The sequence below is a fragment of the Fusarium subglutinans genome, assembly GCF_013396075.1.
Source record: "Fusarium subglutinans strain NRRL 66333 chromosome Unknown NRRL66333_c0000146, whole genome shotgun sequence".
NCBI lineage: Eukaryota > Fungi > Ascomycota > Sordariomycetes > Hypocreales > Nectriaceae > Fusarium > Fusarium subglutinans.
In genome coordinates this window covers 1-127,201 of record NW_023502209.1, presented here as the reverse complement: position 1 = coordinate 127,201, position 127,201 = coordinate 1, and the positions used below count along the sequence as shown (strand labels likewise).

The 127,201-nt window shown below is 49.3% G+C and overlaps 32 protein-coding genes across 32 annotated transcripts; 16 read left to right on the top strand and 16 right to left on the bottom strand.

The window, feature by feature from the left end:
• Window positions 1-1,710: 1,710 nt before the first annotated feature.
• FSUBG_9440 (OPY2-like protein) lies at window positions 1,711-3,064 on the top strand (the record flags this gene model as incomplete). The annotated part of the gene is made up of 2 exons (XM_036687954.1): window positions 1,711-1,765; window positions 1,827-3,064. The coding sequence occupies 2 exons, from the start codon at window positions 1,711-1,713 to the stop codon at window positions 3,062-3,064; spliced, it is 1,293 nt and encodes a 430-aa protein (XP_036535098.1).
• Window positions 3,065-7,514: 4,450 nt separating this feature from the next.
• FSUBG_9439 (RAS-2) lies at window positions 7,515-8,287 on the bottom strand (the record flags this gene model as incomplete). The annotated part of the gene is made up of 2 exons (XM_036687952.1): window positions 7,515-8,117; window positions 8,183-8,287. 2 exons carry the CDS (start codon window positions 8,285-8,287, stop codon window positions 7,515-7,517), a joined length of 708 nt encoding a protein of 235 aa, XP_036535097.1.
• Window positions 8,288-14,632: 6,345 nt separating this feature from the next.
• Window positions 14,633-15,436, bottom strand: FSUBG_9438 (haloacid dehalogenase type II; the record flags this gene model as incomplete). Its single annotated transcript, XM_036687951.1, has 1 exon — window positions 14,633-15,436. One exon carries the CDS (start codon window positions 15,434-15,436, stop codon window positions 14,633-14,635), a length of 804 nt encoding a protein of 267 aa, XP_036535096.1.
• Window positions 15,437-22,681: 7,245 nt separating this feature from the next.
• FSUBG_9437 (Anucleate primary sterigmata A) lies at window positions 22,682-26,876 on the top strand (the record flags this gene model as incomplete). Its single annotated transcript, XM_036687950.1, has 2 exons — window positions 22,682-25,793; window positions 25,843-26,876. 2 exons carry the CDS (start codon window positions 22,682-22,684, stop codon window positions 26,874-26,876), a joined length of 4,146 nt encoding a protein of 1,381 aa, XP_036535095.1.
• Window positions 26,877-27,666: 790 nt separating this feature from the next.
• FSUBG_9436 (OTU domain protein) lies at window positions 27,667-28,572 on the top strand (the record flags this gene model as incomplete). Its single annotated transcript, XM_036687949.1, has 1 exon — window positions 27,667-28,572. One exon carries the CDS (start codon window positions 27,667-27,669, stop codon window positions 28,570-28,572), a length of 906 nt encoding a protein of 301 aa, XP_036535094.1.
• A 119-nt stretch (window positions 28,573-28,691) lies between these two features.
• FSUBG_9435 (thiol methyltransferase) lies at window positions 28,692-29,620 on the bottom strand (the record flags this gene model as incomplete). Its single annotated transcript, XM_036687948.1, has 2 exons — window positions 28,692-29,039; window positions 29,123-29,620. 2 exons carry the CDS (start codon window positions 29,618-29,620, stop codon window positions 28,692-28,694), a joined length of 846 nt encoding a protein of 281 aa, XP_036535093.1.
• A 1,011-nt stretch (window positions 29,621-30,631) lies between these two features.
• On the bottom strand, window positions 30,632-32,389 carry FSUBG_9434 (uncharacterized protein; the record flags this gene model as incomplete). The annotated part of the gene is made up of 1 exon (XM_036687947.1): window positions 30,632-32,389. The coding sequence occupies one exon, from the start codon at window positions 32,387-32,389 to the stop codon at window positions 30,632-30,634; it is 1,758 nt and encodes a 585-aa protein (XP_036535092.1).
• A 2,236-nt stretch (window positions 32,390-34,625) lies between these two features.
• On the bottom strand, window positions 34,626-34,826 carry FSUBG_9433 (thiol methyltransferase; the record flags this gene model as incomplete). The annotated part of the gene is made up of 1 exon (XM_036687946.1): window positions 34,626-34,826. One exon carries the CDS (start codon window positions 34,824-34,826, stop codon window positions 34,626-34,628), a length of 201 nt encoding a protein of 66 aa, XP_036535091.1.
• Window positions 34,827-37,822: 2,996 nt separating this feature from the next.
• On the top strand, window positions 37,823-38,806 carry FSUBG_9432 (mitochondrial outer membrane (Sam35); the record flags this gene model as incomplete). The annotated part of the gene is made up of 3 exons (XM_036687945.1): window positions 37,823-38,047; window positions 38,113-38,349; window positions 38,399-38,806. 3 exons carry the CDS (start codon window positions 37,823-37,825, stop codon window positions 38,804-38,806), a joined length of 870 nt encoding a protein of 289 aa, XP_036535090.1.
• A 539-nt stretch (window positions 38,807-39,345) lies between these two features.
• On the bottom strand, window positions 39,346-41,747 carry FSUBG_9431 (RANBPM-like protein; the record flags this gene model as incomplete). The annotated part of the gene is made up of 5 exons (XM_036687944.1): window positions 39,346-39,497; window positions 39,551-40,039; window positions 40,090-40,336; window positions 40,391-40,518; window positions 40,772-41,747. 5 exons carry the CDS (start codon window positions 41,745-41,747, stop codon window positions 39,346-39,348), a joined length of 1,992 nt encoding a protein of 663 aa, XP_036535089.1.
• Window positions 41,748-43,948: 2,201 nt separating this feature from the next.
• Window positions 43,949-44,829, bottom strand: FSUBG_9430 (MUC1 extracellular alpha-1 4-glucan glucosidase; the record flags this gene model as incomplete). The annotated part of the gene is made up of 2 exons (XM_036687943.1): window positions 43,949-44,348; window positions 44,405-44,829. The coding sequence occupies 2 exons, from the start codon at window positions 44,827-44,829 to the stop codon at window positions 43,949-43,951; spliced, it is 825 nt and encodes a 274-aa protein (XP_036535088.1).
• Window positions 44,830-47,088: 2,259 nt separating this feature from the next.
• Window positions 47,089-48,984, top strand: FSUBG_9429 (uncharacterized protein; the record flags this gene model as incomplete). The annotated part of the gene is made up of 2 exons (XM_036687941.1): window positions 47,089-48,688; window positions 48,743-48,984. 2 exons carry the CDS (start codon window positions 47,089-47,091, stop codon window positions 48,982-48,984), a joined length of 1,842 nt encoding a protein of 613 aa, XP_036535087.1.
• A 1,725-nt stretch (window positions 48,985-50,709) lies between these two features.
• FSUBG_9428 (uncharacterized protein) lies at window positions 50,710-51,989 on the top strand (the record flags this gene model as incomplete). Its single annotated transcript, XM_036687940.1, has 2 exons — window positions 50,710-50,878; window positions 50,935-51,989. The coding sequence occupies 2 exons, from the start codon at window positions 50,710-50,712 to the stop codon at window positions 51,987-51,989; spliced, it is 1,224 nt and encodes a 407-aa protein (XP_036535086.1).
• Window positions 51,990-52,265: 276 nt separating this feature from the next.
• On the bottom strand, window positions 52,266-53,210 carry FSUBG_9427 (cell division control 14; the record flags this gene model as incomplete). Its single annotated transcript, XM_036687939.1, has 2 exons — window positions 52,266-52,730; window positions 52,785-53,210. 2 exons carry the CDS (start codon window positions 53,208-53,210, stop codon window positions 52,266-52,268), a joined length of 891 nt encoding a protein of 296 aa, XP_036535085.1.
• A 1,109-nt stretch (window positions 53,211-54,319) lies between these two features.
• On the bottom strand, window positions 54,320-55,105 carry FSUBG_9426 (haloacid dehalogenase type II; the record flags this gene model as incomplete). Its single annotated transcript, XM_036687938.1, has 1 exon — window positions 54,320-55,105. One exon carries the CDS (start codon window positions 55,103-55,105, stop codon window positions 54,320-54,322), a length of 786 nt encoding a protein of 261 aa, XP_036535084.1.
• Window positions 55,106-55,891: 786 nt separating this feature from the next.
• Window positions 55,892-57,665, bottom strand: FSUBG_9425 (major facilitator superfamily transporter; the record flags this gene model as incomplete). Its single annotated transcript, XM_036687937.1, has 2 exons — window positions 55,892-56,336; window positions 56,446-57,665. 2 exons carry the CDS (start codon window positions 57,663-57,665, stop codon window positions 55,892-55,894), a joined length of 1,665 nt encoding a protein of 554 aa, XP_036535083.1.
• A 2,435-nt stretch (window positions 57,666-60,100) lies between these two features.
• Window positions 60,101-61,357, top strand: FSUBG_9424 (geranylgeranyl pyrophosphate synthase; the record flags this gene model as incomplete). Its single annotated transcript, XM_036687936.1, has 1 exon — window positions 60,101-61,357. The coding sequence occupies one exon, from the start codon at window positions 60,101-60,103 to the stop codon at window positions 61,355-61,357; it is 1,257 nt and encodes a 418-aa protein (XP_036535082.1).
• Window positions 61,358-61,760: 403 nt separating this feature from the next.
• Window positions 61,761-63,277, bottom strand: FSUBG_9423 (amino acid transporter; the record flags this gene model as incomplete). Its single annotated transcript, XM_036687935.1, has 2 exons — window positions 61,761-63,027; window positions 63,087-63,277. The coding sequence occupies 2 exons, from the start codon at window positions 63,275-63,277 to the stop codon at window positions 61,761-61,763; spliced, it is 1,458 nt and encodes a 485-aa protein (XP_036535081.1).
• Window positions 63,278-66,240: 2,963 nt separating this feature from the next.
• FSUBG_9422 (CMGC DYRK DYRK2 kinase) lies at window positions 66,241-70,347 on the top strand (the record flags this gene model as incomplete). Its single annotated transcript, XM_036687934.1, has 2 exons — window positions 66,241-69,213; window positions 69,265-70,347. 2 exons carry the CDS (start codon window positions 66,241-66,243, stop codon window positions 70,345-70,347), a joined length of 4,056 nt encoding a protein of 1,351 aa, XP_036535080.1.
• Window positions 70,348-79,847: 9,500 nt separating this feature from the next.
• FSUBG_9421 (major facilitator superfamily transporter) lies at window positions 79,848-80,402 on the top strand (the record flags this gene model as incomplete). The annotated part of the gene is made up of 1 exon (XM_036687933.1): window positions 79,848-80,402. One exon carries the CDS (start codon window positions 79,848-79,850, stop codon window positions 80,400-80,402), a length of 555 nt encoding a protein of 184 aa, XP_036535079.1.
• A 75-nt stretch (window positions 80,403-80,477) lies between these two features.
• FSUBG_9420 (polyamine transport) lies at window positions 80,478-83,852 on the top strand (the record flags this gene model as incomplete). The annotated part of the gene is made up of 2 exons (XM_036687932.1): window positions 80,478-81,680; window positions 82,020-83,852. 2 exons carry the CDS (start codon window positions 80,478-80,480, stop codon window positions 83,850-83,852), a joined length of 3,036 nt encoding a protein of 1,011 aa, XP_036535078.1.
• A 263-nt stretch (window positions 83,853-84,115) lies between these two features.
• On the bottom strand, window positions 84,116-87,209 carry FSUBG_9419 (DEF1-coordinates repair and RNA pol II proteolysis in response to DNA damage; the record flags this gene model as incomplete). The annotated part of the gene is made up of 2 exons (XM_036687930.1): window positions 84,116-86,862; window positions 86,918-87,209. 2 exons carry the CDS (start codon window positions 87,207-87,209, stop codon window positions 84,116-84,118), a joined length of 3,039 nt encoding a protein of 1,012 aa, XP_036535077.1.
• A 1,761-nt stretch (window positions 87,210-88,970) lies between these two features.
• On the bottom strand, window positions 88,971-89,824 carry FSUBG_9418 (vacuolar-sorting SNF7; the record flags this gene model as incomplete). The annotated part of the gene is made up of 4 exons (XM_036687929.1): window positions 88,971-89,053; window positions 89,107-89,315; window positions 89,385-89,589; window positions 89,650-89,824. 4 exons carry the CDS (start codon window positions 89,822-89,824, stop codon window positions 88,971-88,973), a joined length of 672 nt encoding a protein of 223 aa, XP_036535076.1.
• Window positions 89,825-91,070: 1,246 nt separating this feature from the next.
• FSUBG_9417 (mannan polymerase II complex ANP1 subunit) lies at window positions 91,071-92,493 on the bottom strand (the record flags this gene model as incomplete). The annotated part of the gene is made up of 5 exons (XM_036687928.1): window positions 91,071-91,219; window positions 91,274-91,489; window positions 91,541-91,588; window positions 91,639-92,267; window positions 92,321-92,493. 5 exons carry the CDS (start codon window positions 92,491-92,493, stop codon window positions 91,071-91,073), a joined length of 1,215 nt encoding a protein of 404 aa, XP_036535075.1.
• Window positions 92,494-93,955: 1,462 nt separating this feature from the next.
• Window positions 93,956-95,041, top strand: FSUBG_9416 (DNA-3-methyladenine glycosylase II; the record flags this gene model as incomplete). The annotated part of the gene is made up of 1 exon (XM_036687927.1): window positions 93,956-95,041. One exon carries the CDS (start codon window positions 93,956-93,958, stop codon window positions 95,039-95,041), a length of 1,086 nt encoding a protein of 361 aa, XP_036535074.1.
• A 4,144-nt stretch (window positions 95,042-99,185) lies between these two features.
• Window positions 99,186-100,492, top strand: FSUBG_9415 (sporulation-specific SPS2; the record flags this gene model as incomplete). Its single annotated transcript, XM_036687926.1, has 3 exons — window positions 99,186-99,243; window positions 99,300-100,140; window positions 100,195-100,492. 3 exons carry the CDS (start codon window positions 99,186-99,188, stop codon window positions 100,490-100,492), a joined length of 1,197 nt encoding a protein of 398 aa, XP_036535073.1.
• A 730-nt stretch (window positions 100,493-101,222) lies between these two features.
• FSUBG_9414 (DNA-damage repair) lies at window positions 101,223-102,822 on the bottom strand (the record flags this gene model as incomplete). Its single annotated transcript, XM_036687925.1, has 4 exons — window positions 101,223-101,318; window positions 101,372-101,455; window positions 101,509-102,179; window positions 102,228-102,822. 4 exons carry the CDS (start codon window positions 102,820-102,822, stop codon window positions 101,223-101,225), a joined length of 1,446 nt encoding a protein of 481 aa, XP_036535072.1.
• A 979-nt stretch (window positions 102,823-103,801) lies between these two features.
• Window positions 103,802-105,408, top strand: FSUBG_9413 (ATP-dependent RNA helicase DBP5; the record flags this gene model as incomplete). Its single annotated transcript, XM_036687924.1, has 4 exons — window positions 103,802-104,034; window positions 104,089-104,574; window positions 104,626-104,863; window positions 104,911-105,408. The coding sequence occupies 4 exons, from the start codon at window positions 103,802-103,804 to the stop codon at window positions 105,406-105,408; spliced, it is 1,455 nt and encodes a 484-aa protein (XP_036535071.1).
• A 2,607-nt stretch (window positions 105,409-108,015) lies between these two features.
• FSUBG_9412 (uncharacterized protein) lies at window positions 108,016-120,600 on the top strand (the record flags this gene model as incomplete). The annotated part of the gene is made up of 2 exons (XM_036687923.1): window positions 108,016-108,166; window positions 108,230-120,600. The coding sequence occupies 2 exons, from the start codon at window positions 108,016-108,018 to the stop codon at window positions 120,598-120,600; spliced, it is 12,522 nt and encodes a 4,173-aa protein (XP_036535070.1).
• A 658-nt stretch (window positions 120,601-121,258) lies between these two features.
• Window positions 121,259-123,166, top strand: FSUBG_9411 (uncharacterized protein; the record flags this gene model as incomplete). Its single annotated transcript, XM_036687922.1, has 1 exon — window positions 121,259-123,166. One exon carries the CDS (start codon window positions 121,259-121,261, stop codon window positions 123,164-123,166), a length of 1,908 nt encoding a protein of 635 aa, XP_036535069.1.
• An 853-nt stretch (window positions 123,167-124,019) lies between these two features.
• FSUBG_9410 (60S ribosomal protein L22) lies at window positions 124,020-124,679 on the top strand (the record flags this gene model as incomplete). The annotated part of the gene is made up of 4 exons (XM_036687921.1): window positions 124,020-124,034; window positions 124,119-124,175; window positions 124,293-124,489; window positions 124,553-124,679. 4 exons carry the CDS (start codon window positions 124,020-124,022, stop codon window positions 124,677-124,679), a joined length of 396 nt encoding a protein of 131 aa, XP_036535068.1.
• A 282-nt stretch (window positions 124,680-124,961) lies between these two features.
• FSUBG_9409 (carrier YMC1 mitochondrial) lies at window positions 124,962-126,038 on the bottom strand (the record flags this gene model as incomplete). Its single annotated transcript, XM_036687919.1, has 2 exons — window positions 124,962-125,830; window positions 125,882-126,038. The coding sequence occupies 2 exons, from the start codon at window positions 126,036-126,038 to the stop codon at window positions 124,962-124,964; spliced, it is 1,026 nt and encodes a 341-aa protein (XP_036535067.1).
• Window positions 126,039-127,201: the final 1,163 nt, after the last annotated feature.

Sequence of the window (127,201 nt, the reverse complement as noted above, 5' to 3'; positions counted from 1 at the left end):
TATATATTTTAAAGAAAAATATAGCTATTTTAAAGACTTTAATAGAATACCCTGGCCCCTGATATGGGGCTGTTATGTGCTAATAAAAATACAGGGGCTGAACTGTAAGTGACTGTTACTAAAAAAGAAACGAAAGTTTTACGGCGAGATTGCAATGTTGAATTATGATTTGCCAATTGTGATATTTGATGTAGGCCGCCAATATGAAGCCCCAGACATTACAACCAAAGAATAACGGTATGGCCCAGCTGATAACATTTGTTAATTACAAAGCCGAAGCTAAAAGTCGCGGGCACATCGAATTCGGCGTAAATGCATATATGAGCGCTATTTCTTAATAATCCAGCCTAGAGTAAAACTCGAAGATGGAGGGGCGATGGCGAGGCAAGCTTTTTCACTTGCATCGGGAGTTTGTTGTTTCGGATCTAGGGACGCGCGTCTGGTGTAGACAATGCGTTTTCTGCAGAGTCTGGTATGCAAACTCGTGCCACTGTTGAGACTCTGTATCATGGTTGGCCAGAATTACACTCACTGAGCATGGATTCGGAGAAGCAGGCTGTAACTCTATGGAGTTTGGTAGGGTATAGGATTTAACGTATGTATAACGGTCGGGCTTATGGTTGCCTGTCCTGATAAGGTCGTCACGTTGCAGTTAGAGTCTTGGACCCGAAGTAGCCTCATCTCCTGAAAGCAGAGTCAAGAGCCTCATGAGGAGTGCATTATAAACTTTGGGGTGATTCTGCACGATGCCGTTCGTTCGTTCGTGTTCACCTGAAGCCGGCGGCTGGTTGATGGTTTGCGGCACCTGAATTAATAGCTCAACGGGCAGCATTGGATCTAGGCCCAAATCGACTGGTTAAGACAGTGTATGGCCAGGATCCTCAGGGGCTTCTAGCACTGCTTAGTGGATATCATGCAGGGATACTGCAAGCTTTTCCATAAGCCAGTCTTCACCTACGGAGCCACAATATTAGGGGCTGATATACAGTGCGATTAATTTAACTGTTTCGCCATCGCTGAAAGAGGCAGAGCCAAGCATCAGCACCCCTGTTGTACCATCTCCTCGTGCTCCAATCGATGTCTCGCACCCACCAACAAAGCAAGTGCGTGTGAGTGCGCGTGTGCGCCTCTACTTTGACTTGACCTCCTCCCACCTCCCGCCGCTTCCCGCCTGTGCAGTTGATTTCGCTCCTTCATCGTTCTTTGCAACCCCAGACGATCGCATCATTTTCTCATCGACGGCCAACACCTCCACGCATCGATTTGAACCTAATCATATCCCGAGAGAGAAGAAGCCCGGCTTTTCTTTCTCGTATTTTATTGTTCGAATCAATCGCTCGGTCGATTATGTCTACTTGCGCCTCCTAACCAGCCTTCCTTTTCATCCGAGCTAGCCTCTGAACCCACACTCGTTTCTCACTCATCTCACTTCGACTACCACCGACTCGATCTTGGATATACCTCGACTTGTTCTTCTCGTTCTTATATACAGGAAATCGACTACAGAAAAACAAAACACAATCTCTCCTCCTATATCTCTCCAAGCCCTGTCGCAGGTCACTATTCGAGTCAGCATATTGCCACACATTGTTGATAACCCACAACAACTTTGTGCCTGACTGATCACCTGAAGCGATCGGCATATCTGAATAGCCAAGCATCATATATCATCGCATTAGCTCCAACAGCCTTCCATACCCAAACGTCACCATGATGGAGAGGTCAGGATACCTCGTTGCCAGGAACCTGGATGAGCTAAACCATGGTAAGTCAAACAGGGAGTTGCCGGCATGTTCAGTTTCACAGCCTCTAACAATCGTCCATAGCATTCCAACTTGTCCCTCGAAGCAAGGACTGTGTGAAATGTGACGATGATGCACAACTTGAATGTCCAAAGTGCGCAGATAACGAAGTCTGCCAGTTCACCGTTCCCCTCGACTGTACCATGTGTGCTACATCCTTCTGCGAGAAGGACTCGGACAGCTCCAGCAACAGCGGTGGTGGTGGCCCAAATGTTGGCGCTATCGTTGGTGGTGTTCTCGGTGGAATCGTGGTCATTGCTATTGCTACCTATATAGTATGGAGATTCTGTATCAAGCCGAAGCGTTCGCAGATCCCCACGTCTATATACATCGAAGACACAGACGCCATTCAGAACGAGAAGGATGCTGCCTCAAGAGGAACTCGCCCGCACTCTACACACACCGTTCACTCAATTGCATCAACAGTCCTTACGCGAGCATCAAACATCATCCAGATCGCATACATTCCTGGCGTCACAAACCGAGCGACCCCGACATCACCAAACGTTCTTGTCCCTCCAGTCCCACCGATCCCTATGCACCATGCCGAGGCCAATCGGGGCTTAGGACACGACGACCAGCATTTCTTTGTTCCTGGCGATCTCCGAGACTCTACCTACTCGGGGCTGTCAGGTTACTCGGACCGAACATCATACGCTCGTACCTCTTACGCACCTCGATCTAGTGTGGCTTCTACGATTTATGGAAAACAGGCTCAGGTCCTTACACCTGCCCAGACTGGAATGAGAGCTAAGCCCACCGTTGTCAGTGTAAAGTCCGTCGGTAACAATAGCGGCGACATGGTGGCACCTCCAGTTCCCACAATTGACTTCGAGAAGTTTGGTGGCGGCAGGCCCAAGAGTGGTGCAAGTGCCTTCAGCGTCGGCTCAACGTTCCTCAACAGTGCCAACACTGCTACGCAGGCTCGTGCACAGGTGGTCAAAGTTGGAACATTGAAGAAGGTCGACGTGGGAAGCAAGACAGAATCAGACACATCGTCATCAACCATGGCACCATCACCACCAACAACACCAAGTGGCCGCGTCACTCGAGATTCGAGCATTACCGTTATTGACGAGTCGCCGTCTGTAGACCAAGGTCCTTTCTCGGACCCCCCAGAGCGATCTAGTCCACAAAAAGCAAACAAAGCCCCTAGCCTTGGTGCCGTCATGGAAGATTCAGTAGGTGAGGATGAGAAGCCTCTGACTCTTACGCGGCGAGACAGCAGTCCTTTTGGGGACAAGCACGCGACAAAAGAGTAGCAGCTTCGTCACTCTACTTTGATACAGTGCAATTTCCTCTCGAATATGTCACGAATCTAGCCGAATGTTGGACAAGGGACATGGACTAGAGTTTATCTTTTATCTTTTATTCTTTATGTTATATTCACTTCATGTCAACTTTTATTGGACAGACAAACACAGAATTGTCACGGGATATGGCACCCTTTTTTATGTTATATTCAGGATAGCGGAGAGGGACTTGGTAACAGCTATGGCGTCTTGGAAAGAGGGCCGTGGCAACGGCTTCAGGGATGCCTGTAGGCCTGGGAAGTCTCTATGTGAATATTGAATAGAGATGATTCTATATATGTTTGTATATCCATGATGAGTGCCATCCCCGCTGAGCCCTCATCTCGTTGCGGCACCCGGAATACCCCCTGTAGTACCGTGTCATGGGAGACATGGAGGGTGCAAATATTCATCCCGTCGCCAGTCTCTATACACTGCAAATGATTGGAGAGACAGGATCATCGATGCCTGCGCAGGAATCAAGACACAATGGGGACATGTAGGGACTGGTTATCATTGTCGCATAGTGCCCTATGCTCGGTAGCTTTGGCACCTCGCTTAGTGATAATGAATTTCATAGTCTACAATCCGAGGAGAACCAGACCTGGGATGAGAGGGATTGCAGGTCACTTGTCAAATCTTTTCTTTCCCAGCACCTTAGGACTTCCCGGTGTTGTCAGTACTAGACTATTATTTGTTACATAGCTTAAGTACGGATTTCGTCACACCAGGCATAGTTGAAAGCCGGCCTCTCAGCCACTTCCCCTCACAATCTGGAAGATCGTCGTGCCTAGACTGTCGATCTCGCGAGGTTATCACCATGACTCGGCCGATAGACAGCGCTGCCTATTGGCCACTGAATTGATCATCTTTATTGCAACCATTACATCGCAACCCGCTGACGAGAAAACGCCAACTCGATTGACACCTTGGTCCATATCAGTTTTTGCAGGCTTCTCAAGGATTATACGAAGGGAAGATTGATCGCTTGGTGAAACGTGCTAGAGTGAAAAGGAGAGTTTCATAACGGAATGGGTCTTTGGCGTAGTTCTTCTAAGCCCTTTCCGATATGTTTATTGGGGGAAGAGTTTCGAAACATTTGGCTCAACTGACTACAATCTTTACCATTATTGTGTCGCGATTCGTGAAACAATGCCCTTGTACATGAATAAATGCCCATCATATCTGGGCAGCCCTCCAATCCATAAACTGACATCTTCAAGGCGAACACATCATGTCCTTATCGTAACGTAATTGTACCCTATGGGTTAGAGTGAAATAAGTGTTGCGAACGCGGGTTTATCCGTAACTCTGGATACCTAGTTCAAAGGGTTGAACATGTTGATCCTTTGGTCGAGACTGGTTAGCAGAGTTGGCCAAGATGATCGGCGTCCACTGTCTCTTGACATGACTTGTGAAGTGGCCGAGTTGGCGTCAAGAGCTTGTCATGAATGTCAATGCTATTTGTAGGAAAGGTAAGGCTAGTATGGTTAAGTTGTCACTGCGTGTCAAGTCCAGTGTCGAAACATGAGTCTTGAACCACGCCGTCTCTTCTGTCTCCTGCAGGGCTTCTCCTTGGTCTTATTCTGAGTCTTCTCTCAACCCTAGCTTCGGAATTTCTCATCCCCTGTTCCCCGAATACGTTACGTTTGATGGGTTTCTTCACCCTCCACTTCACTTAGGTTGATTCTTTTGGATGGCTGACCTTCCCCTTCTGTGCATATCCCCAGCATCCATCCATTGACTTGAGCTGCCCGTCACAGCTGAGTCTTTTTCACAAGCAACCCAATCAACTACCTCGGGCATGTAATAGAGACAAGTACATATGTACAGTCGTAATATGCCGGGTATAACTGCCACTTGCTCCCTTTCGTTTAGGGTCATCTTAAACGCCCGCTGCTAGTGTGCTTCAGCCTCCGGTCATGGCGCCGGTCTATATTCCGGTCCTCGTCTGCCTGTACGCCGTCTCTGCCAGACCCCGACACGGGACGGCTTGTAGATGCCCACTGGCTTCGGAGAGCAGTCTATCCGACGTGTCTAGAGTTTATATACATGCATGCATACACACATACACACACACACACGCATGCGCAGGCAGTTACGTGATTTGCAAAAAAGAACGCAATATAGCTTCTCCTATCCTAATGTAGCGCCATAAGCTTCCCTGGGTTAGACCAGACACGATGCTACTGTGGCTCACTTCCAAGGAGGAGTCCTAGTCATGGATCTTAATCCGAAGCCCCTGCGTAATTCTTCGAGAAAAGAGAGGTCGGTAGTATCGGCATAGGCTTAACCGCATGGAAACTTTGTTCGGCACTTGTCCTGTCACTGTGAAAGCCTAGAGCTCTGCCATCGGACTTCCTGTGGGTGAATGACTAGCTGCTCATATTAGCAACAAAGGGACCATTTTTAACAATCCCAGCCCTAAATTCGATATCAAGTTGATGTCATGGGCCTTGGGTTTACTTTAGATACCTTATTATTTAGGTCCGTATCGACTACGACATTTGAATCTTCCATAACAAGATGCGAAGCGCCACTGCGATAACATCCGCAATGGGAATAATTAACAAACATAGGTACATACATACGTACGCGGCACGCAGTCCATCTTTCAAATGACCTGTTTGTTCTACAGTGCATCAAGTAGTCAGTACCTATGTACCTACCTATGTAACCGAGCTGTTGATCACTAGCTGCATATAAACAAGGCCCTTCTTTCTTTTCCCATCACCCTTTACTCTTTGGCGTCGTTGAGAAGTATCATGGTTCATGCAATTACGTGGGGTGAATGATTTGATAACTATCACATAACCTGCGGGAAGCGTGGGAGTGGTGCATACAATCTGATTAATCAATGACCATCCATCCATCCATCCATCCATCCTCCAGCCAAGGCCAGTAACAAACAAGTGATGAGCTACCTACTACCTACTAACGGTACGGGTAAGGTACATAGCTGCTCGCAATCAGAAGTATTCCACCACGTCTCCATCGCTGATGGGGGAACCTTTGTGGTTGAACATCTACTTGAAGCGTAGTGCGAGCTCGTCCACTTTCAATTGCAACAACACCCCATTCATATCACCCACCCACGTTTGCACACTAACTAACGAACTAGCAAACCCCACCAATTTCGCTATCAGATCGATCTTTACTTTCCTTTCCTTTACTGGATTTCTGTCCTCATTCAGGTCGTCGTGCCATGCCGCGTGTGCTGCAAGGATCTCTGAAGCAGAGTCAGAATAACAACAGTGACTTAAGTAACTTAGCCTTTGGTACAATGGCAATGGATGGGAGAGCATCTCCCACCAGCTCTGTGCTTCCTAAACATCAAGGCTTGCATTTAAAGTCCACTGGCAGGGAACATGGTTCCGAGTCCTGCTCGATAGATGCCAAGGTACGCCGATGCTAACGGGGCTAACACCGTTTCATGCCCTTGGTGAGTGAGCCAACATGACACCAGGCACCAACAAAGGGAGGGGAAATCGGCCGTCGCATGTTGGGTCCCTTCTTTTCCCTTAGAAGAAACATCTGGTACCTTTCTGAAGACTTCCTAGTCCGGACCAGGTTATCAGAAGGGAATGGGATACTACGAATCTCATCTGTTCGTGATGGTAACACAACTGCCATTTCTAGTCTCTGCGTACACAAATGTAGATTACCTACTCACTTGACACGACTCACGATTTCGTGAGATTAGACACTACTTCGGAATGACATGAGAATCCATCCAAAACCAAGCTGAACGTAAACAAACCGTGAGCCGGGATAGATCGAACCAGGATTGATGGACATTCTTTTATCGTTGCTCTATTCTGTAGCGGGTTGACTGATAGGAATTTCCAACCCCCATACCAAGATATTATCTCCCAAAAGTTGACTATTAACCCGAAATCATATGTAAATGGAAACCCTCGATTAGGTAGTGGAGATGTTTCCGCACATATGTGAAAGCCAGCCGATAGGTTGCTGGTTGCAGAGGAATGCCATTCAAATTTTGGTCGTAAATTTGGAAAACAAATAGTAGTATAAATGTCAACAGATAACCTAGCGCCCCAAGAATATGCCTCTTTTTGTTCGTACGCCGTGCGCCGGTGCGGAACTGCTTCTGCTTCTGCTTTGGTTCGTCATTCGATGCTGCGTCGTCATGTCGCCCTGCTTGTTGGGCAATTGGCCATCTAGAAATCGCAGAAAAGTAATAGAGCCCGTCTCTGATCTTATCTCCTCCGTACTTCCCACAGTATCTCACCAATCATCTTCAAATCATTGGGCATATCCTCTGTCAAGAGAGATGAGGGATCGCCTCATGTGTGTTTCCTGACGTTGGCCTGTTGTCGTTGGCGAATCGATCTACTCGTTCGCCTCATTTTCCTCCTCTTAACTGATAGATTCCCAATCCGTAATGGGACGTATCCACTCATAATACCACACACTTGGACTTGCTTCGGTCCTTGTTCCTATTTCTGTGTCTTTCGTCTCGATCGCCGCCCCTCGCATCTCCGTTGCCTGTTCGCGTCCTGCCGCTCGATCTTTCCGAGGGACGTGAGGCTTGTTGTCGTTGACGACGTAGGATCCTAACAACGTCGTAAAACGCCTTTTCAACGTTGATGCAATTTTTGGCCGAAGCTTCTACAAACTCGCAGCCAAGCTCACGGGCGAGAGCATGACCTTCTTGCGTTGAGACCTCTCTTTCGGTGACTCGGTCGCTCTTGTTGCCGACAAGCATAATGGGCACGGGCAACTGCGGGTTTGCAGCGGAGATAGGAGAACCGGGATAAGACGGCGACGAAGCGCACGATTCTTTGACTCGTTGGATCTGATGGTGAAATCGTTTGATGCGAGTGAAGGAGGATCGTGATGAGATGCTGTAAACAAGAACAAAGCCTTCGCCATCACGAATCCATTGATCCCGTAGTGCTGTATATTCCTCCTGCCCAGCGGTATCGAGTACTTCGAGCATGCAAGGTTGGCCATCGATGACAACCTGCTTTCGGTATGAATCCTCGATCGTGGGGTCGTACTGTTACAGAAGTGTTAACTCAACGTCACCAATAAAGCGAAACAAAACTGCCATGCCCAACTTACAGTCTCAACAAAGTGCTGCAAACATAGCTGAATGGTAAGAGCTGTTTTTCCCACACCACCATCTCCCAGAACCACCAACTTGTATAACACCATTCGGCCAGCCATGATGATGGCGACGTCGAGTAAATCGACAAGAGGTAGAGTCGATCAAAGAGGAGAGAGATTGGGCCTCGCGGAAGAAAGACGACCCAAGCGACCAGCGGACCGGAGAGGGGGAGGGTGGAGAAAAGAGGGGGTGTTCGGTAATGAGGCTCACGAGATGCAGTGTCGATATATCCAAGGTGGTTGGAGGTTGTGAGGTCGAGGTCGTCTTCACGGGTAGTAAAACAGAGGCGAAGGTGAGAAACGGAGGAGGGGGTGGCTTGATGGAGCAAAGAGCTGTGACCAAGCGAAAGCGGCGGCAGTGGCAGTATCAGTAGCAGCACCAGAAAACGTAATGGAGGCAGGCGGGCAGGTAGGTATGTGCTGATTTGTAGCGGCGGCGGTGGGCGTCAAGGCGTCAAGTGCGTCAAAACGAGGCAGCTGGGAGGGCGGAGGGGGTCGACGGCAGTGCAAGGCAAATCAATGCGTAGCGATGAATGCAAGGCTCAAAGACACGAGGCAGGGCGCGGCAAGGCAGCTACAGATGTCGACGAACAAGCGCCAGTGGCAAAAAAAGGATGGCACTGGACCGGGCTGGTACGGACTGATAATAATAGCAGTCTGTTTGCGAGTTTGTAGTATCAATATCCGTCCAAAAAAAGAGTTGGGAGTGGACAAGAGGTAGATGTTTGGTCTAGGTCTAGGTCTAGACTAGACGTGGAGCTGCTTGGACACTGAGTGCTAAGGAAAGGTGAGTTACTGGACTGAAGGACAAATGGAGGAAGTTGGCTTGTTCTTGCACATTGGGCTTTGAAATTGGGATTGGGAGAAGACAGCCCAGCCCAGCCCAGCCCACCTCCAGTCAAGCTAAGGTGGAGAACCCTTTTTTTTCCCTCTTACCTTTTTTCTTCTCTCTCCCTCTCCCAACCTCACCCAAATATTTGAACATACTGTAGTGGTACTTTCACTCAGTGCTAGCAGGCCCTTGAAGGTGGGCGCCCTGGGCTCCCAGGTTGCAATCGAGGCGGGGCGCCAGGTTTTACCAAATACCTGGGTGAAAGGTATCCATGCGATGGAGACGCGGCAGCGGTACTCTCTTCCCAGGACCCAGAGGAGAGGCTAGAGGTGCTTGGAGGGGTTCTCTAGGTTCTCTAAGGGGGATCAGCAATCAGACAAGCCACTTCACCGTGCAGACGGTCTGGTACCTTGCGTAGAGAATTTACATTGACCAGAGGTACTCCTTTTTAGACTGTGCACGTTTACGGATAAACCTACCTAGCGTGGATGGGGAATGCTGAAGCACACCCAAGGTCAAAGATGCCTAACTACTTAGCTCACTATCTCATTGTTCCAGTCTAATCCCATAGTTCAATTGCTACATAACCCTTCACGGACAGGAGAATAGGGGATTCGACGCCGTAGATCAATTGACGAGAAAATCCCCTACAGGCAGGCAGCTTAGCGAATACCACGAGCGACCCAAGTCCCACGAAATGGAGCTGCCCTGGCCATTCATGGGTAGGATATCGGTTCGGTGGGTGCACCGAGAAATGGGAGAGCGAGGGTGCTGTGCTAGGCTCCTGATAGGCGAGGGACGAAGCCGGAATGGTGAAGCGGTGGACGAGGGGCATGCCCTGGTCACAAAACTCGCTGTCGAGCGTCTCCATTTCCCTCACCTTGTGGTGTTTTTGTATGTATCCATCACACCCAGAAGTATGCCTTCTTTTGCGTGCCGTATCCTTCGATAGTTGAAAAGCTGTAGCATGAGTGAAAGCGACTGGAACTCTGCAACAATGCGGTCCCACATGGGTAGGTAATGTATTGTTGATTTGTCCAAGTCAGATACCTATCAATCCGGGCCGTTTTATTTGGTGGTATAAAAGACTTGTCCTGCCCTCTGCCAGGTACATGATTGAGTGCCACCTTCGTCAGTGATGTGACTTCTGTTGTGGCAGTGTGGCTATTATTTGGAGTAAACAGTACGACTAATAGGTGGTTATTCATCGGTCGGCACCCGGGAGCCCGGGTCACGGCTCGGTTGTGTCGCGGCGCGCGGAGGACTCGACCGGATCTAGGCAGCTTTACCAGGTTTGGTCTTGGTCCGTTGCTCATACTGTAGGAATGGGGTGGATTGGCAGAGTCTTCCGTGCTGTTCTGTGGTGTTGCTGGGTTGTGACAGTAACTTAGCTGAAAGAACCAACATGAACTTGGCCTGGCTAGGACAAGAAACACGCGTTGCCTGTCTGTCTGTCTGTGCCTTTAGTGGTTTGAGTGGGGAATCAAAGGATTTGCTGTTACTGTCGTAATTCTACTCAAGTCTTTTGCAAGATCAGTGTGTATCTGGCGTAGATGGTTTGGCAATGATTTTTCCTTGTTCTACCTGAGATTTGTGACGAAGGGTTTGATTGATCGCATATGTTGCGTACTTTCGTATATATCGACCGCCGTCATTTAGTGGTCAATCTAGAAGTAAAGCTGGAAATAGTTTCCAGGGCTGCCTTCTCTTGTCACAATGGCTTGATATTATTTCCTTCTTCCATTTTTCGTTTGTTCTGGCTTGCCAAATCAGCATCCTTGTTGTTGTGTAGTCGACTGTATGCTGCTGCTGCAGCCCAGCCCACACACAGGCCAAGCGGTCGCAGGACGGACAAGTGGTGTGGTTGTGTTCAGAGGGACAGGGTCCTTGTCTCCCCGGGAAGTCCAGTCCCATGGAGGCATAGTCGTATTTTAAAGAGGACCAGCCTTGGAGAAAAGGTGGTGGCCTGTGCGGAAGCCGCTCCCAGCTCCCAGCTCCCAGCATCCATCAAAGCTCACGTTTTTCCAGGGAGCTCTTCCATGGATGCAGAACTGATAAAATTACCTACCTACCTACCTACCTACGGATACCACCTAATTAATTAATACCTGCTGTTCCCGACAAGCAACATACATTTGTGCTTTACCTAGGGAAACTCCTGCGTACCGACAACGATAAATTTCCTTCGGTTTCAAATACCTTAGACATGCTTTCTGCCAGCCAAAATAGACCTATTACAACTGCACTAATCGCCTAGTCATGCCATGCCCTGAGAGAAACAAGCATCGCCTAACAAATAAGCACCAAGCTCCAAGCATTTCCGGAGCCGCGCTTGTCGAGCTCCCAGTGACAAGTGAAGTGACCGGTATTGATCCAATCCTTTCCTTTCGGGTTCTTTCAAGGGACCCGGCGCTACTGTACTGCTAGGACGAAATTCCACGCTCCTACAAGGCACGGCACAGCAAGTAACGTCTCTCTGGCTGTTGTGCGTTACGTCCCGTCTGCTCTGGGGTATCTCCACCCCTGTCATTTGCTGATCTCACTCATCGGCGAGCTTTGATTCTCCACCAAAGTTTTGACGACGTTGGAGAGACAGAGGAAAGAGAGGAGGTTGGATTTGAAGAATCGAGCTGGTTGAGCACCAGGCGAGTGGACCAGCCTCGCAAGAGGACAAGATGGAATTCGAGTTGTTGCTGGAAGAACTTGATGAAATCGTTCCGGCGATTTCAGTTGCCAAACTGGCTTATCAATATGGCAAATAAATTGCAGGATCCTAAAATCTAGACCAGATTGGCCGACCGAGTCTTCGATGCGTCAAAACCAACGCCAAGCACGTTACCGTCGTTTCTTTGCTTTTTATGACTTCCCGCTAACGGTGTCCGTGGCTTTAAGAAACGGCAAAACCCATTACTTGCTTTTGTGGCTTTTGGCGACAGCATCAACATCATGTTTTCCATGGAAAACGAGCAAGCACCAAGTCCCTTCGCAAGTCAGTAGGTAATCCCAATACTGACTGCTCCTCTTGGCATCAGCTAATCGGTCCACCACGTAATCTTCCAATCTTCCGAAACACGACTGCCTGCCCTTCTAGAGCAGCATGCCCATGTCAAATGCTACATGCATGGGAGGTTGATATTTCACCCATCTCGGTATACCATAGAGACCCTGCTCTTTTTTTGGTTTTGGGTTTGGTTTTTTTTGTTACCGGACTCGCATGCTTGACACGGACGAAGACAAGCGTCGGACTACAGCCTAGGTACCTGTGCATACGATCACCAGCCACTCAATCAAATACGCGACCTGATGGATATGTAGTGAGATCCATTCGAGCCTGGACACCATGCTAACACGAGGATCGAGAAACGGCGGCGCCACTTTATGGTCTCTGGGAATTTAAGCGTCCGCGGGACCGGCGTTTATGTTACCTCGTCACGCCAGTCGGACCCTGCCTGTCCGTGTTCAGTCTTCACATGAGGAACAACTAAGTTAAGTCCACTGCCTGCATGGCATGGCATGGCAGCTGGGACATTCAGGGGCTGACGAGCCTCAGCGACCTCTAAAGACATGATGCTTGTTCCGTTGGCTCGGAACGAGTCCGTCTCCCCCTCGGACGTGATATCTGCATTCGCCCTACAGTATCAATCTCACTGCATTGTCCTGAAGTAGAATGCGAGAGCGTACCACGATGACATGGTGCTCCGTATCACGCGAAGCTTCGCCAGAGTTGCACAGACGATGAAGGTAGCACTTGGGTTAAAGTTTTGCCACTATTGAGCTTCCTCGACCTTCAATTGAACAATAGCACGACTGGACTGGCCGAATACTACTTACTGTACTGTGTAGGTGTGCCAAACACTCCACTGAGACAAATCTACCGCACACCCTAATGAACGTGCCAGCCGAAAGCTATTGCAAACGTCTTGATACCCAGCTACCATAGTACGTGGCTCACCAATTCTCTCATTTCATAGCGTCGGGTCAGGTCAGGTCAGAAAAGAACACTGAAACTTATTTCCAGATACGTCGGATCTCATGCTTCGAACAGGACTCTGCGGCTACTTCTTACACAGTAGCTCATGGCTCTCGGCCCTTGAAGCCATCCTGGATATCGCACCCCCCCAATCGTGTAGGACCGATTGACACCCCATGGTCACATTTTCCCGATCACACATTTGGGTAATTTCCCAGTCTCTACTTCGATCCGAAAACGCCATGGAAAAATTAACAAGGCTAGTCAAACGGTCTTAACTTGAGAGGGAAACTCGTATGTTGTCGGGCTGTTGTCAACTATGGGGTAAATCAACGTTTCCCCAGACTTTCTATGTATGTAGCTTGTCGTCAGCCGGAAATTGGATATCATTGGCATCTGAACGACAGCCTCGGTGGATATCAGGCCCAAGACTGGACATCATTTGCCCTGTCATGTTGCCATGTGCTTTGCCGCTGGATGCTCCTTTTCTTATTACTCTGTCACATTGTACATGAGACCGACTTAACTTACGGATGTTCGATCCGTGAAGTCCAAACAGTCACAGGCGGTGTGATCTGGGTTACAGGTTCATCTAATGTGTAGAGAGAACAATATCATACTGGATGGGATTTAAGTTGGCATGCGAACGGAGTGGTAGGATATTAGCAGGGTTGAATCGTCCAGAGACAAACTCTACCTATAGTGACTAGGAGGAAAGAAACTCAGGACCTTGATCCTCAATGACAAAAAGACTTAGGATAAATTTAGGGTAACTTCACTAAACTTGGGATATCTTTTACTGAGTTTATTTTTTATATCCTATACTCAGGCCTGAGTTTTCTTGGCCCCCCGAGGGGTGAATACAGCCTTGGACTACCTAGACTATAGGCTCGTACTGAAAGAGCCGCAAAACAAGGTTTCAATAGGGCGACTTTAGTTCAATGACAGGCTCACCTGTACACTTTGGGTCTCTTAGCCACCTCGCTTCGACCGAAGGTGCTGTGAAAAACTGCTCATTTCAATACCTAAAAGTTCAGCTCCAACACTTTCTGGATACAGATGCCGACTGGGCCACATAGTTCTCGTTTACTCGGGTTCCGCTAGACCTGATAGTCAACACGGCGGAAAAAACGGAGACAGAATTGGTGACCTAGTTAGAGCCGAAAACACCAGCTCCATGATCGTGGGCTTGTTTAAGTGTTTACCTTTATCCACTTGCGCTCATGCCGTAGCAGATTTTGGCGATCGGCGTTTGTGTGATGTACTAGGATCGTATGACTGGAAGCAGAGAACTAATGATCAACCTTTCGTATAAGCTGATTAAATATATCTCATGATATTACTGGAAACAGAAGTTTTAGGGATGATGTCCGAATTGGGAATCAATGGACGTGAGGTCATAGGAGACCAAATAGCGTCGATGAAAGCTTCTATGCTACTAATGGTAGAAATCACAATGTTATGTAACGATCCATGTGGCTCTGGGTTGGGAGCAAGGCTCCGCCGATTGAGTCTCGACCACAGGCAAGTCCGAAATCATGCCTACTCAGCACTTAAATGACCAATAACAGCGACAACAGCTGCTCGAAACTTTGCGACCATCTCATGCCAACTCCTTAAGTCTCTGAGCCAAAGCCAGAAATCCTTGATCGTCTTCCGTGATCCAGATATCGACCCATTCTTTGGCCTTCTGGTACCTTTCATCTTCCTTATCCCAGGCTTCCTCTTGGGGGCGTTCGACATAGATGGTTCTCAGGCCGCAGGCTCTCGCAGCCTCTAGATCGTTGAGGTGCGCTGCAACCATGGAAACTTCATGAGGCTCCAAACCCAACTCACGTGCAGCACCAGTGTATACGGCCGGATTTGGCTTATAAGCCCCAAACTTCTCTCCCGAGAGAAGAACCTGAAAGCCTAGGTTTCCAAAATCGTTCAAGTCTCTGAGTAGCGAGACGTTGCCATTGGATAAGGTGCTGGTTTTGTATGTTTTCCCAAGCTCATGAATACCGTCTGAGGAGTCATCCCAAGGTGTCAAGCGATGCCAAACGAGACTCAGGGACTCAATCTCAGCTGGGCTGTATAAATCAGCTAGATCCCATGCCTCGAGAAGCTCGACTAAACTATCGTGGTGATGCTGATCAATCGTCTTCCAAGTGTGCTTTTCCGGGTCAAAGCCTCTTGTGAACTTGCCGTATGAGTTCCTCCACTCCTGTGCGAAGCGTCCCCAGTCCTCTTCGGTGAGCTTCTGAACACGATACTTGACATCTTGTTTCAGGTCGGAGGAAGTCTTGCGATAAGCTCGAAGCGTGAGTTCATCGGTTACTGATGAGCGCCAGTTGACGACAGTCCCAAAGACGTCAAATGTGAGGGCTTTGACTTTACTGAGCGGCGAGATTGCTCCTGGTGACATTGTGAACTTTTGTTGCGTGTTGTAATTTCTTTGTGTATTGTGAACAAGTTTACTTATATGTGTGGTTGTAGAAGTGTTGTGTTTACAATATCACTTTCATCGGTTAGCACATACCTCGTCCACCTACAGTCGCCCGTTACGTCACATGATGCCTACGCCCTTCGTTCAACAGACCTAGGTATCATGGTGAGGTTTGCCGAGGCAATCAATGTGGGAAAATGGATATATAGTAATCGGCGCTGACTTGCACTGCGAAAGTGAGACCGTAAGGTATCATCATCATCGAGTATATTGTTTTGAGGTCGCACAACAGAAAACTGAAGTTGTCTAGGGTATGCCAAGTCGACCTCAAATTGAACACCTCATTGTCACTCTTCAGTCATTCTTCGGGCTATGATCTAACCCTTCTCTAAGCTGTGGTACTTGATCTAAAAGAATGCATTGTTATTTGTGATTTGGAGTGCCAGAATACTGTATTCTTACCGAATAAAGTCATGCTCCAGTGGCGTGGAGTAATATCACGAGGCTTGTCTCATACCAGTTCATTAATTGAGGTAATATGACGAACACAGCTTCACAAGGAATAGGCAGAAGATATCGTAGAGTTGCGAAAAAGAGATAAAAGACTCTGGATATCATGACTCTTGCTGGCTGGTCGAGAATTATATGCAAAGCATTGCCTCATGTTTGCAGTAGATATCCCATTCAATACCCGTGGAAAAGAACTAAAGTCTTTGAGTAGAATATATCATGTTGAACAGAGTTTGTGACCACCGTTTGTGACCACCACAGACTTGATTCACAGCCATTCTAAGGTTTATCCCACAGTTCTGATCTCAGTATGGGTTGACACACAGGTTTCCCCTGTAAACCATCGTCTTCTCAATCCCAATGTAAGCCACCATTGCCAAGTATTCCATATACACCAATCATCCACAATGGATTCTCTAGGCTGACACAAGTAAACACCGGACAAAGAACATGGCTAAGACAATGAGGTCCAGCCTGGCTTCTGCAATGTAATACAAAACATCATGCAGTACTGCCGCATTGTTTGACTACGCCGCGTGATGCAAGTCAGGCTCTACTACATTATCGCTCCATGTAGGTAGTTGTATACGGCTCGAATTAGAAACTGATATCTCAAGCAATGGTAGCCATATTAACATGGTTTCAACGACGTAGCTGGTGAGTTGTACAAGACTGCAAAGAAACCACTTACAACACCATAAAATCGGCAGACCGTTCATAGAGTGTATATCTGAGTATTTGTGTGAAACACACTTAGTAGCTTAGGCTTAGCTCGCGAGTTTAGCAAAATTTTGATCATTGCGTAAATTCTCGTCGTAGAAGGACCCCACGAGCTTCTCAAAGACATTCACACAGTAGGTAGGTAGAATGAGTACCACATGAATCGTAACCAGTCAATGGGATGTGCAGCAATGTTTGTTATAGTTATGATCTTCAGCATATGCCTCGTCGACTTGCAAGCCTGAAAAGACCAGGCAGAAGGCTTCCTGAGTGACTGCATTGATAAATGCAACAGTGATTGTACAAAGTAGTACTATGAAGCATCAAAAACCGTATCCAGTAAGAGCCCATATGAGTGCCCTGCAAACATGAATAGGTATATTTGATACAGCTCCTAGTTTACAGAGTGGGTAATACACAACTCCTTGCTCTGCCTGTCCTCAGTTGTTCAAGGCTCGGAGGCAATAGGGCACTATGTGCATCTGCAATCTCGTTAGCTTGCTTTACAAACTCGTCGTATTGAGGATATATCGTGGATATGTGTCCACTCATTGCTCCATTTACTGATCAGATAGTCGTAGGTAATTGTTAAAATGTGAGTTTTATAGGATTTGGGCAAAGGCCTTAGGAATCCTGAGCTTTAACAAGATGGCATCTCCAGGAGTTGAGTCTAGGACATGGGGCAGTTCTTTCTAGGAACTTGGGTGTAAAGCTCCCAGATAGCAAAGCAAAGCCAGCATGTTGCACAGGCATGGTTAGAGAGAGAGTTCGATAACCATTCGACAATGATGCAGGCTTTACGTCGTTTACGAGAATGTCTATGGGGTGTTTCTGATAGATTCATATGGATGGGTCATGGACTCATGAGTAGTGAACAGTGATATCCATGCACATTAATATACGATAGTAAACCGGATCCATGACCCATGTTGAGCATGTACATAGCAGGAGACACTGAGTATCAAGTTAATTGAGCTGCTTCTTTCCCCGCTGTTCAACGCTCGATTGCATCCGTGTCCCGAGGTCCGTGGATCATGTTTATTTGTTTTTTCTCCGAGTCGTACCAGGTCACGCCATAATAAGACAGAAAGTCAAATTGAGATCAAATCTTCACATTGTGTTGTTTTTGCTGAGTTGCCTAGATCTATCTCGCAGAGATATCGATATGGCTTACCAGATAAAAATGAGTTTTCATGAACGAACGCCCTCACTTTGCTTTTTCTGCGGCGAGGCTTGGTTTTGACATACGAGCAAAACCATGTGAAACGAGGACCAAGCGTTGTGACTAACCAAGATATTCGGGGGAGGTGGTGATCATCACTCCCTAAGCGTTCTTTGATCTGATTGAGCATGTAGACTACATTAAGTCTATCTTCGTCGTGTATGACGGGAAGTCTTCTTCCGGAAGGTTTCGTAAGAGATAACTCCTGTCAATTTGCGCCAAGTCAATGGCAAAGCAGAACGCTTAAATGAAACCTAGCAGCCTTGAACATACTCCTCCATGAAGAGAATTTAGCCTGCTTAGCGTGCATGGGCTCATCGGTAAGAAGCCGAATACATGCTCTGTATAACAACGTGCGTACCGGTACGTTCATGGAACCGGAGTCTACGGAGCATGTATATTGGCCCACGTTTGTAGCTGAACTCTCCATCACCGGCAATGAAGCCGCATGTTTCATGTGGTAACGCGGCGCCGTCTTAGCGTGTGAGCCACGGGGGATTTGCAGGAACGAACCATCCTATCGGCGCCATGAACCCTTGGGCTTTAACCGAGTTAAAGCCCAAGACGTACTGTAATATGGCAAGTCAATAACAAGCAGGCTAGGAAGAAGGATTTTGTCTTGAATACCATTTCCTCCTAAGAGAACGCCACATTATCGATGGCAACTAACATGAGAAGAGCTGCATAACTAGTAAGAGGGAAAAAATGACAAGACCGATGACGGAGCGCACTTGACGCGTCTCATAGACTCTGAGCTGCTTCGTTCATCAAGGTCAAAACGGGCCGCGCCTCAACTATTGAACCAGTAGCGGATGGGGCAAAGTTTAATGAGGTAGTTTGTTTGTATATAGAAAGAACACGATGACCCAGCGTCTGGGTTCGACAAGTCCAGTTTCATGAGTAGTAGGTACTTCCATGCATGTCCATAGACAGTTGATAACGCCATGAGGTAGTGCGTTTTATACGGCGTTCTAGTCAACATTGAAAGAGGACGAGATCATCATTGAAATGGCTTGTGCTTACAAGACAGATGGGGACCAGGGACCGAAAGAGAGTCGGGAAGAACGGAGCAGCTGTTCGGTGGTTCGTTGGCACAAGGTTGATCTTTGCTCTCATGGGATTGGCATGTTTCTAGTCATGGAGACTCTGTCTTGGAGAAGAAAAGGCGTTGACGCCTAACTGATTGATTGTGCTCTGTAGAACCACACGACATTGAGGAACATGTACAATAAATCGTACAGTAATGTCATTGACCTCGATCAAAGCAAACAGTCGTGCTGAGAGAATGGATGGGCTGGTCTTCGTTTCCGATTGTTGACCATGAATGGGTCAGATAGTGGTAATAAAAAAGCTTGCTTTTCAGAAGGCAAATAAACACCTTAATCAAAAGTGAGTCCATTCAAAGTGGAGCAGAAGCCGGGGTCTTGAGCAGTGGTCATCTGGGGTGCAGCTCGGTAGTACATACTATGTACATAGGTAGGTCTCCGTAGATTGTTTTTATGCTGTGCAGGCATCAGATTGATCATACGCCTGCTAGGTGGTAATAGTAGACAAATGCAATGGTTTGCAAGATGCGATAACACATCAACGAGAGAAAGAGCACAGCTAGCTCGGCAATCGAAGTTGTTCAGGTTTCGTCTTGATTGAGGACGGGAGCCCCCACTTTCACGAGCAGCCTTTGGGCGTTGTTGAGCAGGGGCATGATTTTCGTCTTGATATGTCGGTAATTCTGTCTAGAGATACCGAGTACATGAACCCTTGTATGTACTCGCCCCAACCAGTATAACTCGAATTGTCGAACTGTCAAACATGTTTCCATTTGCACATTCAGCTAGTTTAGAAAGAGGCGGCCGTCGACTAGCCACTTCGACAAGTTACGCCTGTCCAGATACACAGCATCATTACCGAGCCCGTGACCTTGCTTGCCAGTTTTGCCCTAGAAGGAGTGGTTCGTGCATTGTTCGTCCCGTAGGCTAGGAATCTTCGAGTACCAGGTGTTGGACAAGGCGTTGGCCTCGATTAGAGCTATATTGTTAGCCTCGGAGTAAAATGCGTTTACAGCGTTGTCTTTGTGCAAGCATAAATCAGAATGATGGATCATTGCTTGCTCAATTCGTTAGTTTGTATCGTGTATATCCCTTACGCCATAGCTCAGAAGCCGTTGCGAAGGAGGGGAGTAGGAAACTTCCATCCTGTTGATGATCAACGGTTTCAGTGTGGACATGTTGGACTCGAGAAGAAGGTCTGAGTGTGATGGCCAGGGATCGGATACGGTACGGCTCCGATCATACAGTAACTTATGCTCATATAGTACCTCCGTAAGTATGTATGTACTCCGTAGGATCACTAGCCATGAGAAGAGAGAAGAGATTGGACATCGAGCAAGGCCAACACAAAAAGCGTGGAACTCCTATTCGATCGTTGGATGTCCCAGGAAATATGCAGGGCCGATATTGCGGCGCCACAGGGGGTCCCCCTAGGTCGTGCATTAGCTTTCCCGGGGAGGACCTTTAGCTCATCATAAAGGGGGGCCCGACGTTGGTCATGTCTTGATCAATTAGCGGGGTTCTGCGAAATGTGTTAATGAGAAGTTATTATTAGGCGAGAGCAGATAAAATTTCCTTCCTCTTTGCTGTTCGCTGTTTGAGGCTTGAGCTGACTGATTTATGTAAGACTTGCATGTAGGTGAATGCTTTGAGTCCAATAACGAATACCTACTAACCTACTAACCTAGGTAGGTACTATAGGTAGGTAGGTACCTATTACGTGGTACCACTCCTGCTAAATTGCGTGCCAGTATACCAGGTTAGGTTTCCAAAGCAGGTACCTCAGTGTTCAAATGATGGAAGAGCAGAGGCACAGCCGGAGCACTTGGAAGAGAAAGTGAATTCCGATATTAGGTAGGTAGGTAGTAGGTCCCTACCTTGGTCGTATCAATCTTTCATAATGGAACTGAAATGATATGATGGAAGGCCTCAGTCACCAAATCCCTCAACGGCCGGCCCCTCCTTCAGGAAATAAACGTTGTTTCAACGTTAGCCCTCAGCTGCATCTCCTCAACTTGAAGCACACGCTTGGACAAATCAATTGTCTTCACCTTCTCGTTGTGCTTCCCGGGTCCCATTCCGCCAGCCAGGCCGGGATGTAAATGTGCCAGTGGAATTGCAGTCAACTGCAGGCTGCAAACCCTGCCCTGCCTAATCACTTTCACAGTCGTCGACCAACGTCGCTACGACGTGCCTGACCAGGATGAATTCTCTTGGGACAACTAAGCTCCATTAGGCCAGGCGACCTGGTAGGGACGGGTCGAATCGAGAGAGGCGTTGATGGGTGTCCACCAGTCTACGGCACGGAATGGTCTAAAGTCCAGGCTATACCATTTATGTTTGTTTTTAATGATGAGAAAAACCATTTGGTACCAGGCCTGCTGGTCAACATTGCTTTGGTTGTTACGAGGGAATTTCATCTAATAAGCTGTGAGATATTATTGAACGTCGACATCCAAGATTCCATCGCTCACATGTTGTTGGCCTCTGAAGTACGGAGTAAAAGCCTCCTTTTCTGCCTTACACCTCTTCCGAATGAATCCCTCCCTCATGAAAGCATCCACGTTTACACTGTCACCCTCCATCTTTCTCGTCAACCGATTGACTCGGATTGAGTAAGCCTCGTTGACCCTTAATCAAAGACAACCAAGTCCGATTTCTCGGGCTCTGTCTGGAAACTCCACCTCCCGTCGACTACCAAGTGGACAATTCCCTCTTCTGCACAAACTTTGCCAGGCCCCCTTGCTTTCGCACCAGCCCGATGCTGGCCTGTCTTGGTGAAAGACCTTGTTCCTTGTTCCCTCACTCGCCGCTGTCACCTGCAAGGCTTTGCTTTCTTGTCGTAAGCCATTGGCCTGGTTCAAGTGAACGCCTCAGAAGTGGACACCCAACAAGGATATGGTCTTCTGCGCCCGCGTGGGCTTTAATCACACATTTGGTCCTGGAGACAACCCGCGTCACTACCACCTCCTACCTTTGGGCTCTCGAGATTCTTGATCATCCATTGAGCATTTCTTATCTTTCCTTCCTCGCCGTCATCCTCGTGTCCTTGTCTTTTGGTTTATTTTGGTCTCAGCTCGTAACTGCTCCGGGTCTTTTAACTGCTGGTGCTGGTACTAGCTCATGATATTCTCACTTTCATTCTTCGCACCAACTCAACTTACGTACGCTACTCACACTTCTACGGCCTATCATCAGTCACGGATTGTATTCGATGCCATGGCATTGCGTTCTTCTCTATGCTTCTGAGTGGGCAACGCGGCTGATTCAAAACGCCAGTTGCTTGCTTATGCTGTAAGTCAAGACATGTTTTGAGATTGTGGTACTCGGTGCCAGTTTCAAATTCTTCCCGCTGTCGCATGTATTTGTTATTTGATATTCCGAAATCTATACCCAATGCTCGTTCGAGTGTATCGAGTACGGGAAGAATGACCTTGGCTAATATGTACATTCATAGTGATGGTGAGAATCACTTTACGTGAAAGACAACATTGAGATTATTTCTGTCAATCTTTGAGCGCATTTCCTTCCTGTCACAGACGCTCCTTATTCCATTCCGAGAGAAAACATTTCCAACTGTGCACCGGTTTGCACGCGTGCATCCACAAGTCGCCTTCTACAACAGTCTTTGAAAGGGGACTTGGAAGCCCCAAATCCGCCTTGTTGTGTAAATTCACAGGAGTTTCTGAACGTCACTAGCTGTGAGGCTACAGCCTTTACTTCATTATGGGTGTCTGGGAAACAGACGACGAGTATCTCAGTGGCCCAGCTGCTACCTCGCTGCCAACACCTTTAGATACTCCCTATCGAACTCCATCAAGAGCATCAAAGAGGTCTCGGCGCTCGGTCACACCACCTGGAAAGGATTCTTCTACAGCTCAATTACCAAACGAGACAGGTTCTAAGAGATCCTCACGAAATATCCCGACCGACGAAACCATTAGTATTCTCGATCCTCGGCGTTTCACACCAACACTACACGCCAATCTCGTCTCCGAGATCTTGTCTCTCCGCCGAGACCAGGAGGAGAAGACCAGGCAGATTCAAACCCTCGAAGCATCCCTTCACGCGGCAAAGGAGGAAAAAGAGTCAGTGAAGCAAAATCTCACTGAAACGAGTAAGGAGAGCAGGTCGCTCAAACGACAACTCTCCCTTCTCGAGGGTGGATCGTCCTCTGCATTAGGAGAACTTGCCCGGGAGAGAGATGAGGCTGTCGACTCTGTCGCTGATGCGAGAAAGCGACTCGAAACTGCCCAGAAGAAGATCCGGGTTCTGGAGGAGGACTCCCAGCGTGTTCACGAACTATGGGCACAAGAAAAGGATAGCTGGGAGGATGAGAGGCGGAAGTTTGAGAGGCGCATTCATGTTGCAGAAAGCCGCTTGAAGACTGTGCTTGATGAAGTCGCTGCATATCAACAAGCCCAAATCAACAATGCTCACGGTGGAGCCAATCATGGAACAGGCAACGGCCATGATAGTGAAGTCGAGGAAAGCGGCCGGGAGAACGATGCTGCTAGTGTGAGGACTATGAGTATGACCAACAGCATTCGCTTTTCCATGACAAGCGGCACTGGCATAATGAGGCATAATGGTAACTCTCTTGCTGATGAGCTCAATTTTGATGATGAGGATGAGCAAAGCGACTTTGACGGCCGGGAAAGCGCCATGTCAAACTACGCAACATCATTCCACACTCGCAATCTCAGCCGCGATAGTCCAGTGAAACGGTTCCATGCTCGAAATCAGAGCCTGGAGAGCATCAAGAGAACTGGAAGTGTCACTCGGGGCAGGCTTTTCATGAACCAGTCAGTGCCTGAAGCCCTGGAAGATGAAGAAGATGAGGGGAAAACTGTGTCTGCACCAGTTTCTGTACCAAAGGTTCAGTACACTGACACAGGAATCCAATACTCGCCGCCACCCTCACCTAAGCTTCCTCCGGCGAAGCCTGCAACACCCGAGCCCCGTGCTCCTGTCAAGTTGCCAGAAGTCGAGTGCTCGCCACGCGGTGATGGTGAGATTGAAGCAAACCAACGTCGGAAGCGTGTTCACCCCCCTCTCAACATCGAGCCAGCAGTAACTCGACGACTCATGGTCTCTAGTTCTGTTCAGACAACGGAAGAGCCATTGCTGCCTCCGACGCCCAAAACGCCCAAATCACCAACTCGGCCACCACCGCCGCCGCCAGTACAACCTCCTGTGATCGAAAAACCTTTGATGATCACATCTTCTACCCAGACCGAAGGCCCACCCACTCGGCCACCACCCGCCATTCCACCTGCTCTACCATCACTCCCCCCTCTTGCAATCCCTAGTATTAGCGTCCACCCTCCTACCAGTCGGCCTACCACACCTAAGGAGCCGAGATTGCCAGTACTTTTCAAAGATTTCAGTTGTCAAGTTGCCTTGCCCTCTTCATTCTCTACAGCTGAGGCAGCGGTACAGACAGAAGGCATACAGACAGACAAGCGAATGGCACTCCTTCCACCCCATCTCCAACCCTCCGCCATTTCCTCCCGGCCTACCTCACCGAACCCAACATCTGGGGTGGAACCAAGAAAGAGCTTCACACCTGTTCCTGGCAATGTCCCACCACGGAACCCACGCCGACTCAATAGGCAGAGTTTTAGCGATCAGCCTTCCTCGCCAATCTCTCTCCATGAGGATGACACCCTTCACGATGCTTATCCTGGCAACAACGATGATGGCCCTCTCTCCAACCAGAAGGCCCCAGTGCGTCGGCCGCATCGTTTCAGTAGCCTCTTTGCTGGTTTTGATGGAGGTAGCTCTGATGAAGCAGACGATTTTGGTGATGTAGACTTGAGTGATTTGGAGTACCGAACTGCATTGTCTGCACCGCGCCCCAAGTCTATCTCAAGTCGTCCTGGTAAACGCAGCTCAACTGGCACGACTGAAACCTACGGAACGATCCCCACGTCCCCTGAGCAGATTACTATGCGACAGGGTCCTCGTGTTACCACAGAAATCCATCACGCCTTTACCACCAAGCCTGGAAGGGGCTTTGAGAAGGGCCCTGCTGCCATGCCATCCAACCGGGCGAGCGTCATGCGAAAAGCAGCGATGATCCAGAATGGAATTGCCAGTCATCAGGGTCAAGGACGGGCGAGGAGTCCAAGTTTGCCTGATACCAAAAACCCTCCTCCATTCCCGATCCCCACAAGAGCCAGCTCTAGAAACGTGCCTCCTAGTGCAAGTGCTCCAAGCGATGGCCAGAGAAGTCCAACTCGAAGTGATTTCTTCCAGCGTCGTGGATCAGGTCGCGTCTACCGGGCAGGGAGCGTACGAAAGGTCAGGTCTGCCGCTGCATTACCGCGTAACCACAGACATCGTAAGCAAGGCAGTCGATCTTCACCTCCGCTGTCTCCTTCTACTGAGGCCCCTGAGAGCCCAGGCCTGCCTCCGTTGCCTAAGAACGACATTACGACTCCCCGCACTCGGACTCGATATAGTGGCCAGTTTAGGCATCAGCATAAGCTTTCTACCAACACTGATAACACATTCAACACATACAACTCTTTCAACACATACAATACTGGCAATACGCTCAATACGTCCAGCACAGATCCGCCATCCAACCCGAGCAACCCTCAGAATACGAGTGTGGTCGATGCCATAGCACAGACCATGGTAGGCGAGTGGATGTTCAAATATGTCCGCAGAAGAAAGTCTTTCGGCGTTGCGGAGAGTAACGGCAAGGACGATACCGGCAACGATCGCCACAAGCGATGGGTTTGGCTTGCACCCTACGAGAGGGCTATCCTCTGGAGTAGCAAGCAGCCATCCTCTGGCAGCGCCTTGATGGGTAAGGCGGGCCGAAAGCGTAAGTTGCTCACATCAATTCTATGACTGATCCTGACTAACAAGCACAGTGACTATACAATCTGTTCTTGATGTTAAGGATGATAATGCTCCACCCAAGGGAGTCGCAACAGTTTTCAACCGATCAATTCTTATTTTGACACCACAGAGAGCTCTCAAGTTCACGGCAGATTCTGCTGACCGGCACTATATCTGGTTGACAGCTTTGTCATTCCTTGCACATTCATCACAGGCAGTCCCCGAAAACATCTCTGTACCACCGCCAATACAGCAAACGCCACTGCCGGATTTTGAGGCTCCTCGGCCCAAACTGAAACGGGGTGGAATTAGAGACTCTATCCGTCTTGCCAAAGGCCGAACGGTTGGTCCTCGTGCTGGACCACCTACTGTTCCAAGTATCCCAAGTATCCCCAGTGCACCCTCTTCACAACTCGGAGACGTCGCCAGTTTTCCTGTCACGGAATCTGTAGGAGGATTCTCAAGTACGCACTCTCGAGAAGACTCGAGAGATGCCGCAGAGCCCCCATTTATACCACGTTTCCATGACAGGAACCAAGGAAACCAGGTAAACGTTCACGGACGTAAGAGAAGCAATACAGGCGGCCACGTACCGCCGCCGCTCTCTTTCCGGGGATTTTCTGGACCTATTGGGAGTGTTGGTCACCACCAGTCCACCAATAGTACCGCTGGTAATAGTACTGGAACTGCTGGTTCTTCGGATATCTATCAGTCCCAGGCTTCGAGCAACGGAACTTGGGCAATGAGCCAAGCAGGCTCACAGCGAACTTCCGAAGCTTCTTCACGACCAAGCAACTTCTTCGATGCTATTGGTACTGTGCGAATGGAGGCCTTTATCAGTCCACTGGCATTTTCTCAGTTCAACGACTATCCGGATGAACAGGATGAATTCCGTCACTCACTTCGCAGACGGAGTAAAGAACAACGAAGACGACAAAGCCGAAGCAGACACCGAGACAGTTATAATTCTCGCAGCACTCGTGCAACACACGATGACTATTACAATGGGAGCAGAACTGCCGGAGAGGAGGACTATTTCCGTGATGATCCCTTCAAGGGATTCTAGCATCCCTTTGATCTAGCACAGTAGCCACGACGGCAATTATCACTTTCATTATTTGTCGCTTTCTTGGTCATGTTCATTGGTTATGGCAGAGCTTTACGCAGCATTATACCCTTTTCTGTATAAATTTTGGGATCGTTCAAGAACTGGGCCCCCGCGGGCTAGTTAACAATCATTATGTGTGGAGTTTTGGCACTATCTTTCTGCTACATACTTTGTCTACACTGAAAATATGGGAAGATGTAGGGGCTGTGGGATCCGAAGGTTGATGTGAGTGAAGTAGATGACATGCCTTAGCAGATATACCTTGTTGGCCAAAAAAAACGACATGCACATTAGTTCAATCCGGTTTAAAGAAACCAAGTTGGTCTTGAAAATTAGATAGATACAGGTAAAACTGGTATCGCCCATCTTGACATTGGAGCCTCCAACTGATGTGTGACTTTCGTTTCGGATCTTTTGCTGTTAGGTTGACGAATTCAAATGCGATTGAAGTCTTGGTCATAATAATTGTCCTACGGTTGTAAACAGGGTTGATAGACAAAATCATGGACAATTGAAGAATTGCCCCACCGGCGAAATTTCCCACTTACTTACCCCGCGACTTATTGGTGTAGTTCCTCAAGCTTCATTATTTTCTCTTTGCTTACCTATTACCTGGATATATAGAAGTCAAACAAGGACAGGCTCGCCCTTCTCCCCGTCGACTGCAGGACATATCAAGAGCCGATACCCACATACTACCTGTAACTTGCTTTCTGACTTAACTCCGAGCCAGGCTGAAGCTACAGTCATGGCCAGTCCTATGGCAACGGAAACATTTGAGCAGATCCAGACACGGCATCGTCGTGAGCTCAAGGACCTGCAAGGTCGCATAACGGGAAAGAAGAAGAATGCCACAAAGAAGACGCGCAAAGGCGTCAATGACGAGTGTGCAGAGATGGAACGTCAGCTGCGTGAAAAGCAAGCCACCGAGATCGCCGCTCTGAACAACAGCGCTGATAACAACAGCGTCCAAGGCGAAAGCGCTACCGCTGAAGCTCAAGACCAGCTCCAGGAAGACATTTTAGTGAAAGACACCGAGAAGCTCTCTGTCTCTGAAACGGAACAACAGCAGCAGCAGCCGGGAAAGAAGCGCAATCGTCAGAAAGAGCGGCTTGCCCGACGTGCTGCTGAGCAAGAGGCTGAGGCCCAGCGTGCAGAAGAGGAAGCGTCCAATATGACCAATCACCGAGCCAAGGAGAGCGAATATATGAAGTCGACGTTTGAGAAGCATGGGCTTGTGGAGAAAGATATCGCGCCCGATGGACATTGTCTATTTTCAGCGGTGGCGGATCAACTCAGCCAGAATGACATTGCTCTCGGAGAAAGTGACACCAAGGACCCAGCATACAAGACGGTGCGACGAGTGGCTTCAACGTATATGTTGGAGCATGGAGACGACTTTGCGCCGTTCCTTGAGGAAGATCTCCAAGACTACGCCCGCAAGATGCGGGATACTGCTGAATGGGGCGGCCAGCTTGAGCTCATGGCGCTGGCACGACAGTATAAAGCGGAGATCCGAGTGGTACAAGATGGGCGCCTTGAACGTATCGGGGAGGAAGAGGGAGCCGAGTCAGGCAAAACACTATGGTTGGCATACTACAGGCACGGCTACGGCTTGGGAGAGCACTACAACTCTCTCCGAAAGGCACCATGATGAGAAGGATAAGGAGATCACTTTTGTTCTTGTGCATACATCGGCGAAAGATCATATGGTGGTTGTTTGGTATCGAGACGTAAAAAAAGGAGAATCGGTGGCCAAACTATTCGGCTTGGTTATCGACTCCAGACTGAGAGGAAGTCAAGCACTGCGCCATCTGGGCTGGTGCCGGCCTTGTGCGTCCGAGTTGGTTTGAGCAGACTCAGTCGCTGTAGGGCATCGGCCCAAGGTTTTGAACAAGGGTCTTCATGGACGGTACCGTCGTCGTTGTATGCAATTTCTTCGCCAGGAGCTGCTAGGAGGGCCTCATAGAGCTCTGGGGAAACTCCCCATGGGGGACCATTGGCGGACATGGGTTTCGTCGAAGGGAATTCGAGACAAACGAGGCGACCATCATGAGAAAGCAGCTCGGTCATGCGCTTGGCCCATTTTGGTCTTGCTTCGCGAGGCAGAGCGCATAGAAACTGTACAGTTAGTTGGCTTGCTGAAAAGTAGGGGCGCCCAGGATATGTATGTAGCAACCCTGGGCTTCAAGAAGCGGAGTTACCGTATAATCGTAGATCAGGTCAAACTGGCCATCAGCGCCAGCACCTTTGGCCCAGTCTTGTCCAAAGAAGTCACCAGTAATCCAGTGAATCTTTCCTTTATCCAACCCGTCGACAGGTTTGTATAGACCTTCTGACTCGGCTTGCTTCTGATTCTTGATAGCCTCCTCCTTTGCAGCAGCACTGAAGTCAAGGCCCCAGACATCATAGCCCCACGAGCTCAAAAGCAGAACATCATGACCACGCCCGCAACCGGGGACTAGAGCCTTCTTCTTTTCAATGGCGCCTGCTGAGTCTCGGAGGGGATGGCCGCGATGATCATGATGTTGGGAGGGCGGCACGAGATCGGGTCTTTGAGCGAGGAGGTCGTGAAGGGCAATGGAGGCGGTTCCGCGGTCCCATGGTGTTAAAGCCTCTCTCCAGCAACTATCCCACTTCTCACCCTGCTCTGCGAAAGGAACAGTCGAGATGCGGTCTTCCAGAGGGTTTTCGGTAGCCATTGGCGCATATGAGGGAGAGAATACGAAAGCGAGAATATGCGGCGGCGATGAAAGGAGAAGAATAAATTTGCTCGATCTGGGGAAACAACTCGAGCCTTTAGATAGCGTGTGCTATGAAGTGAGGGGGAGGGTCCTGTCGGCTCGGGATGGCATAGGATGGTGGGGTTAGACAATGACGAAAGAAGGACGTTTGTGGAGGTTAGCAATCGATATCAGTGATTGCAGAAGTGTGTCTTTGCTTGAGGTTAACAAAGTAGGTACCTAAGTAGGTAACGTCAGGTAGTTGAGATACTGAGGTTGGAGATAAAGAGGGCAGAATCAAACGGTTTGCTTCTTTTATTTGGTCGCGTGCGTTACTCAAGTTTCGGAAGGACAAGGAGTGCGTGAAACTTTGTACGGACATACATCCGGAGTTACCTATGTAGGCACTCTTCTAGCGTGTGCGCTAGGAAACTGGCCTGTAGAGAGCATCTCGCTTCACGCTCTAGTTAAAGAGTTGCTGTTTCTTACCTACCTACCTACTAAGGTATGAATGAGTGATTTAATCAGGTAGTTTGATATCCAATGGTACCTCTCATGTAAGATATAATGTTGACAGGCGAAACAATGGTTGATTGACATGATATCTTATGAACAATGGTGGGTGGGGGTTTGAAAAACGTCAATGACTAGTCTATGTCTCCCAGTCTTGGAGTATGAGCCTCAACCGCAATGTAGTGATATATTGAACCTGTTCCCTGCTCGGTAAATGACTTGCATGAACAAGCCGGTACAAAGGGCACACGCGAGCAACTGTGGTCCGATCTGTGGTTACACACTTATGCCCTGTAACGACGCACGACAAAGCATCTGCAGTAGATCACGAGATACTGAGTAGAGTGATTAGACAAGCGATATAGCAATTAAATACACAAAAGCAAACAAGCAATCTACTCAAACAGAACCGACCTATAATAGAGATACTCTACTCTACTCACCTCACTTACCTATTCAGACATACATACCCAATCATCAACTTGCTTTCTTAGCATCTGGCTCAGCTGACCTCGTGAAGATCGTCGTGAACTTGGTCCACGTAACTCCCAAAGAATTCCATCCGCGAGGCCTCTCAGTGTTGTCACTATCTCGGTCGAGGGCCCCGAGAAGTGCAAGGAGAAAGTCGTCATCACGGGCTGAATCCTTGGAGAGTTTGTCCTTCATGGTACCATACAATTCTTTAAATTTGTTGCGGAATCCGCCTTTGTTCGCCTCCAATGGTGGTTCCAGTTCCTTAGGAGCATCCGTGGATGCGGCGAGTGCTTCTGGCTGGCTTGACGACTTGTCAACGAGACCCTGTTGTGATTGTACATCAACCGTCGCTTCAGGTACCACAGTATGTGGAATCGTCAAAGATTCGGCGCCAGTGATATGGCCCGGGATTCCATAAGACTCTTGGTTCCTTTGAAAGGACTCGAGGGTGACGTTGCACATGTTCTTCACCATGGCTTTCCCTTCATCCGAGAGCTCTCCCTTCTCCTTCAACTCATAAAATGGCCTCCGTAAAAAGTTCTCCATGACCCTGACTGTGCCTACAATGACCTCTTCACGCCCTTCGAACCAATCCTTATGCCCTTTGCCGCACTTTTTACACTTTTTGACCCGTACATTAATGTCCCTGAGAAACAAGTGCGCCAGTCTATGGGCTTTAGGAGCACCGCTGAACAAATCGAGAGACTCATAGATGGGCATGGGCTCACATGATGCGCCGTAGCAGTTGTTGGGCCGTGATAGACTTGTGTTGACAGTGGTAGCGGTCCATCCAATCTTGAACAGGTCCTTTTCTTCCTTGTGCTTCACGACATACACCTTGCCCTCTCCCGCCTGTGCATGAGTCAGAGGCTTCCTTAACTCCCTGATGATGGCGGCTTTATCGCTCAAGGTTCCGTTTCTCTTTAACCCAAGTTCACTAAACTGAGGATGGGCAAGTCGTGACTCATCATCCGAGCCATTGTCCTCCATGACTGTATCATCCACGATAGATTCCACCATGTCGATTTGTTCTGCGGCAGCATCTTGCCTGGAACGAATAGGGAGCGACTTTGGAGATTCTGTGGGGGATATGACATCCACCTCGGTGGTGTTTTCCACAATGTTATCTTGCTGGCCAACATCAAGGGCCCTGTCAGGAATCGAATTAATGCTGAGTGCCAGTGGGGGAGTATATCTCGGGCTCTCGTCAGATGTTGACATATCTTCAATCGTTGGGAGAGGGCCTTGATGGTTCATCCTGCTGGGGGTGCTCAGGATGAAACTGTCAAAGCTGGAAGTCGGACTTTTTCCCGAGGTTGTCGGTGTGCCGTCTTCAATAAGAGGACTTGAGAGAGGTGTACCGTATCCCACAGAAGGCGATTCGAAGACTTGATCCTGAGTCGGTGTACTAGGTAGTGACACTTCAGATGAAGCGTAACCTGAGTTCTTAGTCCGGGACCTTTCCCAGTTACCAAAGCACTTTTCAAGGAAACTACCCGAGTTGTGCTTCTTGCAGTGAACCCACGGGAGAAATTCTTTGACCGTCGAATAGAACTTGGCATCGTTGGAAAGTGTCTCCTTTTTCATCAGTTCATCCCATATGTCCTTGGCTTCTTCTTCCTTCCCCTTGGTGCCAAGCCTGCAATTGGCAGCCTGACATTTTTCAAAGTTAGGATACTTGGGATTATCATCAGAGGCAGAAAGTTTGACAAGGAGAGTGTTCAACTCTTTGAACACAGGTTGCTCAGAAAGAGTGGCCATTTTGATTCGAGTAGTTGAGATACTCAACTCGGGTCCACGAGAGTGAATTGCTGTGCCTACGGATGATCTATTTTAATATGAAAAGGCAAATGGCCGGGAGCTCTGCTTGCAAGGGGGTTGAAACTGAGTACCAGGGTCAAGATACTCAGCATCGAGAATCATATTGTTGGTTCGACTCGCTATGTTGCGAAGTCATGGTGTGATCATGGTTTATATGCAGTTGGTTGTGTCCTGCAGACGGAAGGATTTCCCCGGGTCAAAATAGGAAATGGATGTACCAAAGCTGAAAAGTGTTGAAACGCCAGGGGCATACATGTCAAGGGTCTCCAACGCTCGAGCCTCATGAAGACATTATCAGCCTTCCAGGTGGCTTTGCTACCTTGCCTATCTGTACGCCTAGCAGAGTTTCAGTTTATGTAAGGTAGTGTGTGACCTCCACGCTCCTAGCCACCATCTTTGATGAGATGGAGGGTTACAGCACCTGGTCCTTCCGGCATAGAGATCCAGATAGACACGGAGTTGACCGATACACAGTCCTGTTACCTTGTTAGGTCTCTGCTGTGCCGTCCAAGAACCTCAGTCAAAGTGCGGGGGGCCTCTCGGCGACCATGCGTGGATAAGAGAAAAGGGAGGAGATAGGGGAACTTTTGAGATAAATCGTGATGTTCTGATATCCTGGTGATCATGCAATTTGCGGCACACGGAGGGGACTTGCATCGTGATGTCGTTCCAGTTGCAACCTTTTCGCTAGTCGGCGGCTTGAATCCTGAAGCTGAGCCTGGGTTTGGATATTGGCCACTGCTCCCAAGGTCTGTCCTGTAGCAGAATAACCCGATGTTAAACGAGCTATGTCGTCTTGGTCGCATGCTTTCAACTGCGCTATTGACGGCAGTAACTAGACGGTTGAATGCAAGATACTGCAGTTGCTTGTAGCTCCGCCAGAACGGGGGAGCTGAGCGGGTGCCAAGTGAAAGTGCCCGCTCAAGAAGCTGCATAAGGTAAGGTAGATATGTACTGAGGTACCTACCTTAGACTACAAATGAGCTCACGTGCATTTGGTTCCATGGAAAAGGCCAGCAAGAAGTGCCGGCACATGTACCTGCCTCGGAGGCACAAGTTGTGCAAAGCCCAACACAAATTTGACATTGCACACTTCAGTATAAGGTAGTAAATAAAGGGCGGAAAATCAAGTAGGGAGGTACTGTAAATAGCTGTCTCATCTCGTTGTACTGGGAGTATCATCCATACATTTCGTTCCCATTATAGCCATAGCATTTTGTTGAAATATCATGAGTAATGCCTAAAAAGAAAACAACCTGCCCGTGGTATATATGTATCATCACATCCAATCATCCATCTATGTGGTAGCAGTAGCAACATAGAATTATTGCGTCGCAGAAGTGGAGAGAGAAAACAAAGCGAGAAGAAAAAAGACATGAGAGGCCGTCGGTGTGCCTCGATTTTTGAACCATACGCCATAAACCCCCAGGTGTTCGCTGTTATGACCTGTATAAAAAAAAAAAAGGAATACATGTGTCGAAAGCAAGAAATGCAATGCAATACAATATAACGGGGATACTTTTGATATGACGACAGTCCTTGGTTGCGTCTTTGTCGGTTGTTTGCAGAGAAGAACCCGAGCCGAGGATGGCGGCCGATCAGAAGAATGGAGGCTTAGATTTCCCTGGTCGGATAAAAAGCCGTCAATTGCGTCAGCGCCAAACGGAAATACCGTAGCCTCGTCTCGCTGTGGTCCCCGGCCCGACAATACCAGGTTGACTCCAGTAGCACAGCCGATGCTTTGCGTCGGATCAAGGGCCGAATGCAATGGACGATGAATGAGGCCCACTTCAAATGCACGAGTGAGCCAGGCAAATCGTTATCGTCGTCGGGAAAACACATGCCGAAAGCTGCCATCGAACCATTTCCAACAATGCAACAAAAGGATTCATCGATAAGCGTTGCCCTGGGTCGAGATGAGTTGTCAAAAGACAAAGAATGTGAACAAGGCATTGATGAGGCGTGATTGGTGAAATGCGATAAGCCAAACATGCCACAGTCGCATAAACCCCCCAATGACATCTTGTAGTGATCCGCGGAGCTGAACAGGCTCTTGCTGTCGAGACAGGCATGATTATCGCTTCTGTTTCTGGTTTTTCTTTTTCCCGTCTGTCATTGCCCTTGGGAGAAGGGAGAGCGTGGCCAACGTGACCGAAAGTGGGAAGAGGTAAGTCCCCTACAGGCCACACTCTTCAAAGTCGCGTATCATGATGGCCATTTGCGCCCGCTTGGCAGCCTCGGCAATGAGTGTGAAGTCTTGGAGAAAGGCGTCGGTTGAAGGACCGTTACCCTGAGCGGGAGCAGGTTGAGGGACCATCTGTACAGAAGGAGACTGCTGAGCCGAGGAGTTGGAACTTGAGCTGGAGGGAGCGTCCATTATGATAGTTGATGATGATGATGATGATGATGATGATGAGATAGTGACGGACAATGTTGGTATAAGCGAGAGAGTTCAGGTGTATGGATAGTATAGTCCAGAGGAGAAGGTCGGGGGAGAAGAATGTGGGAATGGGGTGGAATATGTATCCGTGAGGTTAGGCAGCCAAGAAATAAAGATACAGTAGCACAGTGACAGTTGATAAACTACTGTACCTAATGTATTGGATGTGTGTGCGTACCTAGGATGGATGATGTGGAGGTGGGTGTGCTGTCGGGCCCTGGCCTGGATATATGCTTATGACCGTAATGGTAGGAAGCACAGGTATTGCGTGGGGTAAAATGACGGGATACCACTCTCTTGTTCCCCTTTGGTCTGTTCCCAAGAATACCTCGACTTGTTTCACACGCTTGCTGCCACCTCTTTCTGCAGGGTGACGTTCCGGTAAAGGCTGTAGACTCTGGAAGTTGGCACGAGTGGTGACGTTCTTGACGACTCCGACTCCCAAGCTAAACGTTTGATTTTAGGTGTGGATGGTGTATTAGGCTGATGCCGCAAACAGTTGGGTGTGCTGAAGACCCGCTTGTTAGGAGTTGACCTGCTATTCTGGCTGCGCTATAGAACGATAAAGGGCCGAGTGTCTGGGGACAGGATGCAAATCAAATCAAATCAACTCAACTCGTGAACGGAGACGGAGACGCCGAAGTGTGGAGGAGGCAACGAGAGTTCATAAGAGATCATAGGAGAGAGGGGGGGGCTCAATAATTCACAAGTAGTTAGATATGTATTTATAACAGTGGAAGATGCCGCCCGTAGTCAGATCGATTGAAGCCGAGGAAACCAAGATAGCCCGGCCAGGATAAGGTATCAAATGGATTGGATGGAAACACAGCTTGTGACTGTGACTACCAATTGCTCATTTCATTTACATTTATCCGCAAGTCCCGACCATCTTCATCCACACGGTGGCACTGACAAAAAGCCCCGGTGTTACATGTAGCAGGACTACTGTTCTGTTCCTAGATCCTACGTTAGATAATTGCGCGGCGGGGCAGAAAATGGAACCGAGAGAAAACAAAAAGAAGTCTTCTCTGCATTACCGCAACTCGAACTCGGCCTTATGCGCGGGAGCTAACCAGAGCTAGGAACTGGGGTCTAATGGATATCATGGATATCATGTCCCAGTGGATCTGGAGTGCAAGTGGGAGATGTGAGATCTCAAGACCCAACTTTTTCTTCTTCTTTTTCTTCTTCACTTCCTCTTGGTCGATTTTCTTTGTCGTTAGAGCATTATAGTCTTTGTTGGCTCAGCGAGTGGAAACTAGTGACCGTGAAAAAGACCGAGAGAAACTCATAAACTAATGCGAACAACAACAAGACGCTACTGTAGTAGCATCATGACACCGCATGAGATTGGATTGAATTGAGCCCTACGTGCATTACTGTCGCCGCACTGCGGGCATCCTGCTCCGCTTAGACACTCACCGCTCGTCTCATCTAATCAGTTGCTTGCCTCTCTAGGCTCTCTCCTCGTCTTTTTAGCCGTGATGCGTTGAAACCTCCTCGGCTCGGCATCTGTTTTACATATTATTCGTACAAGCGCCCACCAATCATTGGACCCTGGAACACAGATGGCGTGGGGTGTGTCTTATATCCCCCAATCCCCAATCTCTGAAAATCGAGACAATATTGGCTGGCTTAACACCAGGCTCTTTACAGCTTCTCCAGTGATAAGCAGGATCGTCAGGAATAAGAGGTCATGCATCATGTTATGAAAAGAGTATTCCATAGTACTGTACGGATACGATACCCCCAATATTCTCATTCAGGGAGTCCTGGTACTTACTTTTGTAAAGTATTGATCTGCAGTGTTACCTCATTCTGCCTGGATACAGTACTTCATGCAGGTTATTTATACTCAGGGCAGTCAGGAACAAATAAGGTGATTCTGTTTCTTTTTGATACAACAAGGAATCATCTCACAACATCCAGCCGGCCCGTTCAGCCTATCTGCAATTATCTGCCCAACACCAAAACAGCTTGAGAATAATTACTCACAATTGAGTCTCTCATGACCCTACTCTTTAGCGAGCCTCAGTCCGAGATAAGGGTCCGTGTCAGAACCACTACAGTCTAGCTCAAGCCCGGGTTCTTTCGGAATTGGGTTTTCAGTTGGTGCGCTTGGCTCTTTGAGTGGAGATCCCGAACTTTCCCCTATTGTGTAGTTGGAACCAGAGAAATCACGACAACGACAGGGACGCTGGAGAATCTGCCCACTATGAACCAATTCTCCATTTTGCGCGGCTCTGTCGGACATCATTCGCCGATGCTACCGCTTCGTCTGCCCTGCCTCGGGCCTCTGATCCGTCAGGTCTGGCCTGCGATCATAAAACGTTAGGCCAGAATTCAACGTTAGTGTCGAGGTGGATATCTCAAACCCTTGATACATACGGAGTAGAACCGCTCTTGCGGAGCCAGTATTGAACCGTAGTTGACCACCTAACTAGGTACTACGACTACCTCAAGAGGTGCAGTGTCCGAAGCGCTTCTACAAGCCGCCTCAAGCGGGTTAAAGGATATTGCAGCCGCTGTTGAGACCTCAGTCTTTGAATGATGCCGCAATTTGACGCAAGCTCATGAATCGTGTACGGGATCTTCATCCTACGTCGAATATCATGACATAACGGGGTGCTTGACACTGCCAGTTTGCATCATGGTTCAACTTGACAAGTGAATAAGCAACCCCAAGCGGTTATAAGGTTATGAGGTTATCTTCGACCGCAAATGAGGAAGAGAACCTGTTTATTGGTTCTTCCCTGTCCATTGTTTGATCATTTCCTCCGTCTTCCCCGGCCTTTGCCATGCTCTCCCGGGGAAAGATACGTACTCCCGATCCGGGGTTTTGCCCGCCGCGCCGATCCGTCCTCCGGCCTCAACCTCCAACAACAAAAAAACACAAAGCCCATTGAGACACGGCCAACAGCCCCGGATTCGCCATGACGTCTACCGTCGACTCTCCACAACCGAATCGCTGGTTTGTCGTCCCGGGCCCCATTCGAAACCTGTTCAACCACTTTCCCCTTCACGTATACAGCCCCGAAGACCTTCCCGCAAGGTCCCCCGCCAGCGTGCGCCAACGACCGGCCCTATATGTTTTTGTGGCAAATGAAGATGCTTTGGCAGGGAAGCCGAGCTATAACCCTTCATGTCTGAAGTGGCAGGTGTGTTTATAGTCGAGGGGCACGAGTCGATAGAAGGAAGCATTGTGCTAATGCTATCTCGACAGACTGTGTTGAGAATCGCTGGTATTGACTTCGATATCGTACCTTCGAATAACCACGCTTCGCCCTCAGGCGCATTACCCTTTCTCCTGACACCGGCATCGCAAGCTTCGAAACCCCTGACTGGCGAAAAGATTCACAAATACGTGCGCGAGCACGCCGTTCATGAGCTATCAAGCATCACATCACCCCGCCTTGAAGCCTACCAAGCTCTCCTGACACAAAATATCCGACCAGCTTGGGTATGTAAATCCCCGTCATATAATTGGAATGCATGCTAATATGGTATAGCTATATGTTCTCTACCTCCTACCCGCTAATGACCCTCTCCTCAAAAGCCTCTATCTTCCTTCATCGATGCTCCTTCGCGCGCCTCTCCACCAGACACTCCACGCCGCGGCCACTTCCGAAATACTCAAGACAACACGACGCGCGACGATCTCGCCGTCACAACTTCTAGCTGACGCCACAACTGCCATGCGAGCACTATCATCCCTACTAGGAGAGGATACATGGTTCTTTGGTGCTGATGGGCCGGGCTCGTTTGATGCTGATGTGTTTGCATACATCTATCTGATAGACGATAACGCTCTTGCTTGGCAGGACAAGTCATTGAGTCAGTGTTTGGGAGGACTGGATAATCTGAAGAGGCACAAGGAACGGCTATACAAAAAGTGCTGGGGGATGGGCACATTGTGAATATATCAGGATGCCCATTATCCAGGAGGATAGTTTCATCCCATCGTCGTAGAGAAGGCGAGACACGCGCTGTATAAATATGTACTATATATATCACAAAGGACCTGGCAAGGGAAAATAGATGCGGCCAAGCAGCCAGCTCAGAATCCGGTGCCTGGAGGAATATGCTGAAAATCGATTTACCACTGATCGTCGACATTGGTCTTATCTATGTGCCGGGCATTGTACAACCCGCCGTTCTTTGCCTGCAAGAGGGGAGTTGTTGACCTATTATCCATGAAGCCATCCCCAATCTCTTCACCTGTCTATAAGAGTTCATTAGGGACACAGAACCTCCGTACGAAATGCGTTGTATCGACAAAGTGCCACTCTCAAACGAGCACATTATCTTACAGGCTCGTGTGGTAAGAAGTGAACAGAAACAGAAAGCAAGAGAAACTCCATACTCGTAGCATTACCCGTTGGAACGCCGATGACCATAAATCCAGAGAATGCAAGCCGACAATGAGGCAAAAGCAGACATGTCGGCGGCGCGGAAATCAGTGTTGTGGAGGCTGTGGGATTCCCCTCAAGACATCATTCACTGAAGCAAATGCTCCCTCGCCACCGTCTTGGCGAAGGTCTTCAAGAAGCACGCTGGTCTGAGCATAGACTTTCTCTAGTGCTGCCCGAGACGATTTGCCGAGGGATACTGCTTGTTCGTCAGTATTGTCAACAACTGATATGTTCCTTTGTTCGACTTACGTAGAATGGCCGAGTTTAGTTCCTCCGCAACAGTAACTCTACCGTTTCTATCCAAGAGGTGGCTGACTTGAGGCACCTTGAGTGGGTTTTCATACGCCAACAATGCCCAAATCTCAGTAAGTGCCTTGCTGACTTCCACACGTGGGTCATTGACATATTGTTCCTGGAGTGTCCGTCCGTATTCCAGCATATTGCGCTCAAGCTCTGCAATCACTGTCTTATTCTCACTACCATCGGCACCCCTTGAAGTATTTTCGCTGCCGTTAAGATCGAGATCCATCGTCTGGGGTGCGGGGTTGTTAATATGCCCATTACCCTTAGACTCATTGCGCATGTTGAGCTGGGCCGCCTTTCGCACCAACTCGATAAACTTGCGACATTGCAATCTGAAATAGACTTGTTCGTTATCCTTCAAAACATGAGGATAGTATGCATTCGTGTACTTGAGCGCCCTGTCAATATCCCCTTCGAGGATTGCACGCCGGATCCCTGTGTCGTGGTCAGAAGTAGGACAAGGCAACAAGAAAGTGCTATCTTACGTTGGCGATTATTTGCATCTTCGTCATCTCTGATACTAACACCGTCGACCTTGACTCCGGGATCTAGGCTTAGAGCTTCTTTTTGCTTCTTCATGTCTTCTGCGAAAGCCCGAGCTGTACCCACGTAGCCATCATGTTGGAGGAACTGAAGAACAAGTGCCTGGATTACATCGGTTTCGCTCATGTTTGGAACGAGACTTGATGTGTCTGTAGCTTGAATATCTTTCTGCACTCTGTCACGCTCTTCCTAAAACGGAATTAATTATACATCATGTTATGTGTGGGTGTTACACAGGCCTACCCGCATCATATCGTCGATGTTATACACAAAAGGGCTTTGTCCAAAATTGACTCGGATGGACTCGCCGGGCTTCTTGAGGCTAATCGCTGGGTAGAGCCTACCTCTGTTGACATCGTTGAATGCCGTGACTATTGCTTGTTAGCGAAGGACGCAAGATGGCCTGCCGAAGGGAGCAAGAAAACTGAGGACCCCTATCCTGGGTAATAAGAGATTTGAGTAAGTCCAGTGCAAACTTAGATGCTCATTACTTGGGATGATGGCAATCCCAAGTTATATAAATTTAGGTTGGGTTTGAGAGGCCTTTAGGCTAGTCTCTTCGCCCCAGGGATAGAGGCCCCAAGTTTTCTTAGTTCTCCGGGCTGTTGGTGTGCATACACATACTCAGCTTAACTCCATTTTTGGTGAAGAAGGCGGTGTTGTCCCTGAAATTCACACCACATCCAATCACGTCATATGCGTTGTATCCGGGGCCGTAGTGTCTTCCTATATTTGATCCTGTGAAACATCGCCCGTCGTCGCCGTGATAGCCCCAGGCCTCGGGTTCCCAGCCAATAGGCCGTGACAAATTGACGTTTTTGGTAGCAAACCCGATACCTATAGTCGCATCGTCACGTTTAGCTGTTGCTATTTGCACCTCAAAGTAATAAATTCCGCACTGAGGGGGCATGTAGTGGTCGGCGCGCACTGCACAAGCCATGTGGTCTTGGTCGTGTTGATTTTTAGGTCCGATGTACTTCACAGTATAGCCGTCAGCCTGGATCTCAATACCCCCCCACTGATCATCCTTGTTCCATTTTGTTGGCAAAGGTGCAAGGTCATCGTCCTCCTCAAAGGCCGGGGGGCGCTCTATAACAGTATGTGACATGCCTCGATGCGAGCCCGGGGGTAGAGGATGCTGATTGAACGTAGCGGAGTGCTGGGATAAACCATTCGTTGGAGCCGAATCGCGGCGGGACTGAACTTTAGCTTGGTGTGCCTCTTGGAGCTTCTGAACGTATGTCGAGTTCTCAAGATAAGAGGGGATAAAGAAAGTCTCGTGCTCGTTCTTGGACTTATTATCGACTGCCCCGGATTCCACCAGCATGTTAAAGGCTCGTGAGAAGGACGGCAGACCAGTTCTCCGAGCGTTCGTCTCAATCCCAACAGTTTCCATGATGGTATCCGTCGGTTCGGAGCCCAGAAGGTTGAGCTCGCCGGATGCACTGAATATCGAAGTACGGGCAGGATGTGTATAAAAGTTGGGAGTATTGGCGATAGACGAGTTATGCGGAGGAGAGAAATGAGCGTGGCGAGTGGATGGCGAAGCTGGTTCGGGACGAGCAGACGGGCGAGAAGCTTGGTGAAGGGGACTTGCCATGTCCACGACAAGTAGAAACGAAACAGCCCAGCTGTCAGCTAAGGTACCTTGGAGTAAGACACCCAACAGCAAAGGCAGGTGAGTTACCTGCCAGGTGAAGCCCTAGGATGAGTTCCAGCGTAGGCTTGTAGTGGGGGTGAGTTATAGCGTAGTCGGAAACAGTCGTAACAGCCGTATGGAAGGTGGTAGCACAAGCTTCGGATGCGTCGACAATTACCGGCAAGGCTGACAAAGCGGAGCAGAAAGCGAAAGAAATAAAGGAGAGCAATAGACTCAAGTGATCTTGCAGTTGGGAGAACAAGTCGACTTGTGTACTATAGCGGTGGGTTGGTGTAGGAGAAGACGAGGGGATGGCGATGGTGATGGTGATGGACGGGGCGGGTAGAGGTGGAGGTGGTTCCCGTCAGAACAACAGCGCGTCACCGTTACCACTCGCTAACTTCCAGTAGCTATAGAGACGCAGGTTCAAAGAAGAGGAAGAAAATTAAAGATGCGGATGTATCTGAAGTAAGAATGACTCGTCAATTAACCATCGTTGGTTTAGTAGGCAACATGAATCGAGTCTGGCCTGACGAGAAAAGCCGATACTGATACTGTACGTATCACATCACTCATCATGGCTACCAGCTTGCGCTATCTATCACGACTCACGAGGCACTCTTCTGCCCCAGCGGGTTTAGTCTTTAACACCTCCTGCCTGGCCTGACCTGACTTGACCTTGTCTGTTAAGCTTTCACCTAGCAAACAGCTGCATCAGCTTAACAGTGGAGGCCCAGCTTCCCCGCTGCCGTGCCGGACCCTTGCTACTAATCTGCGCGGGCTGCATTGCTCCAGGTCCCCATGCTAATGGAATCGCCCCAAAATGGCCAAAAGCTGAGGCGTAATAATAGACGATAGCACATGGCCCTGAGCCTGTTTCTTTCGGGTCCTTCTCGTGGTCTGAAAAGAAACATTCGAGTGATGACAGTAACAATAGCCAGACCAACACTGCCCTGGTGCAGAAACCAGATGAGGTTTCCTCGCTTATAAGTTGGCGAGGTTATTTGCTGACTTATTCTGGTACCTCCAATGAGCATCTCCATCTCGATATGGATATTCCAGGTTGGTTTGGGTTTCGGTTTCAAACCTGTTCACTCAAGCCCCTCCAGGCATCATTCATCCCTAAAAGCAAGACCCCCCGATTAAAAGCAAACCATTCAAAGCACAATAAACCAAATATCAATCAAGATTCAGGGCGATACAGTTAAACTTCCATCCCCTACTGTAAACGGCGGGTATGAAAGTCACGGGACGGCTCTCGTGTCGATGACTAAGCTTTGCGAGCTCCCTGCGACCACACCACAACATCAAGACATGACCCCGATGAGAAAGACGAACCAAAGTGTATCCACAGTCTGGCCATTGGGCCATCTCAACCCCCGAAAACTCTTCCCCGACCGCTGGATTTGAGAATTACCTCAGGTTAGAGGTCATTCCTCGTCGAAACAGGCGATAAAGTGAAGACATGTGACTTTGGCTCTGACATTGCGATCATTCATCTTACCTGATAAGAACGCTTAGGGAATCAGTTTTGACATGAAGAGCTTTCTGCCACGTCTACTTGGAGTTATCGCGAGATGGCATCTGCGACAGTTTCTTTCAGACTTACGTGGCGCGTGATCTCAAGGGGTGAGCCATTAATGACTGGAATTATCGACACTACCTGCCTTAGTACCTAGGTAGGCTGCGACAAAACAATGTTCGCAGCAAACAGCGGATTAGCGCCCGTCGTCCAAGCTACGGGCGCATGGATGGCAGAATGATAGATAACATCAATACGATATATCCTTCAAGAATAAATATTTGACTGCTCATTTCAGAGAATTAACAGAGTATATCTAACATTGCCCCATCATAACAGTAATTGTACATCAATATATGCTCCGCCAGCCCTGGTACGGTTTAATGCCAATCCTTTTCCACAGCGTTCCATCTTCGCTGTTCCTTAACGCCCGGCGACACCAGCGTCGCTTTCTTGAAAAACATAAAAATATTCCGAATGAATGAACGGTCATGCTCGGTATGAGAGCATCTCAGCCTCACTGGCAGGCCAAGGGTGAGTTGCCTGCCAACCTAGAACGCCCGTAGTATCTTGCGCTAAAACATTGTCTGGTATCGAAGCAAAATGAAAAGAAAAATAGGTAGCATCGTAGGGCGAGTGTTTATGAAGCAGCGGCGATAGCAAGAGGTGCTGGTGAGGAGGCGTGATTACTGGGCGCACTTTGCATCTCCACGTCGTTAGCAGTATTGCTATTGCTAGCACTGTTGCTCTCGTGGCCGTTCTCTTTGTTCTCCTTGCTACTGCCCTCGGCCGATGCAGCAGTAGAATCCTCAGCGCTGGATTCGGGGGCCTTCTTTTGAGGTGCCACCCAGCGAGGGATCTCCCATGCCACACCGGTAAAGCTCTTGAGTTGGAATCCTCCCTTGGCCCATCGGCGACAGGGTTTGCCTGAGCGATCGAGAGCGCGAAGTCCGGCGTTGATAGCTCCTTGATTCGCTTTGGGCCCAAGCTTGTGACCTCCGGCAGGCTTAGAACCTGAATGATCGATCGTTCCGTCCTCCCTGGGAGTAGTGGTCAGTCCAATGTTCAAATATGTATGGAGGTTGCAGAAACTTACAGGCGGGGCTTCTTCTTGGGGCCAGGCTTTCCTCGAGGCTTGGGGATACCATCTATTGTACCGTTGGCGCCAGCAGCAGATCGCTTGACGCCCTTCTTCTTCAGCCCATCAGTAGGCGGTCCCATAGCCGAAGGGGCCGGTGTCCCGTCGGCGGGAGTTGCGTCAGGAGCAGGAGTAGCGGCGTTGGAGTCCGAAGCATTGTCGCCATTCGTATTGCTGGCTGGTGGTTGCGAGCCAGAAGCGGACACAGCATCGGTAGGTGAGTCGGCGTTGGCTTTCATATCCTTGGAGGGAGATTCTTCCTTGATAGAGTCGGGCGCGAGCAGAGCACGCAGCTTGTCGGGCGACACCTTGCGAGTAACAATCAAGCTGACCTTGGTGCTGGATTTGCGTCGCGCGTCGGCGGACTTGACTGGAGGAGCCATGGTGTTGAGAGAGTTCGATGTTACAAAGAGCTGGTGATGCTATAGTCTAGGAAGGGTTGTCTAACGGAAAAGGTGATGTGTGGTGCTGATTGATGATGTTTGCAAGCGGCGAAGGATAGTGGAAGAAGGTTAGGGAAAGGAGCAGGATTTGAGAATGGACTGGTGACGGGAGAGGCGGCAAATAACCAAAGACCCGGTGGTGATCCCGTGGTGGACAAGACGTGGTCAGGGGTGGTGGGCTTTTGGGGCTTGCGTGGAGCGAGTCTTAGTAGTAGTGGGAGATTTATTAGGAGGAGCTGAGTTGCGATCACAGACAGGTCAGGTCGGTTTGTCATTCAGCCTGGCTGGTGCCGGGTCAGGATTGATTTCAGGGTGGTGATGATGGGTTTGCGGTGGTGAAAAGTGGAAATGAAAGTAATGGAACAGAGGGCAAAAGCCTTGTTCTGTGAGGTTGGGGTCTTGGTATTGTTGTCATTTTGGATTCTGGTGCTGGGGCCGAAGGCGGCGCACAAGGAGAGGAAAAATCGGTTGGGTTGGGTTGGTTTGATTTCCCGCGTTTCTTCACACGCAGAGCAGCAGGAGCGAGAGCAAGTGGCAGTGGCAGAGGAATAAAACTTGGGGATTTCAGGCCCAGGTCCAGCCCGTCTCCTCCGTTGCCTGATTGGGCTTAGTACCACTTCTGCCGCATGGCAGGGGTACCGCTTCTTTCCAGCCAATCAAGGCCCTGGTATGTCTCTAATGTCTCTCAAAGCAGCGCCTCAAATTCTATTGTTATTCCACTCCTCCTAGGCGACTGAGCGATCTCAGCGACCAAAAGCTCGTTTCAATCGAGCTCCCACGGTCACTTCATCGCCTTGAACCCCCGAAGTGTCCCTGCAATCCATCAGCAATGGTCACCACGTGTTTTAATCGCCAAAGAGGCACGGATTCCTTTGCCTCGCCTTGTCAATAGCCATTTGATCGCCGAATATAAACAAGATTTTTCACGGCTTCATGTTGCGATGCTCTGTAATGGTCACCATGACCCTGATCAATATTCACATATATTAAAATATCGACGATGCCAACAAAATGCACCTCAGCCAACTCGGAGAATACTGTAACTTCCATCTGACCCTTTTTACCCCCCTCATTCAGTCACATTTTCGTGATAGCCCTCCCTTAGCCCGCGATGACGGTGGAAAACAAGCAAGAAATGGGGTCCTCTCAGAGTCTCATTATCACTCAGCAAGCCCCTGCAATAATCAGGGTGGCGGAACTACGATTCAATACACCTGCAGAATAACTTGGCATTGCTTTTCATCTGTCGCTCGGAATTCTCTAGCCTGTCCTCGGTGAGCAAGAGAACATCGGACCTTGAAACAAGGCAAAAGGTATCCTAAATTTATACCAAGTCACCTAAGCCTTTTGTCTTGAGTTTTCCTTACTCTCCCAGCCTGCGAATTCAGGTCTGATACCCAACGGTCGGTCAAGTCTCTGGAAATTTTATCTTGTGCAATTAATCATCAAATACATCACGATCCTCGCAGACACGAATAAGGTAACATTGAATTTCGATCAATGTTTACCTGTAAAGCTTTGGGTTTCTCTACCCAAACTTTCTCCTCCAAATGCCACATCGCGTGGTTACAATTATCACCTGCGATTATTACCAACTCCGGTACAACCGAGATCCATTAGTCCTAATTTTGGTGCCTGGCAAGCCTGGGTAATCGAAGAATCCCGACCGAGAAATTACCTGACCAAAACCCAAGTGTCGTCCCGACTCCGCCAAACAAATCCTGTGTCCAGTTCTGACTTCCGTCATCCATGATGCACCAGAGAGATTCCACTGGGCATCGCCTCGATTCACCGCAGCGATCAACATGGCGGACAGGCTGCACTCGGCAACAATATCAAGAATACCTGCTTCAGCGTATCACTATGCTACATGACTCTCCATACCTATGATTCATTCGACGTGTCTACAAAGAAAACTAAGCGTAGGTAGTACTGCCTAAATTGCCTACTCGCTACAGGAATGAAAGGCTTCCTTGGCCCGCGGTGAAACAACAAGTGTTGATCCATTCATTGTATGCCCACCCGAGACTGAGACACCATCCGTGGCAAGCGTTGCTATCACGATAGTTGGAATGTGTTGCTCCCCTACAACCTGAAGCCCGTGACAAAAGATATATCATGGCAACCTGTCGGCCAGCAATGAACTGGAGAACATCACACATTGTTTATTCAATTCTTTTTCATCACCAAGTCGACATAATGATTCGATTATACATTCTTCTCTGCCTCCTACCATGTCTCTTCCTACCCACCCCTTTCACCCATGCGGCCCTACTCCCTCGTCTCAAAGCTTCGTTCAGACTGCCAGGCGTAGTCTTCAGTGAACCAGTGGCTCGATCTTTCAAGGTGGTGCCTTTTAAGGAGCTTCCTGGGGAATCGCACCATGGTCATAAACTTCACCAAACTATCGGCCTTGTGAAGCGATTGGTTGAAGACCAGGGCGACATGGTTGAGGTTACCGAAGAAGCTCTTCAGGAACTTCTGGATCAGATCAACAAACTCCATGAGCAGGTGAACAACATGATGCCATCTGGTGCAACGGACAAACAGCCTACTCTAGAGACAGGCACTTCGTCAGGAGGCCAGTCTGGTCAGTCCGATCAATTACCTGCAGGTTCTTCTAATGAGTCTACTGGTGGCGAACAGTCTGAAGAGCCTGCCCCCTCTGGCAAAGCTGATGTTCCTGAACCTGGCGTTGCTCCCGTTGTCGGGCCTCAGGCTCCGGGCGCTTCGGCTCAACTAGATGCATCGCAGATAGATACCGACAGGCAAGCAAAGACTGAGCTGGCGCAGCCTGCTGCAAATCCCACCCAGACAGCAAAGGGCGAATCTACTGATCCGTCTAGCGAGCCTGAAGCTGAAAGGCTGTCTGGCAACAGCGCTGTCGTGACCCTGCCTGAGGTTGCAAATGCTTCTGGAAAGGGTGACGTCGTGGAATCAGGTGGTCGTCCCAAGAATGCTGTCGCTCAACCGACTGGTGAGGTTCAGGCTTCGACGGGAACACAACTTAGGACAGCACAAGATGTCGAACCAACAGAGGAAGGAAAGGCCAAAGATTCTAGTATCTCATCTGCCAAGCAGGTTACTGAGGCTACCAGTACTGCGCCTGGGGGTGCATTTGTTGAGAATCCCGATGACGTTGTCCAGACGGTCACGGCTAATATCAGCTTTGGCGGGCAGACTAGTACTTCAGCAAACAAGGAGACTCAGACGCCATCCGGTGCCAAAGATGATGAGTGTGTTGACGAAGTAAGTGATCTACCCCTCATACGTCGAAAACCTAACTGCACACCAGGTAGTAGGATCGAATCCGCGAGCGAGCAAGCACAAGATACCACGATAACTGTCGTCCTCGTACCTACTCCAGAAGCAGATCCTTCCAAAGCTTCTGCAACGGAATCCGGGACACAGATAACGAAAGACTCTCCCGCAACTGCCAAGGCCGAGGGAGCGGCTCCAGCGCTAGAGACAGAAGCCACCTCCACCCCGGACATCAACACTGGAGACTCTCAGCAGCTTGCAGCACCAACCCTATTCTCAAATCCATCTGCTGTTTATAGCCCTGGGCCGACAGCGTTAAGCCTTAGAACTCTCGTTTTCACATCAGTCCTTACAAGGTCTTCAACCATCCTCGCAACTACTGTACGCACAGAGTTTGTTAATGCAAATCAACCAACTGCACCATTGAAGGCCCCTGGCCATGTTTTCAAGGAAGACGAAGACGCAGGCACGAATGCAGCGTTCAACAAAGATGGAAAGCTTGCTTTGGAGGAGAGTGTCAATGAAGGAAGCACACCAGGTACGATCATCCATAACCAGGCCGGATTGGAGAACTCCACTGATCATTTGATAGAAACTCTTAGAGGAACTCCTCTCGCGTTAGAGACTACAGCCATTTTGACCACAACGACAACCACCATCAGTTTGAGCCCTGTTGCCGTCATGACAACCCCTGACCCCAGCCAAGAGGCTCTGTCTCTTTCTTCACCTTCATCTCATGATGCTGAAGGTATCAATGGGACGTTCCGTGCAACACCAAACAGTGGATTCAGAACAATTCCGAGGTCGTCAGCTAGTCTGGCAGAGAGAGCATAGATGCAGATATGCATGATCTGCTCTGGAGTTAAGCGCCTTAATAATGTTTGGGTTTGGATGTTTTAGAATGATCACTATGAATTTATGCTGGATTCCCCTTTTGGTACGCTTGTCATATAAATGAGAATTAATTCCTGTTTCACTCACAGTACCGTGTCGTTTAAAAAGCAATAGCACGTAACTATCCACAGCCCTGCGAATACTACACTCGATCAACTTTTGAACCCCGGAAAAGGGGTAGCCCAGGCCAAAGGCAAGCTGTAGTTGTACATAGACATTCTCGTCACGTAAGACTACGAAGCTGATGATGCTACGGATTATCATTATTGCCAACTCCTCGCTGTCATCCAACAACTCAACGAGTAATGTTCAGCATCTCCATTTCCCACTCAGTAAGTATGGGAGCATTGTCTGAACTTTTATTCATAATTAGAAGAAGAAAAAAAGTTGATGTGGGTTTGATCAATAGTGTAGGGGGGTTTGGATATCTGGTGGAATGATTTTAGTCGTCAAGAAGGAAGCCGCTATAATATATGAAAGTTTCTCTCCTGTCAGTATCAAATAAACCGATTTTAGGAAGCAGAAATGGCCTCACAATACCAGAGTATTTGCCACGAGCCACAGAAACAGAGTGTGTTTCTGTAGTCTATTTTCAGGTGGTATGAAGAGTCGTCTTAATCACTAAGGAAATCGATCCAGGGTCCATGTAATACGGCCTCAAGATAGAAACCGGAGATGTAATCCAGATTCTTAACGAGTAAGTGTACAGTGAAGGTATAGGCCGTACTTGATAAGCTGCCTATTCGTAAATGTGAAAAGGATGTGAGCTCATGCTCTTTTCCGAAACAATGGACATATGCATATCGGCTTAGTCGCGGAATATATGTATACTACCTAAGCAGGGCATCCTTAGTCATTCTTCTTTGGACCGAACCAATGTATAATAGCGTTTTTCGTCGTTGCAGGGTTTTGTCCCTTGTGAACGCACGTTCACAATGGGCGTTTGATTCTTTGTCAGACTTGCGCAGCAGAAACTCGCTGGTATATCTGTATTAGTCTGTTCTGTTTACAAAAGATCCTCCTTGTGAGATTTGGGATGCAGCTAAGATACAGGGATTAGAGAGACTCAAAATAACATGCATACATGCTTCTTGTTCATCATACTCAACTGCAGTCACAGCTGATACTGCTTAAAAAATATCCTCCCATTTGACCGCCATCATGAAATTTAGATTTCTATGTTTTGAGTCCCCATTCTCAATGAGTCTAGATGTTCATTGATATAACATATCAAATTTAATTCTCCAGTAAACATCCCAGCCTGGACTGACCGTTGCGGGTTTTATACCACGTTGGGCCATTTCATGTAAGCACTTGTGCCTTCAGCCCCATTGTAACGGTTCTCTGACACGTTGTGGTCAACCGTTTCCTTAACAGCTCCAGAAATGAATGAGAAATTGGAAATGAACCTGAGGTACATTGAACAGCAGGCCAATGATAGCCTTGCATCCGATATGGTAGGGCGGGCTGAATCGAGTCTTACATGCATAGACCTCTCTTGAGTCTTGGCTCCCATCATATTCTTTTTCTTTGTTCAACGGCGCTCATCGATTTCCGGCTTCTGATCATTTTAACTGTGAGATAAAATAAGTTTCACAGGAGATGCGACGATGAATTCTGCGCTTTGTTGAATCTTCCGTCACTCTCCCTTGTGTCGCTCTCATCATGAAGCTTCTCAGTTGTCTCGTCTTTGTCCCTCTTGCCGTTGCGCACAACCCACGACAGTATGAGGCACTCCAAGCGGCTCCTGGCGACCTGATGCCGCGTTTCTTTATCGATCGTGCATTTCCTTTGGCAAAACGCGCAGAAGACTGTGGTTCGGATCATCACAACTGTAGGTCCATGTGGATGTGATCATGCTCTCGGACACCAAACTCATTAATGCCACAGGTCTAGAGATTGGATTTCCAGATGATTGTTGCGACAACGACTCTTACTGCTACGTCAACCGAAAAGGCGACCCGAAATGCTGCCCTATAGGCTCCAACTGCTCCAGCGATTCGCCATGTAGTTCGAATGCTTATTTCTGTACCCGCACCGTCACAAGGAGTGGGACTACCACTGCGCAAGAGGGTTGCTGCGATCGCAAGTGTCCCAGGACGAGTCTTTACCTTTGCCCAAGTAGCCTTGGTGGAAACTGCTGCGGCTACAACTCTGAGTGTCGGGCGGGTGGCGATTGCGCCTCTACGAGACCAGCCTCGAGAACGGACCTCCTGTCGCCCATTCCCTCGGGCTGCACGACCGCTCAGCATAAATGCTCCGATGGTGCAGGCTGTTGCGACAACGACCAAGAGTGCACCCAGGTCAGTGGCGAGGGATATTGCGCTCAGGCTACACCAACAGAAAGCGGTGTCACGATTGTCGACGACAACGACAGCGGCGGCGGCGGCGGCGGTCTGTCAGACGGTGCAAAGGCTGGGATTGGCGTTGGTGTCGTCGTGGGAGCTAGTATCATTGTTGGCGGGCTGACTTGGGTGTGTTTGCGCAAGCGACGCCAGCGTACTGCATCAAGACCATCAGCATCTGGCGAGGGAGACGGCAGTGCGCCCCCTAGAGATGCCATGACAGATATATCCGGGAGCCATGCCCGGTCAGGCTTGACCCAGGACTACTTTGGACCAGACCCAGCAGCAGGACCATATACGGAGGCAGCAGGCTCACGGGTCACCTCACCTGGAAGAATTGCTGCTGTGCCCATGCATGCACAATCTCCTGGAGATATCGCCACGCCTGTGGAGATCGACTCTGCAAATAGAGACGGCAGCGATCTTCTGTCACCCATGTCCAGCCCGAGTATATACCAGACACCCCTTTCTGAAACAATAAATGGTCGGTTCGAACTGTACGGTAACGACTCAGCCATAACTCCAGACCGTCCCTTGTCAATCGTTCCCACCCCTCCACAGAGTGTAGCGGGGGATGTTGCACCGAAGCAAAAGCAATAATTCAAAGGAGAAATGCGTTCCGTTCTATTCGTTTCTGTTACTTATAAACGCCTAGCCAGACCATTCGTGCAAAGGGATGATCCAAATATTCAACAGTCCCGGCGCAACAAACAAACGATTACGTGCGCCGAAGTTATCCCTCAGAACTCCGCGCCAAAATAAAAAGTAAAGTATAGTCAAGGGCACCACCGAATAGTCCTGACAACGCCGTTGAATGAGATGTACCTGGAAATATGAAAACAGTCTAAATCACAACCTCAGTCTTTGCACTAGCATTTAGCAAACAACACCGCCGAAAGGCGCGCAGTTTTGAAGGTCTTTGACAAGATCCTCTACGCTGCTCAGATGCTGGCTAAGCAGCTCCTGCTTCTCCTCCGTGGTGAGATAGATGTCACCTTCAGGATCAGAGCCGGAACGCTTGCGACGTGAGTCGGCATTAAAGGCACCTGCAAGTTTACTAGGACTTCGCTGAAGCATAGCGGGAACACTATCGCGCTGATCGGCTCGGGGAATCGAAGGAATCTCAGGCATGAGGTAGAAATAGAGGAACTCAACGAGCTTCAGCTTGACCTCACGGGCGGTGGATCGCGACTTGAACAGAGAGGTGACAGTGAGAAGGCCGTCAAGGCTCTCAAAGGTACGGGTGTTGATTGGGGTCTCGATAAGGGCAGTGACGAGAGTGAGGAGAGTCGCAGATTGGATCGCAGGGCAGTTGAAGGGCTCGAGAAGGTCAAGGAGGAGCTGCATGGTGTTAGTTTTGTGGTATATTTGTGGGCTTAGTCGTTGTGTACATACGTTCATATTCTGTTCTCGGGAAAAGAGAGACTTGCTGGGAGGATGCAGCAGCAGGACTCCTTGTATGAGGTCAAGGGCACTCAGAATCAACAAGTCGTTTCCACCGTCACCACCCTTAGCCATAAGTCGATCGAGAGTGCTGATAAGGCGCATCGCAACGTTCCATTCGAACCCCTCCTGCAACTTGAAGAACTCTCGAAATGCCGGGTCTCGGGAAAGTTGGGAAAGATCCTTTTGAGAAGGTGTTGGTCCTTCACTCCCATCATCGTCGGTATCCCGGTTTCGATGTGCACGGTCGTTTCGAGGGTTGGCTTTAGAGAGACAGATCTGAGCTAGAAGGCCTTCGACCTGGCGAAGGCCCTTACGGACTTTCGGTCCGTCATACGAGGAAAGGTTATCGAAGGCGAGAGACAGAAGAGACTCCATCGTGTATCTGTGCGTGGGGGAACAATAATGAACGTTATGCCGGAGACGGTAAAGATGGAAAAGCTGAAGAGTGTCGACTTAATGCGATTGAGGCTGGTGCTTTTTAAAAGAGTGTTTAAGAAAACATTTGATGAAGGTGACAGGAAGAATAGAAGAAATGGAAACTGAGTATCGCAATCACACCGCCGAGAGTCACCGAGTCCAAGCAACAGTGTAAAGAAGTGTAAAGATGGATGATCGTCGTCGGGTTGCTGTCACCAAACAATCCCATGGAGTGGAGCTATCGGCACAGCAACGGCCTAGGGAATTCCAAGATTTAAGGGTCGCCAGCTGACAAGCGGGCTGGCATGGTCCGGGGTTACAGGGGCCTACAGGGGATATGCAGCTAGGATCACGCTAAAGTGGGCTGTCAACTGTCATCTGCGCCGTTGGGGAAGGGGATGTCCCAGTAGGTCCAGACGGAATCTTGATTGTGAATAGGATCGGGGCTCCAGGTGCGAGTATAGGTAGGTAGCTACCTATGGTTGATCCACGAGATGGGAATGCTAGAACGCTTGGTAGGCAGAGACCCATGGACTTGTTTGCACAGCAACGCGGTGCTAACCACTAAAGTTACCTGGTAGTTAGTTAAGCCCCGAGGAAACAAAGGTCTCAGAGAGTAATCTGGATTCGTGGGGATCATTGATCAGATTCCAAAGCGAATAACTGATATTGGACGTTGGATAATCCTCAAGTCATCAAGTCACATGCGTTTCTTCTCATATACAAGGAAATTGTAGGTATTGGTTAGGTTATCACGGTTATTCGAAATGATCTCGGCCTAATATCTACTTCGGCTGATAAGCTTGATATTCTCCCAGCTGGTTCCTCGATTAGATTATGGTCTCATTTACTTTTACTATAGGATCGACAGTTTCTCGCTGATTCTTGTTTGAACACATGAAGAAGTTCAGCACTGCAGCCAGCAAACCCATCACTTCAATGATTACAGGATACCTATCTATGATCGAATAGCCTCGCATCATACCCGAAAACTCATGTATAAATTGATGGATGACCGGAGTTATACTAGGAACGTCATTATGATTCGGCATAAAACCACCATTGTCCTACTTAAACTCCTCAGACTGACGCAAGATTACCTGCACAGCTTCATCCACACCAGACGCTATCACAGTCGGCTGAAGTCCCAGTGAACATCCCAGTGTATCAGTCCAGCCTTTTCCTTCACGGTCGATCCATGCACTCTTGAATCCAAAAGCTACAGCACCAGTGACATCGAATGGGTTTGAGCTTACCAGCCAAACCCTATCAAGCTGAGACTTCATTCCCGCTGTCTCAGCCATGAACTCATACGTGCGAGGATGCGGCTTGAACACTTTGAGAGGATCGATGCTGACGACTTTCTCGTGGGGAAATATGTTGCTCACTCTTGACAAAGTTGGGCATGTATCGAGTGACGATGTCATCATGGCCTTGGTTCCGTTTGAAAAGATGTACGGATCGATGGATACATGTTCTTCCAGCTTTCCAAGTGCTCTATCCACATCTGGGAATGTGTCTAGGCCGTTATATGCATCCATGATACGCTCTTCCTGCTCAGGACTAAGCTCAACACCAATCTCTTTCGTAGCTTGCCGAAATGACCATCTCGTCAAGTCACTAAATGTGCGATAAGCGCCTTCAGATATCATCAGTGGTGGCTCTTCATTTTTGGCTTGTCTCAACTTACCCATGCTGGTCACGCGCCATGTTGACTCAAGCTGATATCGCCTTGCTAGAGCGGCAATTGACTGGGCTTTGTCTTGCCCGTATAGTTCTGCCAACTCTCCTGCTATCGATCCGGTGGAGAGAATAGTACCGTACAGGTCGAATGCAATTACTGTCCGTCCCATGGTGATTGCTTAATGTTAGAAAGACGGTGGTTCATAATGCAGGTGGCCGAGGATCGACACAAAGAAGTTCCGAGCTTAAAGAGGGGGATAGATGCTCACATAATCATCATTGATTACCTTATATGGCTTCATGCGTTTCATGCACAATTGTGTGAAAAGGCGGCAAATGCATGTTCCGATACTTGGTGTACTAAAAAGATGCATACAACCAGCTGAAGGGGTCTTGGCTCTTACACTGTCATCTCGTTATCTACCTAAGTATTCAAGGCTAATTTAGATTCATAGTATTATTCCGGACCTGCCTCTAAATTGCCCAAGAATTTATCTATTGACGTTGATTAAAAGCTCACCTGTTTTTTTAATGGAACTTTCAGTCATGCGCCTCAACCGGTAGAATTCTCATGCCCTACTAGGCTTGAACGACGATGCCCTTGAGCTTGGAACCACATTATACATAATGGCATATTTATATCTTTCTCAGCGAAGTAAGTCGAACCGTATGGCATGGACAGCACCAAGGCACCAATCAAAGCCACTTCTCCTGGGGAGCTTGCTCTTTTCAGTGCTCGCAGAAATGTTGAGCTGTAAGTGTAGATACCTACCTAGTGATTGGATACGAAGTGCCCAGCCGACGTCCAGCAATGTTCGAGAACTGGGTATAAGTAGTCCACTTACACCTCAAAACTCTCGGCAGCAATGTCAATGTGACATTGCCGATGACTAACGGCATGTCTAAGATGATAGTTCAAAAGGATGTTGAGTATTGTGCTAATTTGGCTTCTAGTATCATGCGGCGGCCACTGTGGTATCCGAGCTACTCGCCCTATCTGAATGAGATAAAACACTATTCCTCCGAGCAGTGGCATTGTTGTCACCCTGTTCCTCATCCTTCTCCCTGGCTTCGCTCTTCTCCTCTGTCGGCGCAAACTTACTTCGGATCCTAATCTGCTTACCGTATCTGTAGAACAGAAACGGAATAATGGCTAGAACTGCAGCAACTCCTCCGATTAGACTTCCACCACCACCAACTCCCAGTGTATCGAACATTTGTGTTGTGAATAAGGGAGCAGCAGCGCCGCATGCTGATCGAGCAATGGTATTGGCTGCAATAGCAGATGCCGCGTACATAAGATAGACGTCGACGAGATAGGTCAAGAAAGCCACGAAGATCAACATCAAAGATGTAGCTAGGAATGTCCCCGCAAGTGTCGGTACGATCCAATGAATAGAGCTGCAAGGGCCAATGTCAGTATGCATACATATCTATTGGTGACAATTCAAGCCCGAGAGCGTGTGACGACTTGAGTTATGTGGAGGACTGTGATCACTCAGTTACTTACTTGTACTCAGCTGTCCATGCAAACCAGAACATGGTCACGGCAAATCCGACACCTCCAATCATTGCCAATGGCAGTCTATCTTCGGGCTCCATCTGCTTGTCTCCATTCTCAATCTTTTTCTTTCGAATTCGCGTATCCATCAAAACTATGCCACCACCTATGAATGCACCTTCGAGCACGTTAGTATAAGTTCGATGGAATTGTATGCATGCAAAGTACTCGCCAATAACAGTCCCGATCAAGGGCAGCTCTCCAACACCAGGGTTCCAGCCACGTCGCTGCTGAAACACGATTGGATAGATGCTAAAGAGCATATATAATAACGTGTAGACTACAGACATATAGACTGCGCAGAGAAAGGATATGGTATCAAAGAGGATAATCCACGGTCTGGTCAAGGCGATACGGTACACAGTCTTCAGCGTACGATCACCCTCTTCAGAACGAGCTTTAACATTCTCATAACCGGGTATTTTTGCCTTTCGTATTCTTCGAGCCTTCTTAAGGAGAATTGTGGGAGCATGTGTCTCGGGAATAGTCAACATGATAAGAGCTGTTACACCACCAAGCCAGAGAAGGACATAGAAACTCCAACGCCAGTCCTTCTTCAGCTCGAGGAACCCGGCAATAACAGGCCCCAATGCTGGCCCGACCCATACCATGGCAGAAAATCCTGCCATGGCATTGCCACGCTCGATCGGGGTCCACAGGTCTGCGAGTACCCCGGGTGCATTGCTGAGGGGTGCAGAGACAAACGTTCCAGTGAGGAAACGGCCGACGAGGAGGGCGCCAAAGTTAGGTGCCCAGGCACACAGAAAGTTAAAGATGAGATACAGCGTAAAGGTAATGTAGAAGATCCATCTTCTTCCGTAGAGCTCGCTTAGTGGTGCGAAGAGGAGCGGTCCGGCACAGTAACCCAGTAGAAACAGGGTGATGGTCAAGCCTGCTACCAACTCGGATACATGGAAGTGTTCTGAGATAGACGGGAAGCATCCACTTGGCGAACTCGATGCAAAAGTAGCATTCAGTACGAGCAACACAGCTGAGAACGTGACAGACCAGCGCCGAGCAGTAGACCAATTCTGTGGGTTCTGGATGTCGCCCGGCGCAAAGTCGACGTAGCCATCCTCGTTTAAGTACGGGGGCATTTCTTCTTCAAGTTGCTTGGTTCGATAGGGCTTGTTGTTAGCCGATGAGAATATCCGATGTATAGGGGCCATGGCTGTTGGTAATGTTACAAGGCATGGGCATATTTGGCCATGATGAGAGAGCCAAGACTCGTATTTATATTGAACACGCTGCATATGTCATATCTGATATCAACTAGGGAGTCCTCTTGAAGTCAATGACACTGTTATGCTTCTAGTGTCGATTCTCCAGACCCGGAAATAAATTAGAAATCAGATCTAAGTCCGTTCTCTGATCTTCATACCGCATCACCACTTTCGCTCCACCATTGTCGTCATACCTTGGCAGGTCTTATTACACTATAGGCTACATCACCTGAACAACGGCAATTAATTCCCGTTCAACGTTGAGAAATAGGTACTAGCTTTGATCGAGGATTCGAGAGAATGGCTCGGCTCTCGCGTTTTCGGATCCCCGTTGCCGTATGACAAATGTTTCGGCCGATTGTGAACGGAGATTGTTATCACCGTGGTCAGCGTCAGACACTGAGGCTTTGGGTGATGAAGCGACTGGACAATGTCGTTGTACAATGATGTTTTGTTTATATTAACGTTACCTGTTGTCTTTGTAGACTCTTGGTTCTTTAATTATTACTAAGATATCATAAATACATGGTGTTGATTAAAGTATTAATAAATGCTTCATGACTTACATGGTTTGACTGTTGTAATGAGATGTGGGATATTGTTAAGTAAATATCGAGTTCCAACTTTCTTGGAGTATTTAGACGCTTGGTCAGACATACGATTGAAATGGATATTCATAAAGAGAGATACTTTGCAGGATAGATAGATTAGAAGAATAATGTCTTAAGCATGAATGTGGTCCAACTTGTCGAACTTGGGCATCGAAACGTTAGTCCCGGGTAGGCGCATCAAAAGCTCCACGGGCCAGATATAGACAACAGGGGTTCTTCAAGCAACGTGATCTGACTCCGTTGATCAGCTCTTTGGCACACCCTTGATTTGCATGTGAAAATCTAGAATTATCTGGCGAGATCTCAAGGTGCAGACATGGTCCGTGACAAAGGGAAACCAGGGATGGACTCAACGTGTTTGTCTTCGCCTTATTCCTCAGCGAGCTGAGCATGGGCTTCGCAAGCCCTGATGTTACAATGGGCTGAGGTGGTGTGTTTTCTGTCCCAACGAATCGAAATATTTAATGACCGCGAGATGGTGTTGAAGATAGATAAAGGGAGAGCTGGTGCCTCAAAGAATGTTTCCTGCTTTGTTTCATTTGTTGTCTCACTGCGCTATTATCTGCTGTATATTACGACTACCTAAGGGATCTATTTATCCTTGCCACTAATGTAAGTGTCTCGCAAGCACTTTCACTCAGTCTTGTCTTCTCTTTTAGCTGTTATATCCCTGGCACACATGCAGCGTGCCTTTGACTGAATATAAGTCGACAGAGTTGCCACTAATAAACTGATTGACTTACTTACAGATATCCATAGTTATATTTATTTACCCGACTCTCAATAATACTTTCGTGCAACGCGGCAACAAAAACATCAAAGGTATGAATGCTTACAATCTATACCAACATGACTATGTATCAAGTGCAGCTAGGTAATATAGGACTGAATGACCTGGCTTGGCTGCTTTTGGTTGTCTGTCTTTCCCCGCAATCATATTCACAGTCCCACGTTGATCTGCCCCCTAGCAAAGACTCCATTTTCCTTGTCGTTAGCCCCTCTCATCAACAACAAAGAAACGGAAAGCAAAGCTGCGTTCCCGTCTCAGAGCTCCCGTCCTATCCATTCTGCAGTAGCCTGTGACGGGAACCCCTAAAAAGAGGCACGGCCGTGTCAGTTAATAGATACTTGACATGCTGTAGAGGGCGGGCTTGTAGTTCATGCTGCGCCAAGGTGCAAAGATGGCGTGTCCTGCGAACAAGTATGTACCTAGCCCACAATGCTCACCCTCACCATGACCCCTCATCACAAGACAGAGAGAGCTCTGGGCAGCTTCGTCCTTCTCAAAGACCTACCTCAAACTGGATAGCTGCAGCCTGCAGGATTCGCTTTTAGGCTCCTGCTAATCAGCACAGAAGCAATTGGGCTGAGTACCTATTTACCTAGGTACTTAGGTTATCCACATTGCAAGCATGCGCACAGGCTCAGTGTCAACTCTATGACCCTTCTATCCTCGCATCAGGCAGGCTTAGACATGTATCGTCTGGACATTCAATGACGTCGACCACTTATAGATTCACCCGAGCATCCCGACAGTACCATTCGCTGTCAGTACGCCACGAGACAGGACAGGGCCAAACACCACGTATACGCCATCACTTTATTATTTCGCTTCCGTCCCATATTGATTTCTGCCTGTCTTTCTCCAGTTAGCATCTCATATATCTTCAGCAGCGTCATCGATCATCCGCCAAAAAAGGACCCCTCATCCTCTGCTCTTTTACCCTTAGACGAATCGCATTCTATTACCCCCCCAAAAACTTAACACGCATGATCCCCACGGCCGACCCCATCCTCTCCTTCAACCCTGAGGCATTGCCCCCGTCGGCCTTACACATGCTGTCGCTCTCGCCAAAGGCAATGGAGAAGATGTCTGGTATCTCCAACCCACTTATGTCTCCCAATGCAATTCCACCTCGCACTTCAAGCACCGGCATCCCGACCTCTCTCAACGCGACACCCACAAAACCCGTTCTGCGCCCTGTTCCAGAAGGCGACTGGTTGAGCCAGAAGCAGCTCTCCCCAAAGGCACAGATGTCAAACGCTGGTTACGGCGTTATGCAAGCTCCCAATCCGCCTCCCGATCCCGAGCGCTACGCCCACGAGGATCTCGAGTTCACGGCTAAGCGCTCTTGGACTGACGAGAAGGAAAATGTCGTCCGCGGACCTTATGACTATGTCATTAGCCATCCTGGCAAGGACTTCCGCGCCCAGCTGATCGGCGCCTTCAATGTCTGGCTCGATGTGCCCGCGCCGAGCCTCGAGGTCATCACCCGAGTCGTTGGCATGCTGCACGAGTCTTCGCTCCTTATCGACGACGTACAGGACTCGTCCGAGCTGCGCCGTGGCTTCCCTGTCGCACACAACATCTTTGGTGTCGCTCAAACCATTAACTCGGCAAACTACATATACTTTGTCGCCCTACAAGAGCTACACAAGCTCAACAATCCAGAGCTAATCACTATCTTTTCCGATGAGCTTGTGAACCTCCACCGAGGCCAGGGCATGGACCTGTTTTGGCGTGACACTCTTACCTGTCCTACGGAAGAGGACTACCTCGAAATGGTTGGTAACAAGACGGGCGGCCTGTTCCGTCTCGGCATCAAGCTTATGGCAGCGGAAGCCAACGGCCCTAGTCCTACAGACTGTGTTCCGCTCGTCAACCTAATCGGTCTCATCTTTCAGATTCGAGACGACTACATGAATTTGTCCTCGAAGGAGTACAGCCATAACAAGGGAATGTGCGAGGATTTGACCGAGGGCAAGTTCTCATTCCCTGTCATCCACAGCATTCGCACCAACCCCACAAATCTCCAGCTCATCAACATCCTCAAGCAGAAGACCTCGGACACCCAGATCAAGCGGTACGCTGTTGCCTATATGGAGTCCACAGGCAGCTTCGAGTATACCCGCAAAGTTCTCAGCGTCCTCATCGAGCGGGCTCGCAAGATGGCCGAGGAGCTCGACCAGGGCCGTGGCAGCACGAAGGGCATTCAGAAGATTCTCGATAAGATGGCCATTCAATGATATCCATTCAGCGTCTTGGTTTATTTCTTTTATCTCGTTACGATTCACGGATTTGACGTGTTATGAGCGAAGCGCATATAGAATGTTGTGACACAAATCAGAGACATCTGACGACCTCCGATTTTGTGGCCACAGGAGAGGCCTGTTCAGCATAATTCCACTTGGACTCTGAAAGCGTGATTTCAGCATGCGGATTGGATTTTTTTATTCACTCTTTGGTAGCCCATACTGTCCAATTGAATGAGCAAAACCCAGATGGAATTTCTTAACGTCATGTTAACTGGAACATAACAATGCCTACTATGTTTGGCCACAATTATGTAGACCATCTCATGCCCCGACCAACACCTTGCATAAAATAAGAAATCAAAGTAAGAGCGTGATATTACAGAGATGCATCAGATCAACTTGGCTGTGTTGGAGCTGCCTTGCGCTTCACCAATCTGACCCATCGCCGTCGTCTCCAGTCACCTCTCCGGCCACTGCCATCTTCATTCTCCTCCCAGCTTGGTTTCGGGGTCGCCTTTTGCTTCCCCTTCTCATTGATAGGAACGTCCACAACACCCGTTCGCTCGTCTCGCTCGTCCCATATGTCATAAACCCAACGCTCGCCTTCTGTCTCAACTTCAACGCCTGTAATAATACGTTCTTCTACCCATTCACGACTCCAAAGGTCCAGAGCCCATTTCTTCTCGCTCCATTCCCACGCTTCGGGTGGCATTACATCTTCAAAGAAGCGTGTTCCGCGTGGTCGCTCACCTGCAATTCGAGGTTGTGACAAAGGGTCGTAGGGCGAAGGACTGAAAAGCCAAGGCTCCCACTCGCCACCACCCGAGGTTTTGCGCTGCAGCTCGAAAATCTCCACTTCACGCGTTTCAGGACTGGAATCGAGGATGACATCTGAACTGATCCAGTTATCTAACCACGACCGAGCTTTGGCCTCTTGTGGTTGAAGACGCTCTCGATGAGCGGCAGCAATGAGGCGGGCGACGTACGGATGACCCATACCCACGATAACCCAACCCCCGAGAAGGAAGATGAAGCGCCAGGGGAGAATTTGGGCCGCAATTGTCATAGAAATGCCTCCGGCCGTAAGAAATAAAAATAGAGCAGAACTGAGAGCCTCATCACTGAAATTCGTCACTGGTACGAGTAAGGCGACGACCTGGTCATGTCCCCGACTAAAGTCATCCATGCAGTTCTGTAGGTCGCGCATATTCCGAAAGAAGTCCTTGCTGAGTTCCTTGACTGGTTTCACCGTCGCCGCAGGTGCCAAAGGTGGTCCCTGGGGAGAATATCCAACATTCTGCTCACTCGACAAAGTTCCCTTCGGTGGTGCTGGATGCCGTGCCAGGAACGCGGGGATGAAGACACCAAACAGAAGGATGGCAACAGGCAGCACAAACAGGAGATAAGGATCCAGGCAGACAAAACTGTAGACGGCGAGGAGTGACAGAGTATGCGACGCGCGCTTCCAGGATAGAATACGTTCCACACGGGCCTGGAATTTAAAGACAACGCCTATTCGAGCGTTGAATCGCCGAAAGTTGTAGGACATGGTAGTAATATTGAAGTTCGGCCTCTCGGTATGAGTGGCTGATTGTTCATCACCGACGAAGTGAACCTCGGTTTGGTCATCGCCATCCGTAGGTATAACTTGCTGAAGAAGTCTACCGCGGCACCAGTCAGTAAAGGACAGTATTACAGCGGCTCGGGCAGCTCAATATACTTTTCTACTAATCGGTCCTGTAAGCTAGCTTTCTGGCGAATAGCAGCCAATCCTCCGCGTAGGCCCGTTTTCTGAGAGCTTGATTCGGCGGCCTTTGGCTCGGGCTGCTTATCATTGCCATCGTTCTGATCATTGTTGGGGTGCTGGCTTGAGCTCTCGGAGGAGTCAAGGTTGCGCCCAGTAGCGAACATTTCTGCAGTGAAGTCGTCCATGAGGAGGGATGTTTCAAGACATGGTGTGACTTTGGATGGTGGAGAATCCAAAAGGGAACTGGGGATTCAAGATACCCGCGTGGAGGTGCCACGGCACGATCGCGGGTGAGCATGTGACACTGAGGTGGTGACATCACTTACACCTAGATCCGAAGGAGGTTGGTGAGCATCTTGTGGCTACCGAGTTACGAAGGGAACTTACCTAACCTAGACTGACCGCGTGGTAACGGTTTCTAATAATACCTAACGGAGAGAAGCTAGCCTCGATTCAGCAGTAAGTAATGTTCGTTATGGGTGGGTGGGAAAAGATTTACTGGATATCCTCCATGGTTCTGCCGTCAGCTAGAGTTTACAGTAGTGCCAAGCGGGCCGTAGCGCCTTCAGACTGTGATATGCTCTTTGAAGTACGTAGTACAGTAAATTGGATGCAGATGGATTGCCTCGTTTGGGGAAGTTTGGAAGACTTGACATCGATCTAAATAAAGGATGCAACTACATACATCATGAGAGAGTTAATAAGTCCTGAGACATGGTCCATATCATATACATCCCACCCTAATTTAGATGACTATAGAGACATCCATGTCGTCCCTTATAGTAAATCTGGCTTACCCCACACAACTAAATTTCGAATGAAGAAAGCATACCTACATACACAAGCTTCGTCATTTCCGCGCTATTGCTAAAGCTATGGAGGCTTTCAGCAGTCCATTCCAGCGATGACCTTGAAGCCGCGAATTTCTTCCCGATAGCTTGATTGTGTCACACACTGATGAGTGTTCCGGCTCGTCGGTGTCTGATGCGTGGTTGATGAGATGAAGCGGCATATCATAGCCATGGGTTTAATTCACTTCAAACAGGACATTGCCCATGACAACGACAGCTCACACACACCAGATGCTAGATTACTCATGCGGCAATCAGGTGCTGGGAGCAGCTATGAGCTGCCAACTATCATCCAAGACCGTGTACTCCGTGTTGACGGCGAAAAACAATAAACACGACTCAAGATGCAGGACCATCAGATCCTTGATGCTTGGCAGGACAACAATGCATAAAGTACCAACCGACAACAGCCTTGACAGGTTAGTTAATTGGTCCGGCAAATGCTTGGTAAATAATAGAGATGCATCCGTATGGCCCTACCGGTTGAAGATGCCCGAGAAAGCTCCTGTCGGGGCAAATCGATGGGTCCCTGAAAATCTGAGACACGACTCAATCCTTGTACGTATTCACTGGATGTTCATGGTCTGAGCGGGAGGCTTGAATAAGACATCTATTTATCCATTAGCCACACCGTCTGGCCCGTCCCTCGTCACGATAACAGCCCCAGCACTCTTAAATCTAGAGACCTGAGCCTGGTTGCGAACGGCCTGATTGAGAAACAACGAAGCATCTGCCAATGTCGTAATATCAAATCGATTCGCTTGTCGTTTCGTGAAAGCCAGCTATCTTTACCTCAGGTCCAATGTCAACATCCGATTGCGGCCCAATACAAACACTGTTTGTCGACCTGGGTAGCGCATCGCGCCAGTGCCCGTTGATGCGTCAACCGGTTCACGCGACTCGGCACTATGCGTGGATGGTATGGCTGGTAGCATTCATTCGCGAAACCGCTGTCTTCTCCACTGGCCATGCAAATCTTCTACCTAAAACCACCGCCATCGCCGCTCATTATCAGGTGGTGGATGTGTTATAGAGGCCGGCTGGCAGAAAATGGTAGCAGTATAATAAGGTAGCTTGGAATGAGATGACGATAAAACGCGACAAATGCATCCAGGGGCGCGAGTTTCTTGGCCCGGATTCGGATTGGCATTTGATTATTGTTCAGAGAATGTCTCCATATTCTATCACGAATGGTCGACGTTCCTCGACATGCATCGTTGAGTTCGTGAAAGGCTAATAAAGTCAGGGGACGTTCCTAAGGTATTGCATTATGTATGAGGTTACATGTTGGGGAAGATACAGGTACCTTCCATCCACTTAAAAGGCGGTAAAAGGCATCTTGACAGCCGGTATGGGACCTCGACCTCTGCCCGCATCTCATCCAGGGACCAATTTCAAAGCTCTAGTAGCCAATCAAACTGCCCTTCTACCGTGTCGAGATCCGCTATCCACTGTTCATTATCAACCGTGACGTTCTTTCACGAGGCCCCTTCCAACATATCAGCCTCTCAGGTGTCTTTCTTCACACGCTAGAAAGTGTGATGCCCGCTACCTCAGGGGAGCACCCTAGCACGCAGGTATTCCCCATGCCTCCTTCCAGAACTGCCAGTGGCCGCCTATAGCAGTGTTCCATGAACCTAAGGGAAGGCCGTCCCCATCTAGAGAAGGAGAAAAAAAACACAACCTTACCTAACCAACTTAACGACTCCATCTTTTTATTCTACACCATCTCGCATCTTACTGTACCATCCCATTCTCGGGGTGCCCACCGCAATCAATCACTCCGGGCTCCTTTTCGCCTGTCGCCAACCGCTCACTGCCTCTTGCTTTGATTCTGTCTGCTCTCTTGCGCTTCTATACTCTTATCGGTTCCGGAATGAGGTAGCCGTTCGAATGCGCTCAGCTCCCTGACCGGACTGAGTCTGTGCCAGCGACCCGACCCCGTGAAATCCACCTTCGTCGCATTGCCAGCCACGCCCCTCGACCTTGGACCCCATGAGCCGCGACCACAAGGCACCTGCTGGGCCTCGACCAGCCAACTTTTCTCCAACACGATTGTGAGCCTTTCCATCTGACATTTTTCTATTTGTTTCGTTCGTTTGACATATTGGTCAATGCGTGTTCTGGCGTACCGCTGTCATCGTCATATCCAAGTCTTTCTATTCTGCACATGGCCAAGCTGACCTTGATCCCTTTGTGACAGGGGCAAAACCGCCAACGCTCAGCCTCGACCACATATCCCCTCGACGAACCCTGGCTTTGCCTCTGACGATCCAATGCTCAGCGCAACTCCTTCCAATAATCATTCCATTTTTTCTTTTAGTCGTGATGGAGATTCAGGTCAATTAAACGATTCGACTGCCTCTTTCGATTTCTTGCCCTCTGTCAGCTTCGACGATTTACAGAGTAGCATCGAATCCGCTTCAACAGACTTCAAACTGACCCAATTCCCGTCTCCCAACGGCGAAGGGGGCATCCTCGACACGCACGGGGTAGATAACGCCAGTATGTCTTCTAGATCTCAAGTAGCTCCGTCATCGAATGGTGCTGCCACTCGAACTGCTGTCCAAACCAACACTCGACCCGCTCGATCAGGCTCGCTACTGCGTCGACCTAGCAATTCCAACAGACCGCCTGCTAATGCCTCCGGTGCTTCTGGTCCGACTGATCATATCCACGGGCCGGGCGCTGCACGCTCTCGTCGACAAAATCAATACCCGCCTGTCTCCAATACTGTCGTGCCAAAACCTCCTCGAAAGTCGATCGGCCCAGGAATTGTTGGCGATGGGGACTATGGAACCCGACCTCCCCAGAAGCGACGCCCCAGTCTCTTTTCTGAAGGGACCCCTACGGGCTCGACGAGAGCTTCTATGGACGCCAATCCACCGTGGCTCGATAATACAAGAAATTTTCCCAACTCAAGGGCTGCGAAATCCAAATCAGTACAACCGCCACCACGACCAAATCAAACCAACCTTGGTCTTGGTAACACTCTCACCCCAGAGCAGAACCGACACTCTACCCTGGCTCCGCGATCCCCTCGGGTCGGAGGCCGATTGAGCACGCCGTCCTCTGCCAACAAGAGAGTTTCGATGATGCCTGGCGCCCACCATTCATCACATGCGACTGGCCTCGGCGCAAGGACAATTAGTCCCACTGATACAAGGAGGATGAAGCGACTCTCAACAATGCCGCAGTCGTTGAGTCTAGGCCAGGTTTCCGCCCCTCCGCCTCCACCACCAGTGTCGATGAACAATCAGCCTGAGAGGGCTGAATCGAAATCGCCTTCCATGATTCCAAGACGAACTTCTGGTACCCCATCATCCTCGAGAACTACGCCAGACCTCCACCGTAAATCCTTCAACTCAAATCTATCAGTTAACTCGGGCTTCAGCCTGAACTCGGCCAGAACATCAACTGGATCGCTACACCGTATATCTGGTTCTTCATCAACGTCACGCTTGCCTGCACCAAAACATACCACAGTCCACAATCCTATTCCGACTGACGATGACGAATATGTTCCGCCTGTCCCTGCTATACCGAAAGCCTACGAGTCGCCGAAAGATTCGCCCGCAGACACTTATTTTATGGAGAAGAAAAAGACTGCGCTTAGTAACATGGATGTCATGGGCATGAACTCAAACTCTACTGGAGTCATTTCTATGCCTGTCTTTCCTGAGCCCACAAAGCTTCAGAGAAAGCACAGCGCGCGAAAGAGCTATGTACCGAGTGTGGCAGCTGAGCCTGATAGCAAGGCCACTCCTCCAAATAAGCGACATCTGCAGCCTCTTAGACTGCCACCAATCAACCTGGGACCTTTGAGCACCCCAACTGCTAACAAGATTGCAGCGTTGCAGGACCACAGCAGTGTAGATAGGCACGTAACTCCACCACCAGCCCGGCAATTGCCAAAGACACCCACAACCCCTATGACAGCTTCCAAAAGCTCCTTCTTTGCCAAAAGTCGCCATGGCGATACTCCTGAGCTTCCCTCTCTTAGGAGCAGCAGTTCAGTTCATCACACACATCTCACGCCTACACCCCCTGATGCTAGTTCGACTGAATCGTCGTTGGCTTTCAAGGAACTTGATCACAAGCAAAGCATTTCTCCTTTCTTGTCATCCTCGTTACCCAAGGGGGGCGCAGATCTTGGTTTCTTAAAGAGGTCTAAGACGGGAGCCGACTTCATGACTTTGGATGAAAACATGTTCCAAGATCAAATCCATCAGAAGCCTACGGGTCCTCGTGCGCTTAAGGAGGCCGAACCAACTCCCAAATCTCCTCAACCGGAACCTTCGCTAGATGAGCCACAAACACCCTCCTCCATGAGCTCCATTCGACGAAAACTCAGTCTTTCTTGGAAGCGCGGGAACTCCAAGAGCAACATTACCGCCCCTACAGATGTGGTTGAGAAATCCAATGCGAAGCAGCCAGAGGAACCTATGCCTCCTCCCAGGATCCCTATCTCCTCTACTTTAAATAACCTGTCAACTCTCAAGCAAGCCAGCCCTTCCCCAACCGTGAAGCAACCTCCTGGAGGGTATCTTGAGTCGCGGAGGCGAAAGAGCTCTGGTGGAAGCCTCAATGGCTTCATGTCCCACGACAAGACAAAAAGCGAATCTTGGACTGTGAAGAAAACAGTGCCGGACCCTTCAACAATGCCCGTTGGTCGAAATACCTCAGTCATGCAGAAAATCCTTCGCCCTAGGAATTCTTCTGGCATGTCGAAAGGCCCTGACTCATACTCTGCAGACCTCGACAAGGACGATATGGCAGCAGAAGAAGAGATGGCTAAGTTGGGTTCCAGGCGCAAAGAGACGGATGTTGCTGCTAGAACCCTTGACGCACTCAGAAAGCGAGCCACCCCCAAAGAGCGAGTTGGCGCCCACGAAGCGATTCGTATTGCCATGCTCAATATTTATGAGAGGGGCGAAATTGTGGACTATACCGATGTGTACTTTTGCGGGACACAGAACGCCCACAAGGTTGTGGGTGATCTCCAGTCTGACGCACCAAACTTTGGATATGATGACGAGCGTGGCGATTATACCATTGTCCCTGGAGACCACCTTGCATATCGTTATGAGATCATTGATGTTCTAGGAAAGGGAAGCTTTGGGCAAGTTGTTCGGTGCATTGATCACAAGACTGGCGGTCTGGTGGCCATCAAGATCATAAGGAACAAGAAAAGATTTCATCAACAGGCTCTTGTGGAGGTCAACATTCTGCAAAAGCTTCGTGAATGGGTAAGCTAGAGCCATTAATCACCCTTCAGTATCTTTGCTAACTTGGTACAGGATCCGAAGAATAGACACAGCATGGTCAACTTTACACAAAGTTTCTATTTCCGTGGTCATCTCTGCATCTCTACAGAATTACTTGACATGAATCTCTACGAGCTCATCAAAGCCCACGCTTTCAGAGGATTCTCTATCAAGATCATTCGGCGCTTCACCAAGCAGATTCTCAGCTCACTCAATCTGCTAAAGCAGCACAAAGTCATTCATTGTGATCTCAAACCCGAAAATATTCTCTTGCGACATCCCCTTCATGCGGAAATCAAGGTCATTGACTTTGGCTCCAGCTGTTTTGAAAATGAGAAGGTATATACTTATATTCAGTCTCGTTTCTACCGATCACCAGAGGTTATCCTTGGCATGACCTATGGTATGCCGATTGACATGTGGAGCGTTGGCTGTATCCTGGCAGAACTATATACTGGAGTCCCTATTTTCCCTGGAGAAAACGAACAAGAGCAACTTGCTTGTATCATGGAGGTCTTTGGGCCTCCTGAAAAGCACTTGATCGAGAAGAGCACTCGAAAGAAACTTTTCTTCGACTCAATGGGCAAACCCCGTCTTACGGTATCGTCCAAAGGTCGCAGACGTCGCCCTTCTTCCAAAACTCTAGGCCAGGTGCTCAAATGCGACGACGAGGTCTTCATAGACTTTCTGCATAGGTGCTTACGTTGGGACCCCGAACGACGCATGAAACCTGAGGACGCGATTCGACACGAGTTCATTACTGGGCGTAAGATGCCCGTGCCTCGTATGCCGCCAACTCGCGAATCATCACCCATGAAGCGGCATAACACAATTTCAACGCCGCGGCCTCTGCCAGAGCCTCCAGGTGCTGGTGCCAAACCCCCAACGTCTCTGCGAACTGGAGCCAGCCCTCATAAACTAGTCTCTGGTGGTGTGCGAAAGACTTCCGGGACCACGGGACCTATCGGCTCTGTGCCAACCAAACGAACGAGCGCCGGTACGACTGGGCTTGTACAGGGAGCAAGTGGCTTGCCTCGAGCTGCTGGTAGGAGTGTGAGTGCGAAGCAGGACCTGGCCGCTGCGGGTGCAACAGCCGCAATGAGTCGACGAACATAGTTTCTATTTGGAAGATGCCTTTTTTATCATGATTGGAGTTAAGGTTGCGTTAAACATTTTGCTGTGACCATTGTGCGTGCATCTTTGGGTAACCGATACACTATGCAACGGCGTTGCCAGGGACAGTTTGACTTTGGCCTTCGCCTTACAAACAAAACCCGCATGGATCCTACAGGGTGGCCAAGGCATGGGGGATGCAGAAGAGGGAAGACAGGTTTAGGGCACATGATACATCTCGACCATTTATTTCAATCCTTATTACCACGCCTACGCGATGACCAAAGACGTGTGCTTTCCGACCCCTTTGCAATGGACCTGCGGGAGGCAAATTCGTGATGCAAGGAGACAGGGATCAGTGAGCGAACCTAGCTTGGGAATGGACGGCAACTGTTTTGGGGAGGGGGGAATATCACGAGATCTGACGACTGTTTCAACTCAACTCAATAGATGTCGTTGTCCGTATCGAATCGGAGAGTATAGAAGTTAAGGGGGCTCGCAAGAAGGGTTCGGACACCCAGACAGAGTATGGCTAACACCAGGGAGCCTTCCAGGCAACCAGATAACTTTACACATAATGGAACATTCGAGAGTAGACTCATTGTTGACTCTTGATTATTGAACGAGGCCTCCTTTCCATGAGTACAATTATGGGTACTTGTGCACGGCTCGCTAACATGTACGACGTCAGATGCTTATTTGATCGTCAAACAGCTGAGGTTCCGAAGCTCGAAGGATGGGATAGTTTCGAGAAACGTCGCCGCGGTTGCAGATCAGCCTTACGCCTTATGATGTCGGGCAGATGACGGGCCACGCCTGTGACCACGAATAGGATCGCGGCTGCGTCAAGATCAAAAGAAGAGGCGCGAGGCATGGCGGCAAATGTTGTGCTGGGGGGTTCATGTAACGGACAGTCTTGTGCTAACTGTAAACGGTGACATCTTTCGCTGGGAGGGAAATATGGGTAGGGTTGAGGATGCAAACGCATCGGTAAACAGCCGCGCCGCCAAATAAAGAAAAAGACAGTCAGCGATGGTGCAGGGAGCTATGCATGCCCCTTGATCAATAACGTCAGTCCCGGCGAGTAGGAAACATATGGTCAGAAAGGGGTGGATGTGAAAATGATTGGCAAATCAACGACGGGAGCTGGACTCATCACAATATTAGAAACGGGTCCGGCCGAGAGTTCAGTCTGACATCTGTCACAGTAAGGCAAGGAAGGTATGCTCAAACGACTGCATGTGTGCCGGTATCGTATTAGTTGGGTTCATGAGTTCAAGGCAGACTGAGCTCAGTATGAGTGTCCCTAAAAAGAATCAAGATGCACAGAGGTGGGTCATCAGAATGCCTTGCGTCTTATTGTGCCCGGTATGACTTTTTTGGGCGTTTAGTAGTCACTGCAACAGAACAGATGAGGATTAGAAGTTGTCATGATATGGCCGAACGAGAAGAATATGTTGTTCGTCCGGAGTCGCCGCAACGGGGGGGGGCAAGCCACGGCGGGAGGCGCAGCGCGTGGGGCCTGCAGTGGCGCCTCTCCGAACGACAGGGCTGTTCTATTGGTTATCGGACGAGGCTGATGATAGTAAGACGTCAGGGCCGGATTGTGCGTTGAGTAGAGAATGATTCCCACGATATGATCATGGCACTCTGACGCCCAGATTATGCGCAAAAGCGCAATTTTTTTTCGAGTCGTATAGCAGCAGCAAAGCAGTTTAGGCAGACGAGGAGTGAGCATCTTGGACAACCATCCATGATAACGATGGAGGGCTCTGGCGTTCTTTCGTCCGTGCTCGCTCGTCATCTGCCTTCTGCCCCAGCCAGACTGTTTGAGCTGTGTGGGCGTCTAATGGCCAGTCACTGAAGGCCTGTTTCTTATCCTGCATGCGATGATGCTCTAGCCTGGGTGATTCCTGATGCCTGTTTACCTACCTATGACTCCTTTACTGGTTCTGCATAGGGACATCTGACTCTGCCACTCAGTTTCAACCGTAAACCAACCAGGGTGTTTGCCAAGAATAAACTCACAGCATTCCTTATTCCGAGAGAACGGGTACACACTACGGAGTACCATGGATGCCAATAATAGTGTCATCTCGAAGTTGGGAAACTTTAGAAGAAACATGTGCCTGAAGAGGTGATTCCCAATCAGGACGTCCCAGTTGGTTATACCTGGACCAATTGAGCACTTTCTCAGAGGTGGTGTCTCTGGCAAGACATGTAACGGCAACGGACCGTCGATGGTGGTGGCCAAGTGAGACATTGTGTACAGTAGTGACCGATCAATTGATTTTTGACTCTGTGCACGATCTAACAGATTTAATTATGGTTCACGGAATGGTCATGTAATAGTAAACATTAACGCACGGTTGGAGTCAACTTGAGCCTCCTGCATTGAGATCTATTACACTATCAGCCTTCTTCGAAGTGTTTTGAGCCAGAAATGCCCTGTGCTGTGCGTCAAAACATATGATCTTGCCTAGGTACTCAACCGCTACGTATGTGGGACTCAAAACACTGAATTCTCGTCATCTTCACAATAAATACGGCACTGCACGGCACGGCACGTCAAGTCTTCTCAAGGCCACGATGTCAGCGAACTCGCTGCCCGGAGCCCACGTGAGGGAGGCCAGAATACTGACCTAAGAAAGTCAGATGCCTGCTATCCTACCTATGGCCGCGGCAGGTAACACTGTTTTCCGTTCCAATAGGAATCCAGATCACGCCTTTGGGTAAGACATGAGGTAGGGAGCGGTGAAATTTTCGGGAACTTGTCAGCGATATGAGGCAACTGTCCAGATCACTCGAGGGTGAGAAAACGTACCTGAGCATCCAGAAAGCCACCAATGCAAGGCTGGGCCGGCTGCCTCCACATTCGGATTCAAGAGTAAAGAGTCAAAGTCGAACTGTGTACAGTGGTAGTGCTGACTGGTCAGCCCTTCACAGTACTCGGAAGGCTTTCAGGGATAATGGTGGTAGTGTGGATGCATGTCAGTTGCGCGGAAATGTTGTATGACAGACTTAGTTGAGGTGTGCTCAGTTTCCAACACTTTGGTCTTGGAGGGGGGGAAGTCTTGGTCGATCTGAGACCATCAGACGTACATACACTCGATGGGTTCCCGAGCAATCACACTTGATCCCCAGGTACTAACTACTCTATGTTTCTTTACGAGCTGCAACAATGAGGAACCCACATGCGATTTCATGTCCCTTTTAAGACTTTGCGAAGACCACAATCCATCACCTATGCAGTATGAAAGCGTTATCAGATACCACGACTCTATGTCATAACAACCCAAATGTGCACTCGTGAAGAGCGCAAGCATTGCCAAGGCCTGGGGTGGGATGCAGACACAGCCTTATGATGGACAGGGGACCCTGTCGCCATGACTGTAGTCTCGATGACAAGTATATCTCGTCTTGAGGCCACATTGACTTGAAACCCAGCAACATGGCCATCTAGGGAACGGGCGGGTGTTTGATTCTCTATGAGCTGTTATGTATGTTGTCATGGAACAGAGTTGTCATGGTGTCCAAAAATGTCATCTGTGGAATCGTGAAAGAATGAGGGAGCCCCTGGGTAATGATCGAGACCCATACGATTCTAGGCCCGCCAGTCTAGTCGGTAGCTCCTCGACTCTAATTTGAGATGGTGGCTTTTTACTATTGCACAGTTGGAATTAGCTAATGCTTGTTGGTATGAAACAGGAAACAAGCTGGAGAGATACCTTAGAGAAACCACATCAGATTTCAGGGACTCCAGTGCCCTAGCACCGGGACGTTGGGCGCAGCAAGGCCTGCCCACCATCACCATAAGTGCCGAGCAGCAAGGGTTAGCGCTGAGCAGTGCTACAGTGTGTGACGCATTCTTAGACGCATCTTTGTATCAATATTGTAGCATATAGGTACTTAGTACCTAAGTAAGGTAAGTACTAGGTATCTGGGAACTTGATCTTGGTGACTTTTTGGTTAGGAATCTTTCAAGCTTGGATGGCAGACGTCGTCCGGACGGTCTGCATTCCCGATACGGCATTTCAGGCATCATTTATTAACGAGTGATATTGTGGCTGGGGTTTTACTTGCTGTCGTGTTGCTGCGTGTTTCAAAGTCCCATCGTGCTGCGTCTGGGGAGAATTGGTGTATAGAAGGGAGCAAACGTTGTTACTCATTGAGGACGAGAATAGAGTCTCTGCCTGATCTGCCTGTTGATATTCGAGGGCATGTGTGATGGCCTGTGTTAGTGCCTGGTAAGTGTAACTGTAAGTCGGCTTTTCGATGGGGAACAGCAGCCAGGCGAACCATTGCCTTGAATGACTAACTCTCCAAAGTCCCCTAAATTTTGATGCCATTCCGTGATAACTTTCTCCACATACCTACCTACCTACCTTAGGTACCTTAACGGCCCAATCCTCCTATAGACAAAAAGACCCTGATTAATACATCCTCGTCATGTCTTCCATGAGCGCATCTCATCCTTTGTCATCAACGCCGTGCGCTTCTGTTGTCTCATGGGTCTAGACCTCTTGATTACAGGCCCTATCGCTTTGCATACGTCATAAGCCTGCATCTCTCGCCGACATTCATTGATGGTGGTGCTTTTCTAAGGGTAAGAAGAGGGTCGCCATCACAAGCTTTTGAAGTCACCCTCGGCCGACCAAGACAAACGTCGTTCTATCCGCTCGCTCTTACATGCAGCTACGATACGCACAGGAGGTACCATGCTGGTACCATGCAATGCAGTATGATAGTGGAAGAGGGTGCAATTTCAACTATCGCCATTGCATTGCATCACATTGTTTCCAGGTCTGTAACCCTCCTCTTCAGCCCTGCTGCAGGTCAATTCAACCTCCCTGTCTCAGACCAATTGATGACTCCTCACACCGAACCCAGGAACCACCTCCATCCAACCTATGGATGGAGTTGTATGGCCCGTCGCCGCCTATTCCCTGCAGTCACTATGCTGTATGTACCTACAGGACTATAGGCTTTGCACTACGAACTACCCCTGCGCTCGCCGTTGGATCCCTGTCCGGTTGATGCGGTACGGGTACCCAGTAGCCAGACTCACTCATCCACACCCACTGCGCTGCTGCGCCTTGAGAGCAAGCCCGTGCTTTCTCAGTCTCACTCAATGGATAAGTTGAGTTAAGGCATGTTTCTGGCTTCCTTCGGAACAAGAACCACCCGATGAAACAGAAGAAATCGGAGCACAGGACATTTGACGCACAAGGTCCTAAGAGCCATAGCCTCCGAAAAAAGTAAAGCCCCCAAATTCAAAGGTCCTTTAGACCCCCTCCCCCTCCAGGCCCAAGGCATCTTTGGTCCTTCAGCGGTGGGTCTGCACTAATTATCCCAAGCCTGCAATAGACGCGCCCCAGCCTTTGTCACCTGTGAAGACAGTCCGTCAGACTCAACTTGCGGCTATTGCTCTCACGCACTCTAACTGGCGTCTCTGGCGTCACTGGTGCCTTGACACACATCCTGGTGATGTCCTCGGGGAGTGTTGTTTGTCAAGAAAAGCCCCGAACCGGGGCGTGTCTTTATGACCTTCGATGCTCTCGTCCAGGCTACAAGCAGGCCTATAAGGCTGCGATGCCTCTTTGGAAGTTAATTGTCTTATCCTCACTTCCTATCTCTCTATTCATAAGATTCATAAAGCAAGCGTTTCTCCATTGATTATCACTGTCTTGCCTTCAAGCTTCATCCTCCTTGTTCAGTGCTCCTTGTCTTCATTAAGAACCCAGACCACGAACGATATCTTCCTTTGTTGGTTCAACTATTAGACATCTTACTGGGTTGTGCAATTTCCTGTATTCTAAACCAACGACACCAGGCCAACAACTTCACGGCCCACCACCACAACCATGTGCTATCAACTTGTCGAGCTCTATTCGGCTTGCCGATGCCCCTACTACACCCATGCTGTTGATCGCTGCGCAGCATACGGCCGCCCTGGCCATCCTATCCAGCAGCGAACGATCCTCGTTGGTTACTTGTGCTCTGCACACTCGAATCATGGTGCTCAGTATGCATCACCACATAGCTACTCAGACAGCGGCTACCACAGTGGCTACTCGAGCTCAAAGAGCTATCGATGAACGATTCTGTCTTCGGCAGTGGGATCTTGCTCTCCAAGACTGATGATATTCAAGTTCGACGACTGGGTGCTTTACCTTCTCTCCTGCAACCCATCGCAGCTCTCCTTTTTGCTAGCAGGATTTCGTTGGACTGGTGGAGTTCCGAATGAGGTTCACCGCTAGGCGTATCCTTTTTGCAGACTTCCTGGCTCTCTCGTCGCCCATTGAGGGCTCCTCGTTTGGTGGATGACCACTTTTGTTATGGAGATCACAGCAACGTTGCCGAGGGCATGGGAATGAGATATGATATGGACATGAAAACGATCACGACGGGATGCCTTCTTTTTGGTAGGGGAAAGCAACTCGCATTGCTGTTTCCCCTTCGCAACCAATTCTTTCTTTCTCTCTTTCTTTTAACACACGGCATTATTTTCTCGAACTTGCCGATGGTTCTTTATTTGCTTGTCGGCTACAGCATTCATCAACGGAGGGAAAATCTCTCAACTCACATTGTCGGATGGCGTTTACTTATTTGGCCTTTTGCCCCTTTGCACAGCGATGGATTTATTGGTGCGACTTCATTTCCGCTTGGCTGGAAATAAGTCAGGATACAGCGACATTGGATTACATCTTGGAACAGCAGGTGCTGAGAGCCTCACGGCGATTTTAGACGGTGGAATTTCTATTCTTGAGCATCATGGGCCGAGACATTACTGGTAATAAGTCTTGACCCCCGGACTATGGTACTGCGATTTGTTTTCTTCTCCTTTTTCTTTTCTTCTTCCTCTTCTCTATGGATGTCTTTTTTGATAAAAGACGATCCACATCTTAGGGTCACTGGGACTTTTATCACGGTTTGCATTTGAACTGGCGGGGCTTACTAAAATGCTTGTAGCATTAGATGTGGACAACGGATGGCTGGCCATTATTTCATTTCTTTTGGAGAGGATCTTTCAAAAATCTCCGGTGTATTCTTTTTGTTTTCATACTACCTCACCTGGGCTTACAACAAAGCATTGATTGCAACAGTCACCCTAGTCATGTAGTAACAGATGTCCTTAACTTAGGAACTGAGTTCCCAATCGAACAACTAGCAACAGAAGTGGACGTTGAACGTTTCACGATATGGAAAAAGACAATTTTACCTCTGCTCAAGACTCTCAAACTCGTATCGTGGATAATTACATTAGCAAGAATATCCCAAGTAGAAAGCATGATTGGTGCCTATTTTACTGAGGCTTAGTTTCAACTCATCCTGGCGATCATCAGGCAAAGTGGGTCGTATGAAGTCAACTTCTCCGCAACTTCACAACCAAGGCCTTGAAAGCCTCGGCCGAAAGAGATACGTGCGCATTATACCTAGTCACATCTCCAAAGGTTTTACATGTTTTCTCCAACACAGGTGTAAGACTTTGAGGCGCTGGGAAAACATTGCAACGGCATTACTAGATGTGCCATGGGGAGGCCTCAGGTAAGCCACCAGCTCTAATGCTAAGTTGTGCATCGTACAAACAAGGCAGAAAGTACTAAAAAACACTTACATCGACTAAATCGAGTCACAGCCTTGCAGTAGCAGTAGCAGTTTCGATAGTTTGTCCAAGCCCATGGACACGGCAATGGTAATTGACGTCCGAGGTTAGCGTGTCCTATTATTAGGCCACCCACCCCGGTAGATTGCCAGATCGAGCCCCGCGGGAAGGATGGTTGCGCTCGGCGAGAGTAAGGCCAATCAGCCTCGAGAAGGATTTCGGCTGTTTTACTCAGGAAACTTTTGACGCAGATTACAAGGAGGGCTGGGGGCTTGTGTGATTTGCGGGCGGTGCGCGATTAGGCGCACTGGCGCCATGCAGGGAACTATTCCAGGGTGTGAGACGATCAGTCGGGTTGCCAAGGATATTGAGGCATGTGTTTTGGATAGATGAACAACGAGTTTGTGTACCAATAAAGGTCGTCTTCCATGTTACTAGGACCTGACTGTGCGACATCGTTGCGGAAAGGCTGGAGGTTTCGCTTAGCACTCGATAACCTATACTGCTGAGTGTTATATTCCCGACACGAGTACAACAATCGAGATTAAAATCCTAGGAGGATGTAACAATCCCGTACAAAGATGCATCGCAAGCTTACAACCGAGCTCAAGGTTGGATGGACTATGCAGTGTATAAGGAGAACCCGGATTCTCAGGTGCAATTGGTCAACACAAATTGGTGCTGACATGATGGATAGCTACCTGAAGCTTGCATCTTTGAACTTGGCGAACATGGAAAGATGATTCGTCTATCGGTTTTGAGGAACTCATCAAAGGCTGAGGTGAGCCAAAGCAGTAACGCTACATCGCGGTGGTTTTCCAGGGATTAGTTCGAATTAGGGATGGCACGATTCAGCTGTCAGAAACGGCTGAGGTTAGGTTCCGTGCTGACGTCCAGAGTCCCCAAGAAATTAAACTAGACGATCCCTGGCTTGCCGAAGCTGGGCTGTTTGTATGCAGGGGCATGACGTTTAGTGGAGTGCTCAAGGCGTTTTTCCTCTGGAGGGGACAGGGGTGAGTCGTCCCAGCTGGGGGGTTGCAGCGGCTGGCGCTTGTGAGTAAGGGGCATCTGTAAGGGACGTATTAAGGTACGTACAGCAAAATGAGTCGCTGGGTCTTTGTTCCTCTCTACCTAATATGTAACAGGCCTGTATCATGTAGGTAGGGGCCTGTGTTGAAACTCGGCTACGATCACATCAGACTCTACCTGGTATGTCATGTTCAGCCTTACGCGCGAGTCAGGTTTCTTGACCGCGTAGCTTAACGTGTCGTCATGGTGAGCTCGGGTCCAAACTAAAATATTACTGTCCTTTATTACTTAGGTATCTAGGTACCTAGGTATCTGATGCCATTAAACGGGATATTGCCCTTGATCCAATCGCTCCTTCCTGCATAACGACAAGGATGAGAGAAGAGGAAAGTGAATGGAAGGCAGGTTGGGCAAAACTGGCAAAGGAAACTGCACTAGCACATCCTGTCTGCCGCCATCAACCCGTCAGTGGCCTTACCGTGTGCTGTCACTTGTAACTCTTCGTCAACAGCATCAACAACGGCCTCTCCTCTCACCCTTTTCCCTTTTCTGTCTTCCGCATCCTAGCAACCGCTTCTCTACATACATGATAGAATCATTAGTCTTCATCTTCATTCTTGCCCTGTGTTCAGTCTAGACCTTGTTGGGAACGCCCTCGTGTTCGATGACTGAGTCTCTTGATCCAGTATTACATCTACTCAGACAATCGTCAACAATACTTCTCAAGGTCAACCTTTCCCAACACAGCGTCTAGTAGAGCATAAATCTCACGGCGTAAATCCCCTCGTCATCGCGATACACTTTCGTCACCAGCGTCCAACATTCGATACGGCTGTCTGCTTCAGCACACGATACGTGACACTCCATCATGTTTTCTAACCTCATTGGCCACACTCGGGCCGTTTTCCCTCAAGCGAACTCTAATGATCACATCGGTACTGACGTTGGCGACTTCGATCAAACCCCTCCTCCAAGTTCACGCGTATCCGTGGACGTGCCAAGAAGCGAGGATATGGGATCAGAGGCTATCAAAGAGTTAAGAACAAACCATGACACCGCATCTCTTGGGCATCTTAAATCACCATTGACCGATTCGAAAGTTTCTGGCACAAATAAGCTGACACCTCTTACGAAGACTTGGCAATTCGAACCCTCGACAGAAACAACAAATACTCTGGGCGCTATACCTGCCCCCCCTTACCACAAAACTTCTTTATCACAGGACGGGATGGCAATACAGCACAGTCCTTTAGAATCTTCGTTGGGAGGCCAGGATGATCACGAAGTTGAAGATGTTCCACGGACTACGGGCATTCTATGCGCCGATAAGGACCTAGAGTCATCATCAGGCGAGATTGACCAGTGGCCAACCTTCGAACAGGACTCGCCTAGATCAAGGAGTATCTTACCGAACAAAGGCTAGAAGTCCCGGTCTCTTTCGGTGAAACTGCGCCCAACCTTTGGTCTCCTTCTAAGTGATTGCAGAAATCGTCTCAAAATGCCAACTACTAAGGGCTGGAAAAAGACAGGCATAAAATGTCCTGACGGAAATGCTTCAGAAGATAGAAGGATCTCTCCTCCAGAAAAATATGTGGTCTTCTCGAACGCTTCAGGTGTGGGTGACCAGGATGCTGGACCTTTCTCATCGCTCAACACAGGCACATGTCTACCCAATATGGCATCATCAGAAACACAGCTGCATGGCTTATACGACCAAAACAAAAGCTCTCACGACGTGAAATGCCCAGAGTTATCTCTACTGGAAGAGCAGAGCTTATTAGCTACAAACATAAATAGACCAGTTCGCAGTCAGTCCTCGGGATCTATTATGAGCTGTTTATGGAAAAGCCAGTGGCTCAAGCGACTATCGCGCACAGCAAAGTCAAACGATTCACAGCTTACCGAGCCTCAGCCTGGAATTAAATTAATCAGATCAGATGATCGACGTCCATCAGAGCCTGTTTTGCCAAGCAGCATGGCTCTGCGAAGAATGTCCGCCTGGTCGACTCTATCTGGCAAGTCTGATCCTGGAGTTGACGGGGTACTTTTCAAGCGTGCATTCAGCGATCTCGAGAGGCTTCTCGATGAAGCTCTCTCCCTGGCCCTGGAGGTCGCGGACCATTCGGAAGCCGCAGTTCATGCTACCCACCCTGGCGTGTCGAATGAGCATGGCACCGATCATGTGGGCGAATCAAACTTGTCGATGTGCAACAGGCCCCAAGAAAACGTGGAAGTATTTCCTACAGATGTAGTAGATATGGCCTACCCAGCGAGGCCGGGCTGCAGGCGTGCTGCCACTTACACTGCCGTACCCAAACGCCCGCGGCTGGCCGATGTAGTTGAGAGCTATTCCGGAACCTATCAGGAGCTTCGAACAAGGAATGATGCCGGACGAAGACAACAAAGTAGCACTTCACGACGTTCTTCACTCAGCAGAAAGGCCCGGAGATCTAACAAAGGGTCCAAGACGAATCGTAGACAAAGGCCAGTTATACTAAAAGATCTCCGTAGCACAAGTGCCCTTCTTGATATTGGAGGAATAGACGCCAAAGGAAAAACGACAGCTCATAAAAGCTCGGCAGCTGTGAACGTTTCATCAGCCGTTCGAAGTGGGACCAGCCATGACGCTCTGCCAGAACATAACATTGCTGGGAGAAGACTGCAGGGCGAACATGGCATCAATCTTCGAAAGCGATCGCACGTGAGTCTACGGGACATGCAAGGTTTCAACCTTCCAAAGTCGCACATCAGGCAACCGATTGCGAGGGACTAGTCACCCGTCCGCAAGCGATTTGTAGCCTCTACTGCCTGCTTGAGCACAGCGCTCATTGGGGTGCTACTTGGTATCTATACAGGCCTAGTCCCATCAATCCAGTATTATATCGTGGATCAATCACATATCACGGTACACGGCAATACTGGTTGTTTCCTTGCCCTTGCTATTCCGTCCTTCTTTCTCTGGCCATTGCCCTTACTCCACGGTCGGAAACCATATATAATGTCAAGTCTCATTATTGCGATGCCTCTTCTTTTTCCACAGGCTATTGCAGTCAGCAGTCCCAGGCTTACCAACACTGCGTCTTGGAGGGCAATTCTGTTGGCCTCTCGTACACTAATGGGTGGCTTCTTGGGCTTTGCAACTATGAACTTTCACTCGGTTCTGACGGACCTTTTTGGCGCTTCCCTAATGTGTCAACATCCCCATGAAGAGGTTGTCGATCATTTCGACGCAAGAAGACATGGTGGTGGCATGGGCATTTGGCTTGGTATCTGGACCTGGTGCTGGATTAGATCTCTTGGACTTGGTTTTCTCATTGGCGCAGCTATCATTGATAAACATCCGCCAGCATGGGGTTTTTACGTCAGCATCATGATGATTGCAGTTGTCTTGATTCTCAATGTGATATGTCCCGAGGTCCGACGATCTGCATTCCGACGGTCGATTGCAGAAGTCCGAACAGGAGGAAACATCTCGCGTCGTCTGGCTCGAGGAGAAGTGATGATGCATCGAGTCAAGACGGGTCCAAAGTGGTGGGGACAGGAAGCATACCATGGTGTTCGTTTATCTTTAGAGATGCTTGAACAACCTGGCTTCGCGGTTGTAGCGATATATGTCGCTTGGATTTACGCACAAGTCGTTCTTGTCATCATTCTGCTGGGCTCACTCGTATCTCGATTCTATCATCTTAGATCGCCATATGTCGGCCTTCATGTCGCCGCCGTCGCACTCGGCGCTCTACTTGCAATCCCTTTCCAAAAAGCCAGCATCTTCTCGAGATCTCGCAACCGAGAAAACAAAGTCAATCGCGAGGTTCTTGGCAAAAAGATAGTATGGTCTTCACATCTAGTCCGCCGGGCCGTCTTTACTATTGCCCTTCCGATTGGCGGCGCCTGCTATGCCGCTGTTTCGTCAGGACCACCAATCAGTTCTGGCGTGCCAACCTTTTTTGCCTTGTGTATAGGTTTTCTATCCTGCCTCGCAATTTCAGAATGCAACGGTCTCATCATGGAAACCTTCGATACATCGGATCTGTCTCCCGGAATGGTTGGTCGCCATCGCGATCCCACAGGTCAAGACCAGCGTCGAACCAACTACTCCTCTTTTCCGAGAGTGACAGCAGGATTCGCTATGATACAATCCTTCTCATACATACTTGCGGCTGGTTCAACTGCGCTGGGCGGTCATGTAACGCGGAAGCTTGGCCAACAAGTTGCCACGAGCGTCGTAGCTGCGATACTCTTCTTGTTGACTGTCCTCTTGTTGCTTGTTCTCATTCGATTCAAGAATGTGCTCATCATACCTCGTTCAAAATCAGAAGAGATGGAGAAAATTACACAAGCCCGTCGACGGTCTTCGAAACGCCGAGTTTCCATGCCCAATGACTTGCGTGCATTGATGGAAGAGGACTATGCCTGGCGACCCACAATGATAGGAAACCCGATGGGCAAAAACCGCCGAATGAACGTATTGGAAATGGGTAACCTGACAAGGTGGCAAGATATTCGACGGAGAAATAAGCTCATTGATGCGGGTGTCCATCTCAATCGTGATACGTTGGACCAAGGTCTAGATGCTCTAGATGTGGCGCTCGAAAACCATATTGATAACATGCGACAGAATGCATCTGGATTCTTCAGACGAGGGAGCTTAAGAAAGCATGGAAGCCGTCTCCGTCGCAGCAACCAAAGCAGTGAACAGACATTTCATGACTTGGAACTGGACATGCTTGATCCCGTGGGTACGCCGAGCGAGTCATCCCAGCAACCTCGACAGTATGTCGAGAGGGAATGTGTTATGGGTCAAACAATCAAGGAGGAGAACAAGGACGAAGTCCAAGCTGGACCTAGCACTTCGCAAAAAGACCACACTTGAAGGACACGAAGAGCATTGTTGGGAAAGAGTGACCTATAGGATTAGAATGAATGTCTAGGTGGTGTAGTATAGGTGCATCCAATAATTACACCTAAATAAATTCGTGTGCGGTCCTAAGGCATTTTCCTTCCATCTATGATTGACTGCTGCTAATGCTCATTATAGCTTCCAAGTGCTTGGCTATTATACAAAATTGATATGTGATCTAATTCACGAAACAAAAGAACGATGGTGCATGTGTCACCGAAATCTATATCTCCATTTTATTGTACGTTCAAGACCAGGTCATCTCCTCGCCGTGTAGGGGTCAATGTCGGCTGCCAATGCGGCGACATAGCAAGGTTTGGTGGTGTCTTGTTTTGAATATCACGATTCCACTTTGGAGCGCCAGTTTTGTCTGTACCGATAGTCATACCAGCGGCGCGATCCATACCGACACGCTTAGCCAGGAGTGAATCCTGGCTATCAGAGTGAATAAGTGAAGGCTTCATTGATTGCGAGGGGCGGTAACTCTGGTATTGAGAGGGGTGTATTTGAGCCTGCTGTCCGGCAGGATAGGGCTGAAATGACTGGTAACCTCCTGTGTCACGAGGGTAATATTGCTGGCTTGACCGAGGCTGGAAAGAAGGGTACATCTGTGATTGTTGGTAGGGCTGCTGATGCGGAAATGTGCGCTGATAGGACTGCAGAGGCTGTTGTTGCTGTTGCTGGAATGACGGATATGTTGGGGGCATACGTTGTGTAGGCTGCCAAGGGTTTTGCTGCTGCTGCTGCTGCTGGTTGTGACGTTGTTGCTGGCGATTGCGTGAATGCAGTCTCTGGACAGGCTGCCAGGCTGCCTGTTGTTGACGAGGGGAAGGTTGAAACGAGGGAGGCCTCTGATATGGTTGGTACTGCTGAGGCTGAGGCCCTGATGCAGAACGGCGATGCTGAGAGGTTTGGCGAGACTGAAGAGGTTGAGGATATGGTGGGTCAAAGTAAAAGGGGGACGCCCGGATCTGATCTTCTTTGACATTCGCGGTCTCTGTGGTCTCATCTGGCTCTGGAGAGGGCTCCACAATGCGCATTGTCGATGAGGCTGCCCGTGTACCTGTATTGTCGACGGGCTGCATGCTCTGAACAGCTGATTGAGGTTTTTGTTGTGGTTGCGCATTCAGCTGAGCTTTCGACTGTAGTGCCGCGTAGTATGCGCTGGGAGGCTGCATCAGACCCAAGGTCGGGCTTGGCTGCCCAGGAGGGCTGTAAACTACCTGTCGTGTAGGAGGGGCAGCTCGCGGGTTGGCGCTGACACCAGAGTTGCCCATCTGGCTGGCACGTCGAGGGTCTCGTGGGGGGATCTGAGGCTGCTGCTGACGAGCTCGGACTGACTGGGGAGATTCGACAACAGGGGAGAGGCTGACTTGCTGTTCTAGTGCTACAGACGGAATGCTTGAGGAGGACTCGGTTGAGGTGGTGATGATGGTGGCGCTACTACTGCTAGAGTCTTCACGTGGTCGAGTCAGGGGTCTTGTCATGGAGCGACGATTGGAAGCGCTGCGTCTTGGATGAGACTGGGAAGAGAAGAAGGGGGAGGGATACTGCGGACGAGGTCCACCAGGTCTGGACAGTGCACCACCAGGAATAATCTCAGCTGGAGGAGCAAGTGATCTGGTGCCGCTTCGTTCTGCACTGCTGAGGGAGGCGTTATCATTGTTAGGTGGTCTTGGTGCTCCCTCTTGAGAAATCTTGGACTCCTGCGAGCCGCGAGCAATCACCGAAGCACGCTTTGGGTTTCCCAAAACCCAATTGCCGTATTGGTCGGCGACATAATAGGTTGTTGCTGAAAGAGGCGTTGTTGGTGGTCTCCAGACTTGAGTGTTGGCGTTTGGAGATATCGACGTACGGTCTTCTTCAAACTCCGTCACGTTGCTCTCACGGTTGCTTATCCTTACAGCTGGTCCGGCTGGTTTCTCGGCTTGTGGTATTTTTAGCTTCAGCGGTGCGGGTGGTGTTGGCTTAGACCTTCCTGTCCAAGCACCAGCAGCAAGTGTTGGTGGTGGTGGTGGTATTGAAGAGCTCTCATCTCGCGATGAATGTCCAGCATCTTGGCTTCTACCGTCAGCTTGCTCCGCGTGGAGAACAGGCAAGGGTTTGTCGTTGGTGTCTCCGGTAGATAGATCCGGTAGGGTCGGTTTCGCAGGGAGCAGCTTTGATAGTCGCCTCAGTGAAGATGTATGCACCGCCGTGTTGCGGCTCGAGGGGGGAGGTGATAATGCTACACCAATGGCTTCAGGCTTGACACTCCTACAGTTGGAAGTAGGCGGCGGTGGTGGGTGATTTGTAGGATCCAAATCAGGTCGCAGTTGGTGAACCATCCATGAATTATGTCCGCCAATGTCAGATCGATCTGGCTTATAGCCCCAGGTGTCCCTCATAGGAAGAAAGCCAGTCTTGATCTGAGGATACTTTCTTCGTCGATAGTATCTTGCCAATACAATAGCTCCGACGGCAAATCCCACTGCAGCGAGGACGCCGACTGAAATACCAGCGACCTGTTCAGTGGAGAGTTTGTCTGAACCATCACTGTCCTCGTCTTTGCTTGTCCCACCAGCACCACCCTGTACGTCCGTGGTGGTCTCGGATTCTGAACTCGAAGTTGAGGTATATGTAGAAGTCTCAAAAGTAGTGGACTTAGTGAACGGAGACTCCGTGATAGAGATGATATCTGAATCCTCTGAAGAATCAGACGTAGAGTGTTCTCTGGTCGTCGATCGTGTTGTTGAGCCAACTGGTTTCGTCGATGGTCTTGGAATAACAGGGGGCGAAGAGGTGTCAATAACCAATGTTGTCGGCAACGTACGAATGCTGCTAGATGTATCCGGTCGCGGGGTAGTCTTGGTAGTCGCTGAGGGAAAAGTCACAACTCCTCCCGTAGGAGCTAAAACTAATGTTGCCGTGATGGTGAGATAAGTAGGATGGACCGCGCCAGGTCTCCCGCTGCATATATCATATGCATTCTCGATGACTCTGTCTGCTTCTGTGTAAGCAACACACACTTATTGTATTCTGTGGTTCGTAGTACATACCACTGGCTTCGGCTTTGGAGCAGTATCCAATGGATCGTTCAGCAGATATACATTGCATTGCACCCTCACCAAGTGTGAATCCCGAGGCGCCCCTTCGAGAGCACAGACAATCCAGCAGCGGTTTTCCGGTGCAAACATCCTGAGCATAATTGACGTTAAGGAAAGAGGCGAAGCATTCTCCGGCACAGCTGGGGATGAAGCTCGAGAATTCGTTGGAGATATTAGTCGCGAGTACGACAGTTACACAAAAGATCAACCATGCCGGCACGAAGGAAAATGGCCAATTGGCCATTCTACAACGAAACATCTAACGACGGAAATCAGCTCGAGCTCGAGGCAGGGTATGTTGGGCTGGTGAACTCACCTAAAGAGAAGGGTATCCTATTAAAGGAGATGGCCAGCATCTCAAACGAAGTGGATTCATGAGCAGTCGTGACAAAAGAACAAAGGGAAAAGAAAATCAAGGAGAAACTAGTTGGTGAGAGTTTGTACAAGCGGCCACAGCGGATACGACAGAGGAAAAAGAGAAGACAAGAGAAAGAAAATGCGAAACACAGTCACAACGGATGGATGAGTTAGGAAACAAGGGGGCATATGAAGACAAGACTGAGCTGGACTGGACTATGCATATGCAGCATACACATTCTCAGCAGCCGCCGTCCCTCGCTACATCACGCAAGCTGATCATGATATGTAAGGCCAGCGCTTGCTGGGCGTTGTAAGTCCTGCATCTGCAAGCCTCCTCTTCAGCTTCAGGGCCTCTCGAGGGCTATGGAACCGCCAGAGCGGGCCCTCGATTGCTCTCTGCGTCATTGTGGAAGAGGCTGGATCCGAGATATCCTGCTGCAAGTACGTTCTATTTTTGCGCGCGTGAAATGCAGAGGCGAAGTACTTGGACGATCCGAAACTCGACGGATGGTGTACGTTTTGTTTGGCGGTTAGAGTTCGAGCTATGACTGGCTGAGGTCTCTTGTAGCGCCGTTAGACGCGGGAGGGTACTTCCAGGCGTCAGCAACTGACAGCCAACCACAGCCTATCCCCCAACTAGAAACACGATAAGTAATCACGTGAAACCATCTCCGTCCAATTACGGTGTTCGTATAGCCTCAGTTGGGGGCCTAGTATACCTAGGGTACTAGGTAGGCCACCCTAAGGTACTGTACTCGTTCTGCTGCAGATCGGCGACCTTCATTAAGCTTGATATTATGTTGTAGATGTGATGACTACACTTTTTACGCCTTGGCTGGTTTCGAAGCCAGTTGGGTGGTCTCGTCCTCTGAAACGGTCACCTCCAGCCCAGCTGAAAGATCCCAGCGTTACTTCGTCATGACTACTAATACATGGACCTCTCGGTTTGTTGCGAGATCCTCAAGACAATATTGGGGCTGACCAACAGACCTTATCCTTGTTTCAGTCCCGTTCAAATGGGCGTCTATGAATCAATCAAATAGTGATGTGACCCACAACGTCTTGGCCTTCTTCATATCCTCATAGCCAAACGATATAAGCACTATCACCTATTATGCTACCATGCCATAGATCTGTTGATGTCATGTCCGCATTCATGTCCATTTGCTTCCTCTTCCAGTAACAACTCTGGACTCATTATGCAAGCTGGGTGTTCTCGTCACCGGCAAATTGTTATCTCAATAGCAGATTTGGTCAACTTTACGGGATATATTCGCATTGAAGATCTAGATTCTCCCCTATTTCAAGGCTCGTCAGCCATCACACAGGTCTCTCATCAAGTGCATCCTTGCCAGGCGTACCGTCATCAGAAACACTTCTGTGCGGTCACGATGCTGAAGCCGAATTGCCAGGCGAAAGATGGTAAGAGTTTCGTAAACGATAAAGATCAACAACAACCTTAGACGCCGACGCCGACAATAACACCCACAATAGAACCACAAATCTACCAGGGCACAGGAAGCTCTGAATACCATGAGGCCATCTCTTGTCTGTGGTAGATGAAAACGCCACATATAATGCAGCTTCGCCCTCAGTCCCCACCAACCAAATGCTATGCAAACACCAAATTACTCTATTAACAATCTCACATGGCCATTTCAGCCTGCAACTTCCGAAGTTCAGCTTCCTCGTCATCTTCTTCGACTGCCTGCTTCTTGCTCGACACGGCTGTATAATGTTAGTATTTACACAAAAAAAAAACTTGAGCAAAGGGCACATACGCTCTTCCCTAGCCGGCGTGGGTAGCTTATGCACGGCATCTGACACAGGGACGGTGCCCGTCTTTAGCATCTGTTCGTCGAGCTGCTCCTGTTGTAGCTCATCCAATTCGTTCTCCAACTCATCCTCGTCGATCGGCTCGCCTAATGAGTTCGAGGTGATTGCGTTGACAATCTCGTCGCTCATTGCATTGTGCTCACGCAGTTCGTCCCTATTGTTTCAGATTAGCCAAGAACACATCGCACACCAACTGGCATAAATAAGCGTGGCGTCAACGTACATTGTCGCATCAACCTTGTCGACCGTAAGACCTCCATAGATCTGCTTCATGGCCGCGTTGGCGTTGCTCATGGCTGCCAGGGTCTCCTTGTTGATATTGGCGGACTCGATCGAGTTGATTTGCTGCTCTAGTGTACCGATCTGTGCAACAGTTTGCTCGAGCGCGTGCTCGTGTGTCTTCTTGCGCCTCAAGGCCGCTTTGGCCGCTATCATATAGATCAGCATCTCTGCCCCGCATTACGAATCTCATTGAGATGATCACGTACCGTTCTTGTTGGTGCTCACGTTCTTGCGTGCGGTAGCATCCTGCTCGTCGATCTGGGTCTGGAGATGTCTCTCACGCTTCTGCAACATGTCAAGCTGCGCTCGCAGCCCGAGTATCGCATTCTTGGGCGTATCCTTGCGTTTTTGGGCTGCGGCGCCACCAAACCAACCCCACATGTTTACAGTTGCTAGTCAGTCAAGATTGGGGAGAAATATGAGTTTGATGAAGGAAAAGGAGCGCGAGTCCTGTTCCTTTTGTTGAGCGATCTCGTCGTGCAGTGTCGGGGCAGAAAATGGCGTAGTGAGCCTCGACTCAAGTGCCGGGTAGTGGGGTCAGGCTCCAGGAGAATAATATCCACCGGGGCTACACAGGATATCGGAAGCTTCTAGTATTATATGAATAGAAAGCGCGTTGTACCCCGTAGGTTGCGATGTTCGTTGTCGTCAGCGTCGTCGTCCTATGTAAGGTAGTGTAGAGTTAAAGGTAGCCTGTGGGACTCTTATCGTTGCCTGTGTGATGACGGCACATAGGCCTTGCCCGCCATTTCCTCTTAATTGCATATTGTGTAGCTGTCTGCTATACCTAATTGCAAGATCGCTCAGGTGCACCCGTCTCATGTGACGCAATATTCAAATGGCCGATCTCAACTAGGTAAGGTACCTAGGTAGGTATGTCACTCTGACCAAATATGATGCTATTCGCAAGTGGAATATGATAGATAGATGAATCTTAGGTGTAATAGTTTGGTTCTTTCAGTATGTTCGTGCTTTGAGTTATTCTTCCATAAAATACTATTCACCTTTTCGCCTATCCACTTCTTGACAGGTTGGAATTGCAGAAAGTACCTACGCAGTTACGTTCGCCAGCTCATGTTCAAGGATTAGTAGGCAGCCGATGAGAAATACATTGGCTAATTATACTGATCATTATCATCAGTGCATCGTTAACTCCAGAAAATGGCCTGTACTACCTATCTATATTACATCTAGCTCCACACTCCGTCAGCTCCCTCTATATAAAGCTCCTCTTCCTTACACACATTACTACTGAATCTTCATGGCACAACGCGTTTCCTGACTGGTAATAAGAAACCAGTTCCCAAATATTACAGAAAGCATCTGCTTCACTTTTAGTCCCCTCCTCCAATAGATACCCTTAACGCCCACATTGACAGTATTAAATACACAACAGATCGAGTCGAATCAAACGAAATGGTTACTCGCTGAAGGATAATGTTTTGTTGCTCATTTCCAAGCTTAACTTGAAGGTGAACATCGACCGAGGGGTCTGGGAAAATGTTGGAAACGTTAACGGCGTAATGTCATGAGTCTGCGTAGATGGAGTGAGCTGGTCGGGAGTCGTCAGGTAGATAAGTTAGGTAAAAAAATCAACTCCACTTGCTCTTCAAAATTGCGACTCTCATCATAAGTTACCACCCTTCTCTTGTGTATCGTAATGCCATACGATGTAGTTTGGGAGACCAATAACTTGATAGCCGGCACGCTTAGCCATCTTGGCAAAGCCTTCGGTCTCGGCCTGGTTTTCAAAAGCATACGCCGGAAAGTTAATGCCTAAAGAGGATGTTAATCGCACGTTATGGAACTTGATATAATGTGACCACAAACCTGATCGATGAACGTCTGCCTTGACCAGAATGTTGACACCACCAATACCATCTAGTTGAACCTCAACATCTTTATTTTCGCGCCAATCCCCCATCTTGCACATGTATTCGCGCCCAGTGTCGAATTCCTTGTAGCCTTCGACAATGACTGTGTCCTTCGGCAGGCTGTTCGCGAGCTTTCGGCCTTTGTCGGACTCGATCCATGAGTTGTAGTCGACTGCGGTTGCAAATTAGTAAGTCTCAGCTATTCTAGACTTGAGCAACTTACATCGACCTTCAATATCAACACCCTTCTCGAACCTGTGGAACCAAATGTCTCGGATGTGTCAGTGCCATGATGTCTCAGAATATCCTTTGGGGACTTACTCGGCACGAGAATATCTCTGTCGTGCGCAACAAAATCTTCAATGATCCGTCTTGGCGCTTGTTCGATATCAACGTCACGCCAGTACACCCATGAGTGCTCTGGCTTCAGAGCTGTGGCCAAGAGGTAGTTTCTTGCCTTAGCCATGGCTTTGCGACGTGGCGCTTGTACCTCAAATCCATGTCTCTGCTCTGCATCCTGGCTGAGGTGGAAATGGAAGTTCTTTTCGACAACAGTGATACTGTTAAATGGCACCTCATCCTTCCGCTTTTGTAGATGGTCAAGCTCGGAAGCAAGGACAGCGAGTGTATCGTCCTTCGAATCAGATACTAAGAAGGCGAGATCGATCAGGCGGTGCGGATAAGTGAGCTCTGCGATAAGTTTGAAGTAGTTCTTGAGGAAAGGAGCGGCGTCCTTCAGAGGTGTTAAGATCAATACTCGTTCGTTTCGGATGAGGGCCTGTGGGCTCGAGGTGATCGGGTTCAGGTCGATGTGCTGGATCGAAGGAGACTCGACTTTTAGTGGTTTATGATGGTTGAATAGGACTGGTGTCTGCATGTGTGCATTCCATAGAGCATGCTCGTTCGGTGTCATTTCCATAGGCGACTTGTTTGGGCCCCAGCAACGAACACTGTTTCCATGTTAGTAGAGTTCCTCTACTCGAACCGAGCTGACGGTACAGACTTTTGTGGTCCCGGGAGTGGTGCTCGAAAAGTACGGTACAGCAGCATCACAATGCCAGTAACGCCTATCAGGAGAAGTAATCGTGATCGTGTCAAATTGCTTCGCAATACTCTGCTCGGGGGCATTTGGGCCTTTGCGGCCTTCCAGTTAAGTCCACCACCAGGGAGAAGCATGGTGAATGCTTCAGCAAGTCGTCCTCTCGCTCTATTCTTCGGATAGGACAATCTATCGCGGAGGCGATAACTAGCGCTATCGTTGCAGCTGTGCTCACGTTTTGCTATCAGCAACCACGTGAGGTCTTCCAAGGTTCACGGTTCTTTCGATTTCCCTGTCGCAACGACTCCGTCTATCAACCCTTTGATCCTATTCTGTACCGAGGAGTTTCACGGCGGCTCTCGTGTAATTTCGTGCTTGGGCAGACGATACCCTGATCCGTCTTTGTACAGGGGTTTTGCTGGAGGCTGAGGTTATTGCTGTCGAGTGAGAAGAGTAGCGTTTCCAGAGCGGCTCAAAAACATGTAATATTCGCATTAAGCAGAAATAGACGGTACGACCGAAAATGAGTGTGTGATGGTCCTCTATTAGGAATTGGTGAAGTCGACAAGCACCCGTTGTGAGAATCCAGGTAAGAAAAATAAACCAAAAAGCACTATTGACATGACATTGATCCACGTTGCGATAGCTCGGATCAATACGTTGACTTTCGTTGGCTCGACACGACAGCCGGGTTGTGGCCGGGGCAGGGTCCCTGGAGCGTTCCAGAGCTTCCGGGTACTCCACTGACCCGCTGTAAGCTCCATTCTTCAGTGGTTTCAGCGGTAGATAGCCCCTATCGCGGATGGAAAAGCTAACGTCAGCGACGAATATATAAGATACTTACCCTAGAGAGTGCTCCAAAGAAGCAATTGAAGTCGTGGCTATGGGGCTTTTTGATGATATGTTATTGTTATTCTTTTTCTTTTTCTTCTTCTTCTTCTTCTTCTTTTATTGACCTTTGGAACGAGTCGAGTTGTAAGTAGTCGGTAGGTAATGCTGTGCTACAAGCGCTAGACACTTCGTATCTTGTACATGTTGTTTATGAACAATGTTAAGCCTCTGTTTGGTCTTTGGAGTGACTAACATGTGTAACATTGACATCGACAGACTCACTGCACAGATGCAGGCTCGTGCCAAGAAGGAGTCTGATTAGAAATATAGGTAACACAAGAAATTCATAAAAGAGAGGAGATAGATACAGATCACAGTTCCATGATCGTCAGTCCGTTGTCTTGGTTAATAGTGGAGGTAATGGAAGATAAGGTGTACCTTATTACAACCTGTGTGTGACGTTATTAGCTCTAAATAAGTACGCTAAGAGATCGACCAATGACACAGAGCAGGGCTCGTATCTCAAGGACTCAATAAACGTGGATAAGCAAAAGACTGACACCTTCGCCAACAGGAAGACTTGCCAATTTCAAGAATAAAGGCTCCGCTACGCCAGAGGTTATTCGTGAGTAGCGGTGCATTTACCGTGAGCCGGATTATGTTATGCCCACTTTGCGCTTACGACGTCATAGCTTCCTGGCCTTACAGCAATTCATATTATATTCACAAATATTCGGAATAAGGACAGGACTCAGTCCGACGCCCATCATGGTCACCACAAGGCGATCCTTACGCATCAGCGCTCAGCCTGCTCCCATGACAGAGTCATCGGAGAAACCAAGATTGAAGGCTACAGGTCGGAAGCGTAAAGCAACTGCCGTTCAGGACGAGCCCGAGGTACCTTCAACACCACCCCCAAGGAAGCGAGCACAAGGCAAGCCTGCAACACTAGCTGTTCCGCCACCAAAGACACCAACGCCTGCTGCTGCTGGGCTCTTTGCTGAGCCGACTAGCATCACTAAGAAGCCTCGTACTGCGGCCGTTGCACGACTTGCGAACCCTAAGCTGACAAACGCAACGCTCCTCTCCCCAGAGACCTCACGTCTTGTTACCTCACGAGACGTTGATACTTTATCGCCCAGCAAGGCACCTCAGGCTAAGACGACGACAGAGAATATCCTTAAAGAGGCATGCGACTATCTGGTCAAAGTTGATCCTCGCATGAAACCCCTAGTGGAGAGCCACCACTGCAGAGTATTCTCACCAGAGGGACTAGCAGAGAAGATAGACCCGTTTGAGAACCTCTCCAGTGGTATCATCAGCCAGCAGGTATCAGGAGCTGCAGCCAAGTCTATAAAGGCCAAGTTTCTCACATTGTTCGAAGAGCAACCAGGAAATCGGTTCCCTCATCCCTCCCAGGTGGCTGCCAAGTCGACCGACGAGCTCCGTACAGCAGGTCTATCGCAACGCAAAGCTGAGTACATCAAAGGTCTCGCAGAAAAGTTCGTTAGTGGAGAACTTAGTGCTCAAATGCTCCATGATGCTTCGGATGCGGAGGTGATGGAAAGGCTGATTGCTGTGAGAGGCCTTGGGAAGTGGTCCGTTGAGATGTTTGCATTCTTCGGGCTAAAACGGATGGACGTCTTTTCACTCGGTGATCTGGGCGTTCAGAGAGGCATGGCTGCATTCGTAGGGCGTGATATTGCCAAGCTCAAGGCCAAAGGCGGTGGTAAATGGAAGTACATGTCGGAGCAGGACATGACTGAGCTGTCGGCTAAGTTCTCACCATATCGCAGTCTCTTCATGTGGTACATGTGGCGAGTCGAGGAGACCGATATCAGCACAATGGAGTAGACTTCGGTTGCTGGGTCGGGGTGTGTTTGTTGTTATTGTGCCTCGCAGACAAAGATATAGAATCCCACATTGTGTTGATCGGATACACTTCCGCGGCTACTACTGCGAGTGGTGATGTCATACTACAGATTCAATGCACATATTTACATAGCTGTCCTCATGGTCCGTCTGGACCCGGTGAATAAGGTCCAACATACACGTCTAACAATACAAAATCGGGTTTTTACACTACAATAAGTCGGGGAGGTCTTCTGGTCTGAAGAGCATATTTCCTATTGGTGTTAAAGGATCACGGCAGCAAATATAATTGGCTGAACTTGCACAAAGAACATGATACGCCATCGGCGATCGGCTTCAGGGGAGGCCTGCTTTTGTGGATTCATCCATACATAACGGCGTGAAAGACGGTTGCGCCACGAATCGACCAAAGGCGCCGCTGCCGAGACTGAAGCGGGCCTCGATGCATCCTGGCATCTTGGTACATCGTAGAGGTTGCAAAAAAAGAAAAAGAAAAGCAAAGGTACCTACCTACCTTAGATACTTAAGTATAGTAAGTTAGTAGTGAGGATGCCGTGTACAATGTATCAGACAAGACGCATGGATACCTTACGTGCCTGACGAACAACGAACTCGACGTTAGCTCGCAGATCGCGAGAGTTGAATGGGCCAATGTGATAGCCAAGAGGAATTTAAGCTCTAGTGAGGCCCCTGGGCCCATAAATGAAAGTCTTGTGCAACCATTTCGCAAATCGTCGAGTCTCTGCAAGGTCTGGATAGATATCGAAGCGGGAAGTGGGAAGATGCTTGGTTAGTGATGGAGCCAATCCCACACAAGCTGCAGGCTTGGCTGTCTGAGTGTGGAGAGTGTAACGCGTCAAGGGGCGGCGGATAACTTCGATTTAGGTACATGTGTACATGATTCGATGGAATGGAGGCGTCCGTCGTGGCCTCTTGGACAACGGAAGATTCAACCGAGTAGCCAACGGGCGGAAACCCGGGCATATCTGATCTAAATTAGTGTCCAGACGTGTGTATGTAGGTACTAGTGCCATTGATAGCTGTGGGCCCTCAGCTGATAACAGTTTTTGCTTCCCTCTCATGGTTTAGAAAGACCTTCGACGCTGAAGTTTTCATTGAGGCCGATGAACCCTGAAAAGCCTTTGTCTGAGATATACAGAAGATAGACATGCCCAATCTGCTCTGGTGCGTTATTTTGATTACCTGGGTGATAATTATAATCAAGATCAGCCTCAATTGACGTACTGAGTCCGTGAAACTGAAAGATAACCAAACCCATGGCCACTGCGACATGGCATGAAAACAAATCAGGGGCAAATTTCGGTTAAAGGGCGGTGCGAGAAAAAAAGTCCATTTTAAGATCGTAACCTTGGATCTATCCGCGGCATGTGCCCCAGCACATTTGTATGAGTGACAATCCGCTGAGATAAAGAAGGGCTGGGCAGGTTGGGATCAGCACATCACTTGAGTCTCAAGTCTTGAGACTCATGTTAAGGGGAAAGACAAAAAGAAAAAAGAAGCACAGGGACCCCGGCGACGGTACAGCCGCGTTGCATATCAGTTGCCCGAGACTCCAAATACTTAAGGAGATATATGAAAAAGGAAAGGGAAGCGAGTGCGTGAAGTGGAATGATAATAGAAATATCTGTTAAGGGAGAAGAAGCATTGGGCTTTGTTATCCCCGGAGCCTCCGGAAGTTTCGATGCCGAGAAAAGTCGTATCGTATTGTCAGTAGTAATAAGATTTGAGACTTCGAGTGCCTGGTGACTCGATAATTAATTCTTCAATCACTTGGGCCTGATATCGATTAACGAGTTCGTTTTGATACTCATGTCATTAGAGATACGCTCGTGTTCGCTCGGTTGAATGATTGTCATATCCGTGACTGAACTCTGTCCTACGTAGGTGTACAGTATTTATCGCCCTTGACAGGCCAGCTGTGTAACCTTTGCCTCCGACGGGCATCATAATTGATTTGTCTCAAGGAAATGATGACGTCTCAGTGGAAGAAAGGAATTGAAGATTGAGAATCCAGGCTCAGTCTGGATCGTGAAATCATGTGTAATAAATGAAGACAAATGGAACAAGATGAGTATGACAGGGAAGGCGGTGCAATGTCTCCGTCTGTTAGTGAATACTTCAAAAGAGGTGCCGTGGCATTACCTGGCACGATAGGATCGATCATTTGGGATGTATTCTACTATCAACACATCTAGAGACCTGGGAGTTTAAGGCCCCTGCTAGTTGATGCGAAAGGTGGATACTCTAAACAGCGTCCGTAGCTGAATGGGGTGCAAATCTCGCCCACAAACCTGGAGATTGTAGCTAATTTGGGTGATGAGATTGCCAGGGAATACCAAGGACAATCTACTTTATGTACATAACTATATCAGAGTGAGTCTAATAGAAGAATCATGCGCAAATGTGCCTCCTCAAGAATGGTTGTTTACTACGAAAGAGGGCTACCTTAGTAGGTACTAAGGTAGAGTTATAGGTGAATATCTGGGTACCTAGATCCATTCAAAGCTGGATAGATTCAGTAATGCGCTTGGAGTGGCTATGAGAGCCGCGGTGCCTGGTAGTGCCTGGTAGTGCCTGGTAGTGCCTGGTAATGCATGCGACGTAGTAAAGTCAAAGAGGCAGAAGAAGATATGTACCCACTGATTTCCTCTTTGGGGGCTGTTGATTGTTTTGGTTTCTGGCCAAGCAGACTGGAAGGCAGAGAGTGTTGTCATTGTTGTTGCATTTAGCTCTGATTACGCGGCCATTGGGCTTTTTGTGAAGTTGGAGGTTGGTATAAATGCGAGCGCACAAGGTCTTGGCTCGAGAATATAGGCAGAAAAGGAACCTCCATTGCCAGACAGATTAGAAGAAGAAAAAAACACTCTCAATGGATTAGCTAGCGTCTTGATAGTTTAGTGATACGCCGTGTTTACAGTAGCAGATGAGGCGTAACCAAGTCAGTGGGCCCATATCTCTGAACCATTAGGTACCTAAGGTTAGGAGGAGATTAGTGCCTATGCCGTTTATCCCTACCTACCTTAGGTATTTCTCACACCTGGTTAATGGATCCGTCATACCCGTCCAGTCCACATTGGAGTCTGGAGTCCAGCTCGCCCTGGCATCGCCTTGGGCCGGTACTGGTTCCTTTTTGGTCTTCAGTGTCTGAGTGCCCCTGGGAGAATGGGCCCCGAAACTGGGGATTGACCTGTCGGTGCCCTGCTTTTGTCCGTGAACTTAGGTTTTGCCATCCAACTCGAACCCACCCTGGTAGCTCCCCTGGCCCCCCATGCCCCATGCAGGCGGCGCCGAATTCCCACCGTGCACTCATCTCGGTCGACCATCTTTCATCTCCTCCCTCCAGTCTCCTCCTCTCTTTTTCTCTCGCTCCTTCGAACCTCTTCTTTCCTCTCCTTGTCGGTAATATTCTCGTCCAGTTTTTCTCTTCACGCCACTCGTTTTCGTCAGGCTCTACTCTGCCAGACTTTATCTAGTTCTAGGAATATTCTTACAGTTCTGTGATATATCTCAGTCGCTCGCCGAGAAACTCCCAAGAATTTGAAGAATCAACACCATCCAACAAAATCACAGGATCCTTTCCCCTTACAATCTAGGTACGTACGTACGAACGTTCATCGCTCGGTCGACTGGCTTGATCCATTGTGAGATGCTTGCCGAGACGCGCATTTCCTTGGCTTGTGCTCCTTGATTGGTTTCAACCGCTCCGTCCCGTCTTTCTTGCCGTCTTGTTTTCTTTCTTTTCTTCCTTCACCTGCCTCAAATCATCTTTTTGTACGCTCTTCCTTCTCCATTCGTTTTGCGATTTGGTCATTTCTTGTCTACGATTTGACTTGACGCATCTCCTCTTCCTCCCTCTCCCCCTCACGCATTCCTTCCAGGTTGGTTGCCATTGAACATCCTTCTTCCTCACAAAAGAGGCCTTGCTATCGAGCATCATTGTATTGCAGTTGCTCGCTTTGACACCATTCCTCATCAGCATCGCTTCTTTGGAGGCGGTTGTACTTTGGACCGACATTCATAGGGACCACCGCGACAGATCAGCCCGCAGTCTTCACGCACTCGTGTATAGTCAACGTTATCTAATTGTTTGTTTATCCAGATCATAATGCATTCGGTTAAGGTCCTCTCGGCCATTGCGGCCCTCGGTGTCTCTGCCGTTTCTGGTGGGTAGAATCAGATGCACCATCTCGGATATTATACTAACAACAATCTCGTCTAGCTGCCACTTGTACCAAGGACATCAATATCACCGAACCTACACAAGTCATCAGCTGCGATGTTGTCGATGCCGATATCATCCTTGACAAGTCTGTTTCTGGTGCCGTTGTCATCAACGGCCCCAAGCAGATCAAGGGCAACTTCCAGGCCAAGAACGCTGGAGACCTTATCTCTCTCTCCAGTACCACCATTAATTCCATCACCGGAACGTTCGAGCTCAACAACCTCGAGGCTCTCAACAACCTCGAATTCTCTTCACTCCAGAGCCTGGGCGAGCTTAGCTTCATCAAGCTTCCCCGACTCGGCCAGCTGAACTTCGGTACCGAAGGCGTTACTAAGATCAAGAGCATTCGAATCACCGACACTTTCATCAGTGATCTTAGCGGTCTCAGCGTCGCTAGTGTCGAGAGTTTCCAGATTGACAACAACCGAAAGATGAACGCTTTCAACTCCGATCTTGTTAACGTTACTACCCAGCTTCTGATCTTCGACAATGGCAACGACGTTATGGAAATTACCATGAACAAGCTCGAGACTGCTGCCGAGATCCAAATTTCTAGCGCCAAGTCCTTTCAGGTTCCTGCTCTCCAGGAGGTGACGAAGAGCTTGAAGTTGAGCGCCAACCCCGAGCTCAAGTCTTTCTCCGCCCCAAACCTGACAACGATCACGGAGACTCTGTCTCTTGTCAACATGAACAAGCTTACCAATGTTTCATTCCCCGTCCTGGAGGAGATTGGCGGCGGTTTCACCATCCAGAACAACACCAAGCTTGAGGCTATTGATGATTTCCCCAAGCTCGAGAAGGTCACCGGTGGTGTTGCCCTCCGAGGCAGCTTCGAGAAGTGAGTAAATCCCCTCTAGCATACTGAATTTCCAAGTCTAATGAGTGATTTCAGGGTGGAACTTCCCAAGCTTGACCAAGTTAGTGGCAGTGTCGTTGTTTCGTCGACCACCGATATCAAGGAGTTCTGCGACTACTTCGACAACCTCAAGAAGGACAAGAAGATCGACGGTGAGGAGAAGTGCACATCTAACAACAAGGCGGCCAACGAGGGCAAGGACGGTGGTGAGGAGAGCGACGGCTCTTCCGACAGCAGCAACAGTAGCGACAAGGAGGATGCTGCTGGCATTGTCAGCGTCAACATGGCTGTTCTTGCTCTTGCAGGTGTTGCTGCCGTTGCCCAGTTCTTCTAAGCCCGGAGATGAAGATTACTGGATTTTCTCTTAAAGGCGTCATTATCGCCGTCATCATGTTTCCTGACTTTTCTCTACGACATATTGTGCTTGGTCATCATAGGGCACAAAATGCTTTTCATGGGGTGGGGGTAACTGCGTGTAAAGGATAACCTGTTAGAGCTTAATAATCGATTGTACTTGGACTTTATTCTTGAGATCATGTTCGCCGAGTCCTGAAAATTTATGCTTCTCTTAAACTCATCATACAAAGACTTTTAGTTTGTGATAAGTGCTTCTTTTCCATATCTGACCATGAATCTTTTCGGTCTGCAACTTGTATCAAGGATTGCCGAGTTGCAGGTCTACTATGAATATAAATCCTTCTTCTCCATCCATCTGATTGCCAATCGCCTACTCTTTACATTCGGGGTTTACCAGGTTCCCTGCTTAAACCCTCGTGAAACTCGGTTTTCATTTGCCTATCTTCTAACTTTGTCCCTCCTAAGGAATACGACACTCAAGACAACACCAACCAACGCCTAAGAGGGGAGGTTATACGAGTATGTTGACCGGAATATTACTTGTTTCATGCTGAATACCGACTCTGGTTGGGTAAAGTCGGTTCCTCCAAATCTGTAAAGGATATGTCTCCATATTGATAATACTTGACTATCACGTTTATTTCTGCCCCTTAAAGCTTTGCTTCTGTTACACTGCGTAGCCGTGACCTGTCATGAAAGCACTCTTTTTAATGATACTTCCCCTGCTCAAACTTTTCTGTATCGAAGAATTCGGGGACTATTGTATTGCCGTTGAATACACGACCGTCTAGTTCATTGACTGCCTGTACGGGTTGTCAGCTGTTTGCGGTTGTGAAAGAGAAAACAGAATATTCACCCGAAGGGCTGAAACTTGATTTGTGAACTTGATAAACACTCTGCGGCTTTCCTGGTCAATGTATAGTCTCTCCACGCGCCCATACTGTATCTTTGTTAATTATATCATGCCTAAAAAAGGACATAACTTTCACAAACCTTTTCTCCACACTCTTCTCCGATCTCTTGTCCCAAACCTCCTGCAATCTCCTCCTCGAGATTCGGCATATTTTCAAGCATATTGCGCAATACTATGACATCACTCATAGTACCAAACTTGCCTGCGTTTTCCTCTTTGCGCTTCCCACCAAGGATCTTACCCTTTCCACCTGGCTCGGCCCATCCTCCGCCATCTGCGTCGGCTTTCTTCCGCCGCTTCTCGACTTGAACATGCAGAGGGTTGACAATTCCTGACTCATCAGCACCAAGGCCACTGCCCTTTGTCCATCCGTATTTGCTCATCAATCGATGGGCAAAACCAGACTGGCCCGGACGGCTTGACCGAGCTTGAGAATCTTCACCAGGTTGTTCCGGAAGACTGGACCCAAGAGCTGGGGGCGGAGAATACGCATCGTCTTCGACATTATCCCCTGTTGCGTCTTCGTCGTCATGTGGCTTTGAATATCTTACGGGGGCGCGTGATATGGTGGCGAAATTGGAAGGCTGAGAGGGTGATGCTTGTGCAGCAGTAGGAGGAGGAGCGTCCCCTTGAGATATAGCTACACGGCGAGCAAATACATCGTCCCCACTAACATCGCCTCGAGGTGGTCCTGGGGGTGATTGAGGCGGTGGTGGTACGAAAGCATATGACGAAGGTGGAGCGAACTGATCTGATAAAGGTAAGAATTTTACTAAGAGGCTGTTTGTAGTGTACTCACTTGAAGGAGCATGCCGGGTTTGTTCGTCCTCGTCCTCGTCTGAGAGGTCGCTTTCGTCGCGTTTACGCCGGTGCCTATAAAGCAAAGCTTTCCAATCTCTGACCTCTTGGACTTTCTCATCACTATGCAGGTACTCTTCAACATTAGTTGGCCGTGTGGGGTCATAGATATCGTCCCAGTTGGTCTCAAATTCCTCTTGTTGTCTCTTTTTCTTCTTCTTCCGACCGCCACGCTGACGCTTTTCACCCATACCATACATCCACTCATCTTCCTCAGTTGCGGCCCAGTCTGCAAGCGTAGTCTTCGGTTGCACTGGAGCGGGAGGAGCAGGATTGATAGCCTGCTTAGAAACAGCCGGCTTGGGGAATGCCGGCTTTGGCTTGGCTTGCTTCACCTGTGGACGACGTATAGGTTGAAAGCGAAGGGCGGGATCAATGGGCTTCTTGACGACAATTTCTGCAGATGTGTCTTCTGTTTGGCTGTATAGAATAGGTGCCGAAGATATTGTTGCTGAGGTTGAAGACGTATCATTGGGATCCAGCAGATTCTCATAGAGAGATAGCCCTCCTTGAGGTGGTGGCGGTGGAGCTGACATCGCTGTTATTCAAGACTACTGTATGATATATGGAGCTATGAAAGCTTTATAGTCGAATCTTGGTATTTCCTGGTTCAAGGTATGGTTGGCGTAAGTTGAGCCTCGAGTTTTATGCCGAAGTTAGGTATCTTGATTTATCCACAACTGTATCAGTCTGGAATACCTGCCAAGTTCCACAGCTGATGTGGGAGCAAATGCGCCGGGTAATTAGCGGTAGGTAGTTGCCCACATTATAGTACTACAGTCCGCAGGGGTATTAAATATACATTTCTATAATTATTTAGGTATTTTTTATTTTAATAAAATTATAAATACTAATAAAATATTATATACTTAGTATATTAATAGAGATAATTCTAGGCTAATCTATATCTATTTTATAGCAGATTAGCTACTAATTAAAGTACCAGATTTAACATTTGATACCCCTGGGGGCTGTACCTGTACAGGGCGTGCCTAAGGTACTAACGTCAGAGGCGAGCATTGATGGAAGCTTGAATGGACTCCACCCAATTGGATGGGAAGGTACTTACCTAAGTACTAACCTTAGGTACCTCCCTAGGTACCTTAGGCATCTCAACTGCTCTGCTCTGCATGTACCCCTCCAATAAACTTGGACCCCGCCAAAACTTTGGAGAAGGAAGCTTTCCAGTCCATTCACCTCTCATCACCTTACGGTAGCTGGCATGAGCTTTTGTTTATGCCTATCCACCTGCCTACCTGCCTGAGTATTTCTCTTGACTTAGGCTGATCCATACCTCAACCTTTTCTCTCTGTCAACATCTCTTTTTAAAGCCTTTTCGGCGCCGGCTCGTGCAGGTTGAAGGAACGTCGTGATCTTGCCAGGCAGTTTGTTTTCTAGCGCCTGCTCCAGGGCCTCGAGAACTTTACCACCGCCTCCCCCCCCCCCCGTATCGACTTCTCTTCTTCCACCTTGCGATCGCCGAAACGTATTTTACGGCACATCACTCTACTCGCCATGGCTGATCTTGCGAGCCGAATTACAAAGCCAGATGAGGCTGCCGCGGAGCCTCCAGCCGAAAGTGCTCCCGCTTCTACTGGCGAACTTGGCCAAGCCGACGGCAACATCGAGGACCTTGGTGGCTCTGGTCTCCATGAGCCTGAATGGGATGTCGAGGTCTCCCTTAGCGAGCTACAGAACAATGAAGCTACTCCCTTCCACTCTGCCACCACCTGGCAGGATCTTGGCCTGTAGGTGGTGATCATCTCATTCTGGGAGAAACATCACTGACATTTCTATTTCAGCCGTGAGGATATTCTGAAGGGTCTCCTAAGCCTTAACTTTCTGAAGCCCTCCAAGGTACAAGGCAGATCACTTCCGCTGATGCTCAGCGATCCGCCGCGAAACATGTTGGCGCAGTCCCAGTCTGGCACTGGCAAAACCGCTGCCTTTGTGACCGCGATATTGTCGCGAGTTGACTTCAGCAGACCTGACCAGCCCCAAGCTCTTGCTCTTGCACCTAGCCGAGAACTCGCGCGACAAATTGAAGGAGTTATCAACGCCATCGGCCGCTTTATCGAGAATAAGAAGGTTGCTGCTGCGATCCCTGGCGTACTTCCTCGTGGGGAACCCGTCAGAGCTAGTGTCATTGTCGGTACTCCAGGTACAGTGATGGATATCATTCGACGCAGACAGCTAGATGTCTCTCAGCTCCGCGTCCTTGTCCTTGATGAGGCCGACAACATGCTGGATCAGCAAGGACTCGGGGACCAGTGCCTTCGGGTCAAGAAGTAAGTCCCCATGGAGTTCAAGTTTACTGATGAAACGCTAAAGCTTGATAGCATGCTCCCCAAGGACATTCAGGTCCTTCTTTTTTCGGCCACCTTCCCCGAGAATGTCATGAAGTATGCCAGCAAGTTCGCGCCTAACGCCCATAGTCTTAAGTTGCAGCGTAGTGAGCTCACAGTCAAGGGCATCTCTCAAATGTTTATCGACTGCCCAGATGACAACACCAAGTACGATATTCTCTGCAAGCTGTATGGGTTGATGACCATCGGCCAGTCAGTCATCTTCGTCAAGGTAAGTAGTACTGGTTATCGTTGGATCTCTACTCTAACTCTCCACAGACACGAGAAAGCGCCAACGAGATCCAGAGGCGAATGGTAGCAGATGGTCACAAGGTCTCTGCACTCCATGCCGCTTTTGATGGATTCGAGCGAGATGATCTTTTGTCCAAATTCCGCCAGGGCGAGAACAAGGTTCTCATTACCACCAACGTTTTGGCTCGTGGTATCGATGTTTCCAGTGTGTCCATGGTTATCAACTATGACATCCCCATGAAGGGAAGAGGCGACACTGAGCCAGATGCCGAGACCTATCTGCACCGTATCGGCCGAACCGGTCGATTTGGCCGTGTCGGGGTCAGCATCAGCTTCGTTTACGATAAGAAAAGTTTCGATGCCTTGAGCAAGATTGCCGAGCAATATGGTATTGACTTGGTCAAGCTCGATACCGAGGATTGGGATGAGGCGGAGGAACGAGTGAAGGAAGTCATCAAGAAGAACAGAGCTCAAGCTTCGTATGCCCCCAGCGCGACTGAGCCTAAGGCTACCGAGGGTGTCTAGAACTTGCCCGCGTACGGAGTTCATCCTGGATTCCACAATGGTTTCGGGAATAACGGACCACGCTTTAACGGTATGGCCTATGGCGGCATGAACCAGAATGGGACGGTCTACGATCGCATGAGGTTTTGAGGCTACAATTGCCACAATACAATGATTTGATTCAGCGGGAGGTGCGATGGAGCGGCCTATCGCAGTCGCCGGCCAGCGGTTTCTGACCTTTTCGAAATGCGACAGAGTTAAGATGGAATGTGGGAAATTGAGGATGCAATTAGGCAGGAAAAGCTAACTACCCTATGTCTGTCTTTTGCAAGATGGAGATACCAATAAAAGAAGAAGGCTGTCACCAAATTGTTGTCCACCTGGCGTTCCTTGCACAGTCTTTTATACCTGTGCATCATGCACAATGATGCAACACTGTGATGATTTCTCTCTCTCAAAAAACCTGGCTCACAAGGCGAGTTTGGCCTGCTCAGGCAGTGCCGCATATTGCTTCCTAGATACCCACGTAGGTTTGAAAAAAGCAGTAATTAAGTGCCATATAGATCGAGTAGAGCCAGTGTAGGTCTTGGTTCTCATGAAATATATGTTAATGCTAATTGAAAACTAAGATGGTGAGGTTCTGCCGTGACAGGGAAGTGGCCTTGCTCACATGTTAGCCGTCCATATTTCTCCCCAGCTGCCACTTATTATTAATCCTTGGCGGCCTAGTAGTCAAGAGTTTTCACGATCCAGCCTCTCCATTTACGTCAATCTTACTCACCGCTCTCCTTATTTCCATAACGCCCATGACGCTACCGCCAGGAACGGATCTTGTTTGTGTTACGAAGTAAAACTGGCTGGCTGGCTACTTGTGATGGAAGTTGTGGAGGCTGTAAACGAAATCAGAGGTGCATGTGTTGATTGATCAAGACGGGACGCAAGAACAAGAGTTCCGTGTTATGAAGTGGGCCTCTCTATTTGAGACAGGGCATGGGCGTGGACAAATTGAGAATGTTATTGTCTCTGCGCCTCAAGTTCAGCTCACGCAACGCCCACAATGTCGACGGCAACGTTGCTCAACGGTCACAACGGTATAATGGCGGAGGGGGTGGATGTCATGATGCTATCAGGCTCGAGCAGCCTGAAGCCGAGGAGCCAGTCAGAAGAAGGTGTGAGATGAGTTGGGCGACATCTCATCGAGAGATATGCGTTGTAACCAGGTCGTTTCTGGAAATGCTGAGTATTGACAATGATTGACATGAAATGCCCCCACCGAGGGGGAATGGCCTACATCTGAGGCCCGAGGGCTTCTGATATCGAGATGCATAATGGGTCTGCCAAAAGAAGCTTCAGAAGCGAGCCACGTTGCACATCTGAAGTAACTAAACCGCTCAGTTGCAGCCATCCACCATCGATCGACCTGCCGAGTCATCCAAGGTTTTGAGATGTTGTCCCCCATCCGAGACGTACTGGAGAGGAGGCCCGTACCGGGATCCGCCTGCTAGGAGCGGCCTTTGGCGTGGGGATGGCGGGTCCGGACAACCTTCGATATTGAAGCCGGTCCTGACGTCTTTGCAGCTGGCAGTGGACGACAACGGGCTCTGGAGGCTCTGAGATCCGCCCTGGTACCAGGCAGGCAGACCAGTGTTGCACAAAGCTGGTCTGCTAGTTATTTCCCAATTGCTATCTTGCCTGCCTGGCAAGCATCGCATCATGATTGTCTGTCACTCGTGCCGCTTGGCTCAAGGTTGTTTGATTGTCATGCTGGCAGCGGCCCGTCCATGCAGGTCCGTACTGATTCTGCTATCCGAGCCTGGGTACAGCACGCACCTTATTATTGGGCCGCGATAGGCCTCATCGACACTTGGCCAGGTAGGTCAAACCAATGCATCATTGCTCTGTTCAACCTTGTCGAGTCCTCTGCTGGCCCGCTCCGTTAGGCTCGCCTTAATGTATCGTACCGATACATATGGTCCATGGAACCCAACCTACCGTACCCAACCGCCCCAGCGACGTGGCGCCAGCCAGCGCTGGCTCTGCATGGGCCAATTGCGCATGGGCACGACGCAGCACTCGCTGTAATCCTTGGGGTTTGAGCGCCTGTGGCCCATCACAAGCAGGGGACTGGGCAATCAGACCGGGTTTTGTCAGGCCTGCATGCTTTTTTTCTCCAGCAGTCCTGCCTTGAGGGAAATGGACCCATCCATCCATCGTTCGCCTCAAGAATAAGGTAGGTATGTACCTCTCGTGAATGACCTCTCCGGACCTCCCACCCGTTCGCCCGTTATGATCCGAGGCTTGCATTTCGCAAATCAAAGTTACTGAGCTCACAACCCTTCTGTTTTCTGGTACCGTCCAATAGACGTTATCTGCCATAATTATTTTTTTTGTTGCTGAGCTGGCGCCCTGCAGTGCGCCGCATGATACCCCCCCCCCGACCCATACTTCCTTGGTAGGTAGGAGCTTAACAACATCAGGGCCTCGAGAAATCTAATACTTGGTGGCATTACTGCAGCTACCCGATCGCCTGACTGGTGTGCTGCAAGAAGCAAGATAATAGAGTTGCTCCCCGGATTTTTGTCATTGAGATCTTTTCGTAATGTCAGGTGCGGACAAGGTAGAGAAAGTATGAGTTACAGCTACGGCTACGACTATTACCCTGGTAGTAGGACACAAATTGATTGGGGGCATGTACAGTTCTCCGATTTCTCAAATGTCCAATACTCCAGACCCGAATTTTCAGATGCGGAGGATGATCCTGGAAAGGATGAATATGAAGGTGAGTTGGGCTTATTGCCAATCGCTTTCTTTCGTTGACCCTTCTGTACTAAATCACCTACAGGCGGATATACACAACAATCACTAATGAGAGTGCCTACAGCACCTACAACATCACAGTCACTTTCTAAGAAAGACAAGAAGAAGTTGAAAAAGCAAAAAGAGAAGGCCGCTGCAGCTGCAGAAGCTGCCTTTGTGCCACCTCCAGCACCAGACCCTCCAGCAGCTCCAGCTCCAGTGTCAACTCCAGCAGATGATGAATCACCAGCAGCCACAACGTCCAGCAAGAAGAAGGGCAAGAAGAGCAAGAAGAAGGAAAAGGAGTCAAAGTCTCTTCCAGTTCCTCCTCCTGTGCCAGTTCCCCCACCTCCAACCGCCGAGGAGAGCAAAGAGGCGGGGAAGGTAGAGGAGGAAGCCAAGGAGGAGACTGAAGGACCTGAATTGACTGGAACACAGGACACGGCCAACAACGAAGACTTACCAGCTGTGGGAGAAGAGGTTGTAGAGACAGAGACAACATCAGAAGATATGGCGTCAAAGAAGGACGAAGAGAAGGAGGAGGCGCCCAAGGACACTGACGGCAAGGAGACGCCCAAGGAACAAACATCCCCTGAGGAGGCGTCCCAAATGGAGGACCCCACTTCGACTGAAGCATCAGCTGCTGAGGCTCAAGAGACGCCCGTCAAAGAGGAGGCTCTAGCCCAAGAAGGTGTACCAAAGGAAGAGGGAGAGGCGCCCCAACTAGAAGGCCCCGCAGACGATACGCCAAATGATGAACTGGCAAGCGAAGAAGACATTGTGGGTGAGAAGTCCGCAGTCCATACCACCGAGTCAAAAGACCCCGCGATTGAGACACCAAAGGATGATGCTTCAACGGCAGGCGAAGTATTAGTCAAAGAAGATGTACCTGCGCCAGAGGAAGCTCCCAAAGAGCCCGCGCTAGCGGAGAAGGCTACAGAAGAGTCGTCCGTAACGGATCACTCCAAGGAAGAGTTTCTGGCGATTGAGGAAACGCCTTCCAAGGAGGGAGTACCTGGAGCAGAGGAGGCCCCTCCCGTTGAAGAGTCTCCAGCTAAGGACCAAACCTCAGTTGAGCCAGAAACAGCAGGGACGTCAGAGAAGGGTGGTGATGGTGATGATAAGCTTTCAGCTGCTACCGAAACAAAGCCTCTGAATAAAAATCAGAAGAAGAAGAAGAAGGAGAAAGAAAAGAAGGAGAGAGAGGAGAAGAAGAAGGCAGCTGCGAAAGCCGAAAAATCTCATCATCACAAGCCCAAGCACTCACACTCATCGAAAGAAGCGAACAATTCCAAGGACGATACGCCTGACTCACCAAAAGCCATAGAGGATGAAGAAGGGAAGAGAAACAGTACAGCCGATTGGGCCGAGAAAAACAACGACGTTGAACTTGGAGTTGATTCCAAACTTGCTGATGAGACCCCTTCCTCCCTAGAAGAGGTGGCGCTGGTTCAAGGAGCGAAGTCCGAAGAGGAGCCTCAGCCTTCTGAGGATACGAAGACTGCAGGAGAGGTTGCACCAGCAGAAGAAGTGAAGCCTAAAGGTGAAGCCCCAGCGGAGGATTCGAAACCTACAGAAGAAACACAAGCCAGTGAGCCAGCGCCAATAAAAGAAACCTCGACAGAAGAAGTAAAGCCTTCAAATGAAGCTTCGGTAGAAGATCCACAACCGACAGAAGAAACCCCAACAGAAGAAGTCAAGTCTACAGAAGAAGCTTCCTCAACGGAGGAAGTAAAGCCTACCGATGATACCTCTGTGGAAGAACCAAAACCAACAGAGGAAATCTCAACAGAAGAAGTCAAGTCTGCAGAGGAAACCCTGGTGGAAGATCTAGAAGCTCAAGAGGAAACCTCAAAAGAAGAGGTGAAGGCTGCAGAAGAAGTCAAGTCTGCAGAGGAAGAAGCAAATCCCGCAGTCGAAGGTTCAGCCGAAGAACCAAAGCACACCGATGAGAGCTCCACAGGAGGAAAAGTCGCGGAATCCGAAATAGAACATGGCCCTGCAGAAGACACATCTTCCTCTTCCGAAGATCTGGCACCTGCTAAAGAACCGACAAGTGAAGGAGACCCAAAGCCTGAAGCAAAGTCAACTAGCGAAATTCCAGCAGAGGACAAAGCCTTACAACCCGAGGTTGAGCTCCAGCCTGCAAACGAGACATCATCTTCGCTTCAGCATCAGCCCTCAGAATCTGAGCTAAACCACACAGAGGAAGCTTCAGCCGAAGAGGAGGGACCAGATCCAGACCCTACTCCTGCGCTGCCCACGGAAGAGGCTGCCCCTGAAGCTGCCAGCGTTGACGAGGGTAGTAAGACTGGAGAAGCAGCTGAGACTTCTGGGGCAATGAGCGATTCTGGTGACCATAACGCCACAGAGGGTAATGAAGGTACCACTCCCGTAGCAGCTTTGGAAACCGATGCTTCTGCTGGAGACGAAGCTGCAGTTGCTGCAACCAAACCGACCGCCGAATCAGAAGATGATTTGGAACCAGGAGACACAAGCCCCGTAGAAGCAGGAGTCGATGCTGCAGCGAAAGACACACCAGCTGAAGATCCAGCAGCCGGAACGGCGAGCGAGGCTGCTGCGGGTGACAAGGACGAGTCTATTCCGAAGGAAACACTATCGCCAGAGGACGCTGGAGACAACAAGCAGCCTGTCAAGTCAGAAGAAACAGCACCTGACGACAAGGAAGGCACCGATGTAACAACAGCTATTGGTGTCGATGATGAGCCTGTTGAAACGGAAGCTCCAGCTGTTCCTGTTGATACGGAGGAATCCTCTGGCGGCAATGACTCGTCCCCGGAGACGAAAGTTGCCTTGACGAATGACAAGGAAACTTCAGTACCAGAAGACAAGCCTCGCGAAGAGGACCAGGTGACTGATGCCAAGCCACCTGAAGTACCTGGGCCAGAAGCAGAAATCACTCAGGATGAACCGCCCAAGGAGGAAATATCCAAAGAAGAGGCCTCCGACGCAACAAAGCCGACAGAAGATACAGCAGCTGTTGAAGACACAACTGCCACGGCCGCCAAGAAGAACAAGAAGAAAAAGAAGAAGAAAGGCGGGAAAAGTGGCATCGCAACACCCCAGCCCGAGCCCGAGCCTGCTGTTGAGTCTGCAGCTGCCGAAGCTGATTTCGTTGAAGTAGACGCCGGATCACCGAATGAGCCTGCAACTGAGTCGGATGTAAAGCCTGAGTCGTCTACAGAGCCTGGGTTCGAAGGTGTTACTGAGCCCGAAACTGTCAGCAAAGCTGAAGTTGAATCTCCCATCGAACCTCGCGAAATTCCTCCCGAGACCGAGACTGAACCCAAAGCCTCTCCAGAAGACTCGATACCCGCTGAGCTTATCCCTGCCGATGATTCAGAGGCAAATCATGAAACTATCGAGGCAGAAGGCAGCGGTGAAACTGAGATTGTGAAACCGGCGGATTCTGGAGAGGAAGCGGCCAATGAGGCTGAGGCAAGTGTCGTTGCAACCACAAGTGACGCTATGCCGGAAACCACAATAGAACCTACAGGAAAGAGTGAGGAGGCTATTGATACGACCGAGAAAGCTGGAAGTGATGTAGAAAACGGCTCCACGATCTCGCCCGAAGCCGAAGATGGCTCTACTAAGGAGGAACCGCAAAAAGCCGAACTTGATGCTCAGCCCACAAAAGACGCACCTACAGACGATCCCAGCAATAAAGAGCCCCACGCTTCAGACACAGAGAGCAGGAATGGTGAATCAACCGAAAACAATTCGATTGATGATGAATCGAAGCTTGAAACTGTGCCTATTGCCGAGACCACGCCAGCCGAACCTTCTCAAGACGAAAACCCCGACAAACCTGAGAGCGGTGAGCCATCTGCTGCTGATCTCACGACACAACAAGTTGAAGCGACACCAGAAAGCGAAAGCTCAAGTGATGGCATCCCGGGAAGGCAATTGGACCCAGCTGAGTCCAAGGCTAGCGAGATTGGGGGGACCCAGGAAGAGTCATCTAAGCCACAGGAAGAGCACGAACAACCTGATGCTACTACAGAAGATATAGAAGAGGCTGCAGAACCCGCATCGACCGTCAGTCCTGATACGAATGCTGCAGTAAAGGACGTTGCGCCTGAAGATGCAAGTACGGAGGCGAAGGGCGACAGCTCGGCGGAAAAGAGCGAGCCTGAAGCTGAGTCTAAGGAAGTGGACAACAATGATAATTTTCCCGAAGTGACAACGCAGCCACCTGAGGATCGCATGGATACGAAAAGTGACTTGATGGCCGAGCCTGTTGTGCAAGAACCAGCGCCAGTGGAGATGGATAAGCCAGTGGTGACTGAAGGAGAAGTTATTGAACCATTAGCCACGGAGCCGGAGGACGAATCTCCTGTTCTAGACATCTCTAACAAGGAAGCCGGTGGACCTGACACTCCCACTGGTGGTGCGACTGAACCACTGCCAGCAGAGGACCCAACAGACGATACTGAAAAGGAATCGTCCGATGTAGTCGCCGAGAAGGCGTCTAAGACAGCGGATGCAACGATTGAAGTGCCTGAGGTCAATGCAGAAACTCTTGAAGAAAAGTCAGAAGAGCTAAACCCCCAGGAGGGAGATACTTCTGAGCCTGCTGCAGATAGAGATCCCGAATTAGAGACGCCAAATGAGACCGACGCCAAGGGAGATCACGAGGAAAAGCATAAGGATTCTGGCGCTCCTAGCGTATCCAATTTTGATGAGGCGAAGGCTGAAGTCAACATTGAGGACGGCGAAACCCAGAGCCTTGAGGTAGAGGTTACTCCAAAGGAAGATGCCGACGAAGTCACACAAGAGATATCAACAAGTGGCACTGAAGCTACTAAAGAAGTAGAGGGCACCGGCGAAAGTGCACCCAACGAAAACGACAACGAGGCTCTAGAGCCAGCATTCCCAACAGAAGACGACACGACATCAGTCGAAAGCACCTCGGCCCCCAAGGAAGAGCCCTCAGTATCTGAAAACTACGTTACTGAAGAGAGGGCCGACCCGGCTGAAGAGATGCCAAATATAAACGAGAAGGCAGAAAATGAATCAACACACTCGGCCGGCAACCCGAACAAAGATGAATCTGCTTCGAACGGCGAAGAACAGGATGCACCACAACCTTCACAACATGCAGCTGATGATACCAGTGTCTCCGAGAACGGTCCTAAGGAGGTCACAATTGCAGCTGGTGAGACAGGAACAACAGATGAGACCGTGCCAAATCGACTGGAAGAAGGAGAAGACAGGACCTCTGAAGAAACGCCAGCTGCAGGGACACTTGCAAACGGACATGGAATGGAGGAGCCCCCTGAAGCTTCTGACAAGAAGGAAGCGGAAACAGAAACAGGGCATGAGGCGCTTGAGCCGGTCGGAGTGGAGAACAGCGCAATAAATGAGGGAGAACATCCTGAGGAGGCATCTGAAGCTGTTGTTGGCCATAATGACAAGGACAAGTCCTCAGATACTGCAACCGATCTACCGAAAGATGGACCTGATGATAAACCTGCGGAACCTGTGATGGATGTAGTTACTCAATCCTCTGAAGGGGAACCAGGAGTAAGCGCCCCGGAGGCTGAAGACGGAACCAAGGAGGAAACCACTCCTGCTGGAGAGGTGTCAGCTGTAGATACCCTTACTACTGACGACAAACCAGTGGAAGCTGCGGAAGCGATCGACGATGAACCTTCAGACGACAAGTCAGAAGAAAAAGTTGACCCCTCCGATACCAAGTTGGCCGCAGAAGTATCTACTGGTGACGAAACCAAAGAAGAAGAGCCCGCTAAGGAAATGCCTGCGGAGGAACCCACTGCCGTTGTTGAATCTCGAGATGCCAAGCCAGTTACAGAATCTTCGTCACAGGAGGCAGAGGCAGAGGCAGAGGCAGAGGCAGAGGCAGAGGCAGAGGCAGAGGCAGAGGCAGAGGCAGAGGCAGAGGCAGAGGCAGAGGCAGAGGCAGAGGCAGAGGCAGAGGCAGAGGCAGAGGCAGAGGCAGAGGCAGAGGCAGAGGCAGAGGCAGAGGCAGAGGCAGAGGCAGAGGCAGAGGCAGAGGCAGAGGCAGAGGCAGAGGCAGAGGCAGAGGCAGAGGCAGAGGCAGAGGCAGAGGCAGAGGCAGAGGCAGAGGCAGAGGCAGAGGCAGAGGCAGAGGCAGAGGCAGAGGCAGAGGCGGAAGCGGGGGCGGAGGGTGAGATCGAGCCGGCAGAGGAGAAAACAATGCCTGAAGATCAACCGGCCGAGGAGGCACTGGCAGCTCATGACGAGCCAGAGAAAGGCTCTGAAACCGCTGACAGCAAACCAGGGGAAGAGGCTACACCTGTCGAGGACAAGCAACTTGAAGACCCCTCAGGCTTTGAAGAAAAGCCTGGCCAAGATGGCAAAACAGCAGAAGAACCTCCCGCAGCCGCAGCCGCGGCTGAAGACGATCCCAAACAGGCAACACCCACAGATGCGCAGGAAGACACCAACCAGTTTACCAAGGGTGGAACTGTCGAAGAGCCTTCCAAACCAGAGGATACATCTGCACCGGAGGAGATACCGGCCCAAGAACAAATACCTGCAGCAACTGGGGATGAATTTCCAAGTGATGGCAAGCCAGCTGACGATTCCAAGGTCTCTCAGGACGAGACGAAACCGGAAACACAAGAGCCTCTTGCACCAGAGGAGGAAGCCAGGCCTGCTGGAGAAGTGACCCCAGAAACCGAAGGCGTCACGACCAAATCACCAGACGAGCCTACTGATGAGCCTCCTGCCGAAGCACAAAAGAAGGATGACCAGCCAGTCAAGGACATAGAGGAGGTAGAGACCAAGGCCAAGGAAGATGAAGAAAGCAAAGATATCCTTGGGCCAATTCCAAGTAACAAGAGACAGGCTAAAAAAGGTGAGGAACATGGTTCATTACACGATACCCCTATTGATTTTGCACAACACTTGGGAGTTTTCACAGAGTTGAATGAAGAGGGGGGCAATGGCGTTTTGGAGTTTGATTCAGACGATACCCAGCACCATCAAGGGATTCCACACCGCGAGGAAATTACATCACTCGAAACAGTCGCTCACCACCCGAGCCAGCTACCAGTAGCTGTAGCACTGGGCGACCAGAATGACCAAACTCTTGCAGAAACCACGATGCCAGGGCCAAAAGAGCCTAGCTCGGGCGAAAAAAGGAGCAATACAGCAGCGGAGGATAACTCCGCACCCCCAGGATCGAAGGCCGAGATTCTAGATGATGTCCAAGAGAAGTCGATCTCAGGACCTGAATATGTGCCTCAACCAGGTCTGACGCCTCTGTGTACGCCTATTGACCTGCACGCTACCGATGATACCGGTCTGGCCGCGAGTCCCCCAGCCACCGAAGCCCATGATAGCACTAAAATCTCCGCACCATATGCTCCACACGAACAGGGCCTTGCAGGCCAATCACAGAGCGCCGTTCAGGGAATTGCTACTGAAGGACCTGTAAATATCAGCCTCCAAGACCCAATTTCGATTGCCGAGCCCCAGCCTCAGCAGCCTGGGACTGAGGGCGAGACGCATGTCGAAGAACCACACTCAAAGCCAGCCCAGGACGCTCATGATGAAAATGAGAAATCTAGGAGAATGGAACCAGACCTGCCATTCGTAGTTGCACGCAGCACATCGGTAATCTCTCATGAGGATTCAGAAACTTCTGTGCCCTCACACACCGCCGCCGATGAGCCTCTCGATGCTCAAGACCCTGCCAGCCGCGTCGAAGCAGAAACCGATAAATCATCTCCGGGGCTGTTACAACCAATTCCTACGCCAGAGCTATCTTCTCATGAGCCCAAAATTCTGAAAACTGATTTTGACAACGTGTTGCAAACGTCACGAGAGTTGACCCAAGACATGGCTATGCGGCGTGCAGAGCCAGAAGGACAAGAGAAAGAAGACTCTGACATTTCAGAGGCTGAATCGGTGGGCAACGATGTTTCGAATTTGGAGGAACAAATTCGAGAACTTGCAACTCCAAGTCACGTCCAAGAATTAGAGCCATCAGAGGTAGCCAAGCCCACCGAAGCTCAAGAAAATGCCATAATCTCGGGCGATGCCACACATCCCAGCAAACGTGACCTGGCGGAAGAAACAGCCATTGGGGAGCTTGAAGATTCTGATTCTATCTCACGCGCGAGTTCACCAGACGAAGTTATTGGTTTCAAGTCTGGACCTGGAGATCGGCCATATGCTTCCACGAACGCTCAACCTGTTGATATCTCTCAGAAAGCCATAGCTTCAGACGAAGATTCGGATGATGAAGGCAGTAGCCTCGACCAACAGAGTGTTGCTTCTAGACCTAAATCAGTCGACCAGACAATCTCGTTAGAGTGTCACAATGATCAACAAGTTCAGGCAGAGCCGGGTTCTCCCGGGATGGATGAGCCGGCTGCTGCTTTGCACTCGGAATCAATCAAATTGGGAGATGCTGCTAAAGAGATCAGTGATCTTGATGACTCCGGTTCCGAGGATGACTCAGAGGATGATGATTCTGAAGCCAGCCGTAAATCAGAACCCCAGTCAGCAACTGGTATTAGTTTGCCGGGTGAATCTGTTTGGGAACTGAACGAGCCTACTATCGAAAGACAGCCAGTCTCACCAGTCTTGGTTTCATCCAATCTCATCAGGGAGGATACCTCTGATTCTGATGAAAATAATTCTGAGCCAGAGCACGACTCACCGAGCTTGAGAGCCCAAGATGGTCCCAGAGAGGACCTACGTGTGCAAGCCCATACGCTTGCTCTTGGTGACGATGACAAGGGCGAGGCCACGAATGATGATAGTGACGAGTCTGATGTAGGCCAAACTCATATCGTCCATGAAGCCAACTCGCCAGAACTGGATTTAAGCTCCGTGTTACAAACCACCGGTGCTCGACGTGGCTTGCCTTTTAATGATGACGAACCACCCGAGCCGCTTGAGCCTACAGATCCAAACCTTGCAGTTGTTGATGAGCAGCCCGAACCTAATCCAGATCGCGCAATAGACCAATCTGAGGAGCTGGATCTTTCTGATTCTACTTCATCACTTTTGATGGCTACAGGTATTCAAGAAAGAATAGTTTCTTCTGATCAGCACAACTCTCCACGCCATGGTCTTCCGCACCCGGAACCCGAGACCTCCATTCCAGAGCCAGCTGTTACTGCCCAGAGAGAGGCATCGCCTGAAGTCAAATCATCTGTCAATCTTTCTAGGTCTTCTTCACCTGGGTCTGTGGATGAGGAGCAGCTTGATGGCACCGCACTCCCTCATAGACCGCTTGAACACTCTGATGCCGATAGCGAGTCCGAGGTAGAAGGGCCAGAAAACGAAGCCAAAACCGAACCACCGTCCTTACCACAGATAGTGCCCAGCGAAGACGATTCTCATTTTGCTACTGGTCATGAACCGAAACACGGCGGAATATCTACTGCTATTGCATCTGCCGTTCAGCAAAACTACGTCTATCCTGACTCCGAGAAGATGTTAGAGACTCCTAGTAAAACCTCAAGTCGTGGGCTTCAGGATAAGCACGAATCCGTGGGAAAAGTGTTTGGTGTCGAGCTGCCAGCCGCTTCTGACGTTGGACTTCAAACCGAAAACAGATCTGTTGCCAGCTCCACAGATGACGAAGTCGATCGAAAGGCGACTGCGACAGCTGCCACTGATGATGAGAGTGACGATGACCTACCTGCCTCGAGAGAAATTTCCCCAATTGGCATCGACAGAATCTCTGCACCGCACCAGCCTGAAGAAGTGGAACCGCCAGCGTTTGAAGCAGAAACAAATCGAGATAAAACTGCTAACGTGGATGATACTGATGCTGAAGTAATGCCGCCTCATGAGACCAAAACTATCGGGACTCGAAGCACCACTCCTGAAATCCCTGAGTGGCCTGATAATAAACCTGAGGGCGATCGATCAGTGCACGGTACTGAGTCTCAGGGGCCGCCGGCTCTCAGTTATGCAACTTCATCAGGGGCAAGGGGGGCAGTTGAAGATGAATTCAGGGCTTTGAGCGAGAGAAGTCAAGACGAAGAGCCAAATCATGACCATACCATATGCGCTGGCCTTCGAGACCAACATTTGCCATCAGCGGAGGGTCCCAATCAAGACTTGTCTGACCACATGTTGCACGAGGTCAAGACTCCCGATACGGATGACACTCAAGGTTCTGAGCCAAGGCCCGTGCAGGCCGCCGAGGTGAAGCCCCTCGAACTCGTCCGACCTGAACACATGGCTGTCAAGGTTGTTGATATCCCTTCGCGTGATAAAGGCAAAGCAGTTGCTAGTATACCAGAGAGTCCAAAAAGGTCTAGCTCTACTTCACGATCGACGCGTCTGTCCCGCACGGAGCCGCCTCGGACATTCCTGACACAACAGCAGCGGCCACGAAGATCGCTTAGGGTTCGTCCCGTGACAGAAGTTTACACCAAGGATCCCATATTCATCCCTGCCGCAAGCCGCTCAGTAGACACCAAGCCTATTCAGCGGCCTCAGCCTCCTCGTGCTGAAAGCGAACCGGCTAATGTGCCACTTCGTCCGCCACTAGCGCATCGATCCTTGGAGTTGCACGGCGATCCTTCAACGATGGCAGTGCGGAGTGAAAAGCCTCCCCGACCTCGTTCTTTCCAGGCCGAAGGCGAGTCGTCTACGGGCCATGTGAGGCACGATCTCAGACATCCCGCAGTCACAATTGAAGAGGGGCTCCGAGATGCTGCATATCGAGCTGCCCCCTCAGCTGGCTCCACCGTTGAGGCTGAAGTCCAGAGATCGCCGAGTCCTGGCATAGTGGTTCCAGATGCAGATATGATTGATCTACAGCGAGCCCGTACCCTAAGGCGCACACGAAAGACATCAATTCGACGTGCTGAGGACACGCTGGCTGCCGCCGTGGTCATATATGCTACTGCAGAGGCCCTCAGTCCTCCCGGCAGCCCTTCGCCTTTCATTTATCACAGGAACGGAGGACTTCCCAATCTGGAGCATCAGATGGATGCAGAGCCCGATGATTACAATTTTCCAGCTGTTTCTCCTTCTTTGAGGAGCTTTGATGATGAAATCGAAGAACTTCACAAGTCTAATGCTGACTTGTTTGCAGACGATAGGAGCAGAGAATCTGACTCTTCGCGAAGCGATAGAGATAGAGATAGACATCGTAGGCGCCGACATCCTCATCACTCGAATCGCTCCGGCGGAAGCCGTGGTGAGGAGGACAGGGAGCGCAGATATCGTGGCGACGACGAGAGGCGAGCTCATCGACCTCCAGAGGAAGACGAGGGCCGCCATCGCCGACTGTCTCACCGCGAAGGCGAGTCTCGATATCGACGCCATCGTGATGATGATGAGACGCTAGCTCGCGACTCACGTGGTGAGGCTGACGCTAGACCCAGGAGCTCTCGCGGTCCTCAAGAGTCAAGAACCAGAGGTTATCGCCGAGACGAGGACTCACGGCCACATGAATCTCGGAGGGCTGAAGAACCAGCTTCACGTGCCCCGCCCCAGGAGGGTGAGGGCCGAGAGCGCAGACGCCGATCATCTGGTACTCATCCTTATCGACGACATCGATCCGATACAGTCGAATCGGGCCCTCCAGGCACCCCACCCAGAACGCCACGACGCGACAGTGGCTTTTCTGCCGACAATAGTTCTGGAAGCTCTGGCCGCAGACGTCGAACCCCTGAGGAACAGGCTGCCCACGACAATCGCAAAGCAGAAAGGGCAGAACGGCGAGCACGAGAGGAAGCTAGCACAAGGCGTGAACCCTCGGGATATCGAGAGGAAAAGGAGAGCAAGGGTAAAGAGCCTGTTCGTGAACAGGGACCAGAACCAGAATCAGAGCATCAGCCGCAGCCGCAGCCTGAGCCCGAGCCGGATCGACGATACCGCCGCTCGCGTCGGCATAGCCATTCCGAGAGACCTCGATATGAAGTACCCAGGGAGAGCCCCCGAGACGAACCCGTCCCGCCCGCTCCCGTGCCTGAAAAGAAGTTCTTTGCCGTCAAGAACTCGGAGGGTATCCTGGGCAGTACCACACCCCCACGTGAGGAGCCCGTGATCGCCGAACCTGTCAGGGAACGAACGAGGGAGACCCCGCTGGAGGACTCGCCTAAACGGCCCTCGACACGTCATAGGCGTACTCGCCCTTCTACCGATGAACCCCGTCCTCGGTCCTCGCGGCGCCCTCGTGAGGAGCCTGCCCCTGAGCCAACTCGAGACCGGGACAGGGAACGGGAGAGAAATAGGGAGAAGAGTAAGACGAGAGATAGGGACAGAGACAGAGAACAGGAGACTCGACCTGTCAAGCACGTCAGGATGGACACGGAGGACTCTCGACGCAAAGCACGCCACGAAGAACGACGTAGAGCGCAAATGAGGGAGGAAGATAAGAAGCCATCAGGCATCAAAGGTGCGTTCAAGAAGCTGTTTAGCAAGTCTTGAACAACCAAGAACGAGGGAAAGGACAGATTGTCTTCATTTCAGTTTTCGTAGTGCGATGCTATTCTTTACGTATATATGTGACGACAAGGGAGGGTTTTGAGTTTGTTGACATGACGATATGATTTATTTGGAAGCACGACAGACATGTTTTCTCACGCCATAATTGCCATATAGATTGACGACAATTTATGATTCATTTTACTTGAGAAAGAGATATGTGCCCGTCATCGGAGTGCTGTTTCTGCTGCCTCGTTTTCAAATGGCTTTGTGGAATTGAGGGAACCCTGGCTGCAATATGGCCGGGTGGACTTACTATAGTCACTCTGTGGCTGTATTGGCGACGCACTCGGGGAATTATTGGGATTGGGTTTGTTTGGCAGATGTTTAAGTGGTTCGACTATACCCCTCACCAGTTGAGTGAGGGGATCACGATGCTGATTTCAGCACTGCGGAATAGAATCAGTGGCGGAGTGCTTCAGACGCTCTGCAAAGGGGGCTTTTAATTCAAAAACTCTCTGTCGAAGTTTGTCGAAAAGAAAATCCCCTTCCAGTCTATATAAGATGCGCCTGGTCTTGTCCTTGGGTCTGGCCCGCCCTTCCACCTGATACGTTCACGAAGTCAGCAACCTAACTTGTCGGATTAATCTTTGCTTTGGAGATGCGTCTTGATCTCATTCTTCTTGTGGGCTTCGCTGGGCCATTAGCAGCAAGTCCTCCCTCCCTGGACCACTACAAGAGCTTCCATAGGTCATGGGCATCTGCTTCTACCAGACTGGACAGCGTAATCGCTGAATTGCCCACTCAAGGGACCGTCCCTCCTGGAGCTGCAGCCTCTACCGCCAGCAACGGCAACGCCAACGCCAACGGCACTGTTGCTGTGCCTGATGCCTGCTCCTGTGACACCTGCTCCTGTGACCCCAGCTGCTGTGGCAGCAAGGCGCCTGCTACCTCGGCAGCCTCAGCCTCGGCCTCAGCTGGACCTGTCACCTCAGCATCAACATCAGCACCACCACCAACTGTAGTCACTGCGACTTCTACTCTCACCACTTCTGCTACACCCTCTTCTGGCGAAGTCGAGAGTGGCAGCACCTCTGTTCCAGCGGCTTCTTCGACTGTTAACCTACGCGCGACGACAACAACCACAACTGTTACGATGACCAGGCCAGCTTCAACCGCTGCAGCCGACCCTGCCTTCACCACTAAAGGCTCTCATCACCACCAGGCCCATGCTTCTAATGGCGAAGCACACAGGTCCGACGATGGTTGGGACTCTCTCCATCGTGAACTTGGCTCCACTAGAATGTCCAAGCTGCTCCGTCGCCACAAATCCAAGAAGATCAAACGCTCGTCTCTGAAAGACAAAGAAATGGAAGTGCGGTATCTCGAGGGACAAAGTGCGAGTTTGTGGAAAGCGGCACATAGTTGGGGAAAAGTGCTTCGGCATTACGAGGCACAGGTCGAAAACATAAGTGGAATGCGTAGAAGCGTCAGTGTCGAGTCTAGCGCTGAGGCAGAGGAGATCATTGACGAGATGCGGCTTGTTCTAACCCATATTAAGTCGGTGAGCGATCGAGCTCATCTTTATGCACGCATACAAGACAAATGGTTGCTTGACGCCAAGAAGGAGCTTAAGACTGCCCAGCGGGAAAAGAAGGAGCTTGAGATTGCCCAGTGGGAAAAGGCAGCGAAAGAGGTACACGGCTTGAGCCATGAGGAAATTCTTCGCAAAGAGGATTTTGGGAAGCATGCTTCAAGCCACAACCTTAGGGCACGTTCAGAAACCAAAGATGCCGGGGAGCATGACAAGCAGAAGAAGGAGAAGCAGGAGAAAGAGAAGCAGGAGAAGGAGAAGCAAGTGAAGGAGAAGCAGGACAAAACCGCCAAACACAAAGACGAAAAGGTTCACGACAACAAGAAAGACAACAAGACCGATGCTACCAAAGAAGAGACTGCTGAGAAGTCCGACCTTGACAAGTACGAAGACGCTCTCTACGGAAGCGTTGGAGAACAGATCAAGAAGAATCTCGGGAACGATAAGAGCAAAGGTCACCACTCCCTCACTATTGAGAAGGGAGAGAAGCCTGCTTACATGATCACCAAGGAGTTCAGGGTCTACAAGTGCGACGGTGAGAAGGGCTGCAAGGAGGACTTTGGACCAGTCGAGGAACAGGCCAAGGACGAGGACGCGGACGCGAATGCAGAGAAGGAGAAAGGCAAAGAGAATGAGGTCGAAAAGGAAGAAGAGAAGGATTCGCACGAAGAAGAAGACGGTCCTTCTCTGCTTGCCGATGGTGACGAGGCTGAGCAGCTGAAGCGCCTCCAACAGCTCTACATGCAATGGCGTGGCATGCTCGTCGAGGCTATTCGCAAGGACCTCGACCCGATCCTCAAGAACGATAAGTTCCCGGAGGATACCCAGATGGCATCGCAGCATATGAAAGGGGATGAAAAGGAACAGCGCAAGCGACTGAGCCTCATGTACATGAACTATCGCCACATGCTTCTTGACAAGTTCACCGAGCTGCTCGATCCGATTCTTCACGCCAAAAACCAAAAGACCGGCTGAGCCTAGGGAGGGAGCCAGGCCAGTGATGGCGGAGAGAAGAGAAGAGGCAGGGTTTCCTTTGCACTGCTATGAGTATGGTTGGATCTGTTTGTTTGTTTGCTTGTTTAAAAGAAAGGGGACTTGATTGTGGTTGACAAGAGTTGGGACAGTCGTCAGATAGGTATAGTAGTCTAACTACAGAGGTTTCACAGCCAATCATAGGCTGTGTATGCCTTAGCCATGACTTATCTGAGCCTAAGTAATATAGTCCAGTACATAATGTAATATCTATCCTGCTTCAGTTTTTCACTGGCTTTAAAGCTATCGTGCAAAAAAAGACGTATAAAGAAACATTCCTTTTAAGTTCTTGCTCTGTCTCGCAAGTTAATTGTGCTGGTTAAACAAGTATAAACGTCATGATAGAACTATAGGTGTAGATAGTTGGGTCATAGATTGGGCATGCTGATGAGTACTATGGTATCAGTTATGCGGTCGGCAATTTAAGATACAGACTTTAAACGTGGCAATTTGATTCAAATCAGCCCGAGTGCAATTTTTGTTCATGAAGTTACTCCGTACCTCAATTCTAATCAATGAATCATGAAACAATGGAACCTAGGTACTCAACTCAACTCAACTCAACTCAACTCAACTCAACGACAGTCACATGACGTTAGTCCCATCCGCACCAAAAATAATCCGAAGGAGCCCTAATTTTGCACACAGAATTACCTTTTGGAGCTGAGGCCGAGCTCGAGTTTTACATTGATTCTTTCTCCCCTTCAAGCGCAGGATTAGACTTCTTTGCGACAAAAAACACCACAGTCCCTTTTCAGACACAAAAACCTATCCATTCCATTCCATTCCATTCGCAATGGCTCCTCAGGCAGTACGTACATGACATCGCTATGCTGTTAGGCCCTCTCCCGCGTCACATCGCATCAAGGAGAGGAGCCGTATAAGAATGCAGTAGGCTAAGGTCATTTTTCAACAGAAGAAGTCGGGCAAGGCCCAGAAGCAGGCCAAGAAGGTACGCGAGATCCAGATCCAGATCGAATTTCGACTCAATCACGACGACTGCGACTGTGACGACGATTTTACACGGCATAGCCTCACGAGGGACACAATCGCTAACTGATCCTACCAGTATATTATCGATGCTTCTCAGCCTGCCAGCGACAAGATCTTCGATGTCTCCGCCTTCGAGAAGTTCCTCCAGGACCGTATCAAGGTCGAGGGCCGCACCAACAACCTTGGCGACAACGTTGTTGTCAAGCAGTCCGGTGAGGGCAAGATCGAGATCACGGCCCACAACGAGCTCTCTGGTCGCTACCTCAAGTACCTGTACGTGACTCAAGCGAAGCATGGGGATGCACATGACATCGACAAGACGCTAACTGTGAGCAGGACCAAGAAGTTCCTCAAGAAGCAGCAGCTCCGTGACTGGCTCCGCGTCGTCTCTACTTCCCGAGGTGTCTACGAGCTCAAGTTCTTCAACGTCGTTAACGACGAGGCTGATGAGGACGACGAGTAAAGGAATCAATTTGCATTGCATCGGCGCAGGAATGGGTTGGTGAATTGGGACAGGGGATAACAAAAAGTTTCAAGGACTCGGCCAATAGACCCAGCCATTTTATGTGGCACTCTTTGTGGTGTTCATATTCTTTCTCTCCTCCCAATGATACCCCGAGTGATGTACATGCCGAATCTGTGGACTGACTTGAAATGATGCCGTCGGGTATGCATGTATGTATGTATGTATGTATGTATGTTTGTTTGTTTCATGCCATGGCATTATTATCACGTTTGCGCTTCCTTATGGCAACGATCTCATGACACCCTCAAAAGCAACCAAGGCCATGGCATTCGCCGGAAACGCCCTCAGAAAACATGGAACAAACCCTCTCCAGTATCCCTTCCAACCTCCCTCCCTGTACACAGCAACTGCTGCGTCCTTCCAACGAGGAAATCTCCTGACTCCATCGTTTAGCCCACCTCCCAGCGGATCTGTCATGATGCGCTGCTTGACTACATCGCTCGGATAACTAGTCAACCAAAACACCTGCGCACTCAGGCCTCCCGCCCAGAAATTCACAGCCGGTGCGCTGAGGTTTGTCTTCTCACGTAGTTGACGAGATAAGATATCGTAGCTGCCCCACCAGCAGAAGAAGAATCCCCGAAAGAGAAGAGTCGCTGAGAGGCCATGATATACGCCCTTTATGCCATGGTATCGGTAGATCTTGCGCAGACAATCAATTGGCCCGGCGTATAATCTGTCGGCCTTTTGCGCTGCGTATTGGATCTGCAATCGTGCCTTGACGTGCTCGACTGGTGCAGCAATGAAGCTCACCGTTGAGCCAGCTAATATTCCCGCGATACCATGGCCGAAGCTAGGTAGCGCCGTGTGACCCTTGGTGGCTGTGCCTGGTGAAGATGCCGTAACGTCGGTTCCTAGCGGCTCAACGTTGAAGACATGTTCTGAGAGAAGACGGCGATAAACGGTGAGCGAGCCCAACATGACCGAGTCCATAAACATCCATCCGACCAAAGGCGGCGTTGCGCCCTTGTAGAGCCCGCGAAAGCCCTCATTGCGAATAGTCTGTGTGACGCACTGCAGAGGGCCACTGAAGCGACTTGGGTCTGTCGTTTGTAGACGGACTTTGATAGTGTCAAATGGATGACCAACTATGAAAAGTCTGTCAATATTTGCATCTCGTCCTGATAAGGGACACATACCTGAGAGCTTGGCGATGCCACTGAAGACACCCGCTACAAAGCCTTTGTAATCATGTGCACCGCTTCCACCACCGACGTTACTTGTCTTCTTTCCCTTTGTCTTGATGGGTTCTGGCTCATTCAATATGATCTTCTTCCCTTGCACGTCTGTAGCCATTCTCTGTGTGTAATTTGACTCCTGCAAGTCTATTCGTCATGAATCTCTTCAAAGGAATGAACAACAGGCTTTTGGAAGAGCTGATGCTCAAGCTCAGTGATGTAATAGCGAAGCTTTTTAGAGAAAAGATGAGATGATAAAGTCTTGTAGATATCTAAACATCCGGGTCGAAGACATGTCAAAAAGTCCCCGATTCAGAAGTTGAATGCTGACGCATACAACTTTTTGAAGATCGTTATTCGCCGGACGCACTGAGACTTCTTCACCGAAGTCGGAGCGACCCATTGAACATCGCTGGGAATGGAGGATTTAGGTAGTTCAAGGGACCTACCTTAGCTGACGGTCTCCGGACTTTGAGGCCTTCCCCCGGATACTCTGGGGCTGTATCCTTCCATAAGTACAAGGTAAGATACGCTAAAACCTTGACTAGTCATTCCCAACCCCAAGCACTAAGGTACTTACCTAACTTATATGGAAGACCTACCTAAACTACTAAGGTAACTAGACTATACTAATACTATAGTATTAGGCATAAGTAGGGGCTATTTTTAGTAGCTTTAGTAATCTATATACTATAACTATACTATAATTTAATACTAATTATATTAAAAAGGTAAATATACTTAATTTTAATTAGCTAATCTAGACCTACTTTTTTACTACTCTATATATATTTTATTAGCTATAATAATATCTTTATAACACTACTTTATTATACTAAGCTAGGCTTAAAAAAACTCTTTTAGTATTACTTTCTAAGCTTTCTTTATAGCTACTCTTAGCCTTATATATATTATCCTTTTAAGATAATACTAATTAATATAATTCTTTATCTTTTCTAATTTAAATTATTACTTTTTTACTAATATTACTTTATTTATTTTTAAATATAAAGTTAGTTAGTTATATACTAGTTTTTTATTTACCTCTGTTTATACTAATAGTATACTAATATTCTAGGCATAATAGTTATATACCTTATTATATAGTTAATTAGCCTTTTTTACTAATTACGCCAATGTTATAACTTTAGGTCTTTAACTTTAGGCTCCTAAACCTATATAAAACTTAATACATTTCCTCCCCAAACCCTGTAATTACCCCTTTTTTATTAATAGCAAATTTTGCATTATATATTACTAATCTCCTTTAACATAAAGTGC